We start from the raw sequence: 111,262 nt of genomic DNA, 5'->3' as shown, positions 1-111,262 counted from the left end.
TGCTTCCCCCTCTCCTCTGAACTTCCCCCTGCTTGTGCTCTTTCTCTCAAATGAATAAAGAATCTTAAAAAAAAAAAAAGTTGAAAAAATCAGTTGGGACCTCTTTAACCTCATCAGACAGTAGCATGTCCCTCAAGCTGGTGTTTACTTCAATAAAAAATTTTATACTTGATCTTTTAGCAAATATGGAATAATTTCGCCAGAGCCTTGGGAAGCCAAATTCAGATTAACATGTTCCTAGATTAACATATTCCTTCTTCCTTACCAATTAACTTCTTGTCTTAGAAATAGCCACTGCTCAAATGATAAATGTTGAGTCAACTAAGCAAAAACATGAATTCCATTCACTTTATTACTGATGCAACATTCAGGGAGAGAACTAGCTTGAAACATCTGTGTGAAAGTTTATACTCATTTATAAAGCACAATTAGGTCCACAGATTACAAAAAAAAAAAGGAGAAGAAGGAGGAGGAGGAGGAGGAGGAGGAGGAGGAGGAGGAGGAGGAGGAGAAGAAGAAGAAGAAGGAGAAGAAGAAGAAATCATGTCATCCAGCCGAGACTTGACGCCAGCTGGCATTGCTTATCAGGAAAAACAGTCATGGGCAGAATATGAGAGTCAGGTGTGGGCAGTAGAGGCAATAACTTTCTTCTGGAAGGTACTGATTTCATTTCTTTGCTACTGGTGGCTCAGTCTGAAGGAGCAGGCAATTTCAGGTCATTATAAATCAAAAAGTATTTAATCACATGGGAAGGTGCTCACAATATGCGGTTCAATGAAAGAAACACAATACAAAACTTGAATTTGAATTCAACTTATTATATGTACATATGCAAGTGTTAATTAGAGGTAACCTCTGGGTGACAAGACACAAGTGATTTTTATGTTTTCCTTTTTCCTTTTCTGTATATCCCAAATTTTCTATAATAAGCATTTATCATTAATGTAAACCAGATAGAAAAATCATTGTCGATTTTACCTGCTTTGAGCAAGTCTACCTAAGTTTTCTCCATAAACCCTTCTCACTGCTTCAGCCACAATGTATTTTGCATAATAACCAGTGATTTTATAGCAGTTGATTCTCAGAGGACAACTACCCCCGAACCACAGCGGAACCTTGCAAAGTCATCTTCCTCATCACTCCGACTTTACAGGGTTATTTTCAGATGATTCCAACCAGATGCAAATTCCACTCCCATGCAGCCTCCAAAAACAAGGGATTCCAGAGGTTTCTGCACTAAACCTCTCAGAAGTCCTGTCTTAAACTTCCTTTAAAATGCAAATCATGGCTGGGAAGGATATCCTAAGCTACCTAGGAGCTTTATCTTCTCATGGGAAAGATAAAGGACTACTCAGAAATAAAAGAGTGAGGTTTCCGGGAAACTTCTGCAGTGTCTGAGCTCAAAAAGAAAGAGGTAGTGGGAAATGCTTGATGCTTTATTAGAGGAAAACATGTTTGTGACAAGTGCAGTCAACGATTGCAACATTTGGTTTCAAACTAAACCTACTACTTTCTTCTTATTAGTAGTATTATGACCTAAATTATTATAGCTGTGCAGTGTTTTAATCATTTAGGAGAAAAGGAAGTATTTTTGTAAATTCTCCTTAATGAGCACTTCTGTTTAAATGATATCGAAAATTATACATAAAATTTCAAAATTAATCGTAAATATCTGTTCTTTTTGCTTTAACCACAGAAAGCTTTTAAAAAGCAAAACTTCTATTAAAACATTTTCAAAGTAAAAATTTATTAAAACATTTTCAAAGTAAAAATTTTAAGTTTTCGTATGTTCATCAAAAACAAAATTTTTTTTTTTAAAGATTTATTTATTTTAGAGAGAGGGAGTGCATGGCGGGGGGGGGGGATGGGCAGAGTGAGAGGGAGGGAAGCAGACTCCCCACCAAACAGGCGCCCAACTCTGGGCTCAGTCTCACGACCCTGAGACCAGGACCTGAGCCAAAATCAAGAGTTGGTCGCCCTATCGACTAAGCCACCCAGGTGCCCCCAAAACAAAATGGTTGATGCTAAAATGTTAACGTAATTTCTTCTGGATGATTAGATTATAAGGGATTTTCTTCTCTCCTTTTTTACTTACCTATCTACCTATTTTTAAAATTTTATCATAAGAATACTTATTGATTTTATTATAAGAAGATTCAAATAATATTATAAAAGTAAAAAAAACGGCAACTGGGTGACTCAGTCAGTCATGACCTCAGGGTCCTAGGATGGAGTCTGGCATGGGACTCTGCACTCAGTGGAGTCTGGTCTCCCTCTCCCTGTGCCCCTCCCCTTGCTAGTGCACACGTGCTCTCTCTCTCTTTCATATAAATAAATAAAATCTTTTTTTAAAAAAGATTAAAAATGGTTTTTATAATTGTGAGCAAACCTATCTCTATGGTATTTATATTTTTCCTATGGTGTTTATTATTCGATGTATAAAATAAGATTGTTTTTGTTCTCTGTATTTCCTTTCTTTTAAATTAATCTTCTAAATATAAAATATGAGTTTTTTAATGCTTTGGAAGGAAAACATTAAGTTACTAAGTTCTCTTTTAACTTTGAATTTTTGTCCTTCAGATTAATTTACAAAATACTTTATGTATATTATATTTGATCCTCGCAAGAATACTGTAAAATAGCAAAAACCAGTATTATTATTATTCTCAGCCACCTCATTTTATAAATAAGAAAACTGAAGTTCAGAAAGGTTAAGCAACTTACATAAGACCACACAGCCAGTGAATGAGAGAACTCTTTAGATCAATTAAATTCTAGAGCATTTCCCTACAAGAAAACATACATTTCCCAACTGATTCATAAACACAGAAAAAGGTACATATTGGAGAGAGACAAAAAATCAAGAAAATCTGTTATTTTAAAAGGACCATAGATTTATTAATATAAAAAAATACAAAACTAAAGTATCTGTACAATAAAATCCTAATTTTATATGAAAAGATGTATTTATATGTCTAAAAGGATCAAAAATAATTAGATCAAATAATAATAGTGATTGTCTCTGAATGGTGAAATTAAAGATAATTTTTTCACTTATTTTTCTTTAATCTTTTGTACTCTAAATTTTTAACAGGATTAATTCTTTAATCAGAAAAATAAACATTACAAGCTGTTGTTGATAAAATACTATAAACATACAGTTTATTCTCTTTAGTGATTCTATAATGTAATTGGTTTCACTTCCGTTTCTTGGTTTGCTGCAAATTTTTTATTTAAAAAAAAGGCAGATGTGGTTTCAATGTGAAAAAAAAAAAGTAATGAGAAATCACAGCCCTATATTTTGAGGACTTGGCTCTCTATCATAGCCTGTTTAGCAATACAGAGCTAGTTTTGAGAATATGACCAAAAAATCGTTTCTGTGGTTTAAAGAAATAAGTCCCAATGTTAACTGTTAATTTGGATGACTACCTGACCCATAGCCATTTCCTCTTCCTTGCTAAAAGAACCTGTATTTCGGGATGGGCAGAGAATCCCAAATCAGGGTGAACCATGATGTCCAGTCTAGGACAGTGAAAGAGAATCTTCTGGTTCCTGGCAGCTCTGGGTAGCCAAGTGACTCAGTCTACTTAATAAAACATTTGGAAAACTCTTCTTGAGTGTTCCTTCCTTTCATGCTTTGTGTGTTGTCACAGGGGAATGCTATGCTCTGAGAGCTATGGCAGCCATCTTAGGACAAGTGGGAAAGCCAAGAAAACTACAGAGACACACAACCAAAACATCGTTGACTCACTCACCACCTCTTAATTATTATCATGTGAGAAAATATCTGCCTGCATTATCTAATGCTTGCAACTGAATGTCCTCTAACAATGTAGTAACAAATAACAAGAACTTGAGGTTGAAGCTATCAACATGTTACAAAATGAAAAAAATATATATAGCCAATACCCAATCTAAATGGCCAACAGTGTGGAGTGTCATATAGAAATGGTTAGGTATACACAATATTATATGTCAAACATATCTCAATAAAGCTGGAAAATATAAAGAAATGGTTAGATTACTTAACTGGGGTGTTATACAGCCATTTTTAAATAATATTTAGGACCACATGAGGAGATGCTCATAGTATAAGATTATGTGAAAATAAAAGGAACAAGAAAAACAACTTGGGATTATAAATGCACTATGATTACAACAACGTTTTCAAAGACTGTGAGGAACAAACCCAAATCGTTAAGAGGAATTGTCTTAGGGGGGATAGGATTGACAATAAATTGTGTTTATCCATTCCTCTATTTTGTAAATATTGGACTTCACAGGTTACAATTTTTACATTAGGAAATATTAAATAAAGTAACTCGTATAGACAGGCAATAAAAATCCCTGGAAGAATTAATATCAAATATAAGACTACGGTTTGCTCCCTATGGGCAGACTCAAACTCCCCAGTTTGATTGTCAAAGCCCTCTTAACACCGCTCCTGCCTATCCTTCTAGCCCCGCCTCCCACCACACGTCCCGTTCCGGCCACAGCGAACACTCCTGAGTCCTCTGTGTGTGTTCTTGCCTCTGCCTGAAAAGCCTTTCCTTGTGTGCAAGACAAGCATCACTAGTCGTGCCAAGACTGATGGTTACTCTCCAAAATCCCTTTCCTCGGTAATAGAAAATAATTTGAAAATAATTTTCAACTGAGCCCACTGCAGCCCAGGATTAAGGCTATATAGCCCAGCCTTTCTTTCGGCCGGATGTGCTCATATGGGTTTGTTCTGGGGACCACGGTGTGAACGACATTCAGGCAATCTCCAGGGATGTCCTTAGTCCTTTCCTTCTCTTTGTCCTTTCCTTCTCAGATGCTCAAGTTTGAAGAGCCAACTTGGACCATGAGATGAAGGCCATGAGTTGAGCTTGGAGGAACGAGATAGAAGGAGGCTGGGTCCCTGGTGATTGCATTGCTGCCACACCAGCCCTGGAACACCTATCTCTGGGTTTCGTCCGCACAGAACAGAGAGATGGATAACTATCTTGGCCACCCCGCTATTGTTTTGGGGGTTTTCTGTCATACACAATTAAACCGAATGCAAACTAACGTATTAATTTATGAGCCAAGCTAATAGCAAAAATAGCTTTTAGAAAACGAATGACCACAGTATTACTGAATTGCTATCCAGAAGAAATGGACAGAAAGTTGGCAGTCTGGGGCTGACATGCAAAGGGAAACAGAAAGGCTGAAGAAGAGAAAGGGCTAGAAATGTGGTGAGAGGCCAGGGCCACCAATGACTATTTGGGGAGGAGATGGGAGCTAAGATTTGACCAAAGAAGTTTTAAGAATAAAGATGACTAGTGTGAAATATTAAATCACCTATTATACTCTGCTACAATGTAGTCCCCTGATGTTACCAAATTCTCGGTAAAAATCTAATAGACACAACAGCCTGTCATGAGCAGGTTTTTTTGGAAAATCAAGAAAAAAGAGTCAAGACAGAGTAAAACAACAGCATAAGTGAAACATCAAATGGGTGTACATTCAGGGGAAGCTGAACACAGAGCTTATAATAAGCAAAAGCTTCCCCCAATCCCCAGAAAAGTGGATGGAAATGCAGTACCTCCAAAATGCAACAATTTTTAGAACCAATATTGTACATATATTAGCATGTTTTAATGCTATTTACATATATATGTATGTTTTACATATCATTGTTCTTTATACTAGAAACAGACTCATGTTAGACATATTCTTTTGCAACTTACTTTTGTTTTGTTTTAACCGATCAATATGCCCAAGACATCTTTCCAAATAAATTAACCTCATTCGTTAAGAACAGTATAGTATTCCATCATATGGAACCAGAGTAATTAATTTGATGTAAATTATTGATGTAAATTTGCCTTTTTTGCTATTGCAAACAGTCCATGGGCAAATAGTGTAACACCTGAATGCAATTGGGCATTAACAACGATTGAATATGCCTGGAATAAATGACAGGAAGAGACTTTCCAAGGTTTCAGAGCAGGTATATTTTTTACTGTAGTAGCTATTACCAACTTATACTCCAGAGAAGTCTACCAGCGGTGTACTAGAATGCCTGTTCACCTGCGCTTTCACCACTCTAGATGCTATAAACCTTTCACTTTTGTCAGCTGTAAAGTGGTCTCATGCTAATTAATTAGTGCAGTTTAACATCTTTTCACATATTTACTGGTCATTCACATTTTTTCTCTCAAATGCATATTTATATCTTGTGCCTGATTTTTTTCTATTAAATTGTTTCTTTTTGGGGGACCCCTGGGTGGCTTAGTCAGTTAAGCATCTGCCTTCAGCTCAGGCCATGATCCCAGGGTTCTGGGATCGAGTCCTGCATCGGGCTCCTTGCTCAGCGAGGAGCCTGCTTCTCCTTCTGCCTGCTACTCCCCCTGCTTGTGCTCTCTCTCTCTCTGACAAATAAATAAATAAATAGATAAATATTTTTTTCATACTGATACAGAAAAAAAATGTATCTAAAAGATATTAATAATTGGTCTATATATATTTAACAAAAATATCTCTTGGGCTCTCATTTGTCTCTTAATTTTGTCTATGGTGTCTTTTGCCATGCCCAAGATCTTAATTTTAGAAATGACTTAGAAAGATTTTGCCACTCCAAAATGTAAACAAGATTTTCCTTTATTTTATGATGTATGATTCTACCAAAATTACATGGCAATGACGTAATAATTAAGAGTACAGTCTCTAGCCCCAAACTGCCCGAGTTCACATCTTAATGATGCTGTCTATCCTCAGGAAAGTGATATAACTTCTCATGGCCTTGGTTTCCCCATAAGGCACTTGTGAGCATTAAATGAGTCAGTACCTATTAGGTGCTCAGAACACGCTTGGCAACACGGGAAGTTTCAGGAAACATCAGCTACTATTATTTTGCCCTGTCTTAATGACAGTAGTTTTCCTACAGGTTTTAATATCTGAAATGGCCCACAAATAAACACTCCAGAAATGCATCCAATCCTTATAATGGTCTTAACCTTCCTGCCACCTGCCTCCATCAGAAAAATGAAACTCCGCTACTGCAGACGGACAGAAAACTAAAGACAGCAAATAGGAAGGGCAAGGCGCCACACAGCAAACCAAACAGAAGCACGAGCGACAACACTCAACCAGCTCTAAGGAGATAGGAGGACGTGAGGCGGGAATTGTTTCAACTGTGGGTCTTGCCCTGACGGGTCTCTCAAGCAGCAGCGCAAACCGGTCTCATCCTATCTGGGGCAAATGTGCCCTTCACATTCAAGGGAAGCCCATTTCCTACACATTTTTTTTTTTAAGATTTTATTTATTTATGTGGCAGAGAGACAGCCAGCGAGAGAGGGAACACAAGCAGGGGGAGTGGGAGAGGAAGAAGCAGGCTCCCAGCGGAAGAGCCTGATGTGGGGCTCGATTCCAGATCGCCGGGATCACGCCCTGAGCCGAAGGCAGACGCTTAACGACTGTGCCACCCAGGCGCCCCCCATTTCCTACACATTTAGCAAGTCTCCGGGACTACCTTGTATTCAAACATTTCCAAAGCTTTATTTAGTCCCGGGCAACCTCAGGTTGTTTATTTAAGAGACCCTGATCACTGTGGCTGGAAGACCAAGACGCGTCATCGTTTTTACGATGACAAAGTGTGCCCGTGTCTTGTTAATAATCCCGGAATCGCCACAAAGTCACATGCTGTCCACATACCGCTAGTTCATCTTTTGATTCTTGAATCTCTTCCGTCCCTGTGAGTACCTTTTTTGTGCCTAAAGCTGAACGGTTTTTTTCTTTTCTTTTTCTTAATAAGTCAGCAAGAATCTTCTCTATAACATTTATGTATCATGAGGAACAGATTTGGTTTTATTTACCAACTCTGGTTATATTTTTATTTTCTAATTGATTTCTGATTTTATCTGTTTCATTTGTATTGACCCGGACAGGCAACAAAAAGGCAAAGACTGCTTTTTTTTTTTTTTTTTTTTTTGAGAGAGAGGGAGTGCATGCGCGGGTCAAGGGCAGTGGGGAGGGGCAGAGGGAGAGGGAGAGAGAGAATCTCAAGCCGACTTCATGCCCAGCACAGAGCCCCGCATGGGGCTCCATCTCACAGCCCTGAGATCATGACTTGAGCCTAAATCAAAAGTCGGTCACTTAACCAACTGAGCCACCCAGGCGCCCCAAGACTGCTTTTGAATTGTGCTCATTTCTGAGCAAGCAATTCATCCCCCTGTTACTTTCTTTGATTTATTCTGTTGTTTGTTTTCTGGTTGCTCAAGTAAAATGTTTGGTCTTTTTCTTTTCAGTCACTCTCGTTTCCTAATAAAAGCATTTGGTGTGGCAATTTTATTTGAATTTCGAAGGACAGAGTGACCCCAGCAGACATCTAGGCTACAAATGATTTATAAAAATAGGGTTGTTCTCTCAAAAAAAAAGCCTGTGCACCAGGTGAGTAAGGAGAAAATGGTAGAACGTTAGAACTGGGAGCAGCCTCCAGAAGCGCTAAAGTCCTATGCCCTACAGATGGGGGCTCTGATCACACGCAATGAGATAATTTGTCTGATATTTCAAAAGTTGGATATTCTCACACTGAATCTGTGGTCTCCTTGAGCAAGAAGTCTTAAAAATCAAAGCACAGCAACCTCTTTCCCTCCCTTCTTTCCTTCTGCATGACACCAGATCACTTTTTATCCCACAAAGAACCTAGTTAACTCTTTCCTTTCATAATCAACCCATGTCCAAAATACTGTGCAGATGCTGTTTTCAACGTTGAGCTTCAGCCAGGCACTGCCCCAGGCTTCTCCTCCCCTCCAGATTGCAAACTGAAAGAGAATTCTGGAAGGCAGAAGAATAAGTCTGGTTCTCGGTGACACCTGCTTTGACCATGAGTTTTAGAAGCAAGCACTGGGAGCTTAAATAATTAAAAGTTAACTCAGTGAAAAAAGATGTGTCACAATTATTTGGGCCTTTATTATGGTTCCTGTCCTCATATTTTCTTCCAGTCACCAGATTGACTTCATTGCCTTAATCCTGCAGTTCTTAACCAAAGTTGGGGGAAACAGGGGGTATGTCTATCGGAATCATCTTGGGAGCCTTTTTGTTAAAATTATACGCTCTCCGCTCCTAGAATCATAAACAATGATCTAATCAAAGAAGAGAGGAGATAACAAAAGATTAAAAGGAATCTAAGAATCCAGTTTGGAAGTAATTAGAGATGAGGACAGACGTTCATCACGTTATTAGTGATGATAACTGATCAGCATGAATGTCCAACAACAGGAAAATAAATTACATTACAGTAATTCACATTATGGAGTATATCTACAACTAATACTTTTAATAGCATGAGAAAGGTGCATGGTTTAACTTTCATTACAAAATGCAAGATACAAAAATATATATAAAATATAATCTCAACTATTTAAATGTTTCATGTACATACGCAGCAAAAAGGTTAGACAGGACAATCACCAAAATGCTAGCAGATTTTTGTTTTGCATGGGATTAATGGAGAGTTTTAAAATTCTTTTCTCTATACAGTTTTTGTGTTTTCAGTGTTTTTCACACCAACATTATTGCTTTAATATTCAGAAATAAATCATGAGATGCTTATAGGTAAAAACTTCCAATCTCTACTTTCTATTTCTTATAATCCGTTCTGGAGAAAGAAAATAAATAAGAAAAAGAAGATGCTGAGGGGAGGAGAAAGTTATAACTCAGAGAAAAGGAAGTATTGGTTTACCAGTCCTGCTAATACTCAACATACTTAATGAGAGTTGCCCTGGCTCCACACAATGAGAACACAGGATGGCTAACTGGTCCACCCACACCGCTGTATTCTCACTGAATGTCAGCCAGTTTTCAGGCTCACTTTATAAGGGAAGGTGTTGGGAATATCCTGACCACCACTTTGAGCCTTTAAATACATTGTCTCCTTGCACAGAACATGTTTCCCTCCAGCTCCCTCTGTCAAAACCCTGCATAGGTACTTCTCTTCCATGAAGCCTTTCCTGGCTGTCCCAGTCAAAATAAAGCTCCTTTATCTGTCTTCTGATAGCCTTTTCCCCATACCTCTAATGTAGTATTTATCATAAATGTCGCTCGTAGTAGAGCAATCATGTGTCCTATTGTCTTCCTGCTGTTCCACAAATGCTTGAGGGCAGGGGCCATCTCCCCAGAGTACCTAACATGGTAAAAGTCACGTTTGAGTCCTCATACGACTATATAAAAAGCAAAGCTCCTTGTCATTGTGCGGTACCTTACAGAAAGTCCATGGGATTAGGGCAGCCAGTAGCCTTTTGCAACTTTGGGCGCAGATTTGCTCATATCCGGGATCTGAGCTATTCACTGAGGTGGGAAAACAGACAGGTTTCCAAAACCAGCCCCTGGGAGATGAGGGGAGTTGGCCGGATTATAAGAGAAGCCTCTACTGATGGTGAAAGTAGAACTAGATATATAGGTCAAGTCCTTCCTTTGTTCTGGCGGGGGGGGGGGGGAGGGGATTAGGGGAGCAAATGGGCAGCATCAGAGAGGTGTCACAGGACATACTCTCAGAGATACCCACAGGGAATACTGGGTGGTGCTTTTGCAAAAGGGCAAAACGTTCTTAGCTTTGGAACATCATGGAGTCAATATAATCATTCACTCATTTAGTCAACAAACATTAGTAGTACTGTGGTTGGGCCACATGCTGCATATTGGGAGGTTATAACAGATGATAAATACATGCTGTTGGGAAGGGTACATGAAATGACACTCACATACTTAAATACACACAGCTGAGTTGAACCGATTCAAACCCACTGTACTGGTTTGCTAGGGCGGCCATAACGAAATACCACAGACTGGGTGGTTTAAACAACAGAAATGTATCGTCTCAGTTCTGGAGACTGGAAGCCTTGAGATCAAGGTGCTACGGGGTTGGTTCCTTCCGCAGCCTGTGAGGGAGGGATCTGTTCCGGGCCCTTCTCTTCTTAGCTTGTGGATGGCCATCTTCGTCCTGTGTCTCTTCATATTGTTTCCCTCTATGCATATCCCTGTGTCCAAATTCCCCTTTTTTGATGAGGACACCAGTGTATTGGGTCAGAGCCCACCCCTATGATCCCATTTTAACCTAATTACCTCTGCAAAGACTGTATCTCCAAATAAGATCACGTTCTGAGGTACTGGGGATTAGGTCTTCAACATATGAATGAATTTTGAGGTGATACAACCCAACCCATAATACCCACCCACATCTAACAGATAATCCAAAGCTAAACCTAAATGTCATCAGACAGCCTTGAACTGCCTCTCTGGCCTCGCTGCATGGGGACTATCATCCAGCATTACCCTGGGAGCAAGGGAGCAGAGACACCAATCACAGCAGCAATAGGTAAAGTACAAGATGGCACTCTCATCCTTCCAAGGGGGTTGGCAGCCTTCTCCTGGAGCTGGGCTCCTGTTTTCCTGTCTGGTTCCTGGCAGCAGGGAAAGGCCCACAGCAAACAATGTTCATGATAGCACGTCCTGGCACTTCACTTTGGAGGGCTTTGCCAAGGGCAGAAGACAGGCTGAGAGAAGTTGAAGCCCAGTCCTTTCAATATGCAACCCAGCCAGATAGGCTAAACATATATAAATGCCTCTCCCCCACCCCAACCTGATAAAGTCATTAAGCTGGACGCCACTAATAAAGTACGCCAATCTGCTTTATTAAAACGTTAAAACTGAATTCTCAAATTCCAAAAAACATTTGAATCTCTCAATTGTAAACATGTAAAAAACATATTTTATATCACTTATTCCCTAGTTTCAATAACTTTCCAGTCCACCAAGGAGGAACTAAAGTAGAAAAGACATCATTGAACAACATGAGGATACTTTAAATACAGTTGCACTGTCTTCAATGGCTGATGACACCTTAACTCAATCATTTAAGTCAATGCATTACTTGACATAGCTATTGAACAGGAAATTATCTCATTTGGTAGCATCTGGCCAAAATATACAGCTGAAAAAATATATAGAATCAACAATTTCCAATAGAACACAAAAACAGATAAGGTCTGCTGAGCTCATGCATGTATCCTTACTAGAAGTCTACCATGTTAATTTTCCATTTTATTTGTAACCTTTACATCTATTACCACAATGAACACTTAACGTTGGTGTGGTGTGTGCGTTCAGTGACTACGTAGGCAAAAAAATAAAAATAAAAATAAAAATTTAAGGTTAATGATTGAGGGTGTATTAAAGACTCCAAGTAATCCAGTTATTAAAATTTGGTGTAAAAAAGATACAGGAGCTCCCTTTAATCCTCAAAGGTATCTGGTTAGTATTCTGAACCTCATCAGAAGTAGGAACCAAATGAAAAATACATAAAGCATTAACTACCAGCACTCCCTTGATGAAGTTATAAAGGATTCGCGGGCTAATTTCTGACCTCTAGTGGTAAAGTTGTAATAAGGTCCTCAAATATATTCTCCATCCTGAATTACTGCTACCATTCGAGAGAGAATCCATCTACAAAGAATTAAAAGGAAGACAGTCAACCACACTTTCAGAGGGCACCGATCTCTCTGGCCCTGGGAGGCTCTAGGGTATTAATGAACTCCTTGGCTGACTTCCATTTAAACGCTGATTTCAAGCAAGCCTATCCGTGAACACCAGACACAGCAATAGTTCTTCAGCTTGTGTTCAGACTCTTTTCTCTTCCTCTTCCCAACCTCTTCAGAGTACTAGTGATTAGGAAAACTCCCAAAAAAGCAAGCATGGAGAGAAAATAAAGATGTGGGTAACTGGCACCCAGATGAGTGCTAGGAGTGCAGATACAGGACTAAATCATATACAATAAAGTGTTCTCAGAAACATAAAGTAATACTGATACACCAAGAGGAATATAAATTTAGACGTTAGAAAACATTCCTTCCACTATCATTTATAACTAGTAAGACTTAAAATTTTGAAACCATAAAGTGATTGTAACCATTCAGACATCGACCAGACTTTACACCCCTAAAGAGAAAGATCGCCAACGTGATACTCTTTTTGAAATAATAGCAGAACAAATATCAAACTTGGACGGAAAACATCTTTGTCAAGAAAAACAAAACTACTTTCCCTGATGATAATAGGGTCATCATTTTGACTCAAGTCTATTTCTGCTAATATAGCTATTGAAACTGGAAATTCCCCAATATCACCTACAAAAGCTCTATAGAGATGCTGCGGCTTTCTAGATCGACCCCGAATCACAGCCCTTCCCGTTGTTCCACATTTTGTCCTTCAGAATCTACATACACATGCAACATTGCCACACACACTCCCCATTTTTTTATCCCTACTATTAGCACTTTCTTGTATTTGTACATAGGTAGGTAGGTAGGTAGGTAGGTAGGTAGGTAGGTATGTGTGTACTTTCATCTTCTTGTTCACCTCCGCCCTCCATCTAGGCCCTCAACCAAAGTTAACTACCTGCTGTTTATCTCTACATGGCTTCCCTCCACTCATATAATCATAATATACACATATATCAGAGTTGCCATTAACTGTTACAAAAATAGAATTATAGATAGATAGATGATAGATTCTCTCTCTCTCTCTCTCTCTCTCTCTATATATATATATATATATTGTCTGTTTAACAATAATAAATCATGGAATACCCTCAGGTTAACTGGTATACATCTATGGCAAATTCTATTTTCCAAAAATAGCCACAACAATATATCCTGTCCCACACGTTGTTCCAGAAACTGCCCACTCACCTATAAAAAATGTGGAGTCAAAAAACCAAATAAAAATAAAATAAAAACTTGGAGTCTATTTCCCTCCTCTTGAACCTTGGTGGGCCTGCGACTGTCTTGACAAATAGATTGTGGCAGAGTGATGCTGTGTGATAGAATTCTAAGACTAGGTTAGAAAAGATGATAGAGCCTCAACCTGTTTCTATCTCTTTCTTCTTCTCCTCCCTCTCCCCTTCCCCCTCCCCTTTCTTTTTCCTCTTTCTCTCTTCCTCCCCCTCCTCCTTCTTGCCCACTCCCTCCCCCTCTGCCTCCTCCCTCTCTCGGCTACCGTGTTGTGCAGAAGTCCAGGTTCCTCTGGGAGCCCATGTGTAGAACTTCTAGTAGACAGCTCTAGTTAAGGTTTCAGCCAACAAGCCAGACGGCCAGACATGGAAGTGAAGGAGGCTTCGGATAATTCCAGATCCCTTTCGTGACGCCCCCGTCTGCTTTCCACACGAGGCCTCAGACACCACAGAGAATAGACAAACCATCTCCGCTGTGCTTGGAGACTCTATGTGCCTCCTCCAAATCTCCGACGCACAGAATCCATGAGGGTAATAAAATTGTGGTTTTAGGTCAGTAAGTTTTGAGGGAACTTTGTTACAATATATTACGGGAAGAGAACTGACTTGTCCATTCTAGTGGCTGTGTAGTGTTTCACAGCTTGCTATAATATGGCTGCTTTAATAATTACATTTGCAAAGGTGTTCACTTTGTTTCCAGTTTTTGTCACTACAAATATCCTTGCAATAAATATCCTTGAATATGTATCTTGAGATTTACGTTTTTATTTCCGTGACAATTGTAGAGTAGAATTGCTGTGTATTTTGATTTTTACTAGTTCTTTTCTTACCCTCTGGTTCATAAGGGGTTCATGGGGGGGGGGACACTTTTGATTTATTTATCTTTCTTTTCTAATGTCTTTTATGGTTCTTTTTCTAATTTATTAAGATGAACACTGAATTCCTGTATTTTTAATCTTTGCGTACAACTTTTTTTTTTTTTTTAAAGTAGGCTCCACACCCAGTGCGGAGCCCAACGCAGGGCTTGAAGTCACGACCCTGAGATCAAGACCTGAGCTGAGATCAAGAGTCAGATGCTTACTCGAAGAGCCATCCAGGCGCCCCCGCATAACGCTTTCTTTGGGTCTTGAAGGTTTGGTTATGCTGGGTTTTCCTTTTTTACTTTAGAGTTTACAATTTCAATTTTAGTTTCTAATTTGATCTAAGAAATTATTTACAAGGGTAGTCTTAAGTTTCAAATAACTGGTTAAACTGTCTTTTTAAAATTTATTTCTGATTTCATTAATTTTCTTCTAATTTCATAGGAATGTGACCTGTAAAATCTCTACTTTTAAATTTCTTTTTTTTTTTTTTTTTTTGTGGAAAAGTTTATGATCAGTTTTGTAAGTAGTGAATGGCTATTTGGAAATATATATGTAATCTTTATTTAAAGAATGTAAGATTCTGAAAAAAATAAATAATGTAAGATTCTATATATATTTATTAAAGTATATGTGTTGATTATATGCCTTGGTATGATGTTACTTTTTTTCTTTTTGTCTACTAGGTACATCTATTTCTGAAAACAGTATAGTACAAATCCACTCTAATTTCATGTTTATGAAATTATTTTTACATTACTAATAATATTTTTGTTTACATATATTTAGCTGTTATGTTGTTTGGTGCATATCTTCACTATGTTATGCCCTTCATAGGAAATGTTCTTCTTCCTGTTCATTAATAGTTCCACCTGGCTGGTGTTAATACTGCCTCTCCTAGTTTTGTTTGTTTGTTTGTTTGTGTGGTATTGCTTTTCCAATCTCTATATTTTAGAATATTTCTTTATTATGGTAAGTGTTTCCTATGGACAACGTATAGCTGGGGCTTGCTTTTAATCTAATGTAACATATCTTTGGATAGGAAAACTGAGTTCATTTACATTTAATATAATCTCTGTTATTCTTGATTTTATTTCTTCTCTCTTGTTTTTGCTTACTATTGAACATACTTTATGTATTCCCCTATTTCCTTTCATTTATATTTACTAGTATGATCAAGTTATAATTTATTCCTTTTTTCCCCTTATTAATTTCAAAATTATATACCTTCCCATTCCATTAGTGGTTATCTTCCTTTTTATTTTCTGAAAAGATATGATTTCCCTACCATGTTATTCTATTTCCTGGTACTTTCCCTCCACCTCAGCAAGATAATACTTCTAGAATGCTTTTACTTTCCACTCCCTTCTCCCAACCCCACTTTTTGGGTTTTGCTGAGAAATTGTGCAACTTTTACTTCCAGGCTGTCATTAGTAGAGTCACATTTATCTTAAGAGTCTTTATTTAACACATATAGTACATATTCCCAGTCATTCCATTATTATCCACATATATTACAAGGCTCACTATTCACTCACCACTTTTTCCTTTCTACATCATGTTCTCCTTTCTTGAGATCTCTATTCTTATTAATTTGTTGTTTAGTTACAGCCCTCTTTTCATAGTTTTCTTGGACGGTGTATGAGTGATATATTCTTGGAATCCTTACATTTCTGCATTCCTTCCCCCCCAGCAGGTGAATGATGCTAGGCTGGAAAGAGACCTACCTCTTTGGTTACATTCCTTTTCTCTTAATAGGGATAGACATTATTCCACTGTCTGATGCCAGTCTGATTCTTCTCCCTGTGTAAATTATTTCTTCTTTCAGTCTAGAAGCTTACAAGGTTTTGCTCTTCAACCTTGGGGTTCAGGAATTCTGTCAGTGTATGTTTAAAGTGTGTGTCTTTTCTCATCAACTCTGCCTGAAACTTACAGACACTTTCAACTGCAAATACAAGTTTTCATTCAGCTTAGGAAAATTTTCATCTATTACATTTGGTTTTTCCCTTGTAATTCACTCTGGAACTCCTCTGACCCACACATTAGATCTCTGGATTTGTCCTCTTTCTTCCAGCAGTTAGAGTATTCATTTAAGAATTTGAAAAGGGGGACACCTGGGTGGCTCAGTCGGTTAGGCATCTCCCTTTGGCTCCCATCATAATCCCAGCGTCCTGGGATCAAGCCCCGCATCGGGCTCCTTGCTCAGCGAGGAGCCTGCTTCTCCCTCTGCCTGCCCCTCCCCCTGCTTGTGCTCTCTCTCTCTCTCTGACAATAAAAATCTTTAAAATTTTTTTAAAAATGAAATAAAATAAAAAAGAATTTGAGAAGGTATATTAATGCTTTCCTGATAATACTGGATCATCACCAACATAAGCTAAATTATCTGATTATAACATTTGGTACTACACTGTAGCCTAAAGTGAAATATAATAATATGCATATCATTTGCATACTAGATAACTCACTCTATCAAGGTTGGCTTTTTTCACTCTATTTTAAAATATGCATCTATTAATTTAGTTATGTCTATTTTTTTAAAAATATTTTTGAAGCACTATACACACAGTCTTTTTAAGAATCTGTTCAGATAATAGAAGTAAAGTCTCCCTCTCCTACCTCTGACACCACAGGCCCACCCCTAAGGCAACCTGCTCCTCACAGTTTCTTACAAAACCTTTCAGAAATTCTTCATGTATAACAGGGACAACAATTATTACTATAGAAAAATCCATATCTTCTTTCCATTCTCCTACCTACTAACAAAACATTTTGACGTTTGCACCCTGATCCCTTCCCACTTCCTACGTTCATACCTCCCACTGCCTTATTATGCAGATGGGACAAACAGGAGTGGGGGACTTACAAATGAAGAAGCAAAGAAGTTGAGGTAGGAGATTTATATCCAACAAGCCCAAGCCTACTCACTGCAGGGAGAAGAAAAAAAAGGAAGAAAGAAAAGAAATGGAAAGAAGGGTAGAGGGGTGATAGACGAGGACTAGCACTGGTAGAAATATCAGGGGGGCTTTTGGCAAAAGGGGGGAGACAGAGGCTTTGGGGTGTGTGCGTATAGGATTACGAGAGAGTGGGAGACAGACTAGATGGATATGCAGACTTAAAGAGGTGTTCATGCAAGTTATGTTTTATATACCTTGTGTTGTATAAAATACAAGTGTTTCATATAAACTTTTCGAGGAATACAAAGATTAGAATTACTTTCACTGTCTTATAAGTAAACATAAGACCCTCTGAGGTTGTCATTTGAGGTCTCAAATCTATTCTGTTCATTTTATGTGTGGGTTTGCATTCATGTATGTATGTGTATACGTATGTGTGTGTTTAGAAAGAGACGTATAGTATATAGATTTATCTATATGTATCTTTTTAAAAAAAATTTTATTACTACTTTTTAAGGAAGCTCTACATCCAATGTGGGTCTTGAACTCACAACTCCGAGATCAAGAGTCACATGCTTCACTGATGGAGCCAGCCAGCCGCCCCTACATATACGCTTAAAAAAAAAAAAAAACACAAAAGTGTAAATACCTTGCTTCTTTTCCCTTTAAATATATAGATTGATTGATTTCTATCCTGCCTATGTCCTAAAAAGATTTGAGTTAGTTTACAATAAAATCATAGGCAAATTTTTAACACGACTCCAAGGACAAGAAGCAAAAAGTAAAACGGCGAAGGGAGAAAATATATTCAGAAATTCTAGCGAATAGTTTCGTTTCGTGAATGTAGTAAAAAATAATAAGGTACTTTAAAAATAGATTCCTAAGTAACCAAATCCAAATATTATTTTTGAAGAGAAGAAATTAATTTTACCTAAGAAAGACAGAACAATGAGAAGAAAAATTCAGCCCAGAGCTTAAAAAGACACTGAGAGCTTCTTACTCTGCAGTTTCGTCCACATCCGAATCTTAGCAAAGAGATTCAGGAGACTGCCATCGATTCTCAGTTGTTTATACAAGCAGAGAAACTAAGATCAACCAAACTAGTGGGTAATTTTTAAAGTATATTTTATTGGGGTTTTTTTGTTGTTGTTTTTTGTTTTTATCCTGAGAGATAAATGATCAGGAAAGAAGTGTGCAAACAAAACAATGAAGTCCTGCTGCAAAGAACTGTTTCGGAAAGGCCTGGGCAATTGTTCATTTCCCACAATCCTCTCAGCTCCTCCCGATGACCCCATCCATCTCAACCCTCCAGTGTGTGCAAAACAGTAGATTAAAGCAGAATAATCCTTATAAATCTTTCCTCAAAGCGGAGTTGTGTTGAGTCAGATCCTATCAGTGTGAAGGATGGGGACCATGCAAATAAAGAAAACATGCTTTAATCCATCCATACTTTAGGCGGATGGCTTTCAATCTTCCCCTCCACTTCATTGCCTGTCACCTTCCTGTGCGGTACGTACCTTAAATGGATGATCCAGAAATTTGATATCACTTCCGTGACCTTCTCCACTCTGATAACCATCAACTCCATGCTCAGCCACAAATCAAACTATGTTGGGAACAAATATCCGCAGTCCTAATATCTTGAATTCTGATATTCTCTCCCTTCCTACAACCTCCTGCCACCTTCCCTCTCCCCAGTCTGTTCTTCACCTCCACAGAACCTTCACTATTCACCTCCACCTCCCCCACTCCATCGGCCCCTCTAGATTCCACTTGACTCCTTACCCAGTCTGTACCTCACAATCAACCATTTCACTTTATACATACAGCATCCTGAATTCCTTCTCCCTTCCTTTCCACACTGACTCCCTGCCATACCTGTTTGGCAATCACTAACCTTGCTTAACCCAAATGATGTCTATTTCTCCTCCCTTCTGAAAATCGGAGAAAAACCACTTAATTGATATAAAAAGCAAGTACCAGGTGTTGAGGATATACAGCTCTCAATCCAAAACCTGGTTCTGCTATTTATTAGCTGGGAAAGTTTGGGCAAGCAACATCATCTCTCTGAACATCTGTTTCCTTACCTGTAAAATGGGGTATTATCTGTTAGGACACTTGCAGCCGTAACAGAAAATCCAAGCAAAAGGAGCTTATTGTCTTCCGTAATAAAGTGGTTAAAAATCAGTCCCAGGGTTAATTCAGTGGCTCTGTGATGTCATCAAGAACAAAGATTCCTTCCTCTTCTGCTCCACCGTCCTCAGCACACTGACTTGGGCCTTAGGCCTATCTCTTCATGTCATTAAATTGGTGACTGCAATTCCAGGCATTACATACAGACACAGTCTTGCTGAAGAAGAGTGCACTTCCTCCCATGTGCCTCTCTGTATTAGTGAAGGAAACCTTTCCTAGAACCCTCCTAGAATTCTCCTTGGGTCCCTTGGGCTTCGTCAAATATCCACCCTTTAGCCAATCACTGGCAAAAGGAAATGGGATCACGATTTTCTTCTCAACCAATCAGAACGCACTTTCTGGGGCTAGAGAGGGGTGGAGCTTTCCTAAGCATATTGCCAGCAGATACCTAAACAAAAAAAGCTGTGATAATAAGAATATCTGTGTGTAGGCCAACAACCTCTGCCATTTGGGCAATAATACCTGTTCCACAGGATGGTTATAAAGATTATACTGGAAACATTTGCAAAGTACTAGGGATACCTGGCACATGGTAGACATGATGGTTTTTAAAGACGTCCACAAATTCTTGCACATTCTTTCCTTCAAAAAGTAGAGCTAATTCCCCTATCCTTGAATGTGGACTATACCTAGTGACTGGGTTCTAACAAATAGAATCTGGCAAAAGCAACAGTGTAAGATTGCCAACACTAGGTCATAAAAGGCACTGCAGCTTCTGTTTTGCTCTCCTGGGTTGCCCACTCTGGAAAAAGCTGCCCTGTTGTAAGGACACTCAAGCAGCCTGTGGAGAAGCCCACACAGGGAGAAATTAAAGATTACCACCAACAACCAGCACCAATTTACAAGCCATGTGAAAAGCCATCACCACGGAAGTGAATTTCTCAGCCCCAGTCAAGCCTTCAATGGACAGATGCACCAAGGCACAGCTTGGCTGCAACCTCATGAAAGCCTCCAACCCAGAACGACCCCAGCTAGGCCACTCCAAGAATCCTGGGAAACTGAGAATCATAATTTTCGTTGTTTTAAGCCACTAAGTTTGAGAAGAGTCATTTTTGTTGTTCTAAGCCACTAAGTTTTGAAATGATTTTTTTACACAGCAATATATAATACAGATTCTGGTAGCAAACAGGGGTTCTGCTATAATGAAAACTTTAAAATGCAAGAGTAGCTTTGTAACTTGGCAGTGGACAGAAGCTGGAAGAACTTGCCCGAGAGAATTAGTGAAGACTTAAAGGGCCCTGAAGAGACAGCCAGTGAGGGTGGGAAGGTTCATGAGTTTACTATGACAGACCAGGTAAAATGTATCTTGATTTTCTCCATAAATTTTAAGTCTGACCATTGCTGAGAGGTAATATGAATCCCGGTTAAATGCACAGGCTTTGAAGCCTGACTGCCTTGATTTGAATCCTGGTTCCATCACCTCTTCTCTATATTAGGCAAGTTGCTTAACCACTTTATGCCTCAATTTCCCCCAGTAGATTTTTATGAGGATTAAATAAGTTGCTGCATGTAAACTATAAATGAATGAATGAATGAAAGATATAGGGTTTCTTTCTGTGTCCCATGGCAGAGTTGATTATGGTTGAGGACCTGCAAACCAGGATTGGGGTAGAAGCCAAGGAACATTACCTTGAGTAGCCAAAAAAAGAAAAAAGTCTTTGTGATCGGCTATCCCACTACAGTAGCATTTCTTTAGGTGTGGCCCACCTGCATTAGAATCATTGGGGTATTTATTTAAAATTTGGGGCCCTACCTTCAGAGATTGATTCAGGAAATCTAAAGGAGGGCAGAAACCTGTATTTTAACTGAGCCTTTTGTGGATGATTCTTGTGTTCACTGAAGTTTGAAAACCACTGTCCCGGGGAAAGGGAGTCCAGGTAAATAGCCCAAAGATTAATCTCTTTGAACCCTACTGTTTTATCTTTAAAATGAAGGCAAAATTGCCCATTCTTCTCCACAATTTATCCATTTGTGTTTTACTATACAAATAAGGTACATTAAATAATAATGTGCATTATTTGCCATTGAGTGAAGTTAATGCTCCTGAAAGATCCGCTATGTTTATCCTGGACTCGTGGCAGCCCCTGGCATACAATCTACATACCCCAGTTGACATACAAGCTTTTGTGATGACTATATCAACCCATTTTTAGTGTCTGATTTGACAAGTACCATCAGTATTGTAAATATGGACATTTAATTCATCCTCTGCTCCGCTTTCTTCTAATGAGCCTTTTTGTACTATAGAGACGGAGAAATTTAAAACTACATTTCCCAGACCCCTCTGGCAGGTAAAAACCTGGATATAAAATAGTGTCCACCCGTTAGATGTACTCTTATGAATAAACGTGGGTGGCAGAAGTTGAAGGCCCTCTATATACTGCTATGTCTCAATTCTGATAAAACATCGAGTCATGGAGAGGTGACGGTTTTCAGCAACGGTTTTCTGGTGTCTGGTCACCAACTCTGGGTACCCTGAGAGCCACGTGAGGCAACGGTGCCATGGCGGACTTTTAGTTAGGGCAGAGGAACAGGAGGTTAATTCTGCAGTGTTCTGGAAGCCATTCTGTGAGCCAAGTCTAGGGCTTACTTCTCTAGCTCTTCTACTGACTTTAAAAAAACTTATTATAGTTTTGAATACATTCAGAAGTAGAACCAGAGACTAATAAAACCCCAGCTTCAACATTTACCAACTTAGGTCAATCTTATAAGAATCCCCCACACCCACTTCATCTTATTTTCAAGTATACTACCCCAGACATTGTATCATTTTAGGTATTTCACCATGAGTCTCTTTTTCAAAAAGTTAAGACTCTAAAAAATATATCACTCTGAGATGACAGAACATATTGGTTTCTGCCCCCAATTCCTGGCACAGCGCTCCTGAAACCCTTGTAGTAATTTCCTAAGTGATAAAAATAGTAGGAGCATCTCTTCACTCTGTCTTTGACCCCATCCCTGACACAGGGCTCCTAAAACCCCTGAGTTTTCTAAGTGATAAAAGCACTAGGAGCATCTTTTCTTCTATTGAGGTGACTCTGGGGTGGGCTCCTGGTTGGAGACTGGTCCCCAGAAAGACCAAACCATGATCAGAAGCTTGGAATTTTCAGTCCCAGCCCTCATCCTGAGATGGGAAAGGGGCTGGAAATGGGAGTTAATAATTGATCTTGCCTATGTGAGGAAGTCTCCATAAATTCCAATACTATGGGGTTTGGAGAGCTTTCCAGATGGACGAACACATCCAAATAGGAAGGGAGACACACCCCAACTCCATAGAGACAGAAGCCCCTGCACTCGGGACCCTCCCAGACCTCACCCAGTATCTCTTCATCTGGCTGTTCATCTGTGTCCTTTATCACATCCTTTAATAATCTGGTATGCATAAGGAAGTGTTACCCTGAGTTCTGTGAGCAACTCTAGCAAGTGTATCAAACCATGAGAAGGGGGTTGTGGGAACCCCCCATTTATAGCCAAGTTGGACAGAAGTTGTGGGTCACCTGGGGACCTACTACTCGCAACTGGCGTCTGAGGTGGCAGGACAGTCTTGTGGGACTGAACCCTTAACTTGGGGATGTCATCTCCAGGTAGACAGTGTAAGAACTGAGCTGAATTGTAGACACCCAACTTAGATCAAGAGAATTGCTTGGTGTGGGGGAAAAACTCCACAAATTTGGTGACCTGAGGAAGGTGATTTGTGTGAGTAGTAAAAAGACACAGAAAAGAAACACACAGGGGGAAGAACTGGGTTTTCCCTATACAAGAAAGAGATGGGGGGGGGAATGTATTTTTACCCTAAAATGACTACAATATCATCATCCCTAAAATAAATAAAGAGATAAATGGATAAAGAAATAGATCTTTAATATAATTAAGTGTCCAGTCAATGTTCACATTGCCAATCGTCTTGCTATTGTCATTAAAAAAATTTTTTGCTGAACAAATGAAGTCCACAAATTGCAACTGGTTGATATGCCTCTTCCATCTTAATGTATAGGTTCCCTTTCCATCTGTGTGGGTTTTTTCCTTTGTAACTTATTCGAAGAAACTGTGCTGTTACAGCATCCCACAGTCTGTATTTTGGTGGTTACATCCATGGTGTTGACATACTCCTCTGTCCTCTGTAATTCATATAAATTGGCTGTTAGATCTACAGGCTTGATCAGATTTAGGTTCAATTTGGTTTTGTTTCCACTGATTTTTGAGTCCCCAATTCTATATATTAGATACCTTTTTGGGAGAATAGAAGCTACCAAACAAAACAAAACAAAAAGCATAATATTGTGTATTTGATCAGATGGACAACTACAAGGCCTACCTCACATCATTGCTTTTGCTTTACTGCCCTTCACAGATCCTGCGATTTTACAAAATGAAGGTTTGTGGCAACCCTCCATCAAGCAAGTCTATTGGTGCCATTTTTCCAACAGCATTTGCTCATTTTTATCTGTCATATTTTGGTAATTCTCACAATATTTCAAGCTTTTTCATTATTATTATATTTGTTATGGTGATCTGTGATCAGTATCTTTATGTTACTACTGTAATTGTTGGGGGGGCACGAACCGTGTTCACAGAAGATGGCAAACTTAACTGGTAAATGTTGTATGTGTTCTGACTGTCCCCATTGGCTGCTCCCCCATCTGTCTCCCTCTCCTTAGGCCTCCCTATTCCCTGAGACACAGTAATAATGAAATTAGGCCAATTAATAAGCCTACAATTGCCTCTAAGTGTTCAAGTGAAAGGACGAGTCACACGTCACTCCCTTTAAATCAAAAACTAAAAATGATTCAGCTTAGTGAGGAAGACCTGTCGAAAGCCAAGACAGGCCAAAAGCGAGACCTCTTGTCCCAGTTAGCCAAGCTGCAAATGCAAAGGGAAAGTTCTTGAAAGGAAATGAGAAGTGCTACTTCAGTGAACACATGAATAGGAGAGTGAAACAGCCTTACTGCTGATACGGAGAAAGTCTGAGTGGTCTGGAGAGAAGATCAAACCAGCCACATAATTCCCTTAGGCCAAAGCCCAATCCAGAGCAAGATCCTAACTCTCTTCAATTCTGTGAAAGCTGAGAGGGGAGGAAGCTGCAAGAAAAGCAGCAGAGGGTGGTTCATGAGGTCTGGGGAAAGAAGCTGCCTCCAAAACATCGAAGTGCCGGTAAAGCAGCAAGTGCTGATGTAGCAGCTGCAGCAAGTTACCCGGAGGATCCAGTTAAGACCACGAACAAGGTGGTTACACTGAACAACAGGGTTTTGATGTAGACAAAACAGCCTTCCAACAGCTACTGCAGCTGGTGTCTTCAAGTTGAGGCTTTCTTTCATTTACCATTCCAAAAACCTAGGGCCCTTAACAATTACGCGAAGTCTACTCTCCCTATGCTCTACCAATAGGACAACAAAGCCTGGATGACAGCACATCTGTTATAACATGGTTTACTGAATATTTTACGCCCACAGTTGAGACCCACTGCTCAGAAAAAAAAAAAAAAGATTCCTTTCAAAATATGACTACTCATCAACAATGCACCTGGTCACCCAAGAGCTCTGATGGAGATGCGCGAGATTATTGTTGTGTTCATGCCTGCTAACACAGTATCCATTCTGCAGCCCATGGACCAAGGAGTCATTCTGACCTTCAGGTCTTATTATTTTTAAGAAATGTATTTCATAAGGCTATAGCTGCCATAGACAGTAATTGCTCTGATGGCCCCGAAGAGAAAGGATTGGAGAAAGGATTCACCATTCTCAATGCCATTAAGAACAGTCCTGATTCATGGGAAGAGGTCAAAATATCAACATCAACGGGAGTTTGGGAGAAGCTGATTCCAACTCACATGGATGTAGAGGGATTCAAGACCTCAGTGGAAAAAACAACTGTAGGTACAGTGCAAACAGCAAAAGAACTAGAATGAGAAGTGGAGCCTGCAGATGGGACTATAATCTCATAAAACCTGAAGAGATGAGAAGTTGCTTCTTATGGATGAGCAAAGAAAGTGGTTTCTTGAAATGGAATCTACTCCTGGTGAAGAAGCTATGAAGATTGCTGAAATGACAATAAAGGATTTACACTATCAAAAAAACTTTGTTGATAAAGCAGTGGCAGGGTTTGAGAGGACTGACTCCAATTCTGAAAGGTCAGCAGGGGGTAAAATGCTATCCAACACCACATGACACAAGGAATTCATCATAAAAGGAAGAGTCAATCAATGCAGCAAACTTTTTGTCTTATTTTAAGAAATTGCTACAACCACCTCAAACCTTCAGGAACCACCACCCTAATCAGCCATGTTTGGTTAGTGATATCTTTTGAATATTTAAGTTAAAATACATAGAACTGTGATTTCCTTTTTATTATCCCTAGCACAGGGTAATCATCAACAAAGATATGTTGAAGGAAAGCATCAAGAACTGATTTTCACATTATTTGCATCCAACGATCAAAAATGATGTGGCAGAAACTGCTACGAATTTCCCTAATACACATTCTCTTTCCTCCAACAGAATGCCCTAATTTTAGCTGAACATATAGACTGAAATAAAGACAATTTCTCAGCCTCTCTTACAGCTAGATGTGACCACATGACTAAGTTCCAGCCAGTAAGATGTAAATGGAAGTGTTGTATGGCAACTTCCAAAAATCTTCTACAAAAGATCACTGGCATTTGCCCATTGCTCCTTTCTTCTTTGTCCTTCCTCGAACAGAATGCAGATGTGATTATTAAAGCTCTCGCTACCCACCCTGGTTTAGGAATCGAGGACCACACGCTGGGTATGATGAGTGGTGAGCTAAAATAAAAGGATCCTCGATCTCCAAAAACTTCATGGAAAAGAGTACAGCCATCGGTCCTGCAGTCTCTATCTCTGGAATTTTATACGAAGAGAGAAATAAGCTTTCAGCTTTGTCACTGGGGAAAACCCCATGATACCACCGTTTCCTTTGTATAAAGGAGAAAGGCAGATTTATAAATGGCAGTTTTTCAAAGACATATACTGTGGAGCCACATCTCTCTTAGTTGGGGATAATAGGATATTATTTCATTTCACGTAACTATTCTTATTTTTATGAAAAATATAATTGCTCTATAGTGGGAGTCAGAGAACCCAGGTTCAAGTCTTACCTCTGCCCTTAATGAGCAAATGAGTCAACTTCTCTAAGGCTTTGTACACTGGGTAATAGGATTCTCTTGAGCCTTAAAATATAACATATATGGAAATGTTTCATCATATAAACTACACACAGATAGTTGATGAGAATTATAAGATACCTGTGGATATAAACTCTGTCTCAGATTGTATCCCCAGTAACAAGTGTTCAATAAGTACTTGTTGAATAGATACTTTGAAGTCCTTGCTAAATGAGCGAATTGTTCTGCTTTGGAGTGAAAGTTCAACGGTCTTTAATATTAATTAAAGTATTAACTTGAGTTTCTTGGAGCCACAATTCTTAATTTTGCCATCAGTCAAAAGATACAAAGGTATGAAAAAAATAAACCTAGCTAATCCATTTATCTAGTTCAAAACTGGACCGCGGTTTGCTATAGCAAAATAACTTAAAAATACAAGTTGTGGTACAGAAATAAAATTCTTATGACGAAATTACGATGTTACTCATAAAGACATATTTTAACATTTAAACCACTAGCCCTACCACATCAAATGAAGGACTTCCTCACACTGGACTGTGGCTAAAGTATTTTATTAAATTAAGTATGTAATTTGCAAATGGTTTCATAAGAAATTTTTAAAGCAAAGTTATAAAACATTTTCAATAAAAAAGTACAGAGTTAACAGCAAAATTACATATTCTTTATAGTACAAATAAAAACATTTCATTTCTGATATACTGTCTGAAAATCTTGTAATAGACTCTCCAACTGATAGCTGCAATATTACATTTTAATGAGAAGTTTCACGGTTAATTCAATCATTTGTTAATAACAGGTTCATCATTTGGACCGTAAAAGTCAACTGCTCAACTCTAAAGAAAATAATAAAATTTGTCATTATATAATGTTACAAAAGGCTCTTCGGGATTCCAGCCTCATTTCTCTACTAAATTCCATAGAGGCATTAAGTAATATGTAAACTTGAATTACATTTTAAAAATAAGCACCATTGACATACATTCTACATAAATTTACTTTACCTTTTAAATGACACTTTTCTGGCCACACAAACATTTAAATCTGTTTCCTTTACCATGTAAATAAAAATAAGCAATAACCACTACACAGAAAATTACCAAACTTCACCTCATTGCACAATGGAAAAGCACTTAGAAAAAGCACTTGGAATAAACAGCACACATTTTTGTGTCTTTTTTATACATTTTGTCATTTTCTTAAATTGAGAGCAGTTAAAACATTGTCAGAGCGATTTCCTGAGTCTCAAAGTTTCCAATTTCCAGCTCAGAAATAACCAATCTTTCTATTATACATGTCCTTTTTCTAAGCACACAAAACACTTGAATTTAAAAAGAGAAAGACCAAAATAAGGACTGGGAGCAATCTAACAGAAGAACTGCTTAGCTTTTCTTCTCAACATGTGTTACAATATACAAGACACTTTAAAGTATAAGTCAGAATTTCTACTATATAATAAGTCCTATATCTAAAGGCCATAGAACTGCAAATAGTATGGAAACACTAATAAATTGATAAAACCTCAACTTGAAAATAATATAGAGATATATGAAGAGCCAATAAATCCAAGACAACATGCTTCCAAGTCTCATGTTGAAGTAACGAAGTGGATGAATTGAAAATACTGTTAAAGTGTCTCAAGTCCAACCCACTTCCCCTGTGGTTTCCACATTAGTTCTCTTTTTTCTCCTGGTCGATACAGGTGAGACTACTGAAAAGATCTAACTGGTACTAAAACCTTCCAAACTACAGAAGTGTTGCACTTTTAGAAGATCGATACACTTGCAAAGAGCCATTCTAATGAGTCACAAACATACCAATACCTGAAAACTTCAAAAATCCCCACGCTGTCTTTACTTTTGACACACAGGTTTGGAAAGGAGCAAGAAAAGAATTTGATAATCCCCGAACCTTTGGCATATAGGATTTAGAAATGGACAAAACAAGAAAGGAGCAACTATACAATTTTCTTTCATAATTATGTGTTGTTTAAACTATGCTAGACAGTGGGGTGGGAGGCAGTTTAGAATTAAACAACTTCATAAAAACACGAGATGCTCAAAATTTGCCTAGATACTTATAAATGATGATTAATAAAAATACCCTAGATTTACAAAAAAAAAAAAAAAGCCTAAAATTAAGGTTGGTACAGCAGAAAACATAGCTCCTTTCATTTGTTTCTGCCCACAAAATACCTCACTTCTTGTTCTTTTTGATTGCTCCCACGTTAATCATAACAACACTGAAATAAATCTAGCTGAAGTGCACAAAAGCGACACTTTTTTAAACAGGGTAAAGAAATAGAAAAACATGGAAAGCAAGGATGCAGCTGCACACACTCAAATAACTACAGGTTTTAGCATTGCTATTCACATTTCTTAAATCATATTAATTTATACGTAGAAATATTTTACTTCAATAACAACTTTAGTTTTATAATAAGTTCTTGAATTGCTTTATTTTTAATGTATACAACTCTTCTAGACATTGCAAAAAACATATGCTAAACTGTTGGCACTTTTTTAACAAATTATTATCAAATATAAGAATAATATTTCAATACCACTCACTAAATAATAAACATATTTTTATTTTTGTGGAAATAAATTTAATGATACAGCTCTTTTAAAAGCATGCTTTCATGATATATAAAAACGAGTTTTTGAGTTTTATTTTCATAAAAATGTCTGTTCTTTCGGGAAACCATTCTGTAATTCAGGATTCTTTCAGTAACAACTCAACCCTGTAATTTCTGATCCAAATGATTTTTAAGCTTATCAAAAAGCAACACAACCATTTGTTAAATTACATGTGTTGGAAGTATTCTCCATATCCAAAGTCAAATTTATTTAAGCCATTGTTTCATGTTGGAAAATTATACTTTACCACACTAAACTTGTGTAAACGAAATTAAAATTGACATACTAACAGGACTTTTTAGCTCGCACACAAAAAAGGAAGTCAATGAAAGTTTCCCTTCAGAAAGTTGGCTCATTTTAAAAACAAAGGTAAAAAATTTGTAAATTGTAAAGATTCCTTTTAAGATTATATCAAAAATGTCTTATTTGCTTTAAATTAATAGAGGGCTCTGACCTACTGCAGTTTAGAAATCATATGCTTCAAATATAAAATATAGCTTTTCAGTACCGTCTTAAATACCATTTACACAGACAGCTCTAGAAGCAGTTCTATATGACACCAATACTTGGTAGATTATCAAACCATTTCTCCTTCTCTAAAAACTTTTCTGCCTACAGAAGGTATAAAACTGTAATATAATCTCAGGCTCCAACTTTCCTCCTAGAAAATGCACACACACAGAACAAAAGGTAAGAGATCAAGATCATATACAAAATAGAAGAAAGTGCAAACGGCATGTCTTCCTTCCTGTAGGATATGGCAAAGTGAAACGATTTTTTGTATTTAGTTTTGAAATCAAAAAGTATCCAAGTGTTTTTGTTAAATTTCTTTTCTTTTATTACTACTACTACTACTACTACTACTACTACTACTACTTCTCCTTCTTTTAATACAAGGCTTTGATGCGTATGAACCAGGTCTCAAAGCGCTTTAAAATACCTTTCAAAAATGCCTTTAGGATTTTACTAAATGTTAAACAACAATTAATACAAAGGTAACATTTTCTCTCTGAGAAAGAATCAGAGCACTTCAAACTTTAAAACTGCAGCTGATACTTTTCTTAGACAATTTATAATCAATAAAAATTCTCATTAATATTTTTAACAGACAACATATTTGCCATTTGATTCAGTAAAAAATTAAATTTCTCTTGAATTCTGAAAAACATCATCATAATGTTTTTATTATAACTGGACATTTCTAATAAACACATGTTTACAGTAAAATTGACTAAATTTACCACAAATAAAACTAACTTTAACCTACAAACCTTCACACTTCTAAGTCAAAGACGTTTATTTTACTTTAGCATGACTTTCAAGCACCCTGGTTTAATTTCAGAGAACCTACAGAAATGAGAAAAGAGTTATTTTAGGTAAAATTTCAAACTGGTTAAGGAATATATCATGCATGTAATCAATTCCAAGTGTCTACGCTAAATATTTACTATCAAAGTATTCTCCTTTATTAAGACAATCACCCAGGACCAATATCTATGCTTATGTACCTTTTAATCCATTGTAAAAATAAACAATCCTAAGGCTAGGGGTTACTACTCCTAACTTAGTAGTTATTTAAGATTTTTCAAAACTCTCCAGCCTGAATTTGACCTTCATGAAGAAGAGCACGCTGTATGAAGGATAAGATGATGTCCGCATTACATTGTTTCTATGCATTGAGTACTAAAAAGAAATCTCTAACATAATCCGTAAGTCTGATTCATCAGGCCATGAAATGCTTCCCAAGTCCTTCGGTGTGAAATTTAAAAAACACTAGCCTCTACAATAGACCATTAATCCCAACATGATAATGTTCTAGTCCAACTACTCCTTTTGTAACAGAAACTCTAAAATGTCATCTGTTTTCATGGTCAGAATTAATGCTACCATTTTCTATAATGTAGCCAACAACATTTTATTACATGGCATAAAATATGCTACGCTAACTAAAAGTAGAAGTAGGGGGAGGTTGGTACCTAATGATAAACATCCTCAGGGAATCTATCCATCAACAGATCTTTATTCTTGGACTTTTCTTGTCATTTCCTGTTATTGAATAATAATCACTTAATGAAAAAGGGCATTTCATGTTTGTCAGTTAAGATCATTAACGGCACTTATGAAGATGTATAAATTCATATTGACTGGAGTGCTTCTGCTCAAGTTTAAAAAATCCAAATTATAATCATATTTTAGCAGAAACCCCCAATTCCTTCCAAAATCCACAAATAAATAAATAGTAACTTTATGATACATATAATCTAATTATCTTGGATAATACATTATCAAAGAAACACAAATTATACTACTTTCTGTTAGATTTTAAATTTATGATAGAAATAGTTTTGTCAGGTGATTACTTCAACAAGAAACATATTTGTCTTTCCTTTCAGGTTTTCTGAACATCATAAATCCAGCAGGGAATGTTGTATCATAATTTAAGCATGAATTTGTGGCTAATATCAGATGGTTAAATTTAGTTAACTATTTTAATAAATCATCTGAGCATACTATTAGTGTTTACTATCTGTATATGGGCAACTGCCATTATCAATAACAGAAGCCTATACTCACCTGAAGCTATGGCTTGTGAGGTATTTAATGACGGCTGGTTTAATGCGAGCAACTCCTCCTTGGCTGTGGTTTCCTCTCCCCGTTATCACAGAGAGATAGGACTTACCACCATTCTGCTTAAATTCTGTTACAACAGGAATTGGAACAGTTAAAATTCATTTATCTTATATTCCAATAGAAAACAAACCTGAACTACTCAAACACACACGAAATTACTTTGATGGGGATTTAGAGATTTATAAATTCAAAAAGCCCCCAAATTAAGGTTTTTAAATCTATGTTTCATCTCTACTGTTTCAGTATGGACGCCTCAAAGCAACTCATCCACCTAAAACAAGTGAGACTTCCTCCCCGTGGGAAACTGTGGGAAAGGAGATTTCGTGTGCGCCCGAGTTTCTCTCTGAAATAATGGTAATGACAACAATATTAATGGTATCTAACAGTTATTACATACTTGGAGTCAGGCATTGCTTTAAGCAACTTAATTTACTAAGAATCTTCACAATGACCCTTGTAATTTAATACTCTGAAGCCAGCCAGCTTTGGTCTGATTAGCAGCTCTGCTAATGAGCGTGGACAAGTTACTTAGCCTATGGGATACAGTCTTACTGTTAAAGATAATTGCTAAGAAACTCTTCCAAGAGCACCCAGCTGGCTGAGTCAGAAGAGCACGAGACTCTTGATCTCAGGGTTGTGAGTTCAAGCCCTATGTTGGGTATAGAGATCACTAAAAAAATAAATAAAAAAAAAGAAAAAGAAAAGAAAAAAAAAAACACTTCCAGAGAGATGATTTTTAAATATTAAATGAGCCTAGGCCTCTTATAAGAATACAACTCCTGCTCTGGATATGACTGTGTGAAAATCAAGTGTAGAAACCCAAAAAGTTAGTAACAGCGGCAATAAAATAACAAAAACAGTGTTAAATAGGAGTTGATTTAATGAATTTAATAAATATTCGTTCCTCAGTCATAAATAGCACAAATTTTGCATAAAATACATATACACATAATATATTCTATATTCTGCTCATTAAGTTGCCCTGAGACTCCAGTAGATCCACAAAGTTTTTCAAGTCTCCTATCTCCAAAGCAATCTTTAGCCTCAAATTTAAAGAGGATATGTTGCTCTTGCATTTCTAATTTCTTCTTTGCTTAAGATCTCCATTTCTTTCTTTCTTTTTTTCAAGATTTTATTTTTTTATATGAGAGACTATGAACAAGGCAGGGAGGGAGGGGCAGAGGGAGACAGAGAGGGAGAAGCCGACTCCCCGCTAAGCAGGGAGTCCAACACAGGGCTTGATCCCAGGACCCTGGGATCATGACCTGAGCCAAAGGCAGATGCTTAACCAACTGAGCCACCCAGGCACTCCAAGATCTCCATTTCTACTCTAGTCCATACCCATTACTTCAAGCAATATTTTGTTCAAAATTCAACTTTTCCTGGGTGCTGCCTACACAGGGTATTCACTTAGTAAAAAGTTTTTATGCTATACAATTATTACTTGTACACTGTTCTTCATGGATGTGTTATTACAGAGTTTACTTTTTAAAAAAAAATCACATCTCTCAACTATCCATAATTCACTCTCATCACTCCTTCACTGCTGCTCCCCTTATCAGTTAGGGCAGCCATTTATACCACCTCATTTCTAAATTCACTGCTCTGAAAATGTTCCACAGTTGAACTGCATGCCTCAGATAAAAATAGGCATTCAAAGGATGTTTGTCGAATGAATTAGTGTGTATGTTTAAAGATTCCCAAATTTCAGGCTGTTCCTAACATTTTATCACCTTTAAAAAAAAATATTTAACTCATTTTTAAGCATAACTCAGATTTCTTATCATTTCATTTATAAATATTTCAGTGCATATTTCAAAAAGGACTAAAAAAAATCACAATATCACCATCATATCTTAAAAATAGTTCCTTAATATCATGTTTCTAAAAATGGCTAAAAGTTTCCCTCAAAAAAATGTTTTTACAGTGGTTGCTTAAATCACGGTTGAAACAGGTCCACACATTGCATTTGGTTGGTATATTTCTGAAGTAACTTTTAATCTAAATGTTCTCCCTCCTCCTGGGTTTTTCTTTACAATTTGTTGAAAAACGTGGATCATTTATCCTAGATTTTCACAGTCTGAATATTGTTGATTGCATCGCCATGGTACCATTTAACCTGTTCCTCTGTTCCCTATAAAACCCTACAAAGTAGTAAAAACTTCGTAGGTGCTGGTGATGCATACTCCAATCAGAAGGCACATAAAGGCCAAATATCTTTTTTGTTGTTCACTCCCAAGTTTGACAATCATCTTTTACAACTAAAAGCAATGGAGGGCAGAGCCACAGATTGTCTCCTGGATGTATTTCTATTCACAATACTACCATCTGGTGGTGACTGACAGCGCCTACAGACTACCACAGGTGGCAATACTCACAAGGATGAGTCTGGTTTCACAAAGGGTTTGTATCTTGGGTCTGACCAAGTATCACCTTACACAAGTTATTTAACTCTTAAAAAAAAGATTTTTTTAATTGAGATACAATTATTATAACATAAAGTTCAGGATTTTAAAATGTACAATTCAGTGGTTTTTAGTATAGTACCATATCATGCAACCATAAACACTAAAGCCAGAACATTCAATCATCTCAGAAAGAAATTCTGTACGTGTTAGCAGTCACTCCCCAGTCTATACTTTCTAGCCCCAGCAACCACTAATGTACTTTCTGTCTTATTGGTTTGTCTATTCTGAACATTTTATATGAATGGTAATCATATAAAAAGTGGCCCTTTTGTACCTGACTTCTTTCACAAAGCATGTTTACAAGGCTCATCCATGTTGCAGCATGTATCGCTACTTGGTTTCTTTTTGTGGCTGAATAATATTCCATTGTTTAGACACACCAAATTTTGTTTGTCCTCTCATCAGTTGATGGACATTTGGTTGTTTCCACTTTTTGGCTATTGTGAACATTCATGCACAAGTTTGTGTGTGGATGAATTGTGTTTTCAATTTTCTTGTGCACATAACTAAAAGTAGAACTGCTGGGTTATACGGTAACTCTATGTTTAACCTTTTGAGGAATGCCAACCTTTTCCACCATGGCTGCACCATTTAACATTCCCACTAGTAACATAAAGGGTTCAGGGACACCTGGGTGGCTCAGTTGGTTAAGTGTCTGCCTTCGGCTCAGGTCATGATTCCAGGGTCCTGGGATTGAGTCCCATATCGGGCTCCTTGCTCAGCAGGGAGCCTGTTTCTCCCTCTGCCTGCTGCTCCCCCTGCTTGTGCTCTCTGGCAAATAATAAATAAAATTTAAAAAAAGGGGGGGGGTGGGGTTCCAATTCTCCACATCCTTACCAACACTTAACTATTTCCATTTTATTAAACTTTTTAAATCATCAGTTTCCTCATCTATAAAATGAAAGGAATACCTATGCTTTATTCAGTCATTTATTTAAAAGTTTTTCTGGGGTTTTGAATGAAATTCAACAATGATAGTTCAATAATCATTACTGACTCAATTCTTGGCCATGAAGACAGAGTTTAATAATCAACTATACAATAAGCTTTTTATATAAATACTGTGATGCAAGAGTCCTGCAAGAGGCTTTTAATAGGGAGCCTGGACGTCAAGAAATGAGTGTAGATAAACAGAAAAGGAGGAAGAGCAAACGCAATATGAGAATGGGGATGCAGGCAAAGAACAGATTACACAGGGTTTGGGGAGTTTATGCTAAATGTAACACGGCTACTTGTACTTTTGTATCACGATGCTAATTATTATGTAACTATCTGCTCACTGTCACCCACCCTACTAGACAGCAAACTCCATAAAAATAGGGACCATGTGTCTAACTGCTCTATCCTTGATGCCTAGAATATGTAAGATAATCAAAATTTTTGTTGAGTAAATTATTCATCCTTTACAGAGTATTCTAACACTTCTCTAACAGTTTTTCTTTTCTCCATGTTAAATTTCTCTTAAATTTTTTCTTTTCTAATCTTTATTATTACTGTTTTCTAGATTTTCTCAAAGATTTCCAAAATTCTATTTAAAAAAACTACTGGGGGAGGGGGATCCTTTGCTTTATCAAAAAATATCTGCTAATAGGGGTGCCTGGTTGGCTCAGTCAGTTAAGCGTCTGTCTTTGGCTCAGGTCATGATCTCCGGGTCCTGGGATCAAGCCCCGAGTTGGGCTCTCTGCTCAGCAGGGTGTTTGCTTCTCTCTCTCTCGCTCTGCCTCAGCTTCCTGCTCATTCTTTCTCTCTTTCTCAAAATTTTAAAAACCTTTAAAAAAATGTCTGCTGATAAACACAGAATGAACACAAATTATAAAACACAGAATGAACACAAATTATAAAACACCATTATGCAACTACCAATATAATAATTGATTCAGTCAGTCAAGGATCGTCAATGGATGCTAAAATTACTAGGTGAAATACTACAAGAGAACAGTTAGTTATTCACACAGTTGCAAAGTTATCAATTGCCAAAAACTACTAGTTAATTACAAAGAAAAGGTACATTTACATAGAGAAATCTAACAGAGTCCCACCTTAGCTAAGAAATCAAATTTAACATCACCAATAATGGGGCAAACTGACCATATTATGTCTTTTGATGTGTTCATCAAGGACGACTCAACATCACCTATGTAGTATTTTTGCCAAAAAAATTAACTGAATCTAATCATGAGGAAAGAATCAGACAAAACTGTAGGTCAATCTACCAAAAGCTGGGAGTCTTCAAAATGTCAACAACATAGAAGACAAAATATAGGCAGAGAACTATTACTATTTTTTCTTAAGTAATAATCTCTACACCCAATGTGGAACTTGAACTCACGACCCTGAGATAAGAGTCATATGCTCCACTGACTGAGCCAGCCAGGTGCCCCAAACTATTTCTATATTACTGGAGGCTACAGACATGGGGCAACCAACTGGAACATATATATGATGTTTGACTGGATCCTCGCTTGAGGGGGGAAAAAATGGCACAGTCATTTCCATACAGCTGGAGAAATGTGAATGTGCCCCGTATGTTAGACAATATTATTATAACAATGTTAAATACCTTAAAAGTAACAATGGTACTGTGATTATGTAGAAGAATGGATTTGTTCTCAAGAGATAAACATGCTGAGGTATTTAGAGGTAAGTACCACGATATTTAACAACTTATTTTCAAATGGTTCAGCAAAAAGCAATTTTAAACAGATTAAGCAAATGAGGCCAAAGGTTAACAACTGGTCAATCTAGGTAAAAGATATAGGGATGTTTATTATATGATTATTTCAACTTCTCTACGGGTTCTTAATTTTTCAATATAAAAAGCCAGGAAAAAAGATAGCAATAAGAGTATACATGTTGATATGCAAAGTAAAGCTCACTGTGACATTAGAACTAAACGTCTCTGAGTAAAGGAATGGATACATTATGATGCACTCACAGAATACCGTACAGCAGTCACAATAAAAACACAATACCATCAACATGAGTATATCTTGAAAACTATATTGGGTGAAAATAAACAGTTTGGTTGAAGGTATATTGTGAAACCTTGTACATTCATTTTTTAAAATTCACAAAAGAAATACTACAGACTGATAATTGATGAATGTACATATAGTAAAGGTATTTTAAAAACTAGACAGGAACCAAAGTGAAAGATGTTGATTTCCACTAGAAAAAGAAGGAAGAAAGAGAAAATGATTGGGAAGAATAGGGGCACCTGGCTGGCTCAGTCAGTAGAGCATGCCGACTCTTGACCTCAGAGCTGTGGGTTTAAGCCTCACACTGGGTGTAAAGATTACTTAAAAAAAAAAAAATCTCAAAAATAACTTGAAAGACTACAAAGGGAAGAGTAAAAATAAAATATAAAGCATACATGGTAAGATGTTATCACTTGTTACTTGGATTCATGAGTACACAGGTATTTTATTAGATTACTGTGAGCTTTTCAACATGGTTTTTAAGGTAAACAGATGAATTTCCAACCTCTAATTAATCATATTTAATCAAATATTTAATTGATTGCAAATGATACATGTTGAATTGGTAAACCTGTATAAAGTATAGTACAAAGCCTCCCTACACACATATTACATATATAATTTATATATGTATAAATTAACCAGAACACTATAGCTATCAGTGACAGGGCAGGGTTATGGAACTACGAGGTCACAGCTGAGGCATGGGACTCCATGTCTCCACAATAAAATGGCAGATAAAGAAAAAGCCAAATTGAGAATTCAAAAATACTCTAGTAGTGGTAAAAGAAGATGACTTCTAGTATTGGAGTCTGAAGTAACTAAAACAGATCGAATTTTTCTAAATGCTAACATCTGATAATGAAAAAGAAACAAGATACTTTAATGCATATGAAGTACATGATATTGGATGGGAAAAGATCCTCATCCAAAGCCCCTGGAAGAGGCAGAACTTAGAGAAGAGACAGGTAGTGGCCCTTCCTTGACCTGCAAAGACAAAATACAAGCAGAAAGGGAGAAAAGGAGCACCGCCATAATGCAAACACTCAGAAAGCCTGCCTTCTGTGATAATTCTGTAAAAATCCTATCACCTTATTTACTTCTGCATTTTATTGAACACCTATTGAACGGACATCCAATAAACATCTATTAGCTTTAATAAATGTCTACTGAACAAAGAAGTGTGATATTCCTGAAAGGAGCCATTTATAAGTCACAGAGGATTCACAGATTATACCATGCCCTCCCTTTAACAAATATGGCAAAGGAATACAAATATAACTGAAATAGGGAGTTACCTAACTAGAATTTAAATAAAAACTTGAAACAAACAAATACAAAATAGGGAAATAAGAAGAAAATGTTAATGACCATGCCAGTGAGAACTGTTTTCCCTTGAAGAATGAACCTAATACAAACATCTATAAATGTGACATAGATATCCTCAGCCTGCAAATTCAGATTCTCCTGAATTGGCACGTTTACCAATATAAGCAAGAACTTATTTTCTATTAAAAATCTGTCATTACCACAAGTCCTACCTTCAGTTTTCTGCTGTAAAACTGTCATCAAATGTTCTATAGCTTCATCCACATGCAGCCCATGGAGATCTAAAACATTCTGTGGCAGCAGGGAGGCATTGACTTTCTCAAAAATCTCCACGGCAGCAAGGTGATTGGCTTCTTTCATCTTCTGCTCATGGAGACTACCCTTTTATTATAAACAGATCACCAGTAAACACTTTTGCAATTTGCTACTTAGAAGGCAAATGAGGAAACAAACAGTGCCCCAAATAAAAGGTAGAACAAAAAAAGGAACAACAAATCAAAAATTTTAAATAATGCAACGTACTAATATGCAAGAATGCACCAAAATTTAGGTGAATTTTGGTGAATTAATAACATAGTTCTTAAAACACTAAATCATCATTTCTAACATATTTCCTGATCCAAAAATCATAGAAGAGGAAGACTTAAATAAACATCACCTATTTCAAGAAGGAATCCATTAGTTTATCCTTCGATAATCCTGATCTCATTCAACACCTTGTGGTTACCCCTAAAGCCATCCCTCAAGGTATGTTATTGGGGCTCACAGGGTTATAACAGTTTGGGACCTTTCTCCACTCAATTACAAAAAGCAAGCCATATGGAACCACAAAGCTAAAAAGGAAATCAGACAGGTTTCTTGTCATACCATGTCCAATAAGCCCGAGTCAAAATTTTACTTCCCTGAAAGATATTAATGCAACTTTCTTTTTCTGACCATAAAAGTGATACAGTACTAAAAATTCAAACATGATAGAAAGCACGAGTCCCCTGTAATTCCACCCTGAGATGGTCAATATTAACATTCTGTTGTCTTTCCTTCAGAAAACCTGTATCTGTTTACAAGTAGTACTAAATAACAGAATTTATCCTAAAAGAAAATATGGACTGTCAGAATAAACTGTAATTCATGTAAGCCATAAATGCAAAAGCAACCATAGAAAAAGAGCATTTCAAAGAAGAGGTAATTCTCAGAACCACACATTTCTTATATATTAGATAGCTTATGTCATTTATATAATCTACATTCTCCAGAATAACTTAATCTAGTCACAATAAGGGTATTACCTGCTTTAAGATTATTCGGACATCGTAAGTGACAAAGAAAGATATAATCAGTTTTCCTCTTTACCTGTTGGGCATAAAACGTGGCAACGTGTTTTTTCCCCATCCGATAAGCTTCTTTTGCTTTGCTGTAGCATTCCATCCTCTTCTGTTGGTGCAGGAAAGCCTCTGCCCTGTAGTCATTATACTCTGGGTACTCAAAATCCTGGAAAGATGGTTCGCTTGGTATATCTTCAGTCTCTTTTGATTTCTTTGCCTGTAAGATATTATACAATAAATAAAATACAAAAAGAGTAGAAAAATATGGGCTTTTCCTTCAGAAGATGTATATGAAAATTGGGCTGCACTATTTTTGACTTTTTTTCTTTTTCTTTTTTTTTTGAGATTTTATTTGACAGAGAGAGAAAGCAAGAGAGCACAAGCAGGGGGAGTGGCAGAGGGAGAGGGAGAAGCAGGCTCCCCACTGAGCAGAGAGCCCAATGTGGGGCTAGATCCCGGGACCGTGGGATCATGACCTGAGCCAAAGGCAGACACTTAACCCACTGAGCCACCCAGGCGCCCCTATTTTTTACCTTTCTTCTCAGGAAAGAAGACTCTCCCCAGAGTCTACATAGTACGTCATGCATTTAGCGACTACATTAACTTTTTCATGGTACGAGGTACCTCTTCTTTAACCACTCTTATCTTAAAAGATGTTGAAAGTTTCTCTAAAATTATCAAAATATAACTAGGTCACAAAATCAAACCAAAAAAGAAAACACAAGATATTCAAAGAATAAAACTCATTTAACTAATGCAAAATTTTCCAAATTTTAGTTTGTAAACCCAAAGAGTCCAGTCATTGAAGGTTAATAATGGCATATTTCAATTTATATGTTTTAAAAAACAATCAGTAAAATAATTAAATAATATTACTTTTAAAACAGAAAGGCAGGGACGCCTGGGTGGCTCAGTCAGTTACACATCTGCCTTCGGCTCAGGTCACAATCCCAGGGTCCTGAGATAGAGTCCCACGTCAGGCTCCTTGCTCAATGGCGAGCCTGCTTCTCCCTCTACCTGCCATTCCCCCTGCTTGTGCATGCACGCACACTCTCTCTGACCAATAAATAAAATCTTTTAAGAAATAAAAAAATAATAAAATAGAAGGGCATATGCAATGTCCATAGCTCATAGTAAAAAATCATAAGTAGGTTTATGGGGCAGTTTTCAATCAGCTGACTACTACCAACTAGCCACTATGGAAGTGTTGACTTTTGAGCTTTTTGAAAAATCATCAATCAAGTAACTGCTATCCAAAATGGACCCTTAAACAAGCAAAAGTAACTCTAAAACACAAAGTAAGGAAAATAATTATGCCTCAATACTCCCCACCAAATAGAAAATTGCACGTTTCTGAAGATGTCTCTAAAATATCAAAAGTTGGTGTTTTAAAAACAGCAAAATATAGTGACTTCTATATCCAATTTGTTTTTTCATTTATCCCACTCCTAAAGTGCCATTTGCAGAAAACTGCTTGCAAACAGCAGTCTGATATATTTCTTAGCATGTCACTGGGGGGTGGGAGTGGGGATTAATCATTAGGATTTAAGTGGATTTTCTTAAAAGTTCAAAAGAATTCCAAATATCAGGTGCCATACCAAGTAACTTAATGAACGTTTTATGAAACCTCAATCCCAAAATTCCTCCAAAAATAAAATCTTCAATTTCTTAAACAAATCATGCTTTTCTGATAAAATTAATTGAAAGTAAATTAAATAGTGTAGGCTGTTAAATTCCTAAAAGCTGAAAATTGTCATTAACTTAGAAATATTACCAAAGATTATAATTATAATGTACTCTAACAATACAATCTTTAATAAAATGCCACTTTAATTTTTTTAAGGTAATATCATTTGATATATATTAAATATTACATTAGAATTATACTTATGTATTATATAACACATATATCACTAATTGGCCATTTCTTCAAATTTCCTGCCTGTGAGTTGAGTCCCGAAGTCACATAAGGCTGGGGGAAAAAACTGGTCTAATATATGATAGTTGATTGTATAATCTTTCTACTCATTACATTTGTTTATTCAACCCCTAGAATTCTAGAAGTTTAAAACGAGTTAAAGAATAAAATAAAGGTATCACCATACTCCTAACTCATTACCAAAGTCAAAAATTTGTAAATAGGAGCACCTGGGTGGCTCAGTCAGTTAAGTGGCTGACTTCGGCTCTGGTCATAATCTCACAGTTGGACTCTGCACTCAGTGGGGAGTCTGCTTCTCCCTCCCCCTCTGCCCCTCCACCTGCTCATGATCTCTCTCAAATAAATAAATCTTTAAAAAAAGAATCTGTAAATATATACAGTTGATTTACTTTTGCAACAAATACCCAACCTATTTTATGAAAGAATACAAGCCTCTTTCACGTAAGAATATTCATAGACCTACATCCTTCTGTCACTCTCACCAGTACTTAATCACAAGCTTGTTTCATATTAATGTTTAAATATTCTATGAGTATACGGTTTGTATCTCATAAAAATCAAATATTTTGCAAGGAGGGGATAATAAAAATGCTTTCTATGACTTTTGAAAAGCCACAGTGCTTAACAGTATGAACATAAATATTTCATAGCATTAGAGTCTCTGTTGATGCTCATACTAAAAAATGCAAATCACATTTGGTTCTCTGGGAAGAGACCCTTCATTACTGATTCTTAAAAAAGAAAAAAACAGTATATAATGAGAAATGCTTTCTCAAATAGCTACTCTCTTTCAAAATAAAACCATGATTTATTTTTATATCCATTTCATAGTGATGTGGTTTATTATTATAACCCCATTAATGAGGGCCAAGTGAAATATATGCTTCCTAAGAATTCACCTAATTAGTGTCACTTATTCTCTTGAAAGTATGATGTACTATAATACCAAAGCTATTCCCATGGTAACAAACTTGTAAATTTTATTAAAGGCTAAAGGAAAAAATAGTAGTAACTAACAAAACACAGTTTTAAAATGCAAGTTTCTCAAAAATAGGTAAATCAAAATATTACTGGTACCATGATACCCCCCTTTAATATCTGTGTTCCCTTAGGGTCAATATCAAAGACAGAATATTCGACTCACAAATCTTAAAATATTTTTTTACCAGTGTTATGATATCTGCCTATGTTTTGTGAAAAAGGCTAAGAATAATTTCCAGAATAACTTAAGTCTACATTTTGGCCAAGGTTTACATAACTCATAAAAATCTCCTTTTCTTATCTGAACATGTTCCAATCATCTCCCATTTTGAGCAAGCACACCTTCTCCCCATTACCTCCTCTATCACCATAATGATCCCATTGCCTTGCTCTATTATCAGGAGATAATAGGCCTGTACAGCACTAACAGATCATACGAATACAAGAATTAACTGAGTCCTATATGTGAACAAAGTGATGGTGAAATAGTCAAAGAAAAAAGGGAGGATACAAGTTATCCCTGGTGGTCTTAATTAATAAGCAAGAAGAGCAGGATAATGAAGGTTTGTAAAAAAAAAGCCTAAAGTTAATACAAAATTGATATATAAAATCAATTGTATTTCTATGCATTTGCAATGTTCAATCCAAAAATAAAACAATTTCATTTATAATAGCATCAAAAAGAATAAAGTAACTCAGAAACAAATTTAACAAAAGACATGCTTAACACTCAAAACTACAAAGTACTCTTGAAGAAATTAAGACCTAACTAAATTGACATTCATGAACTGGAAGGCAATACTGTTAAGATGCCAATACATCTCAAGTTGGTCTACAGACTCAATACACTCCACATAAAAATTCCAGCTGGCTTTGAGGCACTTGGCTGGCTCAGTCAGAAGAGCATGTGACTCTTGATCCTGGAGTTGTGGCTGTGAGTTCGAGTACCAGGTTAGTTGTAGAGATTATTAAAATAAATAAATAAATAAACTTAAAAAAAATTTCCAGTGAGCTTCTCTACAGAAATTGGCAAGCTGATCCCAAATTCACATGGAACTGCAAAGGGACCAGAAGAAGCAAAACAATCATAGTTGGAAACTCACACTTCCCAATTTCAAAACTTACTACAAAGCTACAATAATCAAGGCAGTGTGGTACTGGTATAATGACAGACATATAGATCAATGGAACAGAACTGACAGTCTAGCAATAAACTTACAGTCAACTCATTTTCGACAAGGGTGCTAAGAAAATTCAGTGGGGCAAGAACAGTCTTTCCAATAAGTGGTTCTGTGACAACTGGATATGACCTTGGACCCCTATCTCATACCATATACATGAATTAACTCAAAATGGATCAAAGATCTAAATGTAAGCACTAAAATTATAAAATTTTAGAAGAAAACATAAAAACAAAAACCAAAAAAATAACAAAATATAGAACATAAAAAACAAAAAAACCTCATGACCTTGGATTAAGCAACAGTTTCTTAAATAGGACACCAAAAGTACAAGCCACCAAAGAGAAAAGATAAATTGTACATCAGCAAAATTAAAACTTCTGTGCTTCAAATGAAAGGCACCATCAAAAAAAAATAAAAAGACAACTCTCAGAATGGGAGAAAATTTTGCAAATCACATGTCTGATAAGTGACATGTATCTAGAATATAAAAAGAACTCCTATAACTCAAGAACAAACATTTTTAAGGGGCATCTGGGTGGCTCAGTCAGTTGAACACCAGACTCTTGATTTAGGCTTGCGTCATGATCTCAAGGTCATGAGATGGAGCCCATGTAGGACTCCCCACTCAGCAGGGAGTTCTTTCCCTCTGCCCCTCCCCTGCTCCCCGCTCACACACATGCATACTCTCTCTCTTTCAAATAAATAAATAAATCCTTAAAAAAAAAAAAAGAATAAAGAAAACATTTTTAATGGGCAAAGAATGCAAATAGACATTTCTTCAAAGAAGATATACAAATGACCAATAAGCACATGAAAAAGTGCTCAACATCACCACTCATCAGGGAAATGCAGATCAAAATAACAATGAGATAACCACGTCTTTATGAACCATTTATTTCCTGTCTCCTGATGCTTTGACATCTGGGTCTTTGTTAACCCTTGGGGAGACAGTACCCCCAACCCTGGGGCTGGCTAATTCCTAGAGAGAGCAAACAACTCATCTGCTACCATACCTTACAGATGTAAACCGATCTCAAGCCCTATTCTCAACCACTTTCTTCATGGGGTTCTCACGCTCAGGGCCACCATCCACATTGCCTAATCACCCACACCAGACAGCAGAAAACCAGGGATAGTTCCTACGCTCCAGAGCCTGCTGCAACTGTTCGAACTAGCCAATCCTAAACCTGCTTGCCCTGCCTTACCCATTCCCCTCTCCACAGAAACCGCAAAAAAGGCTCTTGCCCACATTCCCCTCTGCTCTGTCTCCTGACTGACTCTGGTGCCTCTCCATGTGGCCCTGGGTGGCAAGGCATGCCTCCCGGTTCTAGAGATCTGTTGAGTATAATAAATGTCTTCCTTCATGACATTTCCATGTCTCAGTATCTTACCATACCTGATTAAAACAAATCTCGGCTACCCTTAAGACAACTTCACACCCACTAGGATGGCTATAAGCAAAAAGGCAGATACTAACAAGTGTCAGAAACGATGTGGATAAATTATAATCCTCATACATAGTGGTGGGAACATAAAGTGGTACAGCCACTTTGGCAAAAAAGTTTGGCAGTTTCTCAAATGGAAAAATTTCTGCCCACATATTTAACATATTTACACCTAAACCCCACCATATTACCACCCCACTGCTATTCGATTAAGCCTCATACTCTACTGTAAAGAGCCTATACAAAAAAAGTTACAGAAATTCAAATGCTTGCCATATACAATGACATTGAAGAAAAAAACATAATCAGCTATAAATTCATTATTTTGAGCAAACAGATATCCTAAACCAAATATACTATTGGTGGTTAAATTTCCAATCTAGTTAAAATAATGAGAAATAATCATAAAATTGTATCAACAAACCAATTACAGTTTCATATACAATTATTTACCATTATAGCAAAAATAAATAACTCTATACCTTTTTCTCCTTAGATTTCTGTGTAGTATGAGAAGTGACATTCTCATTTGGGTGAACAAACTCTTGTGCTACAACTGTTTTTACAGGGTCTCCTTCAAGAACACAGTTTAGAAACTGAACTGTGTGTTCTAATGAATAGCTGTAGAAAGTTACAAATATATATAATGTTACTTAAAAAAATAAAAGTTATAGGAAAACAGTAACATAAGCAATCCTTCAAACATTTCAGAAGAATATGAAAAACTGGTTTACTTTGAAGCTTTAAACATTGACATTATATGCTCATTATGCATCTCAAAGACTCAAGAATGACCAGAAGGAAACTATTAAATAATAAGCTCTCAAAAACTAATTTCTGTAAATGAAGACCAAAAGGTAACATATTGACAATGAATTCATTTCCTGATCTTTTATTCCAGGTAGATTATCCACAACAAATCTTACTTTCATCTCATCACCTATACTTCTTAGGTCCCTTGTTGGGTTAACACATGGTCTCAGTTTCCTTCAAACATCAAACACAGACGATGTATCTTTAAACCAACATTTTTATTGTGTCAAATTTCACTTTTTAGTTAAACCATAAGGTTCTAGACAAAGAAATTCTAAGCAGGGATATAGAAAGGAAAAAGTAAACCACCATCTTACCTCTCACCCCTAATTATTCAGGCATATTTTCATGGTGATTTTATATGTAATATCAAATTCTACAAACTGATAAAGACTTGAAACACTCATGATCCAATTTCTAAAGAAACTCATTCCAAAGCAAATTATATATGACTTTATACTGCTATTATTTCAAGGCTATGTATGCTTCTGATCTCTTCCAGTGACTACATAAAGAAGAGCTGACCACAAAGGAGTATGTGTGAAATGTGATAAACAGTGATTGAAAGTACTGTGATATTTTACTGTTCTTCAATTCAGTAGACAACCCTTGATGGAGAACTATTTTGGACTACCACGTCAGCCCTCTGATATTGCTGCCTCAGATATGCTCAACAAAGAGAGGTTCCTAGGGGCCGGAAGCTACCAGCAAATCCCATCCTAAATAGCCCTTAAAATCACAGGCTTGCTTACTCATGGGGCTGGAAGACAGTGTCCACCACTGATGGTGTTAGAGGAGGATGGCCCTGGAAGATGACACCACAGGCATATATATAATCAGTAACTGAACCCACCTACCCTTCTGAAAGGTAAAGGTGAAGCTACTGCTAACTGAAAAAATTATCCAGCTGCTGGCGAACAAACGGAGACAACTGACCACCTACCCTGAAGGGCCTGACTGACCCCATCACTCTGGGCATCCCCAGGAAGGACTCACTCAGTCCCCCTTACCTTGCCTGGGGAACCACAACTCTGAGTTGTTTACCATCAGGCCAGATTCATAAGAGAGAGTTGCCATACACATTGCCACACCCCTAATCTCCATACCCTTGGGAGATTTTAACACATAGCTCTAACAAAACAGCCGGTTAGGTAGCAAAAATAAATAGGGAAATTGTTTATTGGAATAATACCCTTAAAAACTTGATTTAAGTGACATGTTTAGAACTCCACATACTTAGAGAATATTCTTTTTCAAAAGTACTTTCATGTAATATCTGTAAAAACTGATCATGTATAAACCACGAAGAAAATCTTCAATTCTAAAAAGAACTCTTCAGGCCACATTCTTGTACCTCAATACAACAAAACAAAATAAACAATAATCCTAACTCCACCTACCACCAAAGCCATCAAACCATTTAGAAAATTAAACACTCTTAAAAAAAAATATTAAAAACTTTTGGGTAAATGAGAAAATCAACCTGAATTAGAGATTATTTTTTAAATAATGAAAATGAGGGACGCCTGGGTGGTTCAGTCAGTTTAATGACTGTCTTCAGCTCAGGTTATGATCCCAGGGTCCTGGGATCAAGTCCTGCATCAAGCTCCTTGCTCAGTATGGAGCCTGCTTCTCCCTCTGCCTGCCATACCCCTGCTTGTGCTCGCTCTCTCTCTGACAAATAAATAAAATCTTAAAAAAAAAAAGGAAAAAAGAAAAAAATAATGAAATAAAATGAAAATACTACATATCAAAATCAAAATATTATATACACTATACAAAGAAAAATTCATGCCTTTAAATGTATTTACTAAAGACTAAAAGGAAATAAACTAACCAAACAGCTGAAAATACATCAACAAATTTTAAGAGAAAGGAACTATCAAAAACAGAAAAGAATCACCAAAATTAAAAACAAAAGTAAATGACTAGAGAACACAGATCAATAAACCAAGAGCTTATTCTTTAAAAAGGGCCAATCTGATAAAGAGCAAAAATAGAACCCAGAGAAAAAAACATCAGGAAAGGAAAAAGGGATACAACCAAATACAAAATAATGTTTTTAATTATCGAAGAATATTATATATAACTTAACAATAATAAACTTGAAAATTAAGGTAAAACTGATTTTCTAGCAGACAAACTACCAGAAAAGATTCATGAAAAAAGCAATCTGAATAAAGCAATAACCTTAAAAGGATAGTGAAAGATTCTAAAGACCTTCTCTCTGAAAAGGCACAACTCCAGAACTTTCAAGGTACTAATTTACTTAAACTTTCCAGAGTAGAGAGAAAAATGGCAGTCTTTCCAAATTATTTTATTAAGCCTAATGCCAAATAAAACCCTGAAACCAAAATCTGACAAAGGTAGCACAAGAACAGAAAATCACAGACCAAACTCATTTAATTACTGTTGCAAAAATCTTGAAATCAATTCCTACACTGCATTTAAAGAAAAAAAAAAAAAAATGCGCGGTGCCTGGCTGGCACAGTGAGTAGAGCATGTGATTCTTGATTTTGGTGTCGTGAGTTCGAGGCCCACACTGGGTGTAAAGATTACTTAAAATAAATTAATAAATAAACTTTTTTAAAAAAGGAAAAAATGAAAAACAAAAATCTGAAGATAAAGTAGGTTTTATTCTAGAAATCCAGTATTGTGATTAAAATACACTAATAAACTAAAGAAAAAAATCTATTAGATTCTGAAACAATTATAAAAAGCCATCTATTTAAAACATCTCTTGGGGCGCCTGGGTGGCTTAGTCGGTTAAGCATCTGCCGTCAGCTCGGGTCATGATCTTCAGGGTCCTGGAATCAAGTCCTGCACTGGGCTCCCTGCTCAGCGGGGAGTCCGCTTCTCCTTCCACCCCTCCCCCTGCTTGTGCTCGCTCTCTCAAAAATTGATTAATTTTAAAAAAAGAAAACTAAAATTTAAACAACAATGAACTATTTTACCCATTGGGATAGCAAAAATTTTAAAGATTCTTAATATCCAGGGAGGGTTACACTATCAGTACATATAACTAATACAGAAAGCCTCTATAAAAAATAATTGGCATTAGCTGTAAAACTTTTCAATGCGCACACTCTGAACCAGCAACTTCATTTAGGAACTAGCGTACAATAGCATTCATCCATGTGTGCAAAAATGTATGTTCAAGGAGGCTTAGTGCGCAACATGGTTTCCAATTTTTCTCACAGTCAAAAAGCCCATAAAGAGGAGTGTGTTCAAATTATAGTACTTTTGGGGGGAAAACATCTATCTATGGGAACGACAACAGGCAAGGTTTTTTATGTGCCTTTTTTGTTTTTGTAAAAAAAGAAAAGTTGAAAAGACTGAAAGAATACATTTTACATATGGATTTTTATAATAAAGATGGCCATTAGAATCGAAAATAAATAAATACATAAATCCTTAAAAAACACTTTAAGATTACTATGGAATACTCTACGGACTTAAAAAAAAGTGAATTACTAAGAACTGATTAGAAAGATAAATACGAACAAAACTACAAAACAGTATATGAAACAACCTATTTTTGGTGAAATATATATTTATATATAGACACAAAAGCAAACAGATACATGTAAGCACATACACGTCAGTGGACCATGAACCAATTGCCAAGACCTGCTCACTTTCTATATTATGTACATTTCACTTAAACGGTATATTATGCCTGTATGATTTGTTATCAGAAAAGTTAAAATGATATGCTTTCAATGACATCATAATAGAACCTACAGATAATCCTATCACTCACTTGTGGTCCTTGAAAATGTCCACCAGAAAATTTTGGTTAAGGGCTGGAAATATCTTAAAGAGCTGCTTCTCCTTTAGTTTAGTGGCACAATCTTTTTCAAACATAAGTGCCTCCCTTTTCTAAAACAAACAAACAAACAAAAGAGACAAAAATCATCCTTCAGACGGAATTTATAAAACTAATTATGCTGATCCAAAAGCATGGTTATTTTGTTGCAAAAAGATTAGTCATTTAAAAGCAATCACAGACTTTCTTCACTGATTAAAGACTGAAATTAGTAATACAAGTATTCTTGCACTATTTATTTATATCCCATTTTCTGCAAAGTATTTGAAGCTGTTCATTTATATACGTACACAATCACACATATACATATGTGTGCAAATGTATATAAATATATACTCTCACATATACACACCCAGCACATTCAGTCATATTATGTAAAAAAGGTGAAGATATATATAGAGATATATATAGATATAGATATATATTTTTGTATAAAAACAGGATATAAATAAATGAAGAAGTCAGAGTAGAGAAAATAAAAGTAAGAACATAGGATAAAGCTAGCAAGTAAAATTAGTACATTAATGCATGCCATAAAATCCTGTACAATTGCTAAAGGTAGGCCACAAATTCAGTTCTGAGCTTCTTAGTGGCCAAAGCAAAGGGGGAGACAAAGATTCTCAGTGTCCATAAAATAAAAACAAACCAGTTGCTCAGGAGAAGTACAGCTTTTTCTGGTACTGAGACCTGAGAGAAATTTCTCCCATGGGCCCTCATAAAAGGGACACTGTGTGATGCTGTGAACAACGTCCTCAAAAACATATTCTCCTCAATGGGCAGAAACTACAATGTACAAATAAGTTGCAAATTCAGGTTGACAGAAAATCTTAAAATTCACAATTTAAAAAATTTTCACAAACATATTTACTCCAAAATAACTATGAGAACTGTCAGATTATTATTTTTTCACAAGTCATAATTGGATCTATTTAAATTGCCAAACTAACCAACCTTCCTAAAATGTGCTTTTTAAATTCTAACCTAGGATTATGACAAACATTCTTAAAGTTGATTTCGAACTCTAATTTGTTGACACTGTGATGTAAGTACATAATACTTTTGCTTGCTACGAAGCTGCTAACGTTTGAAAAATAACTTCCTAAAAAATTTCAAAGGTGACTCAAAAATATAAAAATTACAATAATCTAGGACAACCCTAGAACAGTTATTGTTTTTGAAGCCTCACATATTTAGGTCATTTATAACACCAAACAACTAAAAAACAAATAAAAGAGGATCCATAATGGGTGACAATCTGACCAGTAACAGGGACTGGTAAAGCTGAGCACATCACACATCACAAGAGTAATGGAAACGAGCCACCTCAAGAATTTAAAATATTTCATGTTTTATTTAAGATACACATTATAATATGAACTTACTAAAAAATTCAGTGATCAGATTTACTAGCACTCTACCAGGTCATAGAGTTTCTAAACTACAAATTCTAAGGTCTCATGACTGAAAACTCATGACCTTAATCGTAATTATTCTACTCACATATTATGCCTAATGTTTATTTTATATTCTTTGCTTAAAAAAATACAAAGTGTATTTCTCCTTTGGAGACAAAGAGTGAAAAGAAAGTATCAAGAAATTCTCTTACTGAGGTTCTACCTAAGGAGAAGTATCCTTGGGACAAATTAAGGTTCTATTACCCAACCCGTAGAAAGATAAGCAAAAATCACTGATAGAAAAATAAAAAACACATTAAGTTGGGAAGTCAAAGATACTCATCTGTCCACTATTATACTGAGAGACTAAAAGGCAGATTAGAACCACAAAGATAAGTTTCAGTAGTAAAAAATGGCATTCCAACAAAAGGTTTCAAACCATTTGGGCAAAAATTCTAAGATTTCCTTATTTTTTTAAGAAAATGCATTTCTCCAATAATTACACATATATTTCAAACAACACTTACATTATAAGACCCTACCAAAGAGATTGTTCCTTAGGTTATGTAAACATGCAAAAAACAGTAGCATATTTCCCATTACTTAACAAGACAAATGGGGAAAATAAATATGAAGGTGGAGGAATCCCATCATTCTTCCTATGCCCCAATTCTATGCATTTCAGCCAAATGTAAAGGTGCTCCTTTGAGTAGTCAAATGAGTACGAGAGAAAGTGAAATGTTTTAAGATCACCATCTAAGAATTATTTCTTTTCTTTGAGAATTGGACTAAATAACCTCTAAGGTCTTTCCCTTTTTAATTTCTGAAATTCTCTAATACTAATTTTCAGAATTCCAAGAAAGGCTAAGAAGAAATACAAAAGAAACCAAATTCATTTATGGCTTCATAAAATTTGATATGGTGAATAAGGAACAAAAATAAAATTCAAAATAAAGTTTCTATTTGAACCTGTTTGATTAAAAAGTTAGAAAAAGAAGAGTACTTAATTTTAAGTTTCTAAATTTTTCTCTAAAAAACTATTTTGTGGCGCCTGGGTGGCTCAATTGGTTAAGCATTCAACTCTTGGTCTCAGCTCAGGTCTTGATCTCAGGGCCATGAGTTCAAGACCCACACTGGGTTCCACGCTGTGCATGGAGCCTACTTTAAAAAAAATTGTTTTGAGGTTGGATAGTTCTTTAATAGCAAGATAGACATTTCTTTTTATTAATTTATGAGTAAAATTATCTTTAAATGAAAAATTTCTTTCATGTTTTTCAAGAATTAAAAAATTATAGAAATAAATGCTAAAAGTCAAAAAAATATGCAGCTCAATCACATGCAAAATTAAATCTAAAATAATGATTTAACACCGACTGGCTTACTGCTATAGAATATCAACTAATCTCCCAGAAGCAAAAAATCCCAGCTTCAAACTTCAAGACAGTTTCAATGTTAACGTTAACTCCAATCAGGTTAAATACAGATTCCAGACTAGGAAATACAGAATCAAATGAAAGTCACAAAGTAAACATACAATCAACCTAGAGTCAGAGATAAAGGCTTAATAGTTATACTAACTCATACCAAATCGTGTTTTTCCTGTAAAGCAATTTCTTCTGACATTATTTCTCTGAGTGATACTTTTTTAGTTTGAGTGTTCCAATGATCCAAAAAGGGTAGCATTTCAGGTGCTGCTAAAGTCTTCAGTAATTTTTTGCCTGTTCTCTGAGATGATTTTTGTTCAGAGTTATCAAGACCAACATGCCCAACCACGGAAGGATCTACAAAAGCAGTATAAATAGTATCAGGCCCTCAACAATAAACACACAAATTAAGCATTACTCATTCCGTTACAACTACCTCAGAAAGACCAAAGAAACATGATTTTTTATTTCTACCTTACAAATATAACTCTGCAGTTTCAAAATATGCCTTTGTATAATTGCAAGCAAGAAATATATATAAATTTAGGAATATTTCAAATGAGCAACGATTTGGGTATTATTGTAAATCAACTCAATGGTTCCCACTCTTTTTTACATCGCACTGACACAGAAACACCGACACATACACTGGTAAACAAACAGAGTTGCAGCCAGGTGGAAGCGACCAGCTAAGAGCAGCTCTGGTTAGCTCTGCTCAGCTACTCCGAGGACTGAAAGGATCAATATTTTGGCAAACCCATAAACCCTCTAGAGGCACACAACAAATATTGAACAAATGATATTCAACATAAGGAAGAACCTGAACATTCTAAGAAGTTCACAGTAACAAGATTTAATGTATAATATTTCAGCATCTCTAAGGGATATCAGCACATTCTGATATACTCCTCTGCTTTCCCAGAGAGTGAAGACAGCAGATACTGCCACCCACATAACTAACTCTGATACCCTGTCGTACCTCTAGCTCTCAAATAGCTTTAGTTCTTGAAGCTGCAACTAAAGCATACCCAAAGAAACTTCCACCTGGAGTCCTGGTATGGAGTGGACAAAAGAGGCATCTGAAGGAAACATGCACAATAGGAGGCCCCTGTTAACAGCTCTGCTACCCTGCACTAATCGTTGAGGACAACGCTACCTAAAAAGTCTTCTAGAATCAAATATTTCAATTTGGCAGATGTTCCAAAAGCAGGACTTTTGTGCTCTAAAAAAATTAACATCAATAAAAATTTCAAATAACCAAGTAATAAGTGAATGATGCTCTCTATCAGACACATGAGCATTTTATTGCTCTCAAACCAGAACAGTTTTCTTTCCTTCAGAGCAAAATCTTAAACAGGAAACACCGTGACTCTACGTATTAGAGCACACCTAAGGTGTTCCACTGTACTCATGAAAGTTAATCATAGGCACTTTTTAGTTCTAGTTTTATTTTATGTCAATATTAAATGTTAAATATTTTTAAAGAATTTTTATTTGCAAATCAAAATTCTTGGGTACCATATTTTGTAGAAGTACACTTAATAATGAGTTAACATTCATACACATACACCAAGTTTTAACACCATTACAAGAACACCAGAAGTAAAAAATATGTACTTTACCTTGTATAAACTTGCCACAGGATACCTCTTCTTGTCTTTGTCGCTCCTAAACACAAATGCCAGACAGGGGATTTGCAAAGGAGGGTGCATTAGAAAATAAGATTATATTATTTTTTTCTAGAAATCACTTCTCCTTGTAAAACTATCAATCATTCTTGCTAAATCCAAGTAAAACAATAAAATTAGATAAGATTATGAAGTATGACTATATAAACATATTTTTCCACTTATGGAGCTCTTAAGCTTTTTTTTTAGACTGTTTTTGAAATTTAATCAATCAGCACTGCAAGTCTTTAGAGAGTAAAAAACTATTTATGATTTTTCTCTTAAAAAAAAGTCAACAATTATACTGAGCTCCATTGTTAGTTATATAATTTGGCCAGTCTGGAAATAATCTAAAATACTGGAAAGAGAACAAATATCACTAATCTGGGGGCGCCTGGGTGGCACAGCAGTTAAGCGTCTGCCTTCGGCTCAGGGCGTGATCCCAGCGTTCTGGGATCGAGCCCCACATCAGGCTCTTCCGCTATGAGCCTGCTTCTTCCTCTCCCACTCCCCCTGCTTGTGTTCCCTCTCTCGCTGGCTGTCTCTATCTCTGTCGAATAAATAAATAAAATCTTTAAAATATATATATATATATATATATCACTAATCTGTTTACTGGAAAAATTTCACTCCCTCTCAAAGTCAAAATTCAATAGAATTCTTTCATACAACAGATTTTATTAAGAGCAAAGGTGAACACAAAAGGAGCTCTTCATAAAAAAAAGCCTACCAACCATTATAGATTCTTTCCATTTCTCATGAATCACTTTAGCCAGATTCAGATCTATATGAACCACACAATCCTCAACAGTCAGAGACCCTTGTGAGGGGGAAAAAAGAAAAGAAAATATAATCATTACTCATACATTTTCAGAAAATATACTTAACCACCTTATGTATCATAAAACTAATTTGTATTATTAGTTACTAATCTATATTTCTAGTTCTAAATCTCTCGGAATATTTTTGTTTATGTACTATGTCACTGTTTTCACACTTCTTGGCAGGTGCAATGCTTCATATATTTAAGTTATTCATCTCCATGAGTTTAAATGTATATATTCATTTCCATTAGTCAAGACTTTTCAAGAAGTGTGTCCTAAGAAATTAATCTTGCCTTAAGTATATCTGGAGTAGCACCACAGATTCAAAAATGTTCACCTGTGCAAATAAGAGGTAAATACCACAGAAAACTTTCAATATATGCATGGGATGAACACAAACTCCATATAAATACTATTTCTTTAAATTATGTTTTTTAAAATCCTCTACAAACAAATGTGTCAAAATTAAGGTAGGCAACACAAATTACATTTCAGTTAACATATAACATAATTCTAAAATTAAGACAGAACCCTGAATCTGTATTCTATTCACACAAAGACACACACACAGGTAATCTATTTTTTCTTTACCTGAATCAATACCAACAGGGCCAAATAATTCATTGAGCTGAAAAGCCAGCTCAGGTGGTAATGCCAATTCCAGACAGTCTATGGTCAGAGATTTGGCCATCACTGGCATGGGACTCGACATCTCAGTTTTATCTTCCTCACTAACTCCAGCTGACAAAGTACTCTCAGCCATTAGAATTTTTTCCATTTCCTGTTCATCTTCATTCATAAATTCTTCAGTGTTTAGAAATTTCACATAATCCTTTGGAATATTTTCATTTTTCTTCATTTCAAGAGAGTCAGTAAAATCAACTTCTTCATTTAATTCAAGATTTGAAGTGCTCGAGTGTAAAATATCAGACAAATTCAAAGAAGAATGTATACTGTCTCCGATCTCTGTGACTTCTAGATTCTTCTCCATTTCATTCACATCTTTAGCAATAGTAGCTTTCAGAGTACCAGGGAAAGACTGCTTAATGTTATATAGACCTGGAAGTTGTGCCTGACTACTGGGAAGTACTTCATTAGTATTCTTTAGATCTAGAGTGGCATGAGGAAATAAACCTGTTATTAATCCAGATTTTTCAGTAGTGATAGCTCTTATTTCTGCCTGCTCTGAGTTTCCCTCTTCTGAATCACAGGTGGACAGTATATTAGTGTTACTAACAGCAGTGCCATGGCTAAATTCTGACACAGAAGTATTAGAATGCTCCAAGGTTCCTCTTTGGCTAATAATTTCCTTCAAATTTAATCCCAGAGAAAATGGCCCAATTTGTGCTTCATCATATGATTTTTGGATATTCTCAAATTCAGTATCCTCACATAATTTAGTTTCAGAATCCAACAAAAGGCTTGTGGCCCAAATAATATCTTTGTTACACCTCTCATATAAGTCTTTTAGGGCTTCTAATGAAAAGGATCCAAAGAGTTTACAGAGAATGTTAAGATTTTCAGATTCATCAGCACTGGTAAGCTCACTTTCTTCAACATACGTGCTTTTGTCATACATTACCCTATATGGAATTGTTTCTTGAACATCTAATTTTGTGTTGATATTGAAAGCTTTTGGTTTAAATCCATCTAATCGTCCTGTTAATACTCTCACAGAATCTGAAACACTAATTTTATTCTTTTCTATTTTCCATAAGAGAGCAAAATCCCGTGGTTCAGTCTGGGTATACATGCCTTCTTCTATTCCAGGGACTTTTTTAGATTTTCCTTCTGGAAATTCAGCTAAAGTTTGTGGTCCTACTACTCCAGGAATAGTTGGATCACTATTGGTAAAAGTAAGAGACAATGTGTGCTGTCTATGAATCTTTTTACTTGGACAAGTCTTATTCTCACAGGTCATTTCACTGGGTAGTGTTTCGGAATTTCCTAAAGTGGAACTACCCAGGGTTTTTAGTTCTTCAGGGTTTGTGCCCCAACAATGAGTCTCATGTGCTGTGTAGAAGGGTATTTCATTCATACTACCTCTAGTTCCAAATTCTAGGTTGGGTTCCTTTAAACCATCCTTTGGCATTCTTGATCTGTGCTCTCTCTGAGCTAAGGAATCAGATGAAGGCCAGTCACCCACAATGCTGAAGGACTGTTTTTCAGTACTTTTATACGTATCATATTGAGAGCTATTGAAAGATTCTGAAGCATCATCATACTGTGACTTCTTGTCATCCTCTGTACTTTCATGCGGAGATTCTCGTTGCTGGTTATGATCTATACTCGCAGACAGAGTATTATCTAATCCTCTGCGTGACTGAAGGCGATTATATTTTTTGTCACCTTGTACAGATGAAGCTTTTTCAGTTTTTCGGTTCCTTTTTGTCCTCTGACCAATAGTCTTATCAACTGGCCAGTCACCAACAAAATTTGATAGCTCATGTCTCGGGAACTTTTCCAAAGTTGACTTGCTTTTTGGTTTTCCAAAGGCTTTTTTCTTTACTGTGGCTCTTTCTTCCAATGCTTCACCAGGCGAAGATTTTTCATTATGAAATGGTATAGTATTTGAAAGATCATAGTCTTCTTGATTATTTTCACCGTAGCAAATACTCGGTGACACTCTCTCTACAACACTATCTACATCAGTTTTACCATACTCTCTCTCAGAAGCCAGTTCCGCCTGTTCTTTTTTACTTTTTTCTGTTGCTTGTTCTTTGCTTTCAGAATCAGAAAAATACATGTCTGAAACTTCCTGAATGAAAGCACTCTGAATGGTAGGATTCATAACACTTATTTCATTTCTTCCTTTGTTTAAATCTGCATTAGAGAGATACGTAACATTCTCAGGTAATACAGTTTCTTTGGTCACTTCAAGGTTCTTCTCTTCAGTTAATTCTAGATGCTTCAAAGATGAGGATAAAACATTTTCTTCTTTTTCAGAGGTAATATCTTCATTGTCTCTTGGGCTGTAAGATTTTTTTTAAAGTATTATAAGGAAGTCTCAACGTTGCCATTAACATTATGATTTAAATTAAAGAAGCATTCAACTGAAAAACAAGACACTTAACAGTTATTCTAAAACTTCTACAAATAAACTACATTAAAATTATAAAAGCTCCTCTTGATCTTTCCCTAGTACATTATGAATACATCCCTTTACTGTAACCCCAACACCTAACACAATGCTTGGCATATAGGAAGCACTCAAACTTTTTTCAAATTAAATAGCAAACATGAGATTTTCAGTTAAGGTGTTCACAGCATTAAATATTAAAGTGACGATTCTAAATTTGTTCCCAGAAGAGGACACCACCTCCCTGGTTTCTTTCAGAACTATTTTAGCTTAATATATGTGAAAAGAGGTCTGCCTCTATAACACCTGTCATATGCTACAGGATAATGCTTAAGCTTCATTTACAAAGTCACAAGGAGTCAACATGATTTGCACAACTAAAAGAAATGAGAGAAAGGGAGAAGAGCTGTCATTTGAAATGTCACCTGTTAAATTTTTTAAAACCATCCTCAATGTTAGTTTCAGACTTAGAGCACTTTTGCCTAATCATTACACTTTCAACTTCAGTGCTTTTTCCTTAGTCATAATTTATCAACTCATCTTCCTTCCTTTCTTTCTTTTTAGAAGGGGAAGGAAGGGAGAAGGGAGAGGAAGAGAACACTCAAGCAGACTCCCTGCTGAGCGCAGAGCCTGAGGCTCCATCTCACAACCTGGGATCAGGACCTGAGTGGAAATGAAGAGTCAGAAGCTTAACCAACTGAGCTACCCAGGTGCCCCTTCCTCCCTCCCTCCCTCCCTCCCTCCCTCCCTCCCTCCCTTCCTTCCTTCCTTCCTTCCTCCCTCCCTCCCTCCCTCTCTTCTTTCCTTCCTTCCTTTCTTCCTTCCTTCCTTTCTCCTTTTCCTTCTTTCTTCCTTCCTCCCTTCCTTCCTTCCTTCCTTCCTTCCTTCCTTCCTTTCTTTCTTTCTTTACTTCCAGGAGCTCTCAAAGTCCCCACTCTCCCATGAAGCCTTCCTAAATGAAATCAAATCTAACACTGAGTTTTCTATATGCCAGATGCTATTTTAAGTCTTTTAAAAGTATTAATTCATAATCCTTATGAGATTTTTTTGAGCAAAGTGTTATTATTGCCATTTTAGAAATGAATAGCCGAAGTACAGAGAGATTCTATAAATTGTCAAAGATTACAAAGCCTTGGGATTTGAAGCTAGGAAACACAGCTCAGGGGCCCATGCTCTAAAACACTTTGCAACACAGCTCCTCAATAAGAGAGCATTTATGAATTTCCTCTTCCCAACTCCTTTTTAACAGAGCCTCACCATTCCTTATCACCAAAAAGTGTGGGCAACTTAGAGCTCTATTTATATTTAAGGTTATTCTTTGACTCACCTATCTATTCAATTGCTTATATGTCCTAAATGTTTAATAGAATCAGTACTATGCTGGACTACAAACTTTGAAAAGGCTGTGACTTGTATTACTTAGTCAAAGTATCCATTAATAATTAATTTTTATAATACTAACTAGAAAGGGTATTTTTACAAAAACCTAAGGAAATTAAGAAGTGATGTGACTAGATACAAAATAATGACAGGCAATAACAGATAAACACTGGAATAGCGGGCAGTAAATAAAGAAGGCAGGAGTATTCAGTATAAAGGTGGAGCCACAAAACCCTGAGGACAATGAAAACTCTCCCATCTCATTGCATATGTAACCACACTTCTCTTGCTAACCATATACATCTTGCTTCAGGTAAGACTATATTCAAACCCTACAAATAATAAACGTCTACTTTTATTTTTAAAGTTATTTGGCAGTGATTTCACAAGCTCCAACCTTCTTTTTTAATTACATTTCGAACTGAATTTGTATATACAGGGACTTTAACCTACCTAGTACTTCTGTCCTCGCAAGAATAGGCACACAACTCAATACGTTCCGTTTTCTCTGGAACTGAAGAACTCATGATTATTGGCACTGAAACAAAACGCTGATAATGTTCCAACATTCTTGTTATTTTTTCTTTGCTTACCCCATGAATATTACGCCTAAAATTCCAGGGGAGAAAAGGGTAGAAGGAACATTGGTAATTGTTTTAAAAACTGGAATATAAAATGTCAAGAAAAACAATATTATTTCTAATATGTAAAAATATCTAAGCTGGTTTATTATAACACAATATATAGTGTTAGATTCTAATTTCATCTTATTCAGGATGTCTTAAATTACCATTTTTTTAATCATTCCATACAATCTTTTCCAAACATCATTTGTCAACTTGGAAAAAACCAGCAGATCCTAATAACTGTAAAAGAAGTTATTCTCAAGCTCTGAAAAAAAAATTTCATAAGAATATGACCATAACTTCAAGACTAATTATTAACTAGTAAGTACAAAAAATCCCACTACAATCTTCTCCTTATGCCATTATGGCCGATTAGATGTCCAAAGGGCCTTCCTATTACAATAAAACTGGATCCCAAGTCAATTAAAGCAAACATATGTTTTAATACATTTTAAGTTCAAGCAAAGAAAAAAATTCCTGCTATATGAAGTCTCCGGATGTCCAAATATGAAATTTGTCATATTTGTGCTTTCACTCATGGGAGCTTATTCGCGTGTTTTTATGAACTCATATTTAGTTAAACCTAATATATGAGAATCCTTAGGCCTTAAACTGCCGTGCTTTCCTTCATACAACATCTGGATTTGCATCTGCCAGGAGGCCAGATGATATGCTTTAGTCCCTCAAGGATTTTGTCTTAATGAAAACATCTCAGTTGCAATATTCCTATCTTGGGTTGGATCCAAGGCTTAGTGTCTGGATCCCAGAGATAATATTAGTATTTGCCACTTGGGCAAATCTCACTTTCATATTTACCTACCTCAATCTTGTCTGGTTTCAGATCACAGAGAAGCAAAGAGATAGAAAATATGAAAGAGAAGTTAAGAGACATAGACATAGAGGACAGAGCAAAAAGATAGTATACATCTAATCCAAGTCCCAGAAAGAAAGTATATGGGACAGAAGCAATTTAAGAAAAATGGCTGAGGATTTTCCAGAACTGATCAAAGACATCACTGATATCCCCTGATCTCAGAAGCCCAATAAATCCCAAACAAGATACATATTAAGAAATCTACTAGAAACATGGTACTGAAATTTCATTCACCAAAGATAAAGAGATGATATTAAAAGAAACCAGAAATTAAAGGGGAAAAAAAAAACTAGTTATCTACAAAGAAACCAAGTATTAGAATTACAGCTGACTTAACAACAATAATGGAAGTCAAAAGAGAATTAAATGTTATCTTCAATAACAGAAACTGTCAATCTAGAATATATACACCCAATGAAAGTATCTTACAAGAATGAAGGCAATAAAAGAATTTTCAGATTAAAAAAAAAAAGAGTTTGACATGAAGCAGAACTACACTGTAAAGAAAATCCTAAAAGATGAATGTCAGACAGAAGGAAATTCCCAGATGAAATATCTATGATGAAAGAAAAATTAAGCACAACAATAACTATATGAGTGAAAACACACACTGTCTGTACATTCTGGACAATCACAGCATGTAAGTCAGAAGGGAGGTAAATAGTTAAAATGTTTGAAAAAAGTCCTTTATATTTGTGAGAAAAAGACTAAGAAAATGGTTTGACTTTAAATTTAAGGTTTACGTGATCAAAGTTTTAATGTAACCACTAAAAGGATAAAAATAGTGTATATAATTTCCAAATTAAAAGAGAAGGAAAAAATAAATAAGAAAATCTGCATTCAGTGAAAAAAAATCCAAAATAAGGCATGATAAAAAGGGGGAAAAAATCAAATATATAATTTTCTGTAATAGAAGAAAAACAATCACAGGAAAGGTAAAATAAAGACAAAGTGTACAGAGTGAGACAGTAAGAAACAAGACTAATTATATGAATAACCAAAATAACCATAAAAGAATTAAGCTTAAGAATGAAAAGCCAAAGATGGACAGAGAGGATTTTTCAAACTCCAGTCATACTGGTTATAAGAGATACACTTAAATGTAAAGACACAGAAATGTCAAAAGTAAAAGTATGGAAAAAGAAATAACACTCAAATCCTAAAAGGAAGCTGGTGTAGTTCTATTAATATTAGACAGATTAGACTTAATAACAAAAATTAATATTAAGGATCAAAGAAAATCACTTGACAAGGATAAAAGGTTCAATTAGACAGATACAAAAACATCAAAAAATATCCTCAGAATACATAAAGTGAAAATAGGCAGATTTATAAGAAGAAAGGTAGACATACTCAACATAATAAAGGGAGATTTCAACACATCCCTCTCACATAAGTTTCCTCATTCCTCTCTTAAACATTAACCCGTCAAACAAATTTTTCTAAAAAGTAAAGCTATAGAAGATGTGAGCAACAGAATAAGCATGATTTAATAATATATTAATATACTATAACCAGTATACATTTTTGTCAAGCAAACAGGAAACATTTATAAAAACAATGAACTAGGCCATAAAATGCACCTTTTAAAATATCAGAGTATTAGTGTCACACAAATGGCACAATCTTACCTACTACAGTTAAGTTGAAAATGAATTTCTTAAAAAAGAAATTTAAAAACCATCTGTTCACAAACTTAAATACATAGTTTTAAATAACCCAAGGGTTAAAAAGTAAAATTAATCATAATGCAAACTACAGAATAAATGATAAAAAGAAAGTATTATATAGTAATATCATATATTAAAATTCTAGGACCATCTAATTTCCTAGGAAAACTTATAGCATCAAATGCTCATATAAGAAAATAACCTAAACCTTCAGGTGAAACCTTATAAAAACAACAGAATAAACAAAGCAAAACAGATTATTTTAAAAAGCAAAGAAAGTAGAATAAAAGAGAAGCAGAAATGAAGTGAACATAAAACAAACTTATAATAGAAAGATCAAACGAGCAAAGAGATGTTTATTTGAAAAGGCTAATAAAAAATCTGATCTCTGGTGAGAATAATCAAGAAAAAAAGAAGATACATATAACATATTCAGATTGAAAAGAGGAACTTAAGTATGTATGCAACAGAGATGTAAATGGTAAGAGAATACTATAATGTTTTAATAAAGTCTTAATAAATTTGGAAACTTTGGTGTAATGGACATATTCCAACGGAAACTTCTCACAAAGAAAGCACCAGGTCCAGAAGTTTCATAAGTAAATTCTATCAAACATCCAAACTTACATAACTCAGAAAAGAGAAAAAGAAGAAATACTTTCCAATTAATTTTATCAACCTAAAACCACGATATCAAAGCCAGGTAAGAAAGGGCAATGAAGAAAAAATTATTGATCAACCTCACTCATTTATACAGATGCAAAAATCCTAAGCAAAATATTAGAAAACCAAATCTAGTAATGTACCAAAAACATATAAGAAGGAATGAAGTACTGATACATGCTACAACATGGATGAATCTTGAAACATTATGCTAAGTGAAAGGTACCAGACACAAAGGGCACAAAATTGTATGATTCCATTTATATGCAATGTCTAGAATAGGCAAATTCATAGAGACAGAGAAGCAAATTGGCAGTTGTCAAAGGAAAGGGAGAATTGGGAGTGACCAATAGCAGGTATGGGTTTCTTTTGAGGTGATGGAAATGTGCGCTAACTAGATAGTGGTGATGGTTGCACAACATTATGAATATACTAAAATCAGGTTGTCCTTTAGTTAGTATTGAAATTAGTTAAAATGACCAAGAAGAAAATACCCTGACCAAAATCAAGTTAGGGTTATCTCTAAGGGAATATAGAGCACAAAGCAAAATACATTGTGTGTCCATGTACTAAGTAACATTTTTATTTAAGTCAAACAATCAAGTAAACCAGTAAAACCTTTGGGAGAAGGGCAAGGAGGGGGGAGAGTAGTGCAATAACTGGATAGCTAGACATCTGCTATCTTCTCTACCTGTACTTCCCTCACTTCCTTTCAGTATTCTAAGTCACTAGACAGCTACAATGATTTGTTCCTCCCAGTAGCACATGGTTCAAGTATGCCAAACCCCAGGATCTGTTCTCATTTCAGATACTGACATTATACTACTAAGTAATAAAGTACTGACTATATAATACAACTGGAATGTTTCTGTTAATTAACTCAATATTAGGAACAAAAAGATACAAACTCTTCATAAACTGAAAAAAGGTCTACAGGAAATACAAAATTTGTTGTCAAAGCTGCAATCTAATCCATTTTCTTTCATTCATTATTTACAGGGAGAAAAAAACCTAGATAGACTGTCTATTCACTGCCATAAATTAAAAACATGTATTTAAATAGTCGCTAAATTTTACCTTGCAAGTTCCTTTGGTTTGAACTTCCACCATGTGTCCGGTTCCCGGAAAAGGACTTTATATTTATGTTTTTGAGACTACATACAAAAAAGACAAATGTATTTAAAAATACTACTTCCATGAAATTAAATGCATCGTTTCCAAATTCATAGCATGTTAAAACTGAAACCTAAAAGATTATCTAAATTGTGATGAGTTTGTTAAACTGGCAAAAGGTACAATCTCTTTCACCCAGCAATTACCTTCCAGAAAGTTATGCTACTAATAAATAATTACATAAGACTGCAAATACACACACACACACACACACACACACACACACACACGCACACACAAGCTATCCAGTTGACCATTATTTGTAATAACAAAAGAAGACAACATACTGACTATTAATACGCAACTGGCTAAATAAATGAAGGTACAGCTGTAGAATGCAAACACAGCAGTTTTATTTTTTTCTTTAAGATTTTATTTATTTATTTGACACAGGGGGAGGGGGGGTAAGCAAGCACAAGCAGAGGAAGCAGCAGGCAGAGGGAGAAGGAGAAGCAGGCTCCCCGCTGAGCAAGGAGCCTGACATGTGGCTCGATCCCAGGACCCTGGGATCATGACCTGAGCTGAAGGCAGATGCTTAACTGACTGAGCCACCCAGGTGCCCCCAAATATAGCAATTTTAAAAATGCTGCGTGTGTTAATGAGAAAAGGTCCCAATATAAACTGTCAAGAAAGTAAGATACAGAATTTTCACTTGGGTAAAAAAGAATTATTCACACATTTTTCATGTATAGAAAACTTCTAGAAAGATTCTCAAAAATATTATTAAAAGCATCTACTTTGGGTGTCTGAGTGGCTCAGTTATTGGGCGTCTGCCTTCCACTCCAGTCATAATCCTGGAGTTCCAGGATCGAGTTCCACGTCACGTCGGGCTCCCTGCTCAGCAAGGAGTCTGCTTCTCCCTCTGACCCTCACCCCACTTGTGTGCTCACTCTCTCTCTCAAATAAAAAGATTAATACATACATACATACATACATACATAAATCAATCTTTTAAAAAAAAAGCATCTACTTCAAGGGAGTAGGATTTTTCAGCATTCTTTCTTATAATTGGAATATTTATCATACATGTATTACTTTTATAATTTTAAAAGTATTTTAAATAATGCCTCATTCTATTTTTCAAAATTCTAATATGGCTATAATCTAAAAGCCATGCCCTACACTTGTACACTAGATCCATCTCCTCTCTCCACCTCAAGGATAACTGAGTTTAGCAATTCACCCCTCTCTTTGAGGTAGCATTAATTCCCCCCACCTCCCACCCCCACTCCCCCTTGAATCAGTCCCATCACATTCAGTTATTTCTCCCATCTTACTCTTAATCCCCTTTCCCCTGCCAGCAATCGCTCCATCTTCCTGCTTCCCTTTGCAAGAAAATGCCTCAAATAATTACTACACTCTGTCTCCAATTTCTCTCCTCACCTCTCTTAAACCCACTCCAACCGGCTACCCCACTGAAACTGCCCATCAACACCACAAATTACTTCCACACTGGTAAAACGCTACAGTTAATTCTCAGTCCTCTCTTACTTGACTCTTAGCAGCATTTGTCACAGTTCATCACTCCCTAGCTCTAACACTTTCTTCCTGCACTCTTGGTTTTCCTCCTGCCCCACTGGAAGGGTGTTCTCATTCTTTTTTGCTAGTCCTTTTTTGCCCAGACCTCTTCCCACTTAAGTCCTTCACTTAGTCCTTGGTCCTCTATTCTTTTTTTTTTTTTTTTTTTAAGATTTCATTTATTTATTTGACAGAGAGAGAGAGACAGTCAGCAAAAGAGGGAACGCAGGCAGGGGGAGTGGGAGAGGAAGAAGCAGGCTCCCAGCAGAGGAACCCGATGTGGGGCTCGATCCCAGGACCCTGGGATCACGCCCTGAGCCGAAGGTAGACACTTAACAACTGAGCCACCCAGGTACCCCTTGGTCCTCTATTCTTGATCTATACTCACTTCTTTGGTAATATCATTCCATTCCTTGGCTTTGAGTATCACCCATATGGTAATGACTCTCAGATACGTATCTTTAGCTCAGAATTCACTCTTGAACTCCAAACTCATAGATACAACTACCTGTTCAACAAATTTAACAGGGGCGCCTGGGTGGCACAGCGATTAAGCGCCTGCCTTCGGCTCAGGGCGTGATCCCAGCGTTATGGGATCGAGCCCCACATCAGGCTCCTCCGCTATGAGCCTGCTTCTTCCTCTCCCACTCCCCCTGCTTGTGTTCCCTCTCTCGCTGGCTGTCTCTATCTCTGTCGAATAAATAAATAAAATCTTTAAAAAAAAAAAAAATTAACATATTCAAACCTAAACTTTTGAAATCCATTACCCCACACCCACCACAAAACTATTTTATCTGAACCCTTCTCCATCATTACGCAGGCCAAAAACCAACCCTATGTCACTGAATTCCTCTCTCTCTTTCACATCCATCAATCTAATGAGAAATTCAGTTGGCTCTACTTTCAAAATATATCCAGAATCTAATCAGTACTCACTGTCACCTTCAGTGCCACCACATTGGTCTAAGCCATATGATCTCTTACTTTAATTACCACTATTGTCCTCTAATTAATCTCCCTGCTTCCACCCTTGCCATCCCCGCCCCCACCCTTACCCCAAGTCTATTCTCAACACTGCACTACAGCAATCCTGTTAATAGTCAGATCATGTCACTACTCTGCTCAAAACCCTGTTATGGACTGAATGTCTGTGTCCCTTCAAACCCCATTATGTTGAAACCCACTCCCACCATGTGACTGTGTTTGGAGATTGGCCTTTATGGAGATAATTAGGGTTAAATGAGAACATAAGGGTAAGGCTCCAATCTGACAGAATTAGTATGCAAGAAAGAAGAGACACGAGAGAACTCATGTATACACCATAGGAGAACATGGCAAGAGGCAGCCATCTGCAAGCCAGGAAAACAACTCTCACCCAGAAACCAACCCTGCCAGACCTTGACCTGGGACTCCAAGCCTCCAGAACTGTGAGAAAATAAATTTGTTGTTTAAGACACCCAGTCTGTGCTATCTTATGGCAGGCTGAGCAGATTAATACATCTTCCATGTCACTCAAGGTAAAATCTGAAATTCTTACAGTGATCTATGAGCCCCTATATAATCTGCCCTACCATCTCCCCAACCACCATTACATCTCTGACCTCATCTCCCACTACTAATCCCCTCAATTTTATGATAAGATGCAAAGTACTCATTGCTATTTTCTATCATTCTGACAGAAAAGCTCCAAAAATCAACCTAGGTAAGAAGTGATAGAACACCCTGCAATGAGTCTACTCACTTCCATCTCCTCATCTCAGTACCAAATTTTATACACTTTATTCAGGGGCTGGCAACAGCCCCAGTCTCTAATTACCTAAAGGAGTGTCCTATAGCTCTTAGGATCAATTAATTTTAAATGAATATATACACACAGAGGGAAAAAAAGAGCCTATGAATTTAAAGACTTTTTCAACTCCCATATCAACAGGCAAATCTTAATAATGTCATATTACTTGGGAGGATTCTAATTTATGTTAAGTTATGTGATAGCTCACAAGGGGAACTATATATATATATATATATTTAAAGTAATAAGTTTTGCCAGATGCCACTAAGCATACCTTACTGCTTAACTACTTCTGTAAATGACAGTCATAATAGTAATAGACTGTTATCTCCAACCTATTCTACTCCCCCACAGCTCTCATTATCTTGCTACCAAAAGGAGCAAAAAGTGATCCTTTTCTCTCCAGTAACTGCTATTTCTACTTCTTTTTGAAGAAAAAATGAATTTGGCATTCTGTGATAAGCAATAGTCCTTTATACCTCTAAGTAGAGTTGGGAAGAGCCAAAGAATCAACACTGGAAAAAGAGCTTCATAATTTCAATTATTATATAAGAAAAAAGGGAAAGAAAAATACAATGGATGCCTGAAGGCTAAATGAAAATCAGTAACACAGTAATGCAGAGACTTTTTTATTTTCTACATAGGAAATGAGTGTTAAAGAACTTCCTAATATGACAGCAGGAAGTTAAGGAAAACAGAGAAGTCAACTAAGGTTAAGGGGGAAAGCATTCCCCATGATAAATATGTTAGGCTAGAAATTAAGAAGTCCTCAGGCCAGAAAGCACACTGAATTTCAGTTCCCAATGTACTAAAATTGAGTCTTTGTTCCCTCTACTGCCCCCGCACAGAAGTAAAATCTCATTTGCTCTCAAAGGACATTAATTTTCTTCAGAAAAAGAGTCACACCTTCAAAATAGTACAAATGCACAAAACACAACAAAGAGGTACAGGCTGCATATGCTGAGTACATTAAAGAAGTACAACATTCATTAACTGAGAAACATAAATTGAGCTTTAATGTGCTAGACATGTGTGTGCTAATACTGGAGGAATAAACAATACTCCATAATCACAAAAGCTTCATTCATTCACCATTTTAACCCAACAAATCTATATTTACTGTATGCCAAGCACAGTGCTATGCCCTGAAGATTCAATAATGAATAAAACAACAGACCTAGCCTCATGAATATATAGATGGCTTAGAGCCAAATTTAGACCATCAGCCAGTATTTGTACAGCCTAGGAGCTAAGGAGAGTTTTTATATCTTTAAAGGGTCATTTAAAAAGAAAAGAAAAAAAAGATAACAGAAAAGAGACTGTATGTGGCCCACAAAAACCTAAAATATCTACTATCTGGCACTTTATAGAAAACAGTTAGTCAACCCATGGCCTACTGATAAAAGCAGTGTGCTTAATGCTATCACAGAAGTAAGCCAGGGTACCCTGAAAACAGAAAGAGTACTCCACTCAGCTTTTTAATAAGTTAAAGAATGCTAACTTCCTGAAAAGGTGACATCAAGCTGGGCAAAAAAAAAAAAAAAAAAAAAAAGAATCTGGAAAATCTGGAGAACTGGGAAGAACTGAATTTATAAAAGTCTAAATTTATCAGAAAAGCAAAATCAAAAGAAATTTGGTCACTAACAAAGGACCACCAATTTTGATTCTGCCAAGTAACAGGAATAAGGAAAAATATTTTGTGTGTATACACATATATACACACATACACGCATATACATATATATATATCCATAGAAACATAAAATTATAATACCACTTTTTCATAAAAGACATCAAAAATGAAAATAATCACAAGATTTAAAAACTAAATCTCAGAATCTGAAAACTGATTAAATTTAGCTTTATGCAAAAACTATTCCTATTTTTCTCATTTCACTTAAGACTCAGTTACAGACAGCTCAAGGACTGTTTGCTTGAGATTTGGTTTAATAATTAACATCCCCCAACAATTTCAAACTTACTACTATAGACTTATGACAATTAATGGTACAAACCAAAGAAACATATGGCTTCATTTCCCATGCCTGTAGGTTTGTATTGTCTATTATTATAGGAGACACCTTCTTCTCAAATGCTTCTTTAGCTGAAAAAAAAAAAAAAAAAAACACAGAAAATGACAAATCATTTTTCTAATAGTATTAAGTATTCTCTTGAAATTTTAAAAATCTGATCTTGTTTCTATAATTTGAAAATCATAGATATGTACTAATTTTACTCACAACTCTACTTTTTTTTTTTTTAGGGGTGAGGGGCAGTGGGAGAGGGAGAGACAGAATCCCAGGTAGACTCCACACCCAGCTCAGAGCCCAATGCATGGCTTGATCCCACAACCCTGAGATCACAACCTGAGCCAAATCAAGAATTGGATGCTTAACTGATGAGGCACCCAGGCCCCCCACAACTCTACTTCTAAATATCACTTTTGAGTGTATAAAAAAGTACAGATAGATGTTGGATAATAAATAATAAATAAATACTAAAGTTATAATCAGAGAAAATTATAAAATAAAAACTGCCTAAGTTTTATGTGCATTACATGTATAAAAGGTATAAGTGGGGAGAAAAACTATCATTAAAAACAGTATCATGCTAAAAGCAACATGGTATCCTGGATAAGATTCTAGAAGAGAAAAGAACTTTAGTAGAAAATTAATATCAGGGATGCCTGGCTGGCTCAGTCAATAGAACATGCAACTCCTGATCCCAGGGTTGTGAATTCAAGCCCCACATTGGGCAATGGAGCCTAATTAAAAACAAAAATTGTAAAAAAAATAATAATAAATTAAATAAATTAAAAATTAAAAGAAAATAAAAACTAATATCCAAATAAAGTCTGGAGTTTAGTTAACAATAATATATCAGTGTTAATCTCTTAGTCTTGACAAATGTACCACGGTTATATAAGATGTTAACATTAGAAGGAAATGGGTGAGGGGTATACAGAAATTCTACATTGCCTTTGCAACGTTTCCATAAATCAAAAACTATTCCAAAATAAAGTTTTAAAACAAGCACAAATTATAAACACACACAAAAAGATGTAATGATTTACAATAAAGAAAACATTATTATATACTGTTGTGCAAGAGATTTTCTTTAAAAACTACCTTTTTTCCCAAGGAATTGGACCATTCAGGAAATTAATGATGAAGCACAATAAATAAACCTTACAAGGAAATTATGTGGAAGTTTTAAAAGTACTCTCTTACAACTCAATAATAAAAAGGCAAATAATCCAATTTAAAAATAGCAAACGATTAAGGAGCTAAAAAAAGAAGACAAACAAAACTCAAACCCAGCAAAAAGAAGGAAATAATAAAGATTAGAACAGAAATAAATGATACAGAAACAAAATAAATAAATAAATAATAGAATAGATCAATGAAACCAGAAGCTGGTTCTTCGAAAAGATAACAAAATTGATAAACCTCTAGCCAGACTCACCAAAGAAGAGAGAGAGAGGACCCAAATAAACAAAATCACTAAAGAAAGAGGAGAAATAACAACATCACAGAAATACAATTTTTACAGAATATTATGAAAACCTGTATGTCAACAAACTGCACAACTTAGAGGAAATGAATAAATTCCTAGAAACATATAACCTACCAAAACTAAAGCAGGAAGAAATAGAAATTTTGAACACACCAATTACCAGCATGAAATTGAATCACTAATCAAAAAACTGCCAAAAACAAAAGTCCAGGACCAGATAGCTTCACAAGCAAATTCTACCAAACTTTTAAAGAAGAGTTAATACCTATTTTTCTCAAACTATTCCAAAAAACAGAAGAGGAAGGAAAACTTCCAAATTCATTCTATGAGGCCAGAATTATCCTGATAATAAAAACAAGATAAACACCACAAAAAAGAGAACTACAGGCCCATATCTCCCATGAATACCATGCAAAAACCCTCAACAAAATATTAGCAAACCAAATCCAACAATACATTAAGAAAAGCATACACCATAATCAAGTGGGATCTATTCGTGGGTTGCCAGGGTAGTTCAATATTTGCAAAACAATCAACATGATACATCACATCAACATGAGAAAGGATAAAAACCACAGGATCATTTCAATAGATGCAGAAATAGCATTCGACAAAGTACAACATCCATTCATGAGAAAAACCATCTGCAAAGTAGGTCTAGAGGTAATATACCTCAACATAAATTTCTGAATGACACACCAATAAAGGGTTAGTATCCAAAATATATAAAGAATTTATACAAGTCAACATCCAAAAAACAAAAAAGCCATTTAAAAAATGGGCAGAAGAGACAAAGAGACATTTCTCCAAAGAAGACATACGGATGGCCAATAGACACATGAAAGATGTTCAACATCACTCATCACCAGGGTAACGCAAATCAAAACTACAATGAGATATCACCTCACACCTGTCAGAATGGCTGAAATCAAAAGTACAAGAAACAACAAGTGTTGATGAGGATGTGAAGAAAAAGGAATCCTCCTGCACTGTTGGTGGGAATGCAAACTGGTGCAGCCACTGTGGAAAACAGTATGGAGCTTCCTCAAAAAAAAACTAAAAATGGAACTACTCTATGATCCAGGAATCACCCTACTATTTACCCAAAAAGTACAAAAACACTAATTCAAAGGGATACATACACTCCTAGCTTCATCGCAGTATTATTACCATAGCAAATCTATGGAAACAGTCCCAGTGTCCAGTGACAGCCGAATGGATAAAGAAGAGGTGGTGTATACACACACACACAATGGACTATTATTCAGCCATAAAAAAATGAAATCTTGCCATTTCCAACAACATGGATAGAGCTAGGGAGTATATTGCTAAGCAAAATAAGTCAGTCAGAGAAAGACAAATAACATAAGATCTCATTTATATGTGGAATTTAAGAAACAAAACAAGCAAAGGAAAAAAGAGAGAGAGAGACAAACCAAGAAACAGACTCTTCACTATACACAACAAACTAATGGTTAGGAGAGGGGAGGTGGATGGGGGGAATGGGTAAAATAGGTGATGGGGATTAAAGAGTATACTCATCATGATGAAAAAAATAATTTTTAAAAAAACATAAGATACTTAAGAAAAAAGTACAATTTTTTCAAGAAAATATTATTTTCCCATTTAAATACTTTTTTAAGGGAAAGACTGTACCCGAATATATTAAAAATTTTTAAATCACATCTTGAAAAAAAAAACTTAAACAGACAATTCTCCAAAGAAGATAAACTAATGGCCGAAAGTACACACCAAAGAATGCTGAACATCATTACCCACCAGGAAAATACAACCAAAACCACAATGAAATACCACTTCACATCCACCAGGATAGGTATAATCAAATATACAGATAATAACAAATATTGGTGACAATGTGGAGAAGATGGAACCCTCATAAACTCCTAGTAGGAATGTAAAATGGTGTAGTTGCTTTGGAAAAACAGGTTGGTAGTTCCAAAAAAGTTTAGACATAGACATGTATGTTCATACCAACATTATTCATAATAGCCAAAAAATGGATACAACCCAAATGCCCACCAACTGATGAATGAATAAATCAAATGTAGCATATCCATACAATGGAATATTATTCATCCATAAAAAGGAATGGATTACTGATACATGCTACAACATGAACCTTGAAAATGTTACACTAAGTGAAAGAAAGCCATTCACAAAAGACCACATATGATATGATTCCATTTATATGAAATGCCCACAACAGGCAAATCTATAGAGACAGAAAGTAACTTAGTGGTTGCCTAGGACTGGGAGAGGTTGGGGAGAAATAAGGAGTGACTGTTAATGGGTAAAGGACCTTTTTGGGGTGATAATATGTTCTAAAATTGTAGTGATGAAAGAAATAATAATAAAAAAATAAAATTGTAGTGATGGTTGTAGAACTCTGAATATGCTTAAAACCATGTGATTCTTATCTCAATAAAGCTGTTTAAAAGAGTTCTGCCTATTAACTTAATATTATTATTGCTATGGCTATTGCAGTAGTGAGGGCATGCTGAACCCCTGCTAAACACTTCTTTCTCAACCCTAACAACAATCATGGGCATTAAGTATTATTAAGCCCTTTTACAGATGAACACAATGGGCTTTGAAGAGTATAAATAACTTGTACAAGATTACATAGCTAGTAACTGCCAAATTCAAGACTATTCTTCACCACATCATACTGTTATCATTTTTTGTTGTGCATTTTCATATTCCTGAGTTCTCACTTTAATATTCAGTTCAAGAAAAAATACAGAAAAATTTAATAATGTCTGAAGATGGCAAATCCAAGAATCACAATCACAGTGCCACTATCATAAAATAAAGGCTAAAATATTGTCTATGTGTTATTAAGAATTCCTCATGGGACACCTGGGCAGCTTAGTTAGTTAAGCGGCTGACTGTTAATCTCAGCCCAGAGTCCTGAGTTCAAGCCCCATGTTGAGCTCCACGCTGGCTGTGGAGCCTATTAAAAAAAAGAAAAGGAAAAAAAGAATTCCTCATATGAAATTCAAACTATTTATAACTAAACATTTCATGATAATATCATCTTCAGTGAACAGATCGTTGCACTAATAAAAACAGTAAGGTTTTATCTCTGACCTCCCTACAGATTCAGTTTGAGGAGAGCCATTTTTACTCTCACACTGTCAACCCCCATAACAATAAAATCAATCTAGGAAAGAGTAGCAGTTAACAATACAAATTCCATTTTAGGGGGTGCCTGGGTGGCTCAGTCGGTTGAGTGTCTGCCTTCAGCTCAGGTCATGATCCTGGGGTCCTGGGATCAAGCTTAAGATCCCTGTTTAGCAGGGAGTCTGCTTCTCCCTCTGCCACTCACTCCACTCGTGCTCTTTCTCACTCCCTCTCTCTCTCTCAAGTAAATAAAATCTTAAAAAGGAAAAATTAACTAAAGGGAATTGTAACTTTCTAAAAATTATCTACCTCTCAAAATACAAATATTTTATATTGCTCTTAATATTACCCAAAAATCTAATGTCTATTCTTACCACGATTCTGGTTCCATTCATGTGCTTCTCCTAAGTATTTTACATCAAACTGGTATTGACCATTTATGTAAAAATAATCATCAGTACTAAGAATAACTCCACTTGGATTATCCTCTTGCAAAGTCCTGTGAATGATAAATGGAATTATTTTCATTAATTTTTCTCCTAAATTCTCTCTCCTAATTTTCACAAGGTCATAATCCAAATAAAGAATTCAAGTATTATTATATAAAAGTGAGAATACAATAATATCCAGACAAGTCATTTTGGAAATCCTCTTAGCAGAAGTTTGACTCCAAGAAAACTGACCTAAACAAGTCTATTTTATTCCTTGAATTAAAAATCAATTATGGCTTTGTAACTCTATAATCAAAGTTGAACTTATTTTTTTCCCATTCAAATTAGTTCTCTCTCACATAAAACCATTTCTACTGATTTCAGAAGCTCACAGTCTTGGAATTATTTTTAAATTTTTCTTCTATCTCCCAAAATGATATTCTAAGATAGAAGAATTCAGTAAAAACTTCTGGAGAAAAGAGTGCTGCTATTAGCTACAAAGTAAGAAAAAAGTTATTAAAAAGAAAAGATTTTAGGGGTTACTAAACATCTGTATTAAGCAACAACAGCATTTCACATATTCATACTCTGTCATAAATGTTCAGGTTCAAGCATTATACTTTTTTTAAAACTCAATTAAACCTCATACCTTGCCAAGAACGATTTTCCTGATCCTGGAAGCCCTCTGAGAAGAACAAGAACTAGTCCAACATAAGATGAGGTCTTCTTTCTTACAACCTGAGAAACTGGGGTTTCTTGTACTTGATAAGCACTTGTTCCCTCTTTATTTCTCCATACCTTTGTTGGGGAAGTGTGAGAAATAACTGGAGGGGGAAACGTGTAGTTGACCGGTCTCCAGTGTGTGGCGCTGGTTACAACAGGAGCTACAAAGCCATGATTTCCTTGAAAGAGGTCAAAAGCAGGAATCATTGGATTCCACATTGGTGGAGGCGGAGGAGGCGGCAGCAGTAGAGGGAGAGGGGTAAGTACAGGGCAGTAATTCACATCTTTCCCCTTTGATGGCAGTTCAGTATGTTTGTGTGGCTTGAAACCGAATTCTTCAGAAGGTACAAACGCATCAGGGACAGAAGTAGATTTCTGATCCCCACTTGTACCTAGTAAATCAAGCCCCAGATTTTGCACAGTAAGGCTTAAAGGAGCCTGAGGTTCGCTGGCATCCAAATCTACAGGGGCTGGAGAGAACGGAGTCTCAACACACTCAGATTCTAAAAGCTCTTTCTGTCTTTGACTGAGATTGCTACCACCCACCATAGTGTCATTTGCTGCTACATTTAAAGAACTACTGAGAAGAGAATCTTCCAATGCCAATGTGTCATCCTTTATTAAACTTCTGGACTCATCAGAAACAGAATGTGAAATTAAGGTGTTTGAATTTAACGCAGAGGCAGAATTCTCTAAATTTTCACTGTTCAAATCCATATTTTGTGTAGAAAGAATGGGAGTCATACTACTTGAATCGGAATTTATAAATGCACTCGGGTCACTAAAACTATTTACACCTTGCAAAGGCAAAAATGAGTATACTTGGTCATCAGGAGAAGAGTTCAGTTTCTCAAAAGCGTTCTGTATTAAAGAATCCAAGTCTTCGGTTAGCTGCATGTCCAAAAATGAATCCATTTTTGAATCTTCACTCTCTTCCTCAGGAGGATACTTTTCCATTATTTCACGTCCCACAGAACTTACTTGGTTCTCAGAAGCAGCAAAGCTTTTTGAAGACGATTCTTCTACCTTGGCATCAGTGGCAGATAATTCTAATAGACAATCCATTGCATTTTCAACTGTACAAGAAGAGCAATATACATGTGTATTGAAAACAGTAAAATATCATTTGGTTAAAATCCATGCAAAATTATACTTTTTGCACTGAATGGAATATAGAAATTTATAAATATTCAAGTCATTTTTTAATTAATATTTTACAAATATACCAGTCTGGAGTAGTGAAAGGTTTGAATGATGGAGTCATGCAATGCTGTTACTATCAGACAAACTGTAATAAGCTAGGATAATAAACTGCCAACAAGTAGATAATCTCTGATAAATATGAATAAACCTAAATATCTATAAATTTTATCTAAAAATACCTATAACCGCATATATTACGGTTATTTATAAACACCCAAAAACCAGTTAATTTATTCAACAAACACTTAGCTACTGCCTATCCTTTTAAATATTAAGATTTTAAGTACTCTCCTGTAAATCTAATTTGTTTATATGGTTTATACTATGAATTTCACTTAATACAAAAAATAGGTATCAGCATGTACTACATATCAGACATACTCTCTTCAAAGTAAATAAGACATAGTTCTTACTACACTAAAGGGATTTTTGCAGTCTAATGGAGGCAATTAAAGATAATTAAAAGACAATTACATTATAATATAATATAGATTAAATAATACACACTTTTAGTAAAACACAAATGCCATAGCAGCCTTATAGGAGAATAAGGAAAGATTTCACATAAGGTAATATGTGAACTGGGACTTGAAGATTAAAAACAAACTTGTCAGACACAAAAGGGAAAGGCAAAGCCAGTCTTGAAAACATAAAGTATGTTTAAGGTATTTAGAGAAGTTGGCTGGAGTGTGGGTACACAGTAGTATGGTAGATAAAGGAGACAAAACTGGAAAAGATTAAGTAGAATTGGAAAAAGTGCTATACGTCATGGTAGGACATAGCAATTTTACTTTCTAGGGAAACTATCAGTCACCATATTTGAGCCAGGAGCTTTATATGTATCTCCTCAATGAACCATCAAATAATACTAGGGGGTATAGTATTTCTAGCAAATAGATGAAGAAAATGAAGTTCAAAAAGTATATTAACTTGGCCCAAGTCACACAGATACTAAGTGACAGAGCCAGGACTGGTATGTCTGACTCCAATGCTGAGCTCTTTCTGTTATAATACAAATACAGAATTAGAATTGTTAGGCATTTAAAATTTGGAGTTTTGCTTATTTTTGTGCTTTGTTTTATGGAAAATAAACATGAAAAGGAAGCACAGCACAGGAGGTACAGCTCTGGTCTGGAGTCAGAAAACGAACACTTAAAACTCTACTTGCTGGCTATGACCCTTTGAACAAGTTACTTAATTTTCCTATGCCTTGATTTTCTCATTTGCAATATGGGGCTAATAAAAGTACCTACCTCATAGGGTTGTTGTGAGGATTAAATGAGATAATCCATGAAAATGTGCTGTGCACAAGGACTGGCACCTAGTAAGCACCCAATTAATGTTCCCTTAAGAAGAAAAACAAAGAGGGATTGGAGGGGCAAGCCTGGCAGAGAGACAAGTTAGGATATTATAGCAATAGTACAGAAGTTAGAAGCCCTAAACACGGGGAAAAAAAGAAAGGAAGAAAAAAAGAACGAACGCATGCACGCAAGCAAACATAGATATTTCTACAAAGAAAATCTACATAATAGAAAATCCATGAGGTCAACCAAAAAAATTAACGTGTATATAATAAAAAACGGTACTAAGTAAAAATAAGTAAAAGATCAGGATATATGTATCACACAAAAGAAAAGTCCTTACACAGAGTGTTGGAAAAAATTAAAACAATGGTATAAAACAACGAAAAACACATGAATAAACAATTCACACAAGAATACAAAAATTAATACACAATCATGTACAAAAATGCTCAATAATCCTGTTTATTTAAAGAAAAAAACAAATTAAGAAAAAGCAAAATTTTATTCCTATTAAAATCTTGAAGTAACACTACACAACGCTGAAAAGGCTGTGATGAAACCACTATACTTTAACAGTGTTAGCAGTACAACAAATCAGCACTCCTGTTTGGTAGGCAATTTAGTGGTATGTTTCCAAGAACTAAAAACTGCTCTTACCTCGTGACATATGAAAATAAAACGCTGGGACTAAGGAAAAAACCAAAAGAAGGGAAAAGCGATTTATACCAAGATGTCCACTGCTGTATTAATTAGTCATGAAAAACTTAGATATAATTAAAAAAATTAGAACACAACAATTCAGGGGAATATTAGAAAGCTATTAAAAATAAAGATCACAGCAACACTGAAAAAATGCTTATATTAAGTTTAAAAAGCAGAATACATAATTAAATCAATACGATTATTCAAAATACTCAAAATATCAGTATTTATGAACAAGGTATAGAGAAGATCCTGGAAAAGAGAAATGTTTTTTGTTAGGATGTAAAGGTAAATTTTTTTTTTTTTGTAATTCCTCATTACTATGTTAGTGTATGTGAAACAAATTTTAAACACCTCAACATTAGGAAATAAATGTTGAAGTCACACATAAAATTCTATATACTATCATTTCTGAGCATCATGTGGACTGCTGAAAACTGTTTTTTAGCATATGTATCATAACAAGATAGTTAAGATATGCTCACATCACAGTCCACGTAATGAATAAAAATGGAAGTTCTCATGCATTAGCAAAACTTCCCCAATCTAAAATAATTTTATCTTATACTAATCATGGTCAATAGCAACAGTAAGCATCAACATTTAATTTATTCATTCAGTCAACTTTGATAGCTTGTCTATCTGCCAAAATACTTCTAAAAAATTTATTACAAGTTATTAATAACACTATACTGAAAACTTTACAAAAAAAAAAACAAAACACCACAACTCAATTCTCACCAAAAAAGTCCTATGAGGTACATACTACTATTTTTCTCATTAACAGATAAGAAAACAGACCCAGAGAGCTTAAGTGGCAGAACTGGAAATATAACCCAGGTTTCTTGACTCCAAAGCCAGTATTGTGAAACACTGTTCTCTCAGCATCAACTCCTAATCAGTTCTCATTCCCACAATTACAATTATCTTTTCACTCAATAAATATTTACTGAGGTCCTATCTAAATCATTGCTATTTCAGGGGCTGGGGATACAGCAGTAAAAACAGTTTATAAAATCTGTCTTTATGGAGCTTACATCCTAAGACAGTGGTTCTCAACTTGGGATGATTCTGGTCCCCAAGGGACATACGACAATAGATGGAGGCATTTTTAATTGTCACAATAGGCTGCTGATGGTTGTTACTGGACTCTACAGAGGATAGGCCACGGATGCTGCTAAACATCCTATGATTCCCAGGAAAGCCCTCACAACAAAGAATAATCCGGTCCAAAATGTTAATAGTGCCAACCTGTTCTAGAGGGAAGATAAAAAGAAATAAAACATAAAATACGGTATCTATATGTACATCTTATATCTAGAACTGTATATTTCTTGAAAGCAGAAAAAGCTATGCTTTCTTCTTCATATCACTCGCAATACCAACTTAGTATCTTGCCCAGAGCAGGTGCTCAATAAATTAACAAAACAGAAATAAGGCAGTTATTTTTCTATATTACTACTGGTCACGACACAGTACATGAAGTCTTCTTATACGATGCAATGGGTTCAAACTAAACTTTTTCTCACCTTTGAAATCACATTCAGAAAGCATCAAATACACTACATCGGGATCCAGATCAGAAAACATCTCTGAGATACTGGTGAAGAGTTCCTCCTGATCAACTTTTGTCTCACACATGGAAGGAAGAGTAGTAGTTGGCTCCTCATGACTAGCAACACCGGATACGACAACTTCCTTAGAGCTTGCAGTCTTCTGAAAAGGATTTCCCCCAAGATTTTTCCTTCTCCTTGGCATTCTGACTTCCAAAACTAAAATGTTTCCCTTTTCTTATTTAAGATGTTTGATATTTAAGTCATACCTCAAAGAAAACACGGTTAAATATCTTGCACAATCCAGCAGTAATAGGACCTAAAATAGAAAGCAAGTAAAAACACTCAGACTATATAGTTATATTTCCATTTCTAAAATCGGAATAACATCTTTATTTAACTCTAAGAAAGTACCACCAACTCTGGTAGCAAAGCCAAAAAGCAGTCAGACAACTTCTCTCTCTGCAAAATATTCAAGTTTTGCCAGGATTGAACATGTTAAAAATCAAGATATTAACAAATATAATGAATTTTCACAACAGTGATACACTGCTTTAATGTCATTATTTCATTTTTGAAAACCATAAAACAGTATTCATAATGACAATGCCTACTGAACACCTACATTTGGATGTCTAATAGGCATTATAAACTTAACATGTCCAAAACTGAGCTCCTGATCACCGCCTTCAAAACTTCAAAACTTAACATGTCCGAAACTGAGCTCCTGATCATCCGCTCTTCTCAGTATTTTCCGTCTCAATTGATACAACTCTATTCTTCCAAATGCTCAGGTCAAAAATCTTGGAATAATCCCTAACTCCTCTCATCCCACATCCAACCAGTAAGCCAATTCTGTCAATGCAACCCTCAAAATGCATCCAGAATATGACCCTTCCTCACTATCTCACTGCCACCACAGCCTGTTGCCTAGATTATTGTAAGTCTCCAAACCAATCTTCTTGTCCCTTCAGTCTATCTTTCTGTAGCAATCAGTGTGACTCAGTTAAACTACAGGTCAGATCACACATATCTTCTGCTTAACTATCTACTGGCTTCCCATCTCACTCAGAGTAAAAGCCAGAACCCTTTAAAGGGCCCATAACTCAGACATGTGTTACTTCAGTACTGTCATCCCTAAACCTGTTTGCCTTGCTCAGTGTTGCTCCAGCCACACTTCGCCTCCTTGCTCTTCTTCAAACACACCAGCCATGCTCCCTGCTGGGAACCTTTACATTTGGCTCCCTCTACCTACTACTCTCTCAGATATCTATAAAAGTTTATTTCCTCAACACCTTCCTACCATTACTCAAATGTTATCCACTCAAGAAGTCAGTCCCCCAACACCATTCATCCTACTTTCCTTACTTGAATTTTCTCATAAGACTTATCATCTTCTAACGGAGTATGTTTCACTCATTCTCTTATTGTATTTACTACCCATATTCAAGTAAAGTGTAAGTAAGCTCCACAAGGGCAGGGACTCATTGTTCCAGAGAACCCCAGACAGTTTACTTGCTTTCTCCACTTGGATCTATCTAATAAACATTTCAAATTTAACATATCCAAAACTAAATGCCTGATATTTTCCCCAAAATCTGCTCTAACCATTTGGTCTGGCTACTGTCATCATTCACTCATATTCTGGGGTCCTAAATGCTCTCTCTGCTTCCAACCCTTGTCTCTTACAGTCTATTTTCAAGCCAGAATGATCAGCCAGAATGATCTTTGTACAACATACAACATACATACATAAAGCAACACACAACAAGTCAGAATGAATCAAGGTCTGCTCTAAATCCTTAAGTGGTTCTCCACGTCACTCAGTAAAAGCTAAAGTTCTTACAGTAGCCCATCTCCCTGCTAGCCTTTGATATACTCTTCCCCAGGATATTTGCACTCTCACTCCTTCAAATCTTTATTCAAGTATCACAATGATTTCTTCCTTGATTACCCAATTTAAAATCATGTCTCCCCACTCCCTCTGCCCCCATCTCCCTTTCCTCTAACCACCCATTGTCCCTTAACACCCATTCTATAAAATTTACCTTTTAATTAAATTTACTGTATCATAGCTCTCTCCATCTTCCAGAACAGCACTGTCAATATGGCAGCCACTGGCCACACAACAATTAAGTTAAATTAAGTTAAATTACACCTTTCTATATTAATAGCACAGAAAGTAGAATTCAGAGGGGGAAAAAATTACCAGAGACAGAGAAGGACATTATATAATCATAAAGGATCAGTACACCAAGAAGGCACAGCAACCCTAACTGTGTATGCACCAAACAAAAGAGCCACTAAATAAGTGAAGCAGAAGCTGACAGAACTGAAATAAGAAATGGACAGATCCACAATTACAGAAGCTTCAAATCCCTCTCTCAACAACTGATAGAATAACTAGACAGAGTATGAACAAGGACAGAGAACACAATAACACCATCAATTAAGGATAATCAACCCTTATAGAACACTCCACCCAACGAGAGCAGAATACATTATTTTCAAGTGCCCACCAAATATGTACCAAGAAAGACCATATCCTAGGCTTTAAAACAAAACCCAGCAAATTTAAAAGAACTGAAATCATACAAAGTGTACTCTCTGACCACAATGCAATCAAACTAGAAATCAATTAACAGAGAGATAACCGATAAATTTCCAAACACTTGGAACTTAAGCAATATACCAAATAATCCATGTGTCAAAGAGAAAGTCTCAAAAGAAATTTAAAAATACATTGAAATGAATGAAAATGAAAACATACTGTATCAAAATTTGTAGGACACAGCTAAAGCAGCAATGCCGGAAATTTATAGCAAATTTATAACCAAATGCATACAACATTACAAAAGAGGAAAAGTCTCAAATCAATAATCTAAGCCCCCACCACAATTACCTAGAAAAAGAAGATCAAAACAAACCCAAAGCTAGCAGAAGGGAAGAATAAAGATAAGAGCAGAAATGAATAAAACTGAAAACAGAAAAGCAAAAAAGAAAAATCAATGAAACAAACTGATAGTTCTTTAAAAATAAAAATGACAAACCTCTAACATGACTGACAAAGAAAAAAAGAGAGAAGACACATACTACCAATATCAGGAACGAAAAAAAGGATATCACTACAGAACTTTGTGTGATGAAAACTATAAAACACTGACGAAAGAAATCAAAGATCTAAATAAATGGAAAGACACAGCATGTTCACGGACTAGAGGATGGAACATAATAAAGATGTCAATTCTTCCCAAATTGATACACAGAATTCCTATCAAAACCCCAGGAAGAGTTTTTGTGGATATGGACAAGATTATTCTCAGATTTTTTTATGGATATGGACAAGATTATTCTCAAATTAAATGGAAAGACAAAGGAACTAGAATAGCTAATACATTTTTGAAAGAGAGAAATCAGTCAACTCAATTTCACAATTTGTTATATCATTACACTAACCAAGGCTGTATGGTGTCAGTAGAGGGACAGACATATAGATCTGAAAACAGATTATAGATTTGGAAACAGAAGTGAGAACCTAGAAATACACCAACATAAATATACCCAACTGGCTTTTGACAAAAGCATAAAAGCAATTTAATGGAAAAAAAGATAGTCTTTTCAACTAATGAAACGGCAGCAAGTGGACATCCACAGATTAAAAAAAAATAAACTTTGACCTCAGTCTCACACTTTATAGAAAAATTAACTCAAAATGGATCAAGAACTTAAATCCATAAAACTATAAACATCTCAGGAAAAAAAAAAAAAACAGGAGAACATCTCCAGGACCTAGAACTAAACAAAACACTACAAGTATGATCAATAAAAGGAAAAACGGATAAAATATACTTCATCAAAATTAAAAACTTTTGCTCTGTGAAAGACCTTTTTAAGAAAATGAAAAGTTACAGATTAGAGGAAATATTTGCATACCATATATCCAACAAAGGACTACTATCTGAAATATATAAAAAACTTACCAAAACTCCACAGTAAAAGCCAAACAATTCAATTAGAAAATGGGCAAAAAGCGTAACACCAAAAGAATATACGAATGGCAAACAGGCGCACAAGAGATGCGCAACATCATTAAGCATTAAGTAAATGCAAATTAAAACTACGCCCAATGAGATATAACTTCACATCTATCAAACTGGCTAACATAAAAACTAATGACAACACAAAATGTTGGCAAGGATACAGAGAAACTGGATGGCTCATACACTCTGCTAGGAATGAAAACAGTACAGCCACTGTGGGAAAGAGTTTGGAGGTTTCTTTAAAAACTAAACACGCAACATTATATAACAGTTCAGCAACTGCATTTATGGGCATTTATCTAAGAGAAATGAAACACTACGTTCACCCAAAGTTTATAGCAGCTTTATTCATTATAACTAAAAACTAGAGAACAATTCAGACGTCCTTCAATGGGTGAACAGTTGAACAAATTACTTCCATTCCATGAAATACAAGTTAGCAATAAAAAGGAACAAACTAATGATACACAAAAACAACCTGGATGAAATTCCAGAGTTATGCTGAGTGGAAAAAAGCCAATCCCAAAGGCTATATATGGAATGATCCCATTAACATACCATTTTTGAAATGACAAAATTACAGAGAGAACAGATTAATGATTTGCCAAGAGTTAAGGAAGCGATGGGAGAGGAGGGCAAGTGGGTGTGGCTATACAAGGGTAAGTTGGGGAACTCTTGTAGTGATGGAAATGTTCTATATTAATGACAATATCCTGGTTGTGATACCATAGTATAGTTGTGCAAAGATGTTTCTGGGAACTGGGTAAAGAGCACAGGAGATTTCCCTGTATTCGTGAATTAGAACCACATGTTAATCTATAATCTCAAAATGAAAAGTTTAATTCTGAAAAAAAAATTCTGAGTAGACATACTACTCACATTTCAAATGCTCAATTTTTTTTTTAAAGATTTTATTTATTTTATTTGACAGAGACAGAGACAGCCAGCGAGAGAGGGAACACAAGCAGGGGGAGTGGGAGAGGAAGAAGCAGGCTCACAGCGGAGGAGCCTGATGTGGGGCTCGATCCCATAACGCCGGGATCACGCCCTGAGCCGAAGGCAGACGCTCAACCGCTGTGCCACCCAGGCGCCCCTCAAATGCTCAATTTCTACATGTGATTAATGATTACCATATTGGAGAGCAGAAATAGTAAACTATTCCATCAGTGCATAAACTTCTATTGGACAGCACTGTTCAGGAATATAAGTTCCATGGAGCAAGGAAAATAAACTATAGAAGCAAAAAGTACAAAGAGGAAGTTATAAAGAAAAAACTATTAACACATCTAGACACATTTAAATGTAAAAGACCTATGTATCAGAAACAAAATTAGGGGAAAATATGTACAACATACAGCAACTGTCTCCAATTTTTCTTCCTCCACTCTTTCATAAAGAGGGCTTTGCTTCCACCATTTCTTTTTTTTTTTTTTTAAAGATTTTATTTATTTATTTGACAGAGATAGAAACAGCCAGCGAGAGAGGGAACACAGCAGGTGGAGTGGGAGAAGAAGTAGCAGGCTCATAGTGGAGGAGCCTGATGTGGGGCTCGATCCCATAACGCCGGGATCACGCCCTGAGCCGAAGGCAGACGCTTAACCGCTGTGCCACCCAGGCGCCCCTGCTTCCACCATTTCTACAACTACCCTAAAATTATCTTATCTATCAACAGTGCACGAGGGTTCCTTTTTGTCCAAATCCTCATCAACACTTATTATTTTTTTGATTTCAGCAATCCTGACAGGTGTAAAGTGGTATCTCATTGTGGTTTTAATTTGCATTTCCCCAATGATTAGTGATGTTGAGCATCTTTTCATTTGTCTGTTGCCTATCTGTATGTCTTCTTTAGAAAAATGTCTATTCTTCTGCCCATTTTTAATCAGATTATTTGTTTTTTTGGAGGTTCCTCAAAAAATTAAAAATAGAATTACCATATGATCCAGTAATCCCACTACTGGGTATTTACCCAAAGAAAATGAAAACACTGATTCAAAAAGATACATGAACCCCTATATTTACTGAAGCTTTATTTACAATAGCCAAGACATAAGGGCGCCTGGATGGCTTAGTCCATTAAACGTCCAACTCTTGATCTCAGCTCAGGTCTTGATGTCAAGGTCATGAATTCAAGCCTCCATGCCCAAGTATCCATGAATAGATGATTAGATAAAGATGTGGGATGTGTACATACACACATACACAGTGGAATATTACTCAGCCACAAAAAAGAATGAAATTTTGCCACTTGCAACAACACGGACGGACCTAGAAGGTATCATGCTAAGTGAAATAGCCAGTCAGAGAAAGACAAATATCATATGATTTCACTCTATGTGGAATTGAAGAAACAAAACAAATGAACCAAGGGGGAAAAAAAAAAGCCAGACTCTTAAATGCAGAGAACAAAATGGTGGTTGCCAGAGGGGAGGTAAGTCAGGCGATGGGTGAAATAAAGGGGATTAAGAGTATGCTTATATTGATGAGCACTAAGAAATGCATAGAATTATTGAATCATTATATTGTACACCTGAAACTAATATAACACTGTATGTTAATTACACTTGAATTAAAAACTTAAAAAATTTTTTAAAAGGGAAAAAAAGAGTGCTAGAGATCTTACACAACCAAAAGGTTCTGGTACCTTCTCCTATATTCATTTCAAAATACACGCCATTCTAAACAAAAATAGTGAAAAAGAAGCCAAGAAAGGCTCTGATTTTCCCTGTGATTTATGTTGTTCTTTTTATGTCAAATATTAAACTGTTTTCCAAAAAAGATAAAAATTGCCCTTATCTAAATCACTATTGATGTTACATGTCAATGATAAAAGTCAATGAATAAATTCACCAGGAAGATGTAACAATTCTACAATTCTAAGTTTGTATTCAACTTGTAAAACTGCTCCCTCTGTAACTATTAGAAAAAGGAGCACCCCCAACAAAATAGGAAAAAAAGAAGGGATGAACAATAAGGACACAGAAGATCAACAAATAGTTTGACTTAATAGATCTATACAACACTGGACCAAATAACCACAGAATATACTTTATTTTCAAGTACACATGGAATTATACTAGAAATTAGTAACTAAAATATAACTAGAAAACACAGTTGTTTGAAAATTAAGAAATACACTCCTATACTTGAGTCAAAGAAGAATTCCACTATGTTAGTGAAATGGTAACATCAATTTAAGATAATAGTTAAAGGACGTCTGGGTGGCTCAGTGGGTTAAGCATCCAACTCTTGATTTCAGCTCAGTTCATGATTTCAGGGATGGGAGATCAAGCCCCGGGTCCAGCTCTGCACTCAGCTCAGAGTCTGCTTGTCCCTCTCCCTCCCTCTCTGTCCCTCTCCCTTCTCCTGTCCCCCCCCCAGCACTTTTTTTTTTTTTTAAAGATTTTATTTATTTGACAGACAGAGACAGCCAGCGAGAGAGGGAACACAAGCAGGGGGAGTGGGAGAGGAAGAAGCAGGCTCCCAGCAGAGGAGCCCGATGTGGGGCTCGATCCCAGAACACCGGGATCACGCCCTGAGCTGAAGGCAGACGCTTAACGACTGAGCCACCCAGGTGCCCCCCCCCAGCACTTTCTAAATAAATATTTTTTAAAAATAAATAAATGAAAATTTTAAAAATAATTAGATTAATATTAATAGAAAATATTTTAACCAAATAAATATATCCAAACTTGTGAGATAAACCTAAGTCATGCACAGAAAAAGATGCATACATGCTGGGTGCCTGGGTGGCTCAGTCGATTAAGCATTTGCCTTTGGCTCAGGGTCATGATCCCAGCGTCCCGGGATCAAGTCCCAGCATCAGGCTCCCTGGTGAGCAGGGACTCTGTTTCTCCCTCTCCCATTCCTATCCCCTCTGTTCATTCTCTCTCTCTCAAATAAATAAATAAAATCTTTATTTAAAAAAAATACACACAAATGCATATATTAGGAAAAAACAAAGGATGAAAAATCAACTGTCCAAACATTCGATAAGCAGTTGGCGGCAAGGGGCAACAAATCAAACCCAAAGAAACTAGAAAGGAAATAACAAACAGCAAATACAAAATAGAAAACAAATACACAATAATAGGGATCAAAAATATCAAAAGATGGTTCTCTGAAATCTAAACTAGTTAAAAAAAAAAAAAAACCATTATTAAGAATAACAAATCCCTGGCAAGAGTGATCAGAAAAGGGAGACAGAGGGGCGCCTGGGTGGCACAGCGGTTGGGCATCTGCCTTCGGCTCAGGGCGTGATCCCGGCATTGTGGGATCGAGCCCCACATCAGGCTCTTCCGCTATGAGCCTGCTTCTTCCTCTCCTACTCCCCCTGCTTGTGTTCCCTCTCTCGCTGGCTGTCTCTATCTCTGTTGAATAAATAAATAAAATCTTTATTAAAAAAAAAAAAAAAGAAAGAAAAGGGAGAGAGAAGGTACAAATTACCAGTATCAGAAATGAAAGGGGGGACATCATTATCCAGTCCACAGACATATTCAAAAAAGAGAGAGATCATAAACAATTTTATGCAAATAAATTTTAAGCTTTAAATGGAACGCACATTTCTAAAAAACACACATCATACCATTTCTGAAATAGATCTGATAGTCCTGTATCTATTAAAGAGATGGATCTATAACTTAAAACCTTCCCACAAAGAAAACCGTAGGGTCTAGGTAGCTTCGTCAGTAAATTCCACTAAGTAACCTGTAATACCAATCTTACACAAACTCTTCTAGAGACTAGTCAAAGAGAAACACTTCCCAACTCATTTTATGAGGTCAACCTAACCCTGGTATCAAAACCTTACAAGGATATTAAAAGAAAAAAATTACAGGCCTATTTCACTTATGAAAATAGATGCAAAATTCCTAAGCAAAATATTACAGTAGTAATACATAAATTGTGAGTGATATGTTATAAAAAATATAAAAATTAGTTATTTATAAAAATAATGTATCACAACTAACCTGAATTTAGATTATAAAGTTCTTTTAATATTTGAAAATTAATCAATGCAATACCTGGCATTACCAAAATAAAGCAGAAAAATCACATAATCAACTCAATATATGCAGAAAAACAATTTGAAAAAAGTCAACATCCTCTCAAACTACAAATAGAAGGGAATAAAGGCATTTACAAAACACACACACACACACACCCCTCATACATAATTATGAAATGCTACAAGTTTACCCTCTGTAATCAGAAATAAGATGACTGCTATCACCATTTCTATTCTACAGTACTACATTGTACCAGAGATCACAGCCAGTGCATTAAGACTTGAAAAGGAAATAAAAGTTGTAAGGATTGGAAAAAAAGTAATAGAACTATCACTATTCACAGGCAATACTACTGAGTACCTATTACCCAGATAATTTAGCAAAATTGCTAAACTATATTTCTCTACACCAGCAATCGGAAAATAAAAATTAAATTTAATGGTGTAAACCTACCAGCAGCATTTACACAGCTGATAAACCCCTCCCTCAAAGAATGTCCTAAGGACATTACCTTCTTTTAAGAACAGGGCCATTATCAGAATTTTCTCATCATTCCACTTAGAAAAATGACCTGTTCCAGGGCTTAGCCCCAGGTTCTCTTCTTTTCTGTGATTTACCCACTTCTTTGGTGACCTCACCTAGTCTCATGGCTTTAAACATTAACAAAAATGCTAATAATTTATATCTCCAAGCTGCACCTCTTTCCTGACCCCAGACACTTATCAAACCACCTACTAAATATATCCACTTTGTATATCTAATAGACATCTCAAACCAGGCATGTCTACTAAAAGTGATCTCAATCTTCCAATGCAGATCTGTCCTATCTACAATCCTCCAGTTTCAGCTAATGGCAATTTCTAGTTGCTGAGGCCAAAAAACTAAGAGTCATTTTTGCCTCCTCTTTCCTTTACACTTCATCTGATCATTCAGCAAATCTTGGCAGTTCTAAATTCAAAATATAGTCAAGTCATATGACAACGCTTATGTTTAATCATCTGAAGAAGTGCCAGACTGTTATCCAAAGTGGCTGCACCATTTTCAATTTCCACCAACAATGTATGGGGGTTCCCATTTCCTTATATCCTCACCAACACCTGTTATTATCCACCTTTCTGATTATGGCCCTAATGGTATCTCATTGTAGTTTTTTAGTTGGTTTTTTCTTCCCTCATTGTACTTTTGACCTGCATTTCCCTAATGATTAATGCTGTTGACCATTGTTACATGTGCTTATTAGCATTTGTATATTTTATCTAAAGAAATGTCTATTCAGATCCTTTACCCATTTTTAAAGTTAAGGGTTACTTGTCGGTATTATTCAGCTGTAAGACTGCTTTATGCATTCTGGATATGAGTCCTTTATCAAATATCTTCTCCCATTCTGTGGGTTATCCTTTCACTTTCTTGATGGTGTCCTTTGAAGCACAAACACTTTTTATCTTAATGAATTTACCTATATTTTTCTTTTGTCACTTACCCTTTTGGTGTCCTATCTAAGAAACCACTGCTTAGGGGCGCCTGGGTGGCTCAGTCGTTAAGCGTCTGCTTTGGGCTCAGGGCGTGATCCCAGGGTCCTGGGATCGAACCCCACATCAGGCTCCTCCGCTGGGAGCCTGCTTCTTCCTCTCCCACTCCCCCTGCCTGTGTTCCCTCTCTCGCTGGCTGTCTCTCTGTCAAATAAATAAATAAAATCTTTTTCTTAAAAAAAAAAAAAAAAAGAAAGAAACCACTGCTTAAACAAAAGCACAAAGATTTATGCCTATGTTTTCTTCAAAGAGTTGTACAGTTTTAGCTTTTATGTTTAGGTCTTTAATCCATTTTTACTTAATTTTTGTATGTGGTATGAGATAGCGGTCTAAGTTAATTCTTTTTCATGTGGATATCCAGTTGCCCCAGTGCCATCTGTTGAAAAGACTATTCTTTCTCCAATGAATGGTCTTGGTACCCATGTCAAAAATCAATTGACCATAACTGTAAGGGTTTATTGCTGTATTCTCAATTCTATTTCACTGATCTATACATCTACTCTTATGCCAGTATCACATCATCTTGATTTGTAGTTAAGTTTTAAAAACAGGGGACACCTAGGTGGTTGAGCATCTGCCTTTCGGCTCAGGTCATGATCTCAGGGTCCTGGGATTGAGTCCCACATCGGGCTCCTTGCTCAGTGGGGATCCTGCTTCTCCCTCTGCTTGTACTCTGTCTCTCTGTCTCTCTGACAAATAAATAAAATATTTTAAAAAGTAAAATAAAATCAGGAAAAGTGAGTCTTTGAACTTTGCTCTTCCTTTCCAAGACTTTTGACTATTCTGAGCCCCTTGGATTTACATGCGAAATTTAGAATTAGTTCACTAATTTCTGCAAAGAAGCCAGATTGAATATTGACAGGGACCCTGTTGAAACAGTAGATCCTAAGTCAAAGGTTTGCTTTAAAGCCTCCAATACCTCTGCATTTCACATAGAGTAAAAGCCCAAGTTCTTAAAATGGCCTACTTACAATACTAAACAGTCTAGTTCCCTAATAACTCTTTCAAATCATTTCTTGCTACTCTCCCTCTTGTTCTTTCTTAAATTCACCCAGTATTCTCCTATTTCATGCCCTTATACTTAATTCATAGCCTGAAATGCACTTCCCCCAGATACCTACCTGACTCACTCCTTACAAGACTTTACTTATGGCACCTTTGTAGCGAGGTTTCCCCTAAGCATCCTATGCAAAACCGTACACATGCACATTCTCTCCATCTCCCTTTATTTTTTTTCTCCAAGGAAATTACTACTCTAGAATCTCGATGTTTATTTTGTTTAATGTCTGTATATACCCTTACACTAGAAAGTCAGCTCTTTGAAGACAAAAGATTTTGGTAATTCTGTTCACTCCTGCCCTGCGATCACTAAACTAAATAATGAGTACCAAAACTATATACCAATAACAAAACGATGTCTAACACATAGTAAGCACTCAATAAATTTCCGCTAAATGAAGGATTAAGGTAAGGAAAAAGAACTAAGAACAGGTATAGAATTCTAAAAAGAAAGAGTAATACTCAATAAAAATTTAAAAGTTTAACCCCATTAATAAAATGAAGTTAAAAAAATATTACTTGAGGTGCCTGGGTGGCTCAGTCAGTTACACGTCTGACTCTTGATCTCTCAACTCAGGTCTTAATCTCAGGATCCTCACATTAGGCTCCACACCCATCCTCTCTCTTTTTTTTTAAGAGAGAATATTACTGTAATGTCAAATATTATTGTTATGTTGCCTAATATATAAAAAATAATTTTTGAAATAATAATAGCCATTGTTGGCAGGGCTATAATGAAATAGGAATTCTCATACACTGTAATGAGAATAAACTAGTATAACCTTTCTAGAAAGCAAACTGGCACTATGTATCAAGAAATCTGAAATTACAGTTGACGTTTGAACAATGTTGGGGGAGGTGTTAAGAACACAGACCACCCAGTCAAAAATTCACTGAAAGCTTCTGATTTAACTATTAATAGTCTATTGTTGACTGGAAGCCTTTCGTAGAATATAAATATAAAGTCAATTAATACAAATTTTGTAAACGTATTACATACTGTTTGGTTAAAGTAAGCTAGAAAAAAGAAAATGTTATTAAGAAAAATATAAAGAGGAGAAAATATATTTACAGTACTGTACTAAAAGGAATTTGCATGTGAGTGGATCGGGCAGTTTAAACCTGTGTTGTTCAAGGGTCAACTGTACTTATATTCTTTGATCCAACAATTCCACTTTTAGGAATTCAACACAAAAAATAATCAGATTTACATATATAAATAGATATTTACGCAGAAATGTTCAAACTACAGTAACTTTTTACAAAGAAAACCTAAAAAACAACTAAGCAGTGAGAAAGGAATGATAAAATAATTTCTGGTGATAGTAAGTATAATTTATTAAATACTAACACACACCAGCTAGAATGTTAAGATCATGATTTTACTTAACTCTTAAAATAGTAAGTAATATTATGCCTATTTTGCAAATAAGAAAACTAAACACTAGAAAGGATAAGTATCAAGCTAAGGCTCTTAAGTAGCAAAACTGGGACTGAACCCAGATTTGTTAGACTCTACTAAGCCCAATATCCCTTTATATTCCTAAAATGGAATCTTATACAGTCATTGAAGACTATATTTTGGATAATATTTAATTGACAGGTTTTTTTTTAAGACAATGTTAGAAAAGAAAGCAAGACACAAAACCAAATATAATTTATACAGATACCCAAATGGGACTAGATTAGATTGTAATATTAGACTGGTAAAGAAATCTCTGGGTAATGGGATTACAAGTAACTTTATTTTTAGCATACTACTCTTTTTATATACTACTTTCACATTTTCCAAATAATCTATAATATATACATACTTTAATAATCGGGGGGGGAACCAATCACTATTATCAAAGCTAAATCTTAGACTTCCCCTATACTTCCTCCAGCTGGCAAACCATACATCCCTTCCACCTCTTTTTCCATTGTGTCTATTTATATGGAAAAAGATATAAACATGTAAGCAGCTTAAGTGTCCAAACAATATTTAGTATAGTGAGGAATCTCTATAAAAACATACACTACCACCCAAGTACCAGTTTTACTTTATATATCCAGATTATTTCAATAGCATTTATTCACTTGATAATGTTCAACTCTTTTATTAACTGATCTTATCCATCTTCCTTTTTCCATAAAGAGAGCCTTATTAATACACTAGTTCAAACAAGATTATGTAGCTTCTTCACATACATACCTGACCTAGAGAGTGTATTCTAAAAGGATATGGGAAATAAGGATGGGTAAGGTTTGATATATTATGAGAAATGTGAAAAAACTGGCTCAAATGAAGAACCTAAAAACAAATAATATAAATTTTTGTTAATAATGAGACCATGAATATTTAAATTTCATATACACATTTTCCAAGCTCTTCTACCTCTATTATTTAATTTATTACTTAATTAATCTTCTACCTCTATTATTTAATTTTAACTGAGTATCATCAAAATATTTCAGCATGGTAAGCAGAAGTCTTATCAATTCGAGTTGTTTTTTTTTAAACAGATAAAGATATATTTTTTTTAAACATCAAAAAAAAAATTCTGGGTTAACATGACATTTATAAAAGTTGTAGAGTGAACATGAACTCTAACAGTGGTACAGCAATAGTCAATACTGCCAATAAAGTGAATATACCACTAAACACCACTTCAAAGAAATCCTTCCTATTGAAAGCTATATCATCAACACAGCACTAAAAAAATTTCCCATGTCATTTTATGAATAAATCTGCTATATTTATATAAGGACTACTAATTTTAGATAACTTACCTTTACAGAAAAATACCAGAAAATAACAAATTTCTATAACAATCAAGAAAGATATTCTATTTAATATATGCAATATCAACCATCTAGAAAGAACAGGCCTAAGAAAATTGATACTAACAATCACATTTATTAATAATACTTTGGCTCCTTAAAACCAACAAAAAAGAAAGAAAAACAAAAAGCATCTCTTTATAAGGAATATATATGGAAGTCATAGGACTCAAAACACTGTATCATCTCAAACAAGATCAAGAAACATCTCTTTCAGAAACGAATGCTACCAAAACCAATCTATCTTTACTGGGGATTAAGTTACCTACAAAATTATTTTAAGTGTACCACTGTGATATGGGCAAGATAAATACTAAATCTCATCAAGGTACCAAAGGATGTGTCACAAAAAAAACAAAAAACACCAACCAGCATTTACAGAAAATGTAATCAAATTAAGGTAACCAGTAATCTTAAAATGTATCTATCTGACATAAGAACTATTATAATTGATCACTGAAGACATCCTCAATATCAATGGATAAGAGTATGGCTAAATAAATTATGATAAAAATCACCCTTTAGAATACTAGGCAACTATTAAACAGTTTAAGATAGAATGAAGAAACCAAATGTGTGTAGAAACCCAGAAAGACCTCTGAGACATATTCTTAAGGGAAAATGCCAGTTGCTAAATAACATACAGCTTTTGGCCAAAGAATCCAGGAAGATGTAATTCTCTAGAGTTCTTCAATGCTTTCTGTAATCCTTCATTACTTACTGCCAGGACTAGTCTTGCTTGGTTATTTTGGAGCCTCACACTGTTGGCTTTACCAACATATTTTCATCTATATGTGTTTATTTCCCCATTAGCCATGTTCCTTGATAACACAGATTATGATATATACTCCAATCTCACAGTTAGCCATAGTTCCATACATAAAATAGGTGCACAAATAATATTTGCAGATGAAGAATAGATAAAATATGAAGAACCATTTTAGAAGCAGAGAAACTAAAACATTAAAGGGGAAAAGCAGGACTACAATACAGTTGTTTTATACAACCACAAGCTCTTTGAGAAATTCTAGTAACAAAATCCGTGATTACATTTTCCTCCTGAGAGATTTTTATTTTAATCACTCAAATAAAAATGCTTGAGAACCTATGTGTAAAATATTCATACTATATGACTTTAACGACACTTACCATCTGTCTCACATTGATGCTAAGAACATGCTTATTAAGGCCACAGTTGATATCTGCAAACTCTACAGCTCTTCCTGTTATCCAACATGTCTTCTTACTACAAAAATGTATATTATACATTTTATATATAATAAAGGCAAATTTATATCAAACTATAAACCTAAATGGAATCAAAGTTCAAAACATGTAATACTTAGAATATAAATACATATGATATTGTACAGAGAAAGCCGCAAAAGTAAAAAAAAAAAAAGAAGAAGAAGAAAAGAAAAAGACAAAAAGACCAGCCTCATTTGCCACCTCTGGAGGTAACTATAACTAACCCTCTGGAAATGGTTATATTAAAGGAAGAAACTAAGTATTTATTCTCCAAGTAGAACATTATTTCAAAATAACAAAATAGCCATAATTGATGAGGGAAACTTCTTCATAGAAGATGACTATGCAAAAGGAATGTAGAATCTTAATATTTATAATGAGCAGCTGAACAAGAATCAGCAAGCATCAATGAAGGCTAAAATCATTAGGTGAAACAGGTTAATAGAGATTTACCTATTGCCAAAGTGCCATCCACAGATGACTTATAGATGCAAAAAGAAAAAGATAACTTTTCAATAAAATGATCTGGTTGTCACCCCCTCAGCCTGGTGATGAAGCGCAGCATCAGAATGATGGGACAACTAAACATTATGTGCTCTTAGTATGAAACAATATGAATACACAGCATTACTAAATAAAGTACTCTTCCAAAAATCTTTAACCTGAATCTGAAACACCTTTAGATCTAACTCCCAGTTTAAATATGGGGGGGGGGGGGGAAGTACAGGGACAGAGGAGAGGGAGAGAGAATTCTAAGCAGGCTCCATGCTCAGCACAAAGCCCAATGCGGGGCTTGATCTCATAACCCTGAGATCATGTCCTGAGCCCAAGTCAAGAGTCCGACGCTTAACCAACTTAGTCAGGCAGCCCCTAACTCCCAGTTCATAGAAAATACAGGGGATAGAGGAAAAAGTTATACTACACCATGAACGAATGGTCAGCAATAAAAAAATGTCAGACATTTTCAACAGAGTTAACAAATCTGTATCACGGAGTAAGAAAGGGAGAGTGGTGGAGAGATAGGTAAGAGAGGCAGTTCTATAATTTAAAAAAAAAATCAAGAGACAACTAAATGCAATAGGTAGCTCTTGATTTGAATTTGGTATTAAAAAAAACAATGAAAGAGGTGCCTCGGTGGCTGAGTCAGTTAAGCATCCAACTCTTGATTTTAGTTCAGGTCATGATCTCAAGGTTGTGAGATCAAGCCTCCCGTCAACCTTCGCCTTGGGCATGGAACCTGCTTAAGATTCTTTCTCTCCCTCTCCCTTTGCCCCTCTCTCCCTAAAAAAATTTAATTAAAAAAAAAAAAAAACAATAGGGGCGCCTAGGTGGCACAGCGGTTAAGCGTCTGCCTTCGGCTCAGGGCGTGATCCTGGCGTTATGGGATTGAGCCCCACATCAGGCTCCTCCGCTGTGAGCCTGCTTCTTCCTCTCCCACTCCCCCTGCTTGTGTTCCCTCTCTCGCTGGCTGTCTCTATCTCTGTCAAATAAATAAATAAAATCTTTAAAAAAAAATAAAATAAATAAATAAATCCTTTAAAAAAAAACAATAAAAGGTTTTGGGAACAGTTGGAGAAATATGACTATGGTATGAGTATTATATATTAGGGAATTACTGATAATTATGCTAGGAATAATCATAGCTGCATAGCTATATCGGAGAATATCCTTTTTCTGGGATATATGCTAAAGATAATATGTCTTCTTATAATTTTTTTAAAAGAGTAAATTTCAGGGGCGCCTGGGTGGCACAGCGGTTAGGCGCCTGCCTTCGGCTCAGGGCGTGATCCCGGCGTTATGGGATCGAGCCCCACATCAGGCTCTTCTGCTATGAGCCTGCTTCTTCCTCTCCCACTCCCCCTGCTTGTGTTCCCTCTCTCGCTGGCTGTATCTATCTCTGTCGAATAAATAAATAAAAATCTTTAAAAAAAAAAAAAAGAGTAAATTTCAAACTAAACCCTTAAACAAAACTGAGCAACATCCAGAATATATACTTATAAATGTATAATACTCAAAAAGGAAAAACCATTGGGCGCCTGGGTGGTTCAGTCGGTTAAGCATCTGCCTTCAGCTCAGGTCATGATACCAGGGTCCCAGGACTGAGCCCCACGTCAGGCTCCCTGCTCAGCAGGGGGTCTGCTTCTCACTCTCCCTCTCTCTCTGCCTCTCCCCCTGGCTTGTGCTCTCTCTCGCTCACTCTCTCTCTCAAATAAATAAAATCTTAAAAAAAAAAAAAAAGGAAAAACCAAAAAATAAATTTCACTCACCACCATTAATTTACTTTTAAATGGTGAAAGAAATTTATATGTACATAACAGATATGTAAAGTAAATGTGACAAAATTTTTAACAATTACTGAATCTAGAAGGTGGGTATAAATGAGTTCAATGTACTATTCTACTTTTCTGTATGCTTAAGTATTTTCCATTTATAAAAGTTTCTAAAACGTACCACGCTTCAAGTAAACTAGTTTGGCTAGTCTACAAAGTAAAAAATCCTTTTTTAATCCAAATACCAACACTTAATTTGAAACTTCTAATTCAAATATGCAAGTTTTCATAAAGCAGAGTAAAGGTTATATCTGGTTATCTAACCATATGTGTTCTGAGAAGAAAAATTCAATCACGCTATAAGTAAAGGGAAGGAAGAAAATGAAAGAAGAAATCTTTTCTTTTTTTAAGATTTTATTTGAGAGAAAGAGAGCACAAGAGCGAGGTGAGGGGCAGAGGGAGAAGCAGACTCCTCACTGAGCAGGGAGCCCCCTGGGATTCTGGAATCATGACCTAAGCTGGAGGAAGACACTTAACCGACTGAGCCACCCAGGTGCCCCTGAAAGAAGAAATCTTAAAGGATAAAACTGAAGGAGAGGCTCCTGGCTAGCTCAGTCAGGAGACCAGATGACTCTTGATCTCAGGGTTGTAAATTAAAGCCCCATATTCGGCATGGACCCTACTTTAAGAAAATTAATTTTTTTAAATGAAGAAAAGGACCCTGAACTGGGGCAATGGGCTATCTGCTCAGCGGCAAGTCTGCTTCTTCCTCTCTCTCTATGATCGCTTTCGTTCTCTCTCAAATAAATAAATAAAATCTTAAAAAAAAAAAAATGAAGGAAAGGACCCTGAATAGCCAACCTTGAGAAATTAAAACAAAGCTAGAGGCTTTATTTCCTGATTTGTTTCCTGATTTCAAAACATTTTAACAAAACTACAGTAATCAAAACAGTATGGTAATGGCATAAAGAAACAGAAGAAGAGCTGGAATAGAATACAGAACCCAGAAATAAATCCTCACATATATAGTCAAACAGTCTTTATTTATTTGAGAGAGAGAGACAGAGAGAGAGCAAGCGAGCATGAGTAGGGGAAAGGGCAAAAGGGGAGGGAGAGAAAGACAGAAAGGATCCCAAGCAGACTCCAAACTGAGCATGGAGCCTGACCCGGGACTCGATCTTATGACTCTGAGATCATGACCTAAGCTGAAACCAAGAGTCAGTCACTCAACCAACTGCACCACCCAGGCACCCCTACAAGTCAAGTAATCTTTGACAAGGATGCGAAGGCTACACAATGGGAAGAGGATAGTCTTTTCAGCAAATGGTACTTGGAAAACTGGATATCCACATGCAAAAGAATGAACTTGGACCCTTACCTGACATCATATACAAAAATTAACTCAAAATGGGTTAAAGACCTAAACTATAAGACCTGAAACCATAAAACTCTTAGAAGAAAACATGGGAGGAAGCTTCGTAACTTTGGACTGGCAATGACTTCTTACATATGACACCAAAGCACAGGAAACAAAAGCAAAAATAAACAGGACTACGTCAAACTTAAAAAAAACTTCTGCACAGCAAAGGAAAATAATCAACAGCGCAAAAAGGAAATCTACAGAATAGGAGAAATATCTGCAAACCATATATCTGGTAAGGTGTTAATATCCAAAATATATAAATAACTCCTACAAGTCAACAAAAACCCAAAAAACCCTCCATTTTCAAAATGGGCAAAGGACTTGAATAGACATTTATCCACAGGTGATTGATACGCAAATGATCTACAAGCATATAAAAAGATGTTCAACATCACTAATCATCAGGAAATGTTAATCAAAATCATAATGAGATATCACCTCACACCTGTTAGGATGACCACTATCAAAAAAGGGGGAGGGGGGCAGGGACAAGTGTTGGTAAGGATGGGAAGAAAGTGAAACCCTTGCGTACTGCTGGTGGGAATGTAAAATGTGCAGCTGCTGAGTAATATACAGAACTGCTGAATCACTATATTGTATACCTGAAACTAATTTCACACTGAATGTTAATTATACTGGAATTAAAATTTTAAAAAGAAAAAGAAACAAAATGTGTAACTGCTATGGAAAACAATATGGAGTTTCCTCCAAAATTAAAAACAGATTATGATCTATCAATCCCACTTTCTGGGTATATATCAAAAAGAAATGAAAACAAGATCCCAAAGAAATATTTGCACAATCATGTTCATCATAGCATTATTTGCAATAGCCAAGAAGTGGAAGCAACCAAAAATGACCATGCAACGTAAATGTTCCTTAACAGAAAAATGGATAAAGAATACACGGTGTACACACAAACACACATGTTGGAATATTACGCAACCACAAAAAGGGAAGGCAATCTTGTCATATGCTACAACATGGATAAGCCTTGGAGACATTATGCTAAGTAAAATAACCCAGTCACAAAAATACAAATATTGTACAATTCCACTTATAGTAAGTATCTAAAGAAGCCAAATTCTTAGAAACAGCAAGTAGCATGACAGTTGCAAGGAGCTGGAGAAGAGGGAGAAGAGGAGAATTGTTTGATGGGATTAGAGTTTCCGTTCTATAAGATGAAAAAGTTCTAGAGATCTACTGTATTAACAATGCACATATAGTTAACACTACTATACTGTTCATCTAAAAATGGTTAAGATAGTAAATTCTATGGTATATGTTCACCAATTTTTTAAATAAAATTATAAGGGGTTTAACTACAAAGGGAAAAAAATAAGAGAAGGTGATTTAGCAGGGAAAGAAAATGTTCACTGAAGAGAGTTGGAGTCAGAAACAGAACAGAAAAGAAAATCACAAATAGAAATCCTGAGAAGTGAACTACATTAGTTACAACTACATAATCAATTATCAACTCTGGGTCCTGTGATAGAATAGGATCTCCTGGATCTTTATAGCTCCAGAAACTATACGCAAAGTACTCTACTACCTACTAGGATTGTACATATACTATATCCATCCCCTGCTCAACCACTTCTTTCCTATGAACCATCACCTATCAAAAAGCCTCCATCCTCTCCTTTCTGTCTTTAAAAAGTCTAATTCTAAAAAGTTCAAATTCCTGCATTGGAAAAACTTGTTTGAAATTTTGATTTTCTTGGGGCACCTGGCTAGCTCAGTCAGTAGAGCATGTGACTCTTGATCTCGGGGTTGTGAGTTCAAGACCCACTTTGGGTGTAGAGATTACTCAAATATAAAATCTTTAAAAAAAGAAAAGAAGGAAGAAAGGAAGAAATTTTATTTTCTCAATGCAACCAGAATTGATAAGCATCAAATTTCTTAACTGAGACTAACCAAATTCCTACTATTCCCTACAAAGTTTGTTTTGTAAAATAACAATTTACATTTGTTGTTTCAAATTCCCACTTCCTGTTGACATTTTAATCCAAAGCAATCTTCCCCCTACAGATTTTTCTCTGGCTATCCCTTCTCAGTTTCCATTGATTCCTTCCCTTTTGCTCAGTCTTTCAGTGTCACTGCTCCCCTGGATTCTGTCCCCAATTTACTGCTCCACCAGCTTTTTCTAGGCTCATCTAAACCCATGATATCAACCTATAACTATGACTCCAGCCCAGATTTCTCTCCAAAACTCCAACATACTTAACTGCCTGACAGACACAACCACTTGGATATTACACAGGCGCTTCAAGCCTGAGAGGTCCAGCTTAAAATCCTTCAAAGACTCTACAGCTTTCAAAATTAAGTTCTAACTCCTAGGGAAAGCACTTAAGGACTTCCATGATCTGGTCTCTTATGTACCCCTAGCTCCCTCTTCTTCTACTCCTCCTCAGGTACTCTCTATTATTTCTGTATCTAATTATTTGTTTCTCCACACAAAGTAGGACATTTCACATCTCTGTGCTTCACAAATGTTCCGCCCAAAAGTCCCTCTACACCATTCCACCCAACCCATATTTCTTGGCTTAACTAACTTTCCTTCAGAATAGTTTTCTGCCATCCCAAAGGCTGACGTGGACACACAGCCTCCACTGCATCCCAGATATACCTCTATCTTAGCACCTCTGTATTTACTTGCTTAGACTACTAGTTGATAAGCATCTCCCAGGTAATGTGTTATTTAACAAACAAGAGCTCAATGAATATTTGTTACATGCCAGCACAAATCAAAAAGCCAAACTGATTCTTTAAAATATCAGACTTTCTGGGGCGCCTGGGTGGCTCAGTTGGTTAAGCATCTGCCTTCGGCTCCCGTCATGATGGCTCCCTGCTCCATGGGGAGCCTGCCCTCCCTCTGCCTCTATTTCTCATGAATAAATAAAAAAAATATTTTTAAAACATAATAAAAATATTAGACTTTCCGACTGAGAACCTGGAATACTAAAGCACATAATACTGAGTATTTCTTTCTGATAAATAAAGTACCTAGGAGGGGCGCCTGGGTGGCACAGCGGTTAAGCGTCTGCCTTCAGCTCAGGGCGTGATCCCGGCCTTATGGGATCGAGCCCCACATCAGGCTCCTCCGCTATGGGCCTGCTTCTTCCTCTCCCACTCCCCCTGCTTGTGTTCCCTCTCTTGCTGGCTGTCTCTAGCTGTCAAATAAATAAATAAAATCTTTAAAAAAAAAAATAAATAAATAAAGTACCTAGGAAAATAAATTTGTAATCAGAAGAATGGTTAAGAATGATAATGAATACTCTTTGTGTCCGCCCAGAACTCCTTCTCCTCCCCTACTCCACCAGGGGTCTGTTTTCTGCTAACAGACCCCTGACACATAAATGAGCACATCACATGATCTAAAGTAAACGAAGCATAGCACCTCATCTCCTCAGCTGCAGGAATTGGTCAAAGGAGGGACATGTGACCAAGTCTACCTAAAACTATTGTACGTAGGCTCTAAATAAATACGCCTGTGCTGGCATGAACCAGGTCCCACCCACCATGTGAAGCATATTCACAATAGGAGAAATGGCACCAGTATGCACAGACTTTTAAGTATAGGAAGGACCTACCCGTGGGTAAGTTCCTACCTTAGCTCTTATAGCCATCTCTATCCATACAAATTCTGTTATATGGTTTTTAACCAGTAACGTTTCCCTTGAAATAGGCTATTTCAAACCGTATCTGTTACCTGCAATCCAAAAAGTCCTAACAGAAAAACTAAATAAATGGAAATTTGTTGTAAAGATGTATTTCACTGACGCTATAAAAGGGCATACCTAGTATGCCTTTCCTAACTTAGAAAACTTTCATCCTGGGCACCTGGGTGGCTCAGTCGGCTAGGCATCTTCCTTCAGCTCGGGTCATGATCCCAGGGTCCTGCGATGGAGTCCCGCATCAGGCTCCCAACTCAGCAGGGAGTCTACTTCACCCTCTACACACGTGCGTTCTCTCTCTCTCTCTCAAAAATAAATAAATAAAATCTTCAAAAAAAGAAAAGAAAGAAGGAAAACTTTCATCTATCAGATATAGTGTCTCCTTCCCTTCCCTACTAGGTAAACCCCAAAATAACTACTTAATTCCCTCCATGCAAATCACATCATTTTTTAAGATAGTCAATTCACCTCCTTCCTTTCCTATACCCTAACCACTACATGGTGAGATGACAGATAAGCGAACTATAACAATGTGATAATATAGAGTTGGCTAGGGAAATAAACAGAAGACATGGAACAAACATGAATCCAAGCCTTGAGATACCAAAAAAAAGCTTCCCCATAGAGGTGTCATCTTGACTGAGACCTGAAGACAAGTATGAGATAACAAAACCAAAGGGGAAGGACGCGGGGGACCAGAGAAGGCATTCCAGAGGGAAGCTCCTGTACTCAGGCTTAGATTTAACAAACCTGGCATCTTAAGGAAGAAATGCCAGTAACTGAATATGACTAGCACACTGAAGGCAAAGGGAAAAAGTGAGAAAGGATGAAGAGATGAACAGAAACCAGATCATGAGGATCCAGAAAGCCAAATTAAGAAGTTCAGACTTTATCCTAAAGATGATGAAAAGCCAAAAAAAGGTTTTTTAGCAGGGAAGTTATATGTGCAGCTGTATCAGATAAATTACTCTGGTTACAATGGGGGGGGGGGAGGATTGGCAGGCAATACTGGAAGCAGGGCTAACCAGTTAGGAGGGGATTGTAGCAATCCAGATGAGAGATGATGCTAACCTTGAGCAGGATGGTAGCCTTGGGGATGGGGAAAAGGCACTGAGTCAAGAAATATTAAGAAGAAAGAATCCAACAAGGCTCAGTGATCAATCAGAATGTGAAAGCAAAAAGAGAGGACAAGGAATAGCCCATGTTTCTGCCAAGAAGCAAAAAGAGAGGACAAGGAATAGCCCATGTTTCTGCCAAGATATTATTAGCAATGTCTACTATTTACTGAATTCTTACCACACATGCATTATCTCATTTAATCTTCCCCTAGAAAGAAGACCGAAATGAAACAGGCTATTCTGTACTTTTGGTTGAGGATGGAAGAGAGAAAGTTTTTAATGACTGCAGTTTGGGATATGCTTAGTACAGACGGTAGCATACAAATGGACAGGTCATGAAGATAGATGATACATGGGTCTACTTATCAGGAAAAGAGCTTTGGGTTGGAGACAAGAGAATTACCAGAATACAGATGGTAAGAGAGAGAAATATTTTTAAAAGTAAAATAGCTCCTCTATTCATGCCAATATTTATTTAATACCTACATACCTGAAGTAATTAGGTTGGGACCAGTGTTAGCAGGAAAAAAAAAAAAGGAAGATTCAGGGAAGCTCAATTACTAGAAGGAGGGAAGAAGGAGCTCAGCATAGCAATAAGTGTATATTGGACATATACCAAAAGTTCAAAGGTTAGGGGGAGGAGGACAGAGAAAACAGTAAAACACTCCAGGCAGAAGAAATAAAATTCAAACACAGAATTTTTTTTAAAAAAGATGGCCTGCTTTGGGGCACCTGGGTGGCTCAAGTGGTTAGGCAACTGACTTGGTATCAGCACAGGTCTCAATCTCTGGGTTGTGAGTTCAAGCCCTATGTTGGGGTCCACTTCAAAAAATTAATTAATTAAAAAGACACCCTGCTTCAGAACAAAAAAAAGCAAGTATTATTCATGTCAGTTTCCCAAAGTAATTCTTAAATTTAATGAATAGAAGATGTGTAAAAATGTTTTTCTTTAAAAAAGTAACATGGGGAAATTCCCTCTACTAAATACTAATGCATATTATGAAGGGGTGCCTGCGTGGCTCAGTTGGTTAAGCAACCAACTCTTCATCTCAGCTCAGGTCTTGATCTCAGGATTGTGAGGTCAAGCCCCACACTGAGCTCCGCGCTGGGCATGAAGCCCACTAAAAAACAAAACAATAAAATTAGATGGTGTAGTCACAAAAAACCAATAAAAGATTGAGGAGCTATTATAAGAAATCAAGAGTCCAGAAAAAGCCCTACTATATCTCAAAATTTATATGTAGTAATAAGATAGGCCTTCCAAAACAAGAAGATTAAAATTTTTAACAGTGGTAAAATGGTTTAATAGCAATTTGTAAAACAACTAAGGTGGTATCGCCTTGGAATTATGAATTTATGCTTAGAATTTATCCTAAATTCTGATTACAAAGTTAATTTTAGAAATATTAGAAAAAACTGATTACCACATCTGTGGAACACTGAAATTTAATTTAGAAATATGAGCAATGACAAAGGAAAAGAACGACAGATTCATGTATGAACATTTTAAACTTCTGACAAATAAAAATAACCAAAAAAACAGCAAGCTAGAGAAAAATATTTTCAAGAAAAAAGACACTAATAACCATATATCTGGACCATTCTCAAAATTTTAAGAGAAACAGATGTAATAGATGATCAAAGGATATGAGCAATCCATGTTTAGAAAAATAGTGTCCACCATTAGTCTAATGAGGTTTAGAAAATTGGTTCACCCAGAGCCAGTGCTCAGCCAAGTGCAACATGTGGGTTCTTCCTACTACTAATTCCACTAATAGTCATAAAAACCTAGCTGGCATAGCTAGTTTCTTTCCCCATGGAAATTAATGAAATGATTTTTTCAATTTTCAAAATTATGTGAGTTTGGAAGCACAACCTGAATCCGGATGTACTACTAAAATAATTTCTGGAGAGCAAGGGTGAGATTCTTCCAGTCTGCCCACCTAGACATATTTTAAAACTTTAGCACAGTGGGTAGGAAGGTACTTAAAAGTACATTCAATAAACCAAAATTCAGAGTAATGTTAAAATCTGTATATGATTTCATGTAAATAAATTGAACTGTAATGTAGAGGGAAAAAATGTTTATATGACAAACCAATATACCTTATTTCATCAATTTTAAGACATTTTTTACATTTCTGCAATAAGGACCATTCTAAAATCAATGGCATATCACAGTTACTTGGAGTTTTTTGGTTTTTTGTTGTTTTGGAGGTTTTTTTGTAGAGGTATATAAAATAATCCATCTTACAACTAATAGGAGGAATGGTAGATATTTGGAAGTGTCGTGATTTACTTGATAACTAAAGTTTTGTTTCAGACAGCCACAAGAATATGTTAAAAGTAAGGCTTGGGGTCACAAAGATCCAGAATTGACTGAATCCTGGCTCTGCCAAATACAGTTGGCTGATGTTGGGACAACTTTCTTCACATTTCTCATATTGTCTGTTTCCTCATCTGTTAAATAGTACCAATAATAGTGCAAATCTCATAAAACTGTGAAAATTAATTAATTACAATTAATTACAGCAAATGTACAGTGCTTAAAACAGTGCCTGGCATACATGCATATATACACGCACAAATACATAATATATATATACACACGCACATATACAAACAGATATGTGGTAGTCACTTTTATTACTATAATGATGAGGCCGATAATGACTTTTGTCTTATTCATTGCCTGGCATGGTAAATATTTTTTAAAAACGTTCAATTTCAGGGGCACCTGGGTGGCTCAGTCATTAAGCATATGCCTTCGGCTCAGTTAATGCACCTGGGATGCTGGGATCGAGCCCTGCACCAGGCTAAGCCTGCTTCTCCCTCTCCCTCTGCCTGCTGCTTCCCCTATTTGTGCATCTCTGTCAAATAAACAAATCTTTAAAATAATAATAATAATAATAAAATAAAAACGTCCATCTCTTCTTTAATTCCTAAAGCTACTTCTAAAGGCACTTAATAGGGATCTATTAAGATTCAACATTTGGCCTGACATATTCTTCACAAGACTTACAACATGAGTTTGCATATAAAAGCTGAAGGGAAGGAAGGCAAAGATGATAGCTGTTTCCTAAAATTCACATTGACTAATAAATGGTTACTGTTTTGCTTATCAATAACCAGGGATAATCCTGAAGACAGAAAAGGAGATTTCAAAAGAAGGAAAACCCTCAGATACTGTTAAAAAAAATATGCACGTACACTGATACTCACTTAGCCTCTACTGTGTACTAGATCCTACACGTACTTCAATAAAGAAAAAATATTCTGTAATAACTTAATCCCACTTTTTCTATTCAGTCCAATACTTGGTCCTCTTTACTCTTCCCTTCAAAGCTATTAAAGCTTCAACAGGTACACAAACTGACATTCATCAGTACTGTATGCTGGGTTTCTGCACTGGGATTTTGTACCTTTTTGTTTTTAAATATATTAGTCTTTTTTCATGAACTAAATTGTAGGCTCCTCGTACAAAAGCAGCCATTTCTTCCTTATTCTTCCCACCATCTCCACCACTGCAGCCCCCCTATCCTGGCACAACCACTTAAGGGATAAAGGTTCTAACTAGCATAGGAACTAAAAATTGATTTAATTTCTGACCTTTAAACGAACGTTAGAAAACTGAATCACACCGAGTATCAAAACACATGACGTTTACATTTCTTAAAGCGTGTAAGGAGTCTTTCATTGAAAACTGAAAGGATGGTTAAAACGAGTTACAAAAAAGAGCTGGGTGTTTGAAAGAAAAACCATAAAAATAATAAAAACGGAACGAAAAAGCTGATGCTGGGATGAAAAGATAACGTTAAAAAAAAAAAAGTGAGAGAAGAGAAGCCTCTGCAAATCAGTCATTGTTTTCCCAGAGACCAGGTTTATCACCAGCATTTTCTTCTCTGCGTTCAACCAATCCCCACCTTTCCTGAGTTAACCAGTCTCCAGGCAAGCAGCGCTTCCTGATTGGCTTAAAGATGTTGAGTAGAAAAACCAGCCAATCCTGCCTTCAAGTCGCAACTGTGCTATGGAGACATTACAACCACTGCATGGCGAGAATGTGTACAAACCTGTCCCTGCCACGAATATCAGATTCCTAGTTCTAAAGGCTGTTGCGAAAGAAGATGCTTTAAAGCCACACCAAGCGTGATCTGGCATCTACACTTTATTACTCTAGCTCTCTGAGGCGGGGAGCGGGAGTGGGAAACTGTTTACTGTTTTAATCAAAAGAGCGTAAGGAATAAACTGTGCCCCCGGTCAGATGACTCACTCTATCGAAGATGGATTTCCAAACGCACATCTCGGAGAGGGTCCGGACGACAGAGGGTTCAAGCAAGGTCCCAGAGAGGATCAAAGTTGCGGTGGGGGAGGGGGTGCGGACGAGGGTCAAAGAGACACAATACCAGGGACCCGGGATGTCTCCCCACAGTATCCAAAATCGGAACGTGTGGAGTGAGAGGCTGTGTTTGCATATGAAGAAGTGAGTAAATAAACGGCTTTGCTAGGATTACGTGCTGGGTGGCCCGAAGTTCCGAGGAGGCTCCGCCTGGGGAACGCCGAAGGTGCTCGGAGGGGCACGAGGTCAAGTCCCGGCGGGAACCGACAGGGAAGAAGCCCCGGGGGGTCGAGAGGGGGGTGTGTCTGGGGCCTGGAGGCCCGCCCGGGACTGGGAGGCCGGAGAAGAGGCCGGGGCCCCCGCCTTCGCCCGGTTTCGGGCAGCACGCCAGGGCCCGCCTCCCGCCGACGCCTCACTTCCCGTCCGTCCAGGCGGCCAGGCCCGCGGGCCGGGCTAGAAGCGGCCCCCGCCGGCCCCCACGTTCGGGGATTTGGGCTTCGGTCGCAGCGCCGCCCGCCGCTGCCTCAGGCCCTCCGCTTCGGCTCGGGGCCCCGGGATCCCTTCCCTCCCGGACCCGCCGCCCCGCCTACCACCCGCCGGCTTTACCTGCTCCGAGAGCGGGTGGAGGGCGTCGAGGCCGGGGCCGCGTCGTCGAGTGCGCGACGCGGCGCAGCGGGTCCGCAGCCCTTTTCCCGCCGCCGCCACTGCGCTCTCCGGCGGCGCGCTAGGCTGGCGAGCCGCGGCGGCCGCAGGGGTGGGAGGGGGGATTGCTGGGGGGGGGGGGGGGGAGACGCGCGGCGAGTGCCGGGCGGGGAGACACTGCCGCTCTCTGTCCGGCCCGGGAAGAGCAGCCTCGCAGCAGCCAGCCGCGAGAGGGCGGGTGGGCGGCCGAATGGGGAGGGGTCTCGGGAAGTAGGGAACGGCTGCCACGTCGTTCAGGTGGCTCACCGCCCTCCGCCTCCCCCACACCCGCCGGCTCCCCGCCGCGACCTCTGGTTCGTCCCCGAGCTCCGCCATGGCGCGTCGGCCCGCCCCGCGGGGCCGGCTTGGGAGACCGGGCCCGCGGGCGCTCCCGCCTCTCCCGCTCCTTCAGGAGAGCGAGTCCGGGCCTGGCCGATTCTGCCGCATCGGACCCGTACTTCCACCACTACCACCAAAAACTCCCCCGAAATCCTGTGTTTCCCCCTCCCCTCGTGGAACGGCCACAGGGAGGAGCAAGCCCTTTTCAATGTGTGGAGTTTTCGGGGAAGGCGGGAGCTGTTTTGAGCCCGTGAACGTTATCAATAAGGGGCCTCAAATGTTTGCCGAAGTAAACGGCGCGGGAAACCACAGCTGTTTTCAGCCCTCTGCACTCTCCCAACCCAAAAGCAAAACAGAAACACAAGGTCGTACTCGGTACTGGCCGTAGTGGGGGAGGAAATGAGAGCCGGGGCGGGCCCGCCAGCGCGCGGGTCCCGGCGGCAAGTTGGGAGGGACCGCGGGGCGAGCCAGACCGCCTCAGCTTTGCCTAACTGGGCTGTTGACTCGGGGCGTGTAGGGCCGCGGCGGCGGCGGCGGCGGGCGCGCGAACTCCGTCGTTGCGCGCGCGGCACTGCCCGCGGAGGTTTCCGGGCGCGCCGGCCGCCTTGCCGCCGGGAGACAAAGGGGTCGACGGTGGCCGTGGCCGGGACGAAGGCTGCCGGCTCC

General features: G+C 36.6%; 1 protein-coding gene across 19 annotated transcripts; it reads right to left on the bottom strand.

Annotated features, from left to right (window-relative positions):
- Positions 1–23,541: 23,541 nt before the first annotated feature.
- N4BP2 (NEDD4 binding protein 2) lies at positions 23,542–110,591 on the bottom strand. 19 transcript variants are annotated; one of them, XR_006410579.3, is made up of 19 exons: positions 110,183–110,550; positions 96,654–96,750; positions 81,024–81,366; positions 76,212–77,361; positions 75,506–75,630; positions 70,487–70,575; positions 65,069–65,145; positions 60,612–60,767; positions 56,291–58,671; positions 55,610–55,695; positions 54,831–54,876; positions 53,369–53,565; positions 50,325–50,443; positions 46,231–46,369; positions 40,228–40,416; positions 39,090–39,258; positions 32,046–32,169; positions 31,448–31,517; positions 23,542–30,818 (listed from the first exon to the last, which is right to left on the bottom strand). XR_006410579.3 is itself a non-coding variant. In XM_044387680.3 (19 exons), the coding sequence occupies exons 4-19, from the start codon at positions 81,250–81,252 to the stop codon at positions 26,164–26,166; spliced, it is 5,664 nt and encodes a 1,887-aa protein (XP_044243615.1). In that variant the 5' UTR covers positions 81,253–81,366; positions 94,876–94,974; positions 96,654–96,750; positions 110,183–110,553; the 3' UTR covers positions 23,542–26,163. The 19 variants fall into 19 exon arrangements, 18 of the variants coding, with proteins under 18 accessions (XP_044243615.1, XP_026364551.1, XP_026364556.1 ...); XM_044387680.3 differs by lacking the exon at positions 31,448–31,517 and adding an exon at positions 94,876–94,974 and having other exon boundaries at positions 23,542–26,551; positions 110,183–110,553; XM_026508766.4 differs by lacking the exon at positions 31,448–31,517 and having other exon boundaries at positions 23,542–23,815; positions 26,429–26,551; positions 110,183–110,551.
- Positions 110,592–111,262: the final 671 nt, after the last annotated feature.

Source organism: Ursus arctos, unplaced genomic scaffold, assembly GCF_023065955.2.
Source record: "Ursus arctos isolate Adak ecotype North America unplaced genomic scaffold, UrsArc2.0 scaffold_9, whole genome shotgun sequence".
NCBI classification, from domain to species: Eukaryota; Metazoa; Chordata; class Mammalia; order Carnivora; family Ursidae; genus Ursus; species Ursus arctos.
The sequence above is the reverse complement of the archived record's forward strand: the minus strand, read 5'-3'. Positions and strand labels throughout refer to the sequence as shown.

Excerpts from the sequence above, each read along its gene's own strand:
- N4BP2 (XM_044387681.3), bottom strand. The coding sequence starts at position 81,252 with ATGCCAAGGAGAAGGAAAAATCTTGGGGGAAATCCTTTTCAGAAGACT. Across the intron at positions 65,146-70,486 it reads TGAAGCCATATGTTTCTTTG|TCTCAAAAACATAAATATAA; the intron begins GTTTGTACCATT and ends TTTTGTATGTAG. Across the intron at positions 40,417-46,230 it reads AGAAATCTAAGGAGAAAAAG|GCAAAGAAATCAAAAGAGAC; the intron begins GTATAGAGTTAT and ends AATATCTTACAG.